Source organism: Saccostrea cucullata, unplaced genomic scaffold (assembly GCF_032062105.1).
Source record: "Saccostrea cucullata isolate Sc308-1 unplaced genomic scaffold, CSIRO_AGI_Scuc_v1 ctg3161, whole genome shotgun sequence".
NCBI lineage: Eukaryota > Metazoa > Mollusca > Bivalvia > Ostreida > Ostreidae > Saccostrea > Saccostrea cuccullata.
In genome coordinates this window covers 12,440-140,102 of record NW_026923709.1, presented here as the reverse complement: position 1 = coordinate 140,102, position 127,663 = coordinate 12,440, and the positions used below count along the sequence as shown (strand labels likewise).

The 127,663-nt window shown below is 32.2% G+C and overlaps 8 protein-coding genes and 2 long non-coding RNA genes across 12 annotated transcripts; 7 read left to right on the top strand and 3 right to left on the bottom strand.

Annotated features, from left to right (window-relative positions):
• Nucleotides 1–7,437: 7,437 nt before the first annotated feature.
• On the bottom strand, nt 7,438–27,594 carry LOC134264718 (uncharacterized). Of its 3 annotated transcripts, XM_062746982.1 has the most exons (5): nt 27,473–27,594; nt 17,538–17,662; nt 8,427–8,550; nt 7,840–7,910; nt 7,438–7,724 (listed from the first exon to the last, which is right to left on the bottom strand). In XM_062746982.1, the coding sequence occupies exons 2-5, from the start codon at nt 17,539–17,541 to the stop codon at nt 7,606–7,608; spliced, it is 318 nt and encodes a 105-aa protein (XP_062602966.1). In that variant the 5' UTR covers nt 17,542–17,662; nt 27,473–27,594; the 3' UTR covers nt 7,438–7,605. The 3 variants fall into 3 exon arrangements, 2 of the variants coding, with proteins under 2 accessions (XP_062602966.1, XP_062602965.1); XM_062746981.1 differs by lacking the exons at nt 17,538–17,662; nt 27,473–27,594 and adding an exon at nt 10,315–10,456; XR_009991600.1 differs by lacking the exons at nt 7,438–7,724; nt 7,840–7,910; nt 8,427–8,550 and adding an exon at nt 17,220–17,383 and having other exon boundaries at nt 27,473–27,586.
• Nucleotides 19,806–26,080, top strand: LOC134264730 (uncharacterized). The gene is made up of 4 exons (XM_062746991.1): nt 19,806–19,900; nt 20,872–21,200; nt 21,384–21,488; nt 24,707–26,080. Exons 2-4 carry the CDS (start codon nt 20,883–20,885, stop codon nt 25,913–25,915), a joined length of 1,632 nt encoding a protein of 543 aa, XP_062602975.1. The 5' UTR covers nt 19,806–19,900; nt 20,872–20,882; the 3' UTR covers nt 25,916–26,080.
• A 1,963-nt stretch (nt 27,595–29,557) lies between the features above and the next one.
• LOC134264729 (uncharacterized) lies at nt 29,558–32,017 on the top strand. Its single transcript, XM_062746990.1, has 3 exons — nt 29,558–29,665; nt 30,042–30,161; nt 31,738–32,017. The coding sequence occupies exons 1-3, from the start codon at nt 29,590–29,592 to the stop codon at nt 31,869–31,871; spliced, it is 330 nt and encodes a 109-aa protein (XP_062602974.1). The 5' UTR covers nt 29,558–29,589; the 3' UTR covers nt 31,872–32,017.
• Nucleotides 32,018–38,613: 6,596 nt separating this feature from the next.
• Nucleotides 38,614–49,028, bottom strand: LOC134264725 (sushi, nidogen and EGF-like domain-containing protein 1). Its single transcript, XM_062746986.1, has 4 exons — nt 48,983–49,028; nt 47,386–47,484; nt 39,621–39,826; nt 38,614–38,694 (listed from the first exon to the last, which is right to left on the bottom strand). Exons 1-4 carry the CDS (start codon nt 49,026–49,028, stop codon nt 38,614–38,616), a joined length of 432 nt encoding a protein of 143 aa, XP_062602970.1.
• An 11,487-nt stretch (nt 49,029–60,515) lies between these two features.
• On the top strand, nt 60,516–62,092 carry LOC134264728 (short-chain collagen C4-like). The gene is made up of 4 exons (XM_062746989.1): nt 60,516–60,743; nt 60,828–60,914; nt 61,161–61,397; nt 61,848–62,092. Exons 1-4 carry the CDS (start codon nt 60,590–60,592, stop codon nt 62,090–62,092), a joined length of 723 nt encoding a protein of 240 aa, XP_062602973.1. The 5' UTR covers nt 60,516–60,589.
• Nucleotides 62,093–81,234: 19,142 nt separating this feature from the next.
• LOC134264734 (uncharacterized) lies at nt 81,235–83,658 on the top strand. The gene is made up of 3 exons (XR_009991604.1): nt 81,235–81,359; nt 83,068–83,184; nt 83,505–83,658. It is a non-coding gene; the product is annotated as an uncharacterized LOC134264734 (long non-coding RNA).
• A 4,092-nt stretch (nt 83,659–87,750) lies between these two features.
• On the top strand, nt 87,751–124,178 carry LOC134264733 (uncharacterized). The gene is made up of 3 exons (XM_062746993.1): nt 87,751–87,846; nt 91,124–91,246; nt 123,973–124,178. Exons 1-3 carry the CDS (start codon nt 87,765–87,767, stop codon nt 124,089–124,091), a joined length of 324 nt encoding a protein of 107 aa, XP_062602977.1. The 5' UTR covers nt 87,751–87,764; the 3' UTR covers nt 124,092–124,178.
• Nucleotides 97,479–101,450, top strand: LOC134264724 (zinc metalloproteinase nas-36-like). The gene is made up of 8 exons (XM_062746985.1): nt 97,479–97,657; nt 99,036–99,165; nt 99,340–99,456; nt 100,125–100,231; nt 100,334–100,458; nt 100,736–100,887; nt 100,995–101,225; nt 101,308–101,450. Exons 1-8 carry the CDS (start codon nt 97,484–97,486, stop codon nt 101,448–101,450), a joined length of 1,179 nt encoding a protein of 392 aa, XP_062602969.1. The 5' UTR covers nt 97,479–97,483.
• LOC134264717 (uncharacterized) lies at nt 101,569–102,375 on the top strand. Its single transcript, XR_009991599.1, has 3 exons — nt 101,569–101,737; nt 101,851–102,017; nt 102,340–102,375. It is a non-coding gene; the product is annotated as an uncharacterized LOC134264717 (long non-coding RNA).
• On the bottom strand, nt 108,065–116,369 carry LOC134264716 (multiple epidermal growth factor-like domains protein 11). The gene is made up of 10 exons (XM_062746980.1): nt 116,308–116,369; nt 112,354–112,532; nt 111,758–112,012; nt 111,032–111,160; nt 109,524–109,661; nt 109,240–109,379; nt 108,970–109,107; nt 108,701–108,770; nt 108,367–108,501; nt 108,065–108,192 (listed from the first exon to the last, which is right to left on the bottom strand). The coding sequence occupies exons 1-10, from the start codon at nt 116,367–116,369 to the stop codon at nt 108,065–108,067; spliced, it is 1,374 nt and encodes a 457-aa protein (XP_062602964.1).
• Nucleotides 124,179–127,663: the final 3,485 nt, after the last annotated feature.

The window sequence follows — 127,663 nt, the reverse complement described above, 5'->3', positions numbered from 1 at the left end:
ATATGGGGTACATGTATTTCCGATTTGTTGTTATTGACTTTGCATTCTATATCCCCACCTCAGCTGTCCTGTGAGCTAAATAAATGAAATAAATATAATATGGTACCAATCTTTGGGGAACGTTTTGGTTTGAAATTCTATTACTTCCGCTGAAAACAATAATTAAAAGCAATTAACGTTGTTTACCTGTATCAATCAGTCAACTTTATCCTCTTCTTTTTAATAATCAGAAAACGAACGACTTAACAGACATTACTTCCTGTTTCGCTTTCGTTTTTAACGGGAGAATTAATTATTTTATTTTCAGGGTGATTGGAAAAGAGATATCTCTTTCATTAAAAGAGATATGTCTTTAGCTTAGAAAGATATCTCTTTTTGAAAATCTAAAGAGATATCTCTCTAATTAAGAGAGATATCTCTTTTCAACTTGTAAAAGAGATATCTCTCTAACTTTTAGAGATATCTCTCTCGCTTAAAGAGATATCTCTCTAGCTTATGAAGATATCTCTCTTTCGAAAAGAGATATCTCTTTTGTTTAAAGAGATATCTCTTTTAATGAAAGAGATATCTCTCTAAATTTTAAAGATATCTCTATTAGTCAAAGAGATATCTCTATAAGCTTAAGAGATATCTCCATAAGCCAAAGAGATATCTCTCTATGCTAGAGAGATATCTCTCATTTTGAAAGAAAAAAATATTTTACGAATAAATAGTAAAAGGGCTTGCCATACATATAGTATAGAATATGTGACACAACCCGTGTTAAGTAAAAGAACTTCCTAAAGCCAAAAGAATCTACAGGAGTTACTTTTAAAAAAATTCATATAAACACACAATTATCTTTTTTTTACTAAAATTACGAGGCAAAATTGTACAACGAAAATTTATTTTCAAATTATTTTATTCTTTTATAATTAAAAATTAAAACGTTATGACATAGACGTTAAATCCATATAATGTACGATATAATGTCCTATGTTTATTTTTTTAATTCAAATGTGTACGAAAAGACTAGGACATTATAGCTTGAGCTTTGATAAGATCAAATATCTGATATAATAGTCAAATTCCAAGTTGATTAAAACAGTTTTATAAATTAAATTCGGAAAATGGAATAAATACACTAAGAATAAATATATTTACTTTTAAAATTTTTTCTTTATACAACCAGCTTAAATATATCATGTATTTCAATAACTACTAATTACTTACCTCAGATAGTACCTACAGTTTATATGCTGCCTCTCTTCTTTATACAAACTGTATACTAGTCAAAATTTCTAAGTCCCCAGGCAAGTTTTTGCTTTACTCCGGTTTTATATTGAATTATCTTAACAGTATAATTTAATAAGTTTACAGAATAAAAAAGTAGCAATACAATTTTTTCTCACTTAATTTATTTTATTGAAGCACTTTAACACAATATGCAGAAATGTTAAGGCACCCCAGAATTAAAAATTCACAACATTGAAAACTGCATTATCCTCCATTCAAACGAATTCACAGCAAGACAGCCGTTCCTCAAAGATCTAGAGTTCACACTATCTAAGAAAAAATCTTTTATTGAATGTTTTCCCATGAGGAGACAAGGTCGTCCTCTAGTTCCGCTAGATTCTGATGCTGTCTCAAATTCCGGTTTCTTCCTTCTTCCATACAATTCATGTTAATTAGGGTTGAGATTAGGATGACAAGGGGGCTTACCGAAAATGATCGGGCCTTGCTAACAAAAGTTATATAATGTCTTATTACATGTGTACCCCACTCCTCCAGTTTGACATTGAGGGGAGGGCACTTCCGGTTCCGGTTCAATTGATTTTTCCGGGTAAACTCTAGGATGATTTTGTTGTGTTTGTTGAAAATCTAGCGATTTCTAATGATAAGAAGGAATTCAGGTATGCTTTGTAGGTTTTTCGGGCGATAATTATAAAGGTTTTAAGTAAAATAAAGTCATATAGTGAAAGGAAACTGAATTCTTAACTACGACCAGCTTTGGTCATTTCAACTTCACTTTCACATTGTTGTGTGGACAAACTACACATTTTAATCAAACTTTTTTCTGTTTTTCGATATCAATTAAAGACGGAGAACACATGGAAGTAAAAAATATGAAGAGTACACCCGAAAAACATATGGAACTCGAACTTAATTAATTCATGCTTTTTAACAAAAACGGTCACGGTCGAGTAATTACACATTCGATTACTATTTATTTTGGCCTTGACAGGTAAGTATTGCAAATTAAAGGCAAAATCGTAAGTAACTAATACATTGATGTTAAGGTTTCGAACTTTTTGAAAAAATAAAAGTGGGGACTTAGAAATTTTGACAAGTATATATACTATATTTTAAATGCTTAATAAAACCTGTTAACATTTTGAAACATGCATTTATCATGAGGCATGACAAGATGAGCGAGAGACATTGCATCAAAAACTTCCTAGTTTGCTCAGATTAATGAATTCATATTATCTTCGCCGTTTATCATCTCGAGGTATCGATTACAATTTTTGTAATAAGGAAGGGTTACATAATCATTTAATATTGATAAAATGGTTTTGAAATTTTAAAGATGAAACATATGGAGATAACGAACAGTATTCAAGACCAAAAGTCTACAAAACAATACAAATACTAGTAGTATTTTTCTTCTTTTCATGCATAAGATTTTGGACAAATTCTGTTACCTTTGATTACAAAAATAGGTCCTAAAGATTGTTGGAAAGTGTTCAAATTACAACATAGATAATGTCAGTTAAAAACTTCAGCATCTTTTTTATGTAAACTTTAGAGTACTTGTGTGCACAATCAGAATGTTTTTAACAAAATAATTTGGTAAATGACCAATGAAATGGTAAATAAATTTCTATTTCTTTTTATTTAAAAAGTAGATGTCAATATTAAATAAAAAAAAAATATTCTTCCAGATATTTGAGTCAGTCAAAATAAGTGACTATGACAGATATTAAATCGTGTTATTTGGGTATTAAATCATGATTATTTCGACTTTACAAGGTCGTAAAAAACATAAATTCGATATCGCATTTAATTTTCCTTTTGCACCGAAATTTACTTATCATTCTTTAGTTAAAAAAAATCTATAGGAATACAAAATGGAGTCCACATATAAACTTTATCTCTATACTTCAGTTTGCCGTCATTTGTGCTGGTTTAGCAATAATTATTGGAGCAATTTTTTTTTACTCTTTTCACTACAAATAAGCAGTATTTAATATATATGTATTCATCCCAATTACCACATTAGTAAGTGTGATTTGGTGCGCTGCATTATCACCCGTCTTAATAAATATATTAAACAGTCAATTAAATCTGGAGATTAAGAAATTAATTTAGTCAGTTTACTATAATACAGGTTTGGAACAGAGGACACAGGGACCTCTAAAGCATCAGAAGCCGAATCAGGTGGCCTTAAGAAGAAAATAGCCTCAGTCGACCCATGCTACCCACGAAGTGTCCCTTGTTATGATTTTAAAAATCAAAATATTCCGTAGACAATTCAGTATGTCAACAATGGCCTTCAAATACCTAACTATTACTGAGGTAGGTAAACTTTTTTGCAGTGTCAACTACTTTCAGTACCAATTCTAATACTACATTTTCAGTACATCACTGAAAGTGAGGGGGGGGGGGGCAACCAGGTTCTCCGTTAACATTTCCTATAGTATAAGTAAGGTTGGGAAAAAAAGTGGGCCTGGCCCCCGTTGTTGCTACGCCCCTGGAAATTAATTACAAATTTAGTAAAATATTGTAATTTTCTATCTTTTAGAATTACGATCTAAGGGTAGATCACTCTAACTGCAGAAAAATGCCCAAGAATCAGAACTTTTGGTGTGCAGTGTAGAGGTTTCTTAAAGAAAATTGAATTGTTATTACATTTTAAATATGATTTCAGCAAAGAGCCGTTAAGATATGGTTTATTTATTAATCTGAACATACTAGAAATTTTTTAACTTCACTCTACATTTATCTTATCATTCTTCATGATATATTGATACTCAAAAATATGACCAGGTTTTATTGAGCATCTAGAAAACAATACATATAAAGAAGAGAAACAGCACATAAACTGTAGGTACTATTTGAGGTAAGTTATGATCAGTTATTACATAACATAATAGCTCAAAGAAGGGGAAATGTTAAAGGTTTTTGTATGGAAAAAACTAAAACTAAACAAAGAGTTATTTTAACACATTCATGTTTAATTCATTCGTATTAGTATCTAAATTAAACATAATGATTTTAAAAACAATCTTTTTAAATTTAAAAATGATATTTTATTTTTATTTTAAAAACGAGAAAAATGCATTCTGACTATTTTTGAAAAGAATTGCCCAAGACATCAAATTGACGTTCTTTCGTTCGAAAAGAACTTTCAATATAAGCTATTTTAACTACATGTAATAGTGGAATGAAGAAGACAAATAAGAAAGCATCTGATTGTTACTGTAAAATCAATCTTACAGTTGCTTGACGAAATAAATGATAAAATTCAACATACTTACTTATTATTACTATATTAAGATACATGTACAAAGAGTTACAGCTGCATGTTCTATTGTTGTTATTTAAGTATTGAAGTATTACAAATTAGTATACATTTCAAGCAGACCTTGTACATGTATTCATTAATTTTGAAAAAATAATAACCTTATGAAATGTCACATGAAATTAATGTGGAGCATATTTAGATAATTTTGTAAATATTGTTGCTTCGTCGCAAATAAAGACATTTTAATACGATTGTTGATATTTGTGGGCATATAATGTTCTGATTAATATTTAGATGACGATATGGTACAGAAAAAGAAATTTTACCAAAACGCTAAACGTTTGGTGACACTTCATCTGATGGCGGCTTTGGTGATGCTGATTTTGAATATATTGGAGAGAATATAATGAAGATTCACATCAACCCTCGTAATTGTATATGCCATCCAAATATTTGCAATATTTTATGTCAAGTCATGAAAATTTGCTGTTTTTTTTTTTTTTCGAAATACACCAAATCTATATACTCCATTCAAGATGATTTCTCAATTTCTTGTGATTGCTAAAAAATTTATCTGATGATTTTTATTATGATGACAATAAATATAACTGCCTTTTCACAATTGCAGTTACGATAATTACCTTTTCTTATTTTTACATCAGTTAAATTTGATAACTTTTCCATAATTATATTATTATATAAGAAGTTATCAATAAAAGTCATCGAATGCTCCTAACAAAAATTAGAGGAGGAACAATTCCTCTTTCATTGCAATAAGAAAATAGTAACATACAACGCACCCGTGATGTATGGTTGTACGTTATTTGTCTTGAAGGATGATGTATCAGAAACATAATTTTGAGATGGCAAGTAATAAGTGCTAGTAATAGAACTGGTACATTTTTGATAAATTATAATTGCAGTAAAACTAACCTTAACAGTTAAGTAAACATTTTAAGAAATGAGATATGGAAGTAATTGAACAAGCTCAAAATACATTTAAATAAAAAACCATCAGAGGCCGCGGCGGTATTACACTGTCGGAGGAATAAGCATCCTATTTGAAAAAAAGTGAAATTTTTAAAAGCTTACCGAGTTATATGACGAAAAACTGCTACGAATACAAAGCATGGAACAGGCATATAAAAAAAACATCAGATTTCCAGAGAAAATTTATCTTTTTATTGTTTGATTTGAAGATATTATATCAGTATCGATGAAAAAATATTGCTAACTATTTTGACAATAACAATATTCCTCGAATTCTCAACTTTAAAATTTTGAACTCAATTTAATTTTTAAAATGTTGAGTATTTAAAAATGGTTGCCCTCTTCAGACCACATGACTAAAATGTCTTGTCTCAAAAAAACTAAACTCCATGGCCAACAAGCAATTTTTTTAATGCGTCCCTGAAGATATATTTTGAGAAATTAGAAATTGAAATTAGAATTGCTGTGAAAAATATATACTTTATCAGTAATAATTTTGGAGGTGAATTGATACCTGTTCGTGCTTTGAATTATATATTGAATCATTGACATTCTTTGTAATGTATGTCCTTTTCATTAATTACAATGTACAGTTTGTAATTAACTGTATCTGTTGTTTATTTCGGAGAAGAGATCTACCCTGCTGTACGTGTGTTCTGTTTATTTTTTGGAAAGTAAAATGTTTTTTCGTATGAGTTATATCAAATGTACCGTATAAGCAGAATTTTTAGTGAGAATTATGAAACGGTAGATATGTCCTTTGTTTTGATCCTCTGGCCTTTATATTTTGTAGCTGTAGTGCAATTGAATTTGTCAAAATTTTGGTTCTTAAAATTTTACTTTCTTATACAAATATCTTAAAGCTAAATCATTTCGTTTAATAAAGGAAATTTAAATATCAGGTTGAATAACGATTGAACATTAACCCTTTACTCATACTGCAAAATGAATAACGAGATTTTCTAAAGATTATGATCAGAATCTTTTTCATAAAAGCCTTTTTCCTAATCTGTTTATCTGATATGATATCATTATACATGTATGTACGTCACCGTTACAAATTTTCTTTCGATAGTAATATTAGTTACACGTTTTTATAATAAAAATATTTTCCTTGATATTATTACTGAACGTAGCTATTATCTTATTTTGTCAGTCAGTGTTATTATTTATGATTTTCTTTCATTTCAAATAAAAAGTTATTTAGAAAATTTCCAGCACTAATCTACTTATTATGCAAAATGCACCAAAACAGTAATTCATTTATCGCACGTGTTGTATCACAATTATACACTATACATTTATTGCATGATAGTGAGGGAAATATGAAGACTTATTCAGCCAAGAAAAATCATATTCCCCGAGGGCCTCGCCCGAGGGGAATATGATATTTCTTGGCTGAATAAGTCTTCATGTTTCCCGAACATTCATGCAATGAATTGTTTATTATACCGAAACAAGCAAAACCTTTGAAATAAACATAAACTTTCAAATTCGGCTCCGCTCTCTAATTCACACTATTGTTAACGTAAAGTTAAAACTATAAAACCCTTTGGTCAACACATTGTCATCAGTTTTGTGACGTAAACCAGGCTATTGTGACGTCTACTACTCTCGGGAGTTTTCGTTCAACGAACGAGAACTATATTGCGGGAAAATTCACTAGGTGTTCCGAAGAGGTGGAATATGACGAAAAGCGTGCCGACGACGGGAAATATGAAGTTTTACGGCCCGATCACGTGATAACCTAGAACCAATCAGATAAAGCGTTGTGTAGAATATTCATAATGAGGTATAATAAATTTTATTATTTTTATTCATGAATACGTACAAAAAACTTTTCTTTCAATAAAATCATCCTGTCGAAAACTACAACATAAAAAGCAAACAATCTATCGTTCAGTTACTAGACTACTACCAACTCATGCTACATGTACTAACTCACATATATAACTGTAGCATGGTTCAAAGGATTAGCGTCTCCATGAAATATTTCAATGAATATATGATTACATCGGTAAACTTCTTAGTACCTTGTGATAAAAGAATAGAATGTGAATTGCTCAATTATACATGATTATACACCAGTTGACTTATATGTTTCAAAATTATTTGTAATTTTGTTGGCCATAAGCTTGAGGTTGTCCGTAAGCTTGTTGTCCGTACGCCACAGTTGTAGGTGCTTGTTGTGCATAAACTGTTGGAGGAGGCAGTCGTCTTCTTCGATCTGTAAACAAGATGTTGTCATCGATATGAATCACGAGCAAAAAATTACAAGTGTTTTTATATTAATCCGATGATAACTATTTAACAATGTACAGCGCTAGGACTGATGTACTTACTGTAGCATATACAACCGACAATACAGCTGACGATCAGGACAACACCTCCAACGATAGGGCCCACAATAACCCTATCAGAAATATAATGATATTGTATAGACTGAGTTTGGGAAAATGTTTATAAAATGAAAGATTTATGATTTTTTTTATAGGTTACAATCACCAATTTCATATTAAGAACTAAAAATCATGCAAATATTTTATGCAAATATTGTTAATATTCTTTATATGTTACTTTATCGGGCTATCAGATTAGTAAGGTTGTCCACTCTTCATTCTAGCTATCGGATTTATAAGATTGTCCGCTTTTAATTTTTAACACTCTTTTTCTTTATGATAAATGTTTAAAATAAAGTCTTAACTTTATCTAATTGTACGTTAAAGACAATTTGAATTCTCTAATCTCTGATTTACACAGACATCTGAGGCATCTCCAAGTACTACATTTATCTTTCAATTCAACTATGTAAATTCAAGTGCTGCGGATGATCAGTCACAGCAAGTTTTCATTAAATCAAATAACAATGCCCTATTTCGATTGTGCGAAACAGATAAACAAATTTGGTCACAAGAGGTCACGCACTTACCCAATACTTATGCAGGTGGCGCCCCCGGTGCAGACGTACCCGTCCGGACAACAGTAAATAGATCCCGTGCAGCAATGATAACCAGTCAAAAGACAGTCGCTATCAGAGGTGCATGTAAAGTCACCTACAAATTGTCAAGACCTTTTATTTTACCAAAAGCTTTGACGTGTTGAATTCTGCTAGAAATCTTTTTTCCGCGTTCATAAAAAGTTAAATTTTAGTTGAATTTCTGAAACATAATTTAACATAACATTCCTCTAGATACCGGTATAGAGACTCTGCTAAAGTTGACGTTTCATGTAACATTTATACAAAATAAACACAATAAAGTGAGACTGATATAGTCGAATCACTTGATGATATATAAGCAGATTTTAACTTATAGCAATGGAAACGAAAAGAATAATGTTTTAATTTGAACAAGTTTGAATCTCTCCAGAAAATACAAGAACCAAAAAAAAAAAAAAAAAGGGAAAAACGCCTTCCGAAAAAATAAATTCATCTGGTTCAGTCAAATTAACAACATAAATGATCAATCCAAATAGATTAAACAATGAATAAATAATAAAATTGTCAAGTTGTGCATGTATGCCTAATATTTGAATTCTCATTCTCATTAATATTAATAATAAAAATTTCTATGTTTAATAACGATACATCTTTGTAAATGATCAAAAGGAATCGGGTTAATACATGTGTGAAAGAAGACTGTAGAGAAAATATGCTTGATCTTAGCAAATAGATATGCTTAGATCAAATTATGGTATTTTGTCAGTAATAAATATATCAAACATTGAGTGTAATCTTGAAAGAATCACTTTAAAAAATAGCTACAGTATATCTTTTGTTCCAAATTATTTGGAAATGAGTGTTAAAGAAAGCCATTTTCCAAAACCACAAAACGCTACGGAAAAAAATGATCTGTTAAAAATAAGATAATGCAATTTGCATGTCTGCTACTTACATCGTGATAATAAACAATGCTTTTCCTAATTAAATTATAAAAATAAAAAAAGCACAACAATGGACAAAAAAAAGTATCCATTGAAATTTTATACAATTTTTTTCATTGTTTTATTCAGTCTCTATTTAGACCTCTCATTATCAGCTCTCATGCCGATGCATCATCACAAACCATTGTTCATTTGATAGTTATGCATTTTATTTATTGATCAGTTTAAGATAAAAAAAATATGTTTTGACGAAAAATAGGTATTGCCCATTCAAATATATTATTAAAATGAATTAGTAATAGAAAAACTTTCATATTCATTTTATAGTATTAAAAAGCATATAGTACAAGTTGCTAAAACCAGAGTCCGAAAAATCTGACGTTTTTCTGGCTTTTTTACGATTTTGATATTTTACATGCCAGGAAAACGTCAGAACCGGCGCCATTACGAAAACCTGAAATTTCACCGTCTCCACTCGAAGTTGATTTTCTATACTTGGGAACCGAATTAGATGCCGAAATCACAATTTATCAATGACACAATGCTCCTAAACCTCACCAATATCGATGAATAGAAATTACCACTCCACATTCCGATTCAGAACTTGCACGATTTTAAAATGCACGAAATGAAAACAAATCTCAAAAGTCAGATAATATGTGTTCATCGGATTATGTTATTTCATAAACAGTACATAAAAACGATGTTGGTGAGTACTAAAGGTGTAGTACTATTGATAAAATGTGAATTCAGCATTTAATTCGGTTTACAAGTATCGAAAATCAACCTCTGAATGCCGCCTCCGGTTGGAGGCGGCGATTTCCCAGTTTTCGTAATGGCGCCGGTTCTGACGTTTTCCTGGCATGTAAAATATCAAAATCGTAAAAAAAAAAGCCAGAAAAACGTCAGATATTTCGGACTACTAAAACCAATACCTTGAACAATGGACACCATTAAAAATCCTAAAAGAAATAAAAGAACAGTGTTCGCCATGATCTCTTGACACAAACCTTTACGTTCGAATTATCTGTTTATCTCTACCTGGACTAAAGGTGTTATCAACTCATTACCCAAAATGTATTGTTATTGCGAAATATCTGTCACGAGATAATGCAACATAGATAGTAGCTGATCCCATCTAAAGTGATTCCAGAGGTCATTTTTTGTGATAAAATTAGTGACTTGTTTTTTCCATTGTCAACTTTCCTTATTGATACAACAACATAATCATCTGCATATTAGGTTTTGTGATATATTTTTAAGATATGCATGAGCATACTCTTTATGCATTTTTTTTAAAGCAGAAGCTAGCTACCGACAAATACGCTGATGTAACAATGGAAAAAATGTCTCTAACTCCAAAATTTTGAAACTTCTATGACAACTTTTAAATAATATTCAAAAATAGAAACCTAAAAGCGAAGATAAGGAGTCCTTTAAAAGTATTTTAATTTTTTTTTTACAACGGTGCATAAACACTGGTCAGCTAAACTGAAAACGGATTATAAGCGCATTATTGATGGGCATCACTTTTAATGTTTTTTGTCAAAAGGTAACTGAATATATATGAAAAGGTAATCTAGAAAAAAAATATCCATGAAAAATACGCTAATTTCATGTTTAATCCTACAGATTTGCATTTAACGTACTAGCTGTGTGTCACATGTCTAGAATGAAGAAAATGACATTAGTAAAGAAGCATATTTGAAATAAAGATTAAAACAAATTAAATGATGTTTTTGTTGTCTTCAATAAATGTGCTGAGAACAAGTTTATGCTGCTTTGAGAGGCCTCCAGAATAATGAACTTCCTTGGTTTTGAATTTCTTATCATCCAACAAAACTTAAATTATCAATAAATATGGCGGTTCCAAAATTATTCGGATCTTTGTACCGAGTTTCATTCAAAACATGTTTCTTATTATAACTTAGTACATGTACGACTTATTTCAAACTACTTCACTTCGAGAGATCGGAGTTCGATCCATCGAGAGTCACCTGTAAATTACTATTTGCTTAATAGAATTGCATGCATCTCTACATCTCATTGCAATTTTTATTGCATTAGTTAAGATATTCCAATATACAATGCAATAGCTACATCAAAATTTCTTCTGTTTTTCAGTAAGGGTAATACATTTATTTGTAAGGGATAGTAGTACATGGCGTTGATGATCTTGTAGTTGTAGTGGTGAACTGGAGATGAAATATTTGAAATATTTTAATGTCAACTTGATATAAACGTTAAATACATTATTATATCAGTAATTATGTACAGTAACTGATATTCACTTAGCATATTCAGTATCTTAATGTTTTGAAAATGAAAATCATTTTAACAGATAATTTACCCAATTGAACCAATACAGCAAATCCTTTCACGTTGACTGTCACATAAATTACTTTTGTAGTTTCCCGAGCATTTTCTAGTGATGTTTTGGCATGTACCGCCATCACTTATACAACGTGCATATGATCATGTATATATTGAAAAAAAATAAACAAGGAATTCAAGAAATATCAATCAGATCAATTTCTCATCCATGCCATTTGGTAAAAATATATTTTTTATTTGATCCCAACTGTGATGTTTTGGAGGTCAGTGTTTGTTCTGCTCCTTTTTTGTATTTTTTATGGGATTTTGAGCTTGAATACTGTTATTGTACATGCGCTAACCTAAATTCCTTAAGTGATAAGTGCAATGTGTCTTAAGTTTTCCTATAAAAGTTAGTTTTTAAAACGTAAAACCGGCCAAGAATATGGATTGCACATCCCTTCGTGCTAGCACATCAGTTATTGACAAAAAATGTGAAGGTATCGAATTGTGATTGATGTAAAATTTATCCATTAACATAATATATTCTTAAAGAGGCTATAAAACACGGATCTTAGGATTTCTATGTAGAATCTTAACCAAATATGGGAGGAGCAAGGACCCCTTGTTGACCCTTGCTTACGTCTTCTTCATCTATATCAATTGATCAAGTTGCCAAAACACTTTGTAATTCAAATGAAGAATAAACACAGGGTCCTATCATTTGGTATGAAAAAGGTCATATAAAAACTCTTACAGATAGGCCACATTTGCTGAAAAGGTCATACTTGTAATATATAGTCCACAGAGCATTTACTGGATGCCGACTTAAAACGAAGTTGTTGAAATTCCTGTAAAATGTTTCTACTCGCCAGATGTAGAATAAAAAACAATTAAATACCTTACTCATAAAGGACAATATCTTGATGACAGGTCTAATTTTAATTAGATTGCTAGGGACCAAAATTTTTATATTTTGGACGATGAACCATATCTCATCATAATTATTTTTCGTTTATCTGTTAACTTCCTAGGCGCAGACAACATGTTCAAAGAAATAAGTTTATACCCCCAAATAACGCTGTATTTAATCATAACACTGACCACAGATTATGTGAAAATATACAAAAATCATATATATCCAATAATAAGGACTTAAAACATACCTTTGTATTCTGGTGCTAATTAAAAAAACGTTCTAAAAATTTCTGAAATAAAATTTTGTTACAATATTAATTCTTAAGTATCTGAAACTTTCAGATGGCCAGACTCAATTTGATTAACAGTTTAAAAGTATACGTCTTATTTATTTAATAAATATAAAACTAATTTTAAATTTTACAACTGGGATAACTTTTCTACCAATAGATGGAAAAATACATATCAGGGATTGATGGTAACATAAAAATATACTGAAAAAGACCTGCAAAATGAAGATAACGAACGTAAATCGAAAGGGTACATATGTTTAGGAAGTAAATAGAAAATGTCATTTAATTTCCTTCTTCAAAGCAACAATATTGCCTTTGTTTGTAAGATTCATTATATAAATAATTATTGTATTTTAGAAGAATTTGGATTTAATTCTGCAGGTGGTAATCAATTACATCTGTACCTATACTCATAGTTCCCTTTCTAAGGAGGGAATTGATCAAAATCATATGTCAGTTTTAAATAATTTTAACATTCCAAAGAACCAAAATGAAATTGACCTAATACTGGATTCCAAAACTTCATAAGAATCCTTGTAAACAAAGACTCATATAGCGAGTTCTAGTAAATGTTTAACCAAGCATCTTTCGTTATATACTCCTCACTTAAATATAAACAGTAGGAGAAGGAGAAACTTCAAGAGTACTGTGCAACAAATATTGAAGAAGTGGTGTAAATCAGATGTAGATACTTAAAAATAAAAAAAAATACTTAAAAAAAAACTCTTGGACTGTTTGAAATCACCAAAATCAACTTACAACTTTTCAACTTTATGCACAACTATTCCCCACGATAGATTAAAGACTAGGGGCCAGTTTTACAAAAGGACTTATGACTTAAGAACAAATTCAATTCTTCATATAACATTTTTATTAACATTATATGATATATTTTAAACTTTTTAAAAGGAATTAGGTAAGATATTATTGTACAAACAATTTCAAAGAGAATTAATTTTGGTAAATTTAAGAATAATCTGAAGTTTTTCGTCTTAGTCGTAAGTTCTTTTGTAAAACGGGCCCCAGGCTTTTTGATATCATTGCCAGTTGTAGTTTCAATAAAATTGGAATACCTAAATTTACTTACCTTTGCATATATAGGTAATTTGGAAAATTTTGATTGTACACCCAAGTACTCTGAAGTTGATATTAAAAAGATTCTTCAGTTTCTGATAGACAATATCTATGTGGTTTTTGGAGACCAGGTCTTCAAACAATCTATTGTAATTCTCATGGGTACCAATTGCGCCCCGCTATTAGCACAACTATATTTGTATTCATATGAAGCAGAGTTTGTGCAAAATTTTTTGCGTGAAAAGAAGAAAACACTTGTGTGGCCTTCAACTCAACATTGAGAAATATCAACGATAGACGTATTGTAAATCAACAAAGGTAATTTCTATTCCTACGTCTAGACGATATATAAATTGGTGAGCTTCAGATAAAAGATACCACAGATTCTGACACATGTACATCTGTTTCATACTTGGATATTTTACTTGAAAAAGACGTAAATGGTAATCTGACAACCAAGGTCTATGATAAACGTGATGCCTTTAACTATTCAGTTTTCAACTTCCCTTACTTATGCAGCAATATACACCAACTTCATCACCTGCATACGGAGTTTACATATCTAAGATGATTTGGTACGCAAGAGCATGCTCTACGTATTAACAATTTTTAAAACGAGGTAAATTATTATGATATTGACAAACAAGTTTATGTAACAGGATTTTCAGATGTAGCCTTCAAAGTCATCATTTTATAAGTTCAATGGTCGATACAATGACCTTGTCAGCAAAAACAATTTATCATTGAGACAAATGCTGACTGTCTTTTTCATGCTAATTGTAGTCCATATTGACAAGGGGCATATGGCTGGTGTGACCGTTAGGCAGGAACTTCTCACTCCTCCATGGCAACTGTATCCAACTCCAATGTTTTGGAGGTCTTTGTTTGCTCTGCCCCTATTTTGTATCGTTTCAGGACTTTTGATATTGAATACTAGTAGTGTTCGTTACATCCATATAATTAACTTTGAGGTACTGGAAATATGTTCATGGTATTACTTGTCTTTTACATACTCTCCCGTTGTGCAGTTTCACTTGCAAGCAAGGTCATTATACTTTAACTTAAAATTTTTGAAACTCTTATTTTGAACGACATCGTTCGAAATTCTATAATTTCAACTTATTTGTCAGTAATCTGCATTGGTTACAAAGAAAATTACCATATTTAGAACATTATTTAAAAAACATTTTGACCGACATAAACACCTATGTTGGGGGATAGTATACGTACGGTAGTACTTATAAATATAAGGAATGTTGACGATAGAAAAGTTGAAGACATTCCACTTCTAATACAGTTAGGTGCTTATTCAACTTCCCTCTTTAATGCCCAATATGACGTGAAATGCTTAAAATAAACTCCCCTTTTATTTACTGCCTAATATGACGTTAAATACTTGAAAAAAAAAACTTTTGAAGACTTTTAAATGTACTTTTCACTTCAGGAAATATAAAGAAACTTGCCTATCTGATTTTTTACATAATATGTGTCTGATACTCTGATACTAGCATATGAAATTTACAACTTTGGCCGATAGGCAAGCTTATGCTCTATGATTTCTGGAACAAAAGGTGCTGTGAAATTAATGAAAATGAACAAAAATTCGAAAATTTACATAATTTTTTGACCTTCCTGTGACCTCTGTTTATCCCATAACTTAGAACAATGTTCATTTTGTGACAAAGGTAACAACAGATTTTTGTTGAACTACTATTGCAAACATGTAATTCTATACTACACTCCAAACCAGGATCAAAAGGGAGCCTATCTTGTCCTTTACGGTCCTTCTTCGAATGTTTTATCATTTCCTATAATGAAATGAAATACAAACTAAGCGGTAAAACAAAATTCAAACAGTTACATTAAATCAATTGAACATTAATATACTTAAATCCGAACTAATAAAAATCCAGCCGTGAAACTTTAAATGAATTAGGCTGTCAATAAGGAGTATAAAATAAAATAAAAAATTTTCTAATGTTGCAAAGAAATGAAAATGATACAATTTTTTTGTTAGATAATTCATGGACAATTGCGCACACAGTTGGTCAACATTATAGCACAGCTACTCAGACAGGTGAGACGAAAAATGTCATTATCATAGTGACCGCTGTTGCAGGAATTTGCACAGATGGTGTGGGAATCGTCACATCGACATGAACAGGTGCTTGTGAAGTAAACCTGGCAACCATTTGCAAGAAAGAATAAGGCAAATACCAACAGCAAACGGATGAACATTTTTCTTCAATTATAACTTTCTACAAACGAAAATACTGAGTAAAGATATTATAATGATAATTATGAATATACTAGTATCCACAGTTGTCCAAAACAAATCTTATTATTTTTTTTGTTTTGGAAGACTTTTAAATTGATGATTAATTTATATAAGAATAATAATTCTCGTTAATCAATATGACAATTTAATTATGTAAATTGTACAAAATTTTTAAAGACATTTTGAACTTTTTCAAACATTTACGATTGTCTTAATCCTACACATTATTATTACAATCTATAAAGAAAGTTGCTGTAATTAATTATCTGATCATGAAGCCAACAGATCTAGCTCAAAATGATTATCAGTTAGGATGAAAAAAATCTTTTATATTATTTAACACTGTGACGGCAGACGGGAGTGGAAAAGATAAGTCTCATCATTTAAAGTACATGCTCTACCCATTCGTTAACTTTACAGTTTTGTCCATGTTCTACATACATGTATATATATTTAAGTCAGCTGTACTTAATGGTTCCTTAAAGTGGTTAAAAAGTCTGCTATAGAGTCGCGAAGTAAGGAGTTGATCCTTGAGGGGTTTAAATCTCACTATGGGACGGGGAGACCAGTCCTTCGGAGGCCGTATAAACCGAAGCCCCATGTCGCAGTAGGTACTGGCAGGAGCAGGATCCCTCCTTACTAAATGATCCTGAGTACCGAGCATAGGAGAAAAAATTTGCAACTCTCCACCGTCAATTGGTGGCGTCTCCATATGAGTGAAAATTCTCTTGAGGGGGGCGTAAAACAATATACAATCAATCAATCAATCGTATCAATGTCAATAGGATTTTTTCATTAAATGTGTAAAGTTTATGCCAGTAATTTTTCTACAATTTATCAAATCCTTTTCAATGAATAAAAAACTACTTATTTGTCTCGTCCATTGCATTCCTTCCATTTTTATTAGTTGTACGACATATTGCAAAGTATTACCATTTGTTTAAAAAGCCATAAAATACACATCTTCATCTTATTTGAATTATTATTGCATATGTTTCGATATTCAAAACATTTAACAATGAAATAACCACATTAGCATTTTATTTCTGATCTTCAGTAAAGGTAATACATCTATTTGTAATGGGTAGTGAACCATGGCTTCCACGTTGTTTTAGCTGTAGTGGTGAACTGGAAATGAAATATTTGAAATATCTAACTCTGGAATTCATAAAATTAAAAGAAAAATTAGTTCTACAGTATTTGAGTACACTAAAGAACATTATATTCATTTCTTATATTCAGTATCTTAATCGTTTGAAAATTATTCTAGCTGATATATTACCCATGAACCAACACAGCACATCCTTTCACGTGGTCCGTCACATAAATTACTTATGTAGTTTCCAAAGCAATTTCTGGCTATGTTTTGGCATGTTCCGCCTTCACTTATACAACGTGCATCTGATCCTTTATATATTGTAAAAAAATGAAACAAGAAATCCACGAAATACCAACCAGATAGTCAATTTCTCATCCATGCCATTTGGAAATAATATATTTTTAATTTTGATCTCATATGTGATGGTTTGGACGTCCTTGTTTGCTCTGCTCCTATTTTGTGGACTTTTGAGCTTAAATACTGTAATTGTACATGTGCTTTACTAAATTCCATGAGTGTTAAGTGTAATGTGCATTAGGTTTTGCTATAAAAGTTAGTTTCCAAAACTTAAAATCGGGCAAGGATATGGTTTGCACACCCCTTTTCGCTACCACATCAGTTCCTAATAATAAAAAAGATAAGGGTATCAAACAGTGATTGTCGTTTAATAATACAAATTCGTGTAGGGGGCATAAAATACAGACCTTGGAATTTCCAGTTAGATTCAGTTTTATAGGTAGGAGGAGTAAGAAACCATTTTTAAGATCAATTGGACGAAACACTTTGTAGCCAAATTAAGAATAATACAAAGTCCTCTCGATTAGTATGAAAAGGGTCAGGTAAAGACGTTTCACCGACAGGTTATATAAGAGAGGTTTAGTTACACGTTTTGCGACGAACTTGTACGGATGACGTCATCAATTGTTGTGTTCTTCGACATCATGACGTCAAATCTGACGTGTACTACAAGTTTAGAACGTGTAATACACTGTCTACACGTACAACGTAAACGGGTAAAGTTATGGATTAAATTCTTTATTTTTTTGATTCAGTTGATAGATTTTTATGCAATAAAACAAGAACACTTGTCTACCTAAAAAAATGCTGAATGATGATTCGACGATTCCATCAAAGTATTTGTATTTTTATCATTGAAAAGTTAAAACTCAAACTCTGATACCAAACAGCAAGTTTGTTTTGTATGCAGGATTCATTTGAAGAAAAACCCGGTGATTTTTTCCCTTTATATTATTTTTTTTTGTTAAAACCTCTTTATATTCTCTTTATATTCTTTATTCTTTTTAAATAAATATTTTCTATTAGTCCTATATAAGATCCACAGGCACTATTGACATGACAAAAATACAATATAACCTCTCGCCTATATGTGTAACGTCAAGTGCCTGTGGAGATTGTATTTGACTATTTTTTTCCCTTTTTTACTAGCACTTGTAAAGATCTAGAGCAGACGCGTATTTAAAAAATGAGAAAATGGGGGGGGGGGTCTGATTTTGGTTTTACCAATGTATTGATGTATTAAATTTTATTACATGCCCCCTCTCTAGACGTTATATAATGATTGAGCCCTCACATTTTATCCTTTTCAAAAGGTTTTCTGTTGGACCCCCCCCTCCTCCTCCACAAAGAGCAAAATGTGGTTTTTATTTTATTATTAATTAAATATTTTTTATGATTGCCTCGATTTTTTAAAGTGATGCAGAATTATAAACTTGTCCTGTAGAGATACTAGGAAAATATATTTAAAGTGCTTCACTGCAGTGAGATGACAATACAAATAATATTAATTTTTCATAATTTATATCTTATAATCTATGACTAGAATAAGTATAAATTCCAATTCACAGTTGATATGTTTAAATTAAAAATAATAAATACAATGCCGTTCAATTAATTAACTGTACCCCCCACTAACGACATTTGCATACCTACACGTTTACGTATAACTAAATCATGTTATTGACGTTGACGTCAAGTATAACGTGTACGTCAAAGTTTCGCGTACACGTTGTTACGTTACTTGTAACTAAACCTCTCTATACTCACAGTCACAGGTACTTGTGGACAGCCCCCCCCCCCCAACCGATATTCAACCCCGGGGCTTATTGGACATTTTTCAAAAAAAAAAATTATATATATTACACTTATTCATCATGTGTACGATATGAAAAAATCGTCAAAACAATCGCTCCACAAAAAAAAATACCCATCTATACATTATAACCTTATAATGTATAGTAGGGTATTTATTAATTATATTTAACTTTTAAATCGTGCTAGTCTACCAGGTACAACATACGCAGCCCGATTTCTACCATGCATTAGTTTATCAATGTCTTTATTTGAGCGAAATAAATATTCTTGGGCATTTTTAAATGCCTGTTTTTTTTTCAGAAACTGAGGTCGAAATTTTTCTAACTTTGCGTAATATAGTTACCCTCAGCGAAATCACGTGATAAGCGCAGCACTAATTATCATTCAAGAAGAGGGGGCGAATCTACGCAGACGCGTTTTCCGAGACAAGGAAGGTAAATATGATTTTCTTCTTTTGTATTAGAACCATGGTGGTTCTGGCCGTGGTGGCCCAGGGATTTGCCGTGGTGGCTTATTGTATTGCCAAGGTGGCAAAAAGAAAAAAAAAAAAAAAAAAAAGACTATAATAAATTTTGCATAATACATTGGAATACATTGTGGTATATGGCATAAGTTCGTATTTGGAATGGTATAGTGCTTAGCGGGCACACATGGTCAATATATAGCCGGGTGTCAGAAAGACAAATTGGTGGACGGCAGCACGATTTTACTGCATGTACGCATAAACTTTGTCACTCAGAACAAGATATAGGTACATTAAGACGTCACATTTTGGTTTATCATATTTTGCTAGAGATGATTAGTTCAGTTTCGTTAGATGATGTTATTTTCTAGAGAGATGATTAGTTCAGTTTTGTTGGAGGATGTTAAAAAGTATGTGAATTTGTACACAATACAAGATTTTCCTTTGAGGTGTCAAGTTTCGATTCTCGACTTGTAGATTAGACGCTGGAATAATCTAGGCTGTCTGACTCTGGTGTGCGCAAAGGTCAATTGAGTTTGGCCGGTCAAGCTGGAATTAATTAAGACTGGTCGATGCTTTAATTGTAATTGATATTCTGAGGAGCCATTTGGTTTAAGCATTAAGATGCTCGATTGGGTTATCTTTTGCTGCCCTAGGTGTCAGACATAATCTAATGTAGCGTTGTCCCTGCGCGTTGAAAAAAAAAAAGTTTATATATATTTGTTTGCATTTTTCTACATCTTATTTTAGAGAACTTTTTTAAAGTTTAAAGGAACTTACAAGGAAAATAGATAATCCACATATAAATAAACCTTAATTAGATTAATGTCAGTGTATGCATTTAATTGTGATAGATTTTCAAACCCCTCTTCAGTCTTACCAGGTAATGGTTGTACTGGTGAGCGATGGTTATAAACATATTTGATTTATTTATACTTTTAGAATAACTTGAAATGCCTCCTCCACCCATTCTGAAACGACGCCATACGTTGGTCGGAAAGAACATCTTACCGGTCGTAAAAAAGGTCAAGAATTATGCCGGCCAACGGCTCAATTTTGCCAAACTAAAATCTACTATGCCTATTGAAGAACTGTCTGAGGGTGAATTGGCCCAGAAGTTTAAGGATCTAACCAGCGAAAAGGCCTGCGATATCCTGGAGATGGCCGCAAAGGAGATATCAGCGGAAAATCTCAGGGTTCTACTACATTTTACGATCCTCCACGCGAACGAAACTGGAGCCCCGGACGGACAACAGTTGACAGGGAATAAGGTAATTTAATACCTGACAGGGATATTGCTCTAAAACAGAAATGGAATTCTCAGTACTTAGAACAACCATAAGAAATATAATGCTATTTTGGATAGTTATACCTATTAATAGTAATAACATGAATAATATTTTGTATTATATTATGTAGAAGATAGATTTTATGACATATGGGGTCTTCTTCAGGATGAAGATGGCGAAGACGAGGACGAAGGAGAGGAAACGGTGAAACCAAAGAAAAAGAAGAAAGCCAACGACAAAGAGGAGGACCTGCAAGGCTTAAAACAAAAGGTACGCCTTATTGCTTCACAGAATAAACCAAGCGAAGCTCTTCTGCTCCTAACTTTAGAAGAATTAGCTGCAAAAGCTAAATCCTTGAATCACGAGGATGCTGATACGTTTGAGGAACTGGCAAGACAGGCGACGAGAAACCAAGGGAAAATTAATATAGTGTCACTTGCGTTGACCGTATTAGGTGGTAAAGCGTCTGATATTATAACTAAAGCTCTGTCGAAATGCATGAAAGAGAAAGAACAGGAAAAGGACGAAACCCAGCAGAATAAGACGAAGCAGGAATGGCAGTCCCCCTTAGCAAATGCATATCAGTATCAGCCGAATCCGATGCCGTACTTTTACCCAACATATGGTTACCCCTACGCCTACAATGGAATGCGCCAGCATAGACCTTCCTATGGGCGGAGACAGCAATCTACTATTAGTTCACCCCGACAGCTTGGGCCGTGTCTGTTCTGTGATGGAATGGGGCACCTGATAAAGGACTGCGCGAAATTGAAAGCTATGAAACAACAGAAATAAAATGTACATTTTCGTTGAATTGAATATGTGTTGCACGACTACTCTTTGGATTTAGCGGAACGTATTCAATTTATTTCAGAAAACATGTTAAGTACCAATTTTCAAGAAGTTTGTGGGAGCTTATTGTTTGATAGCAAGTGACTTTAAATATCAACTTTATGTTTTTTAGTTAGTTTTGTCAAGTTAACTGGTTTTACTTCGCCTGATCTTGTATTGAATTAGGATAGTGTTTATGTGTATAAGCCTTTCTTTCAAATAAACTACATATATGATGAAATCAAAATAAAGGAAAATAAAGACTGGTTACTTCATACACATGTATATCATTATCTGCAAGGTTCCTATGATCAGTCCGGAGATACTAATTCTCTAGTGAGTAAATCACGAGGACTGTGACTTGGGGCCTTGTTTCCTCCGAACTTGTCCTAGGGGTTCATGCTGAATTTTGTGTCTTACCTACTTTCAGAATGTAATGGTTGAATTAACATCAACTGGACAGCTGCCTGCATGGGAACAGAATATTGAATTTGACGCAGCAGCGATAGTAAGACAGGTACGGCATGATCCCGTATGGATAACTTCTGGGGGAAACGTGCCTCAAGACACAGTCTTTCCATCCGCAGAGGATGTAGCTAGGGGGGGATGTCCCAATCAATTCCACTCACAACTACCTATACGAGATCCCGAGTACTTTGTAGCTGGTCAGTTACATAATTACCTTGATAATTGGCAGACCATTTTAGAAGCAAATGATACAAATGACAAATTACATATAGAGAATTGGATTCGAAATAAAATCGACGTCAGCGATTTTTTCCAACACTTCAAAGGGAATTTTAAGGGACATGCATATGATTCAGGTTTCCCAATTAAGCGCCATTTTGTAAATGCCCAAGCATGTAAAAACTTCGCTGAATTTATCAAGAGGGAAATTGCTGAGAGATTAAGAAATGGTTCACTGCGCTTGTTAGGGAGACTCGGAGAATGTGAAATGCCGCGGGTTATTATGCCCCTCCTTGTAGAACCTACTAAACCTCGTCTTTGTCATGACGAACGTTATCTTAATCTGTGGATGAAAGATACACCCTTCAAGCTTGACACACTTAAGGACGTTCATCGCGTGGTTGGTTTAAATGCTACTATGATTTGTTGCGATGAAAAATCAGGCTATGATCATGTTTCTCTAGCATACACATCTCAGACTTATTTTGGATTACAGTTTGCAGGATGGGTGTTTACATATACGACCCTTCCCTTTGGATGGAAGACATCTCCGTTTATTTACCAGACAATTGGAATGCAAATCACAACATATCTTAGGCATTTAAACATTGATAACATTCAATATATTGACGACCGTCTTGTTATTTCTTCGACTTCTTATCGCGACAAGACCAGGGGGCCTCATGAACAAGTCTACATCATTCTTCAAATCCTTACAAGACTCGGATATACTTTAGCTTTAAAGAAGTGCCAGCTGACCCCGTCAACCAGCGTCAAATATTTGGGGTTTGTTATCGACTCGGCGAAACAAGCATATATCTTACCAACGGAGAAAAAAGAGAAATTCAAAATTCTAAGAGAAAGTATTCTCCACTCACAAATAACTGATCTCACCACACTCCAGCGATTTGCAGGAAAATGCATTTCAATGCACTTGGCCGTACCGGCATCAAAACTGTATACGCGCGAAATTAATAAAACAATTTCCTTTTGCCAAAAAAAACAGTAAATCTATCCAAATTTCACAAGAACTTCGTGCTGAAATAGAACATTGGAGATTTCTTGATAATTGGGAGGGTCACGTAAAATGGAGACCAGAGAGTCACTACCAACTTCACCTTGCTACAGATGCTTCCTCCTTCCGTTATGGTGTATCCCTGTTGTCGGGAGAAGATAAAGGAACCTCGTTTGGTGATTTCTGGCATAAGGATGACACTAGGCCTATCCATCTTAAGGAAGCAGAAGCGGTTTTGAAAGCCTTGTTGTCTCTTGGAGCTGAAATTCAGGACCATCGCGTGGACCTCCTTACTGACAACCAAGCGGTTAAGTTTGCATGGCAAAATCAAGGAGGTAAAGACAGGCAATTGAATAGAATTATGAAACAGATATTTCAACTAGTATTTGAAAAGAATATCGATTTGCAAATGCAGTATGTACCATCTGCGCTAAATCCAGCTGATCGACCGTCCAGGGATGTTGACATGATGGAAACTACTCTGAGCCGTCCCTCTTCCCTCAAGGTGGAGAGCATTTTGGGTCCTCACTCCGTCGATCTGATGGCTTCCGAGTCCAATGTACATCATTCTATTGAGGGTGTTCCCTTAAAATACTTTTCTAAATACAAAACCCCGACAACATCGGGAGTAAATGTCTTTGCTCAAGATCTATCTCTGGAACCTAATCCATATGTCTTTCCCCCGTTTGCATTGATATTCCCTGTTTTGAAACACTTACACGAGCAAAGGGTTAAGAATTGTACATTTATTGCACCAATATTTAGCCCTATTCCCGTTTGGCAACCGTTTTTGAACCAAAACTGTGTGACTTCATTAACTATTGGGGAAAAGGGTGAACGGGGCATTTTATGTTTTCCGAGTAAGAAAGGATATATTGTGGACAATAATGGATTAAAATGAAAACTAATGGCTTACCGTTTATCATTTGACTAACACTTGGAATTCTCTTTACAGAATGCGGAAGGCATTGATCTTATCGACTTGACTTCCATCGATGAAAGGATAAATCAACTGGACGAGAAAATGATGAAGTCTACTGCTTATAAGAAATGTACAAGACTGCGTGAGAAATTAGAATTATTCCTTTCTAAACTTCCACATCGACCTAAACTTCGGAACTTGACTCCAACAGATTTGCGTCGTTTCCTTGTGTGGTGCGATTTATCAGGTAAAACGCAAGTTCATTCATTGGACTGCAAATTTATAGGCAACATCGGAGAACAGCCATGCGCCTGTAAAAAAGGCTTATCATCAAATACTCTTGCTGGCATGATTACAAATTTGAAAAATATTCTAGCGTCAGAGGGTAAAAGTGAATCTTGGGATGAAGCAACTCAGGAAGGCAATGCGGCATGTTCAATACTTATAAAACAGCACCTGAAAATTGTGAAAGAAGAGCAAGCAAAGGCCAGAGTTCTACCCAAGCAAGCAAAACCTATGTTTATCCGGAAATTAAATTCTATTGCGACTTATATACAGAATAGACTAGACTCATTTGACTGTTTCTTAACTCTCCGAGAAAAGTTTACTCTGCTTAGAGATCAAGCGATGTTCAAGCTTCAATTTTTCGCGGGTGATAGAGCCTCTGATATGTCGAATTTTCTGACTCAAGATATAAAATCTTTATCCGATAACTCGGGATTTATGGTAAGGCATACTTTCGGGAAAACTTTAAGGGGAGGTGATGGGAAGACAAACAATTTTGTGATAAAGAGATTTTCAGATAGTTTAACGTGCCCAATTGCTGGTTTAGAAAGCTACCTGTCAGGATCAAAATCTTTAGGAATTGATTTGGAAACTGGTTACTTATTCCGGACTGTCACAGAAAATGGCGTTGTGCTGAATACACCTCTTTCTTACTCATCCATCTATGAAAGGCTTAAAACGTACCTTAGAATTTTGGGCTTAGATGAAGGAGAAACTCCGCACAGTTTACGGGCAGGATGTGCAGTGACACTAGCATTATCAGATGCTGATTGTGAACAATTAAAGTCTCATATCGGATGGTCTGACTCAAAAACAGCAGATTACTATAGCAGGGCAACGAGAATTAGAGATGCTACTGAAACGGCTTCAACCTTAGCGGAAGCGTCCAGGTCCCACAATGCGGAAACTACTTTTAATGACAACTGTGAGTTTTCACAACTACGACCTATTCTATGATCCTACTTATCAAATCAGATCAATTTTGTGTTCTTCTTTTTAAGAGTGTTGGGAAGAAAAGGTATGTGAGTTATTGTCTTGTGAACAATAAACATATTCATTGCAAGTGATTAGATTTGTGTTATTATTTATTACAAATCCCAGTACTTAGCAATTAAGGGGCTGCAGTATTCAGAGTGATTATGCTGAGGATATGCAATTACCCTCAGCGAAATCACGTGATAAGCGCAGCACTAATTATCATTCAAGAAGAGGGGGCGAACCTTAAGTATACGAATAATACGAGACGGGTATACGTCCTCAATAGTTCCAAATAAACGGGTAATTCCTAAAAGATTTCCCCGCCTTCCCGCCCTATTTCTTAATCAAAACTCTGTAACTGCAACTCCACCAGACTTGTGTTATTATTTAATACAAATCCCAGTACTTAGCAATTAAGGGGCTGCAGTATTCAGAGTGATTATGCTGAGGATATGCAATAACCCTTAGACCCCTGTTTAAGGAACTGTCTTCATGCTTTTAAAACACATGAGCCCGAAAAGTTGTTATGTAGTGAAAATTTGCACATGTATAGCTCTCCTTTTACTTTATTTTGAGAATTTCCAGCATTAACAATAAAAATATGTGCTTTCAGTCATTTTTGAGGAAGTACAGGCATCACATCCGGAAAAAAAGAGAAATATTACTCCGACATTTTAGTACAATACTTATGATTTACAGGTAAAAAAAACTTAGAAACCCAATACTTTTATTAAAAATGCTTATTCATGGTTTCTGTTAAGAGGGTTAAAATCAACTTCCGGTAATTGTATGAAAATCATTCAACAGTTTAATAACTGATTTGGCAAAGTAAAAGATGTCCTAACTTTTTTGGTACATAATAACACCCCGTATATATAATTTTCAACCAAAAGTTAGGGTGTTGAATTTCTATTGACTGTGAGTATATTTGCTACCAAGGTCAAGATAGAGAATTTATAAAATGCCGATTTCATACATGTATGAGGTTGTTGAAATTTCTGTAAAATGCAAGAGAAGATTGAAAGTAGAATAAAATAATTTAAAATAGCTTTCTCATTAAAAACGGTATCTACTTTTATTATTTTTTTTTTCTAAAGGTGTTAAATAAAGAGTTTGTCAAGGTGAGATGGGTGATGAGGGTAGGGGTTTCGCCATTCCTTTCTTAAACACCAAATTTGGACGTTGAAATAGCTCTTTTTATCGTTTTTATTAACTGCATAGCTAAATACAATGTATTTATATCGCTTTATATGCGGTTCCGTATATTTTCCAGGTGTAAAAGTTAACCGTCGATTGTAAAAGCCGGTGATTGTTGCAAAAGTCCCATAGCAGCCTCATGTGTTCATTTGCCAATAAAAGAAATATGTAGGTTCAGTTGAATTATTTAAGTATTTGTTTAAGTATGCGTAATCTATACACGTATTTTATTGTAATCTCAAATCCAACTGAGTTATTAATTTTGATGAATATTTATGATCACCATATCATAATAAATAAAATAAATTTTATTTTACAATTAAAAAAGAATCTACTTACCATGTGCTAATACCAGATGACTGTTGACCAAGAAAATAACCAAAACGAAAATTGCAATTTTTTCGTTTAAGCAATACATAACCTTAACCCCGATGATTAAAACTGTGATGATTGTGCATGTTTGTTTATTTATATGCTTACATTATGCACTTTTAAAATTCAGCGTCGGACAATTACGCAATTCTTTTAACAACTGTCACATAGAATAACAATGATTCACAGTATTTTTTGCGATCTAGAATATGCCTGTAGTGGTGTACGTGATAAATGGCCATTACCTGAAATTCATGTTGTACACTTCCTGTTTTAAATACATACATTCGTTATTTATTCAAAATTGAACGTTCTGAACAAATAATTGTTTCATCTTGAATAATTAAAACAGTCTCTAATAAAAAAAAAATTTCGTGATAGAATGTGTATTTGTATCATTCCTCAGTTATTTATTATTCAATTATTTATGTACAAATCAGAATTAAAACAGATAATAAAAAATATATAAGCTTCAATCTCCCAAATATCACCATTTATTATATGTACACTATTTTCGCATAAGCCTTTCGAAATTTTTATATGCAAATCAGTGTTTAAAAGTTCTTACATTAAAATTGTAAAGAAAAAGTTAAGAAATTTCAGTTATACCAGTAGAGGCGTTAATTCAAGTCTCAGAAGAGCATCATTTCACCAGGACACAATTAGAAACAAATAACCCTTCCTACACCCTTCCCTCAAACCTATATAGTTAATTGTATTGCAATCCATACAAAAGTCTTTGATAGTTATCTTCAACATATAGACAAAATTAACCATAAATTAGTTATAACTCTCATTTATGAAATAATTTATTATCAAATAAACATTTCTACCAAATTTTCGAAAAATAACACCTTTCTTATGTTTTATCTTCAGCAGTGTTAAGTGTGGATTTGCATTGCTTAGTGACATTTTTCAGTAACTGGTACTCTCTATCAACAGTTTTAACAGAGCATGTTACAATATTCAATGACGTTTCAATATTAATAAACTAGAATATCATTTATGAATGTGTACACACTGCACTGTGTGCAGATTTTTCCATTTTAGGATCATGACAAGAAGCACACGACAATTGTGACCGATCGATAGAAGATGCTTACTTCTCAATGGCACCTAATCCAAATTTTATGTATTAAATCATTTTTATGAAATCATCTTTTGATCTTTTATTTTTTTAGACTTGAAAGGCCCAATGTCTAACAGTCCAAATGTCTGTTAATTTTTACAGTTAAATATAGATAACACAACAAAGTTTTATAATGAAAATAACATATTTAATATTAAAAAAACACATTTAATGGATACAGGTAACTTATTGAATTAAGAGAACACAACAAAGGCACAAATACCTTCTTTACAGGAATCAATCACTTCTTCTATTTTCTCTCTAGTACTCTGAATTTGCTCACTATCTGAAGCAGCATATCTTCTATTCTGTCATAAGAATGCAAGGGTGTTTGGTGAATAGTCAATGCCCGATTCGTAAATTTCTGACTTAAGCCAACAAAAGGAAAAAAAAAAGATGAAAAAGCTAATGACTGAGTTGACATCGTGATGTCTTTAAGCATGACAACATTAATGCTGGGTTAACTGAGTTACATTTCACTTGTCTGTTAAAAAACACAAGCATATGTATTATCCGTTTGACTTCAAATTTCAAAAAAAAATATCAAAATCTTTATGCATCAAAAGTATGCTACAAATTATGTGTTTGACGTGTATGTTTTATTTCGAATTTGACGTTGGCCATGAAAAAAGTTTTTTGAAATGAATATTCAAATTGAATAATTCTAATAATAGATTCCGTATCAGGTATAATTAGTATAATTATATGTTTTCACAAAGGTTTGGTCTTTCAGCTAAAAAAAAAAACCACTAACCCCAAAAATTGTTCGTGATAAACATGCCAGGAAACGAAAATATGTATGAAAAAGCTAGAAAAAAATCGAAGAACACATGTTGAATAAGTTGCCACAAGATCATCACTTTGAATAAACTTGTGTGACATTTAGTGGATTATATACCAATATAAAAGCATGAAATGTAGTTATAATGATCAGGAATCAAAGGTAAAATTCAAAATGGTTAGTCCGAATATCCTCTTCATCACGGCATTTCTATTGTTTACGATATGCTGTAACAATAACATCGTGGCAGGTAAAGTAACAATGATAATATTATTTTTAACATGTACTCTTTATTTGTTAGCAAGTTGATTTTATCATAAGATAAAATGTAACTTTTTATCTTTTTAACATTGTGAAAGAAACATTTTATTTAAGAATTATTATTTAATCTAGATCATTTTCATAGATAGATGGCGCTTAAGGGAGATCAATTAAGTTTCGATAACTTCATATTTCATGTGTCATCAGAAGTCGATTATTGGAACCGATTTTTTTAAAATCAAAATGGTTAAGAATATTAGCACAAAATTTATTTAGGATTTTTTAAATGCAAAATTGCATTTCATTTGTCCTTATTTCAACCCCAGAAAAAATGAAAATAATATTTGATTTTAAACACATTTTAGGAGATGATTCCCCTTGTTGGCGATTGAACGGACGGTGCCAGTATACCAGTGAAAGATGTGACAGGTACAACAGCGCCCCCTTGTGTGGCGGGCCCAACAACAGACAATGTTGTGTCAGTGGTAAGAATTTTTGTTATACAGTTTTGCTTAACTGTTGTAAGTTTTGTCAACTTTTGATAAACTGCGACTCTTTTTTTCATTCACCACAACCTATGTTAAGGTCAAGATCTAGTAAATGGAAGGTGCCTACAGATTTTTCAAATTTAAGAAATTAATTCCTTTAATGATGCTTTATAATATTAGCTTGGTCAAAATAGATGTTTCGGGGAATAATTTGTAGAAAAACAAGATGAAAAACCATATTTTAAACTGTCATTTTCAATGAAAAATTAAGAAAACCAATATTGAAAATGGGAGTTTTTTCCATATCAGGCAAAGAAAATGTATCCAGATTGCCTACAGTTTTTCAGAAAACGGTTATTTATATGTTCTTAGTCTCTACTTTAGAATAATGTCAAATTTAGGATAGGTATCGGGACTACTTTTCATATGATTTCAAATTGAATTCCATGGAAATACTTTATTTTCTACATAATTCTATTAGAGCCGTAAAGTACGGGAAAGAGAAAGTTGAAAGCGATTATGACGTCATAATTGATTTAGCACTGAAAAGTTATTCTAAAATCATTTACTAGATCTTGATCTTTAAAAAAAATAGTCATGAGTAAAGCAAACACAAACCGCTAAAACAACAGAGGTTGGATCCGGTGCCATAGAGGACAAAACATCCCCTGTCAACCTGTTTCACCAGTCGTTTACTGTTTGCAATGACCAGGAAAACATTAAAAAAACCGTACACAATTCATTGTGTAAATATTTAGATTTTATCAGGCTTCGGGCGAATTACAGCATAAAGTTTTGCATAACATTCCAATTACTTTAAAAATTTGGGCACTGATTTAAAATTACAGAAATTCTAATTTCTTAAAGTTATGTATAACATGACAATTACTTTAGCAAAGTAGCGCACTACCATAACCAATACTTTGGAGGGGGGGGGGGTCAAAAATAAAAATACAACTATTTTCATAATCATGCATTCGACACCTTCTAACTAAACCTGACGATTGATTATTGAAACTTGGTTTCAAGTATATGTACTTGTTTTGACTACACTGTAAATAATTCATATGCCTTGTATTATGCATAGGAACTTTCCAATTCTCATTAAGATAAAAATGTTTACATATTAAACTAAACCAAAACTTATTTTTAAAACTATTTTATTCAGTTCTTTTATTTATAAAAACGATAAATCTTAGCAATTTTTTCATATCCATTTCAATTAACTGGTATTTTTTATTTTGCTAAATGTAATGGTATCTTATGCAAGCATTACTCAGGATTTTAGAAAGTAATGTGGTAGCGTCTCCATATGAGTGAAAAATTCTCGAGAGTGACATTAAACAACATACAATCAATCGAGTTCAAGTACTGCATTGCAATGCATCACCATTAAATTAGCACTACCCCAAACCTGGCGAATATAGTGCAATCTACATAGTCTTTCTATAGCAAAGTCATAAAGTCATTAATCCAATTTAGTTAATAAGGAAAATTAATTTCGGTTTTTTAAAAATGATAATGGTTTAACCTTTAGATAATGTATTTTGCATTTTAACTTTCATTTCTTTAGGAGCCGACAGACTCTGCTGGAATAAATACCATTACGGAATTTGTCAAGACACAAAATACGGCTGCCGTGGTGGTTATGATGGCGCAAACTTGTGTGGAGGAGGATACTCTAGACAATGCTGTAGAAGACTATAGTTATCCATGAGCTTTGTTGTGTAAACTGACAAATAAAATGGAAGCATGAATTCTGTATTTAATTGTACAAACAGAGATACAAAAAAGTTCACTGTAATATGTAAAAACAGAGAAAATAAAATGGTGTTTTCATAAGTCAACTATTTTTACGGTAAAATATAATGTAAGACCTACAATGGACTGCATCTTAGTAATTTTCTGTAAAAATTATCTATTTTATTGGGTGGTAGATATGACTTTTTGATTTTTACAAGTAACTTACCTGACACGTAATTCTAAGATCAAGACGCAGGAACAGTTACTACCATTTTATTTATTGACTTAGGTCAGAAGAAGCCGAAATTTTAACTTACGACCTTCCGATCACGGCGCGAGCGCTATACCGTGAACGGTGACGTCCTTTCGACGATGTTTCACTCATGTGAGACGCCACCACTTGACGGCTGAGCACTGCAAAAGAACTGTACTAGACATAAATTTAGGAAATTGAACAGTTTTAGCTTTTTCCTCTCATCAATATGACACGAGAATTCTTTTAAAAAACGGCCTCATTCGAAGCACTGTTTTCCACGTCCCGCAGGGGATTTCTAACGTGTGATGAAAAGATCAACTCCTTCCTCTGCTTATCTTATACAAACGGTTTAGCCACTGGGCCATATAAATACAACGTAACAATATGAGACCATAGCTTAGGAGTTGGATATTAAGGGAAATACCTTTGAAATGCTTACAATACACAAGTCGTATTCATTTAAGTATGCCAGCACAGATTGTTCAAAAACCACTGTTTTTTCTCAAATAACTGACTCCCAATTTAACATGGAAATATAATACTGTCAAAGCAATTTAATTCATTGTAGGTCTATGTTCTTGTGTAAGCAAGATTTTGTTTATCTAGAGGAATTTTTTTCGTGGATAAAGCGTATGTATTTTGAAGAATCAATGAATAAATCTTTCTTAAATTCAATGAATAATGTATCTAAAGATCAAAACATTTGTGGGGATGTAGTTCAGTGACAAGGATGATTCACGAAATGCACAAATATTGGTCCCCAATGAACGATAATGATTTTTCTAAAAAATCTTTAAAAAAAATCGAAACACAAATTTAGTCTCATTTATAAGCATGTCTCCTTTACTATGCAAATAAGATTTTGCTCAAATGGACCCCGAGATGCATTAAAATTGGGACAAAATTAACGCAACTTCAAATGTTTCAAAGTGGGATAATATTGAGACAAAATTAACACACTTTTAAATTATACCACCGTCTATTTTAAATTCAGATACTCTATCTTCATTTTTCTTTCACAATCTACTGTCTTCTCTGTTTTTTTTTTTTTTTTTTTTTTGCCAAAAATGATATCTATTGATAAGAGCAATTATTACAAATGCCAATGAAGTATAACAGCGTAAATATACATCGGTATTGTGTGATATTAGATATATATTACAACCGTCACAACGAATAAAAATTAAAAGTAACCCAAAAGAACATTAAATTCAAAATGAAATGCATAAATGTGCCCTAGATTTGCTCTAACCAATATAGAACAATAATGCATATGGAATTTCATAGGTACACGTATACGCGATAAATAACACATGACTAAATATGGCAAAAAAGTTTTTTTGCGTTTCCCAAATGTTTCTTTGCTGTCAGTAGAATCCAGATGTTTTAGATTTTAGCACTAATTTGTAACTAATTTCCCATATGGTTACGGAATAACACCGTTTATTTACATATAAGTAAAATTCTTAATTAAAATAAAAAGTGAATTCTATATACACTGATATATAAGTGCAGATTTATGAAATATCCATAATAGGAATAACATATAGGCTACTTCAGCATTGGTATTGTTATGTACACAAAATGATTCCTTACATTGTTCCGTACACAAAAGTGTCGACCTAAAGAAGAAGAATGTCTTTATTTGACAATTGTTATGACGAAGAAAATAATTAGCCCTGTTTTGTGTGTGTATTTTTGTGCTTCCTACGTAAATATTTATATTCCTACTATATATAAAGCTAGTAAATGCAACAATTAATTATCTTATTTGTGTTATTAAGCACAAAAAAAAAATGGTCAAGTATAAAATTTAATCAGGTTAGAATTAGGAATTGGGGTAGCTACCCCGATTTTTTATGCTAGTAAATATTTATCAAATAACTATAAAAACACCGTCATATTGTGCAGAAAAATTAATGTTCAATGGAAAAACCATTACATGTAGATTGTTCAAAGCACGATAATACATGTACTCATAATATATGTGTGTGTACTTTTTGGTACATGTTATTTTTCATTATAATTATCTAATTTTTTATAATAAAAATAATTCAACAATTCATTATCAAAAAAATAAGGAAATTGATGTTAATTAACGGAAGATATGAAATCACAAGAAGGTGGAAACAGCAATTATCAATTCTAATGATTTGCTTATCTTGATTTAATTTCTATAACAAACCCAAAACTGTCAATACAAACTTCAATTATTATTGCTGCGAGATAAATTCATGTAAACGATGCAACCCATTAGGTCATTCGACAATTACATCTACTGAACTAATGTTAGAGACTAGAGACTCACAGGATAATACAAAAAAGAAACGAAAATGTTCTATTCACTTTAAGCAATCATCCTCCAATTATTATTAATCGACCCATTTTCCTTGAATAGCCTTTACGAGAACATTTGGGATGAGCATTATCTCTGATAATCCTTTAGATGTTCTCAGATCTTGAGGTGGTGGCATTACCGAAAAATTATTAATCTAGGTTCAACAACTTAATTTTCTTGTACATGAATTTATCTCGCAGCAATAATAATTGAAGTCTGTATTGACAATTTTGGGTTTGTTATAGAAATTAAATCAAGATAAGCAAATCATTAGAATTGATAATTGCTGTTTCCACCTTCTTGTGATTTCATATCTTTCGTTAATTAACATCAATTTCCTTATTTTTTTAATAATGAATTGTTGAATTATTTTTATTATAGAAAATTAGATAATTATAATGAAAAATAACATGCACCAAAAAGTACACACACATATATTATGAGTACATGTATTATCGTGCTTTGAACAATCTACAATATAAAAAATAATAATTTGTGCATAAATATTTCAACCGTACCAAAGATAAAATAAAATAAAAATAAAAGATAATCACCAAATCAGTCGAAAAGGATTGTATAAGCCAACATTTTTGTTGCAAGCGTAAATGTGAATCTGTACATCAGCGAGACGCTTTATGATGCACTTTTATCTGAATTGAAATACTTTTAGTAGCGTTGAAAGGAACGTGCACTTGATATATGTATATGATCGCAGATGATAGATTGTCTTCAACGGATTTTTACTCTTTCGGGCACAGAAGAGTACCTATACTGTATTACCTAATAAGACATATTATGTTTGATTTTTGTGCTTTTAATGGTGTTCTTTTAATGTTCGATTCTTCTGTACTTAGCACAATCAAAATCTTGTAGCCAGGCATTTATCAAATTTTTATTCTTAATAATTATATGATCATGCATTCCAAAACAGAGAATTTAGTAGAAATCAGGGGAGGGGGTTAATTCATTATATTCAACAAACATTTTGTTTTTCATTGCTTGTTGTGAAAATAACTAAATTGAATATACTTCATGCTTTGCATAATGAACTTTCTTTTGTTGTGGATTGTCATACATTTCTCATTTAAACGATGAACACCATAGATTCATATATTAATTTAATATTCTACTATACATAGATAAAAGATTTCACCTCTCGTATAAGGCTACAACGGAGCAAAAGGTCAATTCAATGCATATATACTGAAAGGAAAAAGAAACGCATAAGAACATAATATGCCAAAAAAAAAATGATTATGTAGCCGAAAATTATTAAATTTGGTCAGATGTGTATTTTGGTTGTTTTGCCTAAAATTGCTGGTCAAAACTATTCAACCATGAAATGTACGGCGTCACGTAGGGTAAGTGATAAAAAGCCAAAGCACGTGCATGTTGATGATGACAATTTTGTGATCACATTTTGTAGTGCCAAACTATGCATTAGAGTTATAGACATCGTTTCTGCATATTTGCATTCAGTATAAATTTCTTGCAATCATGGTATGGTAACGGCGCGGAAGTTAAAATGTACATTGTGTCTAGTAATTGAATTGCATAAGTGAATAAAAAGGCAACAAGATGTTGCTGTGCAGTTTGTTTTTACTCGGTTGTCAGAGAGTTACTTAAAAGGTTTCCAACCAACCATGACGGTGACGTTGGCTCGTCATAACGTGACATAAACATAGGGCTTTTCATCTTGCTACCTCGGTTATTGTCAAGGCATTATCACTGAAACCGATATTTATACACCAGACAATCATACACAGCCTAATGGACTTTCACGAGAAGCATCGACTTCTTCAGTGGACGGTTTACGTGGATATTTAAACTTGAATCATGTATGGAGGTACAGAATTGATAATACGAAAGTAAATCTTTCTATTGATCTCAGGTATGGTGTTAGGGGCAATTGCATGTAAAGAGTTGAGGGTGGGTTGGTTGTCGTTTACTTCAAGGGCAAGCGATATGAAATAACTCCTCTAAATATTTTTATCGTAAAAGAGCTTCCGTACATTGTCCTAGTGTAAAAGTAAGGTGCCATCTGCAAAAGTCAGCGCTCCTCGTAAAAGTTCATTACTGACAGAAACTCTACGCTCTAACTTGGTGCGCGAGCTTGGCAACTATACGTCGAGTTTTCTCTAACACGCGCAACTATGCGTCGTAATGTTTCAGCATGTTCACACTTGGAAAATGTAGCCAGTGTTTGTCGAAAGAAGGATCTGGAGATAACGAACAGTATTCAAAATCAAAGTCCATAAAACAAAACAATTACAATACAAAACAATTCCTTACTTATGTAGCAATATACCTTCATCACCTTCATACGGAGTAAATATACCTCAGTTGATTCGATACCCAAGAGCATGCTCTATGTATGAACAATTTCTAAAACGAGGTAAATTATTGACAAGCAAGTTGATGAAACCAGTATATAGCAGTATCGTTTAAAGTCATCATTTTGTAAGTTATATTGTCGATACAATGACCTCGTCAGCAAATACAATTTATCATTGAATCAAATGCTGACTGACGTTTTTCATACTAGTTGTTAGTCCATTATCTATACACTGAATTAAAGACGGATTTTTCCGGTATTTCCCGATCATGACAATAAGCACACGGCGGGTTTGACTGGTCAGCAGGGGATGCTCACTCCTCCATGGCACTTGATCCCACCTCCGATGTTTCGGAGGTCCGTGTTTGCTCTGCTCCTATTTTGTATTGCTTTATGGACTTTGATATTGAATACTGTTCGTTATCTCCGTATTCTTCGTGGTATAATTCCTTGTCGCCAAGGACGGTATCTATTTTTGATGCCCATTATATCATTTTGGTTCATTGAAATACACCTGCTCATGTGTCTATAAAACAGATATTGGTTGCTGTAAATTTCACATATTTCAGAGAATATTTCTTAAGGGTTCTTAACAAATCTTACAGCAGCTTTAATGAAGTGTTTAATTTCACTCTAGTTTACTAATTCTTTACCATTCATTGTTATTGTGTCTCGAATAGCCCTTCATTTACAGCTCCTCAGAACGGAGATATGTGATGAAAAGTGGTCACACTAACCATTATGAATTCATTAAGGATTTAATAATCAGAGAAAGTCAAACTTAATGTCTTATGACATCTATATTGTATGCCATAGATTTTAATACATCATTTATTGAACAGCCCTCGCAAATCAAAGTATAGATCTGAAGCATTCGGTTCGATTCCTATAACAAAGTTTTCTTAAAGAAAACAGGTATATAAAACGGGTTTTATGAAATTGTATTGTTTTTTTTTTTTTAATTTTGTAGAAAAGAAGTGTATTGGAAACCTTTAGCGAAAAGTTATAATATGAGTCCCCCCCCCCCCCCCCCGATCCAATTAATAAGATATTTTCATTATCTGTTTAAGCAGTTGTTTTGAGTTCCTCGTTTATTTGTCATATTGGATTAGAGGTGGCCCCTTATACAAATTATCATTTTCGGTCATTTTTGAAGAGATATTTTGGTCATTATGAATTATAACGGAATTCATGATGTCATAATTTATTGAGTAGCACAAAAAGGCATTGTCATCATATAGATATTCAGTCATCAACTTGAAGGGTTTAAGTGATTTTCATCGACCTGTTGGCTAAAATTTTGCAGTAATTATTTTTCAAAATTCACGAAGCCAAAAAGGGTCATCAGAGATCCCTCTTTTTGAGTTTCAGAATGAAATCACATCGAAGATAATTTAATTGTTATCGACATAAACTTATCAACACATCGTACTCATTGTTTTGTTTTTTTTATTTTTCTTTCCTTTTTTAATCATTTTTATCACGATAGCAATAATCTTAGGTCTTTGTAAATCCCAATTAGTCCCTTCACGATAACTGCGGTACTACACTTTTGCAGGGCAAAATAATAATGTTTGGCGGAGTTTTTGTTGATAATTAATTAAATGACGTATTTTAAACAATTACTTTTACGTCATATTTCACCAAACTATGTCATTTTGCTCTGCAAAAGAGCAGTACCGCAGTTACCGTGAAACAGTCTATGAAACAGAAATGAGAAAGCAAGTAAAATATTTTTGTTAGACAAATCCATCAAAGGATAACCTTCCAGCTCAATTCAACTTCCGAATATTAATATATGCATTGGCCCTTTCAGTCCACGGAACTTATGTTTTCTTTTTAAGGCTCCAATCATCATCTGCAAAGAAAATAATCAAACAATTTTAATAATTATTAACCTAAGGAGTAAACTTGAGGTAAAAAATAAACGGAACTCTCATTTTGTTGTGTTTTTAGCCTCTGACCTATAATGACGAATTAAGGTTTCTGTTCTTTAAGCAAAAAAAAAAAAAAAATAATAATAATAATCAACCACATTTTGTTAGTTCGAAGCACGATTGAACCTAGAAAACCTATCAACTTATTATACTGCTAGACAAAACGGTATTTCGACATTTATATTACTCAATTTAGTTGTCCAAGTTCGATGGAAAGACATTCATCTGTATTATAGTACCCGGTGGAAAGAATTTAGATAAAAATTACAAAAGCTAACCCTGCCTGTCTTTGAACAATGTTTATGAAACTCTTAAACTTTCAACAGAAACTATAACTATAACTAAATTATTTAGGGAGAGTAACTTACAATATCTTCCTCTACGTCTTGACTCTTTTCAACGAAAAGCAAAAACAATGAGTTGGAAAGTCTCATCTTTGCAAACAGAATTTCTCTCTTTAGAATTATCTTGATAATAACAATAGGTTTAAAGGTATTTCGTTCCTTGGAACAGTCCATCAATGAAGAAATAAATCGTCAATAAACACCAAGGGATCAATTTAAACATTTTAACAACATTAAGGCTTCTTAGAAAATAGAATTTCTTTCAAATATGAAACCAACATATTCTGTAACAACTGACGACCAAAACCTAATGGCTTTAATTTTTTTACCATTCGCTTGGCTACACAAAATGCTTTTCTTTTTGTTAAAAAACATAAGAAATTTTACTCGACTTTAGGAATGAAAACGATTCCTAAACTAGAGGTAACGAAATGAGAATCACGTTAAAAAGGAGCCAATAGAACATAATAAGTATGAACCAAACATTAAAAAAAAATACTTACAATGATGTTCACAATGATTGCCATGAAATGGGAAAGGGCACGAACATTTTTCAGAACCTTAAATTTGGAAAGGTAACAATTTCCTGCATTTTGACAGGGATTGAAGCGGCAGGGTGGTAGAAATAGCTGATCACAGTAATGACCTGTCCATTGAGGAGGACATCCACACTCCACAGAGGCTTGCCACTTACAGCATTGGTCCGAGTCTTTAGGTGTCAGAACGATAAATCATTCATGAAAGATCATAGGAATAAATGTATTTTTTTTATTTCCGCTTTTCTAGAATACCTTCAACATACAATACCATTGACTTAAAGCTTGGAAATTATATATTTCTGATATAAAAATATTAAGTAAGATTACTGAAATAACACTGAAGACTTTAAAATACATTGAGACAAGTTAAGAACAATAAAATAAAGACAGGGGGATTGTTTGATAGAGTTAAAAAATTTGTTAAGTGTTTCTAAAGTTTCAAAGTAAAATATTGTCTATGAGACGAAGACAATAGTTTTGTAATTGAGAGAACTAACTTTCACAACTAAGAGATCCTCCCAGTAATTTACATGTCCCTCCATTCCTACAAGGATTAGGTTCGCACGAGGCTGAAACAGAAGTTAAAGGATCGACTCAATACATTACAAGGAAGTTGTCTAAAGGACCCCAACAAGGCTTAAACGGAGCAAATTTGGGTCAATATAATATACATAAAGAAAAGACCGATATGGTTGTCATAGGACTACAAAAGAAATTATTTATGAGATTCCTGAAAAAGTAGATGTCTAAAATCAGTGCTATATTTGATCATCAAATCATTTTAAGGACTAGATTAAATATTTAGCATTAAGCGAATGAAAATTAAAACGAAAATAAATTGCAATTTACTTTATACTATAAAGACAAAATCTAATGTATGTAAATTATAATTATTTGTCATTTTTTAATCTAAGCGATAAAAAAACTGTAAATAAGTAAATTAGTCTTGAAAACAAGGCCTACCTTTGACTTGTTGTGGAAAACTACTGGAGACCAAACAGGTCACGAAAAGATCAGTAGAAATAAACATCGCAGCCCAAAGCCTAGTTGTTGATATGCATATAAAAGATACGTTTCTGACCCTTTGCATGAAAATAGGCTCCTTATAAGAATGTCTTTAAAAAAATGTGCACATGATAAATTACTTAAATGATAAATATCATCGACAGCTTACTCTCTTCAGGGTACAAACAAAGTATAATTACGGTTGATTATGCACGAATTTATTTTTTATTGTCTACCTACACTAAGAAATTTGTTTACAAACATTTCTTCTCAGACTCAGATTAGTTCAGGTCTTAATTTATCAGTAAACATATAATAATTTAAAAAAAAAAGCACAGAATTGGATGATTCGTTAACTTTCAAATTGAACATGTTAACAGTTGAAAAACTTAAATTGGATATGTTTGTCATTTAAATTGTATCTTTTAAAATTAACTGACAGTAACCCGATCTCTCAGATGAAGTAACTTACTTTAATTTTATTTACAAAATTATGTATCCTATGTTAATCCTTAAGGGCTAAGGCTTTTATACTTCACATATGTAATCCTTATGACAAGACCTCTCATTGAATACTAACACCTTTGACCCATTGACCTTTGCATTTAACCTGGCTACTTTTAAAAACTTTTTTTTTTGCATTTGAGAAAATTTAACTTTTGCTATGCTGTCATACGGGGACAACAGTGTTTCACAAACACATATTGCTTTTCTTTTGAATTTTATTTGAAGTAAGGATCAGATCTGGGATCAATTAAAGACATCTTTGTCCTCAATGCAATACATCATTGGTTTAAGCAAGTTGTTATCAAGGCTGGAACCTCGAATACCTGGATTGTTTATCTGCTAGAAAAGATATTTATGCAGTTAAACACAATACACGTGTGCTGACAAGGATCCTGGTACTAATGTAGGCCGCATTTCTGTACGCGTAATCTCTCTTGTGTAAGAAAGCTAACATCAATTAATTTATTTTATTAAGCATGTTTGCTTTTGCTTTTTGCATTTGACAAATTTTATACACAATGTACATATACTGTATAATAGATTTCACCTCTCGCATAAAGCTACAACGGAGCAAAAGGTCAATTCAATGCATACATACCGAAAGGAAAAAGAAACACATAAGAACATAATATGCCAAAAAAAAAAATGATTATGTGGCCGAAAATTATTAAATTTGGTCAGATGTGTATTTTGGTTGTTTTGCCTAAAATTGCTGGTCAAAACTATTCAACCAAGAAATGTATTGCGTCGCGTAGTGTAATTGATAAAAAGCCAAAAGCACGTGCATGTTGATGATGACAATTTTGTGATCACATTTTCTAGTGCCAAACGATGCATTAGAGTTATAGACATCGTTTTTGCATATTTGCAGTCAGTATAAATTTCTTGCAATCATGGTATGGCTGACGAAAGTTATATTGGGTCTAGTAATTGAATTGCATAAGTGAATAAAAAGGCAACAAGATGTTGCTGTGCAGTTTGTTTTCAACTTTTCAACCGAAAACTTTTCTCGGTTGTCAGAGAGCTACTTAAAAGATTTCTTGCGCGCTAGCCCATCATGGAAAATATGCCAGCAGAGCTATTGCTATTCATAATGCCATGATCACTAAATAATCGTTGTTTATTACTTATATTTGCATTTTTTGATGGTGTCAAGAATATCAGAGGAAATCCTGGCTTACATAAGAATGTGGATTGTTGTCTTCAGTAAAGAAAAACACACTGCTTTAAAATAAGTATACCAGATCATTGCACCTTTTCTCTAGTAAATCATAAACAATTTGTAAGGTATTAGCCTCTTTTAAAAAACAGTTATCAGATACAAGCTGCGCCGTCGTCACATTCTCTTAATTTTTGTTTTGATACAGATGTGACGTCATCGATCGACGACGTTATTGAAACCCTCTGACAAAAATCAATACTGTAATTTAACCTTATGATAAAAAAGAGAATGCTTTAATAATCATTATAACTCCAGAATGCTTTTCTATATGATTTTTTAATCTTTTCTATTTGTTTTTAAGAGTTGAAATCGTTCTTAAATTTTGCTTTTTATGAATGTTTTATTGCCCAAGTGTGAAGAGTTATCATTCTTTGTACAAATATGCGAGAGTATAATTAGAAAAAATAAAAATGTGGCAGTTCTCTTCAATTTTTAAAAAGTTTTTTTTATATAATAAATACATTGAGGAAAATTAATTTTTAAATATATAAATCAGCAATTTTAAATTGTTCTGAATTTCTTTTTTCCCAAAAAATATTATTAGAAACTTATATTTATTTCTTTTACGAAACATTTCATACATATACTTCTCAACAGACTGTGTAAGTGTAGTAGAGCTTACACTACAGGAGTGTGAAAGAGAAATTGCATTCATAGCAGAAGCAGTTCCGTCTATAGTGCTATGAATGCAGTTGATGACTACATGTTTATAGTGGGAGTGAGCAGTGCGCAGTACAGTTAAGGTGCGCAATGGAAATATTGACTAAATTTTGTATTTAAAAATGTATTCGTAATCGGGATGGCGATTATTTTTAGTACATAATTTATATCGGATAACTGTAATTATGATTAATAACTACATATCGAGGACGATTATATTTTATATTTAGACTAGTCAAGTGATGCGGCAGTCACGCGATTTTAGCACATTGACTCGCAGTATTGATGTTACATATAAATATCACTAGCGCAAGGGCATAACCAAGTTAAATTTAAAAGCTTAGTATATAGATATTTTTAACACACATTGTAATTTCTAAAAAGTGCTGCGATCCTGTCTTAATTCTGCAATTTCATTGTTGAAATTATACTTGTATGACCAAATGCTATATTTTTTGCTGGTCAGCGGCATGAAATAATGATATAATTAAATTGCTTTTAGGATTTCATCAGGATCGCAGCACTTTTCAGATATCTTAATAGTTCTAGAGTTGAAATGAAAAAGCTTCTATCTTTAGAGTGTATGCCCTTGCACTAGATCGATTTATTAGGACCCCCCACATTACCCTCCGTTGTACTTGCATACAAATATACGGCAGTGTCAATTTAATACGTAATGTACAGAAAATATATTAATAAAATATTGAAGAAGACATTAAATTCAAGTTATTGGCCCATAGAAAATCTGCAAATAATATTTTATTTAATTACAGAATACAAATTTTGTTGAGAAAATATTACTTGATCTGTCTCTCACTGCATACAAACTATGTCACGTTATAAGAAATGACGTCATATTGACATGTGTATTGCGATCAGTGACTTGTTTATAACTTGTAATGTTGGGTTTAACTAACGACAAAACAGCACGCTGTAGTAAGTTTTTATGTAGTTTGTTCATTTCTTACTGGTTAAATTAGCAGATCAACTCATTTTGTGGTATTTTAAAGAAATGTTGTATGACGTATATTGTGTATGATGTCATAGTCAAGTTTTCCCGTACAAATTAGGCTCCGCCTCCTTTTTGTAACCTTAACTATGCTGCGTGGATATGCAAATATAAGGATATGGAGATAACGAACAGTATTCAAAATCAAAGTCCGTAAAACAATACAATTACAATACAAAACAATTCCTTACTTATGTAGCAATATACCTTCATCACCTGCATACTGAGTATACATATCTCAGTTGATTCGATACGCAAGAGCATGCTCTATATATGAACAATTTCTAAAATGAGGTAAATTATTGACAAGCAGGTTGATGAACAAAAATATCAGCAGTCTCGTTTAAAGTCTTCATTTTGTAAGTTCTGTTGTCGATACAATGACCTCGTCAGCAAATACAATTTATCATTCAATTAAATGCTGACTGACGTTTTTTAAACTAATTGTTGATTATTTATACACTGCATTAACGACGGATTTTTCGGGTATTTCCCGATCATGACAATAAGCACACGGCGGTTGTGACCGTTCAGCAAGGAATGCTCACCCTTCCATGGCACCTGATCCCACCTCTGATGTTTCGGAGCTCCGTCTTTACTCTGCTCCTATTTTGTATTGTTTTATGGACTTTGATATTGAATACTGTTATCTCCATATTCTTGTTATAATTCCTTGTCGCCAAGGACGGTACCCATTTTTGATGCCCATTATATCATTTTTGTTCATTGAAATCCACCTGCTCATGTGTCTATAAAACAGACATTGGTTGCTGTAAATTTCACATATTTCAGTGAATATTTCTTAAGGGTTCTTAACAAATCTTACAGCAGCTTTAATGAAGTGTTTAATTTCACTCTTGCTTACTAATTCTTTACCATTCATTTTTAATGTGTCTCGAATAGCCCTTTTTTTACAGCTTCTCAGAACGGAGATATGTGATGAAAAGTGGTCACATTAACTATTATAAATTCATTAAGGATTCAATTATAAGAGAAAGTCAAACATAATGTCATGTGACATCTATATTGTATGCCATAGATTTTAGGACATTATTTATTGAACAGCCCTCGTCAATCAAAGTATAGATCCGAAGCATTCAGTTCGATTCCCATAACAAAGTTTTCTTAAAGAAAATAGGTATATAAAACGGGTTTTATGAAATTGTATTGCTTTTTTTTTAATTTTGTAGAAAAGAAGTGTATTGGAAACCTTTAGCGAAAAGTTATAATATGAGTACACCCGCCGATCCAAATGATAAAATATTTTCATTATCTGTTTTAGCAGTTGTTTTGAGTTCTTCATTTATTTGTCATATTGGATTAAAGGTGGCCCCTTATACAAATCTTATACATCTTTCGGTCATTTTTGAAGAGATATTTTGGTCATTATGAATTATAACAGAATTCATGATGTCATAATTTATTGAGTAGCACAAAAAGGCATTGCATCATATAGATATTCAGTCATCAACTTGAAGGGTTTAAGTGATTTTCATCGACCTGTTGGCTAGAATTTTGCAGTAATTATTTTTTAGAAATTCAAGAAGCCAAAAAGGTCATCAGAGGTCCTTCTCTTTGAGTTTCAGAATGAAATCACATCGAAGATAATGAAATTATCGACAGAAACTTATCAACACATCGTATTTATTTTTTTTTTATTTTTCTTTCCTTCTTTAATCATTTTTATTACGATAGCAATAATTGTAGGGCATTGTAAATCCCAAAGAAATAGAAATGAGAAAGCGAGTAAAATGTTTTTATTAGACAAATCCATCAAAGAATAACCTTCCAGATCAATTCAACTTCTGAATATTAATATATGCATTGTTCCTTATTTCCGTCCACGGTACTTAAGTTTTCTTTTTAAAGCTCCAATCATCATCTGCAAAGAAAATGACCAAACTATTTTAAGAATTATTAACTTAATTAAACGGAACTCTCAACCTGTTGTGTTTTTTAGCCTATGACTTACAATGACGCATTAAGGTTTCTGTCCTTTAAACATGAACATAAGCAATCACATTTTGTGAGTTCGAACACCAGTGGATAGAGAAAACCTCTCGATGTAATATATACTAGAAAAATAAAGGATTTTGACATTTATATCCCTCAATTTAGTCGTCCAAATTCAATGAAAACACATTCTTCTGTTTTATAGTATCCAGTGTATATTATGCCGAAATTTTTCTTAGAAAAGCTAGCCCTGTCTGACTTTAAATAACATTAATGAAACTCCTAAACCTTTAACAGATACTAAGAAGTTATTGAGGGAAAGTAACAATACGTTTCTCTACGTCTTGACTCTGTTCAACGAAAAGCAAAATCAATGAGTTGGAAAGTCATATGTTTGCATACCAAGATTTGCTCTTTAGTATTGCCTTGATAATAACAATTGTTTTAAAGGTATTACATCCCTTGGAAGAGTCCATCATAGAAGAAATAAATCGTCAATAAAGACCAAGGGGTTCACATTTAAACATTGTCAAAAAACTTAGGCTTCTTAAGAAATAGGATTTCTTTTAAATATCATTTAGACAAACATCTGTAACAACGGACGGCTAAAACCTAACGGCTTTACCTTTTTCTTACCATTCTCTTGGCAACATAAAATATTCTTCCTATTGTTTAAAACCGTAAGAGATTTTACTCGAAGTTAGTAAACTAGAACGAAACAAGAGTCTCGTTAAAACAGGACAATAAATAGAACATAGCAAGTATGAACTAATCATTAAAAAACTTACAATAATGTTCACAATGATTTCCATTGAATGGGAAGGGGCACGAACATTTTTCGGTACTCTCAAAAAAGTAACACGTCCCTCCATTTTGACAGGGATTGAAACGGCAGGGTGGTAGAAGAAGCTGGCCACAGTAAGGACCTGTCCATTGAGGTGGACATCTACACGCCACAGAGGCTTGCCACCTACAGCATTGGTTCGAATCTTTATGTACCAAAACCATAAATCATTCATCAAAAAAGAGCATAGGTACAAATGTCGTTTTTCGTTTATTTTAAATTTCTTGTCTTTTAAAACATTTTCCAAATATCATACCATTGACTTAAAAAATTGTAAATTAATATATTTTTTTATGTATTTCTCATATCCAAATATTCGAAATTACAGGTAAGATTACCTTAATAAAATGAAACAATATAATATTAATTATCACAATTTGATTTCTAGTAAAAAAAATATTACAAGAAAAGAAAGAAAGGAAGATATTTGGCTAGAATTAAATAATCTTATACATGGATTTCTAAAGACAAGAAAAAAAATGTAATCTATGAAAGGACGGAAACGAGTTTTGTTATTGAGTGAACTTACTTTTACAATATCCGCCTTGAAGTGGACATTCACAACTAAGAGATCCTCCCAGCAATTTACACGTGCCTCCGTTCCGACAGGGATTAGGATCGCACGAGGCTGGAACAGAGGAGTTAAAGGAACAACGTAATACATAAAAAGGAAAGGCTTAAGGAGTCTGAAGAAGCTGAAACAGAGCAATCAAAGGATCAACACAGTATATTACAATGAGGTACTAAAGGACTAAAATCAGTGCTTTATTCGATCATTACATTACTATAAAGACCAAATCAAATATTAGGCATAAAGCGAATGAAAAATAAACTGAAAATAAATTAGTGAATATGGAAATCATTAAAAAAATTCCATCGATTATTTAAATACAAAATATAATATATAAAAATTTTATAATTAGTTGTCTTTGCATAATCTATGTGATGAAAAAATGTGTAAATACACATGTGAATTAGTCCTTGAAAACAAAGCCTACCTTTGACTTTTTGCAGAAAATTGCTGGCGACCAAACAGGTCACAAAAAGAATAGTAAAAATAAACATCTCGGCCCAAAGTGTAATTGTTGATATGCATATAAAAGATACTTTTTTTACCCTTTGGACGAAAATAGGCTCCTTATAAGTATGTCTTACAGAAATAGTGCATATGACAAACCACTAAAATGATAAATACCATCAACAGCTTACTCTCTTCAGGGGTACAAATAAAGTACAATTACGGTTGATTATGCATGTATTTGTTTTTGTTTTCAACCTACACAGATAGCTTTGTTAAAAAGCAATACTTCATAGAGTTGGATTTGTTCAAGGCTAAATTTTATTTTTCGCATAAAATCAAAAAGCACAACATTGGATGATTTGTTAAATTTTCTAGATGAACATGTTTACCATTGAGAAATATATTTCATTCAATTTGTACCGTATGAAATTATTTTAAATTTTTGCTCCTGTGGCTAAAATGTAGCTGGAAAAACATAAAATCACATGTCTTGACAATTATTTGATCGTCCATACCCGTTCCACATTGACGGCGATGACTACAGAAAAGGTATATACAGTAGCCATGGTTATTATCAACCCAGCAAATAACTAACAAATGTGTTTTTTATGGATAATTGCACTTAAGGATCTACGGAATTTGCGTGAAAATAAACCTTCAAAACAGACATTTTTCTTTTAATTGCAGGAGTGATTAACATCTAATATACAACTTTACTTAATTAGAATAAATAAAAGTATGTATCTTCGTTGTACGAATCAGTTTTCTAAGGCGGGGTGTTCAGAAGTTCTCCAATCTCCGTACGATAATGAGGAGGCCCACATTTTTTTTTACTGAATCTATACATAGTAAGTGCATGTTTGTCGATTGTTCTCCTTAAATTAAACAGAAGTTGTATATTTGCATGACTACTGTTGTCTTAAAAGAAGATTCATAGACAAAGATGCGTTCATAGTTTTAAAGAGAAAAAAAAAACTTCCTTCTTTTTTTACACTCGCTCTCTCTGTTATAACCAAGGGCTATGACACATTGAATATTATAATTCACTAAGTGATATTTTCCCATATGTACTTTTGTGAATACTAAATTCCGTCATGTGACTTACTGGTAGCATGTTTTGTGCTAACAAGGACACTGTGATCGAAGTTCATCCAAACATGACATGAAATTGAAAAGTCAGCTATCGATTTAAATATTCTTTACTTACATGTATGGTCTCATTCTTTTAGAATCAGTTGTAAATAATGAGGATAAGGGGTCGACAATTAACATAAAAAGAACTTTATTCGGTAATAACCAATAGTTGCCCCCACCCCCAAGTCAAACTTCGACGGAGAAATATTTAATTATGTTCTTAAACAGGGGGATACATGCTGATGTCAAAGCACTGAATATTTTCATAAGTAATGCCATCACATGTTTGAAATGACGTCACGAAAATGACGTAAATTTAAAATTTCCATGATTTCTACAGAAGAATGTATATATTACGTCGATATTTTGAGTAAAAGTCACCGAGTACATGTCTGATCAGGCTCAATATTTTGATATAATGTGTAGTATGATAATATCAATAAAATATTTAAATATTGTTCCTGAGCAAACTTGCGCTCTATAAATTTTAAAGCTAAAACTGGTGAAATTTTGTCCATTTTGTCCTCTTTCTAAAAAATGATATAAAATCGGACTAGATTGTGGCGTCATAAAAACAAAAATTGTGAATAAACTAATTTGGAACTATAATACGTTCTGTTGATTTATATCTAATTTATATAAAAATTTCGTCTTATTAGAAGTAAATTGAAAATAACAATTTATTCTGCCTGCAGTCGCCCGTATTTAAAGAAAAATATTTTGCACCATTACGGAGATGCTGTGGAATTGTAGCCCTCTCCAGAAAACATCAGAGAAAAATCGGAGAGGGCTACATTATTGCAGCTAATGTCTTCCTATCAAAGCAAAGAGTATTGAACACTTTGTCACACGAATACATTCTCTTTGTAATAAATTTTGTTTGTGGGACATCATCAAATGTTAGTAATATTACGATTTTTCGTATTGGACTGGACAAAGTTTCAAACTAATTACATACAGATCGTTAGATGAATTGATATCATGGGGTCATTAAAACGCTTTTTAAGGTCTTCCGCTCAGGCGGAAGACCTTCTACTGATTCTGATGGTTAAGATTATTCCTATTAAGGTCTTCCGTCTTCAGCGGAAGACCTTCTTGTTATTCTTAGGTTTCTTTTTCACTTTTATTAAGGTCTTCCGTCTTCAGCGGAAGACCTTCTTGTTATTCTTAGGTTTCTTTTCCACTATTTTTATTATTAAGGTCTTCCGTCTTCAGCGGAAGACCTTACTGTTATTCTTAGGTTTCTTTTCCACTATTAAGGTCTTCCGTCTTCAGCGGAAGACCTTCTTGTTATTCTTCGGTTTCTTTTTCACTTTTTTTCTTACCTATTATTATTCTTTTTTTTCTTACCGATTTTGTGCACGCGATTTCTCGAAAACGGCTCGATGGATTTCCATGAAACTTTCAGGACTCATGTAACATTACTTGAACTTGATTCATTTTTTACCGTTTTGATGACGTCACTTCCGGTCCGGAAATATTTTCGATTTTATAATTTTTGAAGGGTCAGGTTGTCCGCGAACGTTCTAAAAACTGGCTTAAGATAGAAACGTGAAAATTTCAGGTATGATAGTCCTAAGTCTATAGATGTGCAAAATGAATTTCATTTTTATCGGAAGTGCCGCGCGTCGGCGCTCGCTATGGCCCGAAAATTGTCCTATCGCAAATTTCAATTTTTTTACAACCTTTTCTATGATATCTTTTTACTTTGAAATATTTTGTGATAACATATAGAACAAAAGAAGTGTAGAATTCCAAGATCTATCAAATAATATCTCGAAAAAAGGGCTGGCCCCTAAAATTAAGGGACTGGAGGGGCCATAAGTTTTTCCTTTATATCTCAAAAAGTATTGAGAATTTGTAATACATCAAAGAAGCAAAGTTGTTCAAAATTTCAAGTTTAATCTACGGGCGTCGTCAAAATACGTCCGACGACGTTACTTCCGGCCAAACCGGAGGTAGTCAGAAAACGCGTATTTTTGTCATTCTTGACAAGTTTTTGGGTATTTTATGTCACTAAGAACATAAAAATAATTTTTTCGTCCGTCGTCGTCTATTCCGGTCAAACCGGAAGTAGCAAAAAATGGCTTATTTTTGCATTAATTAACATAGATTTTGAGGATTCAACCAATTTTGGGGCGTTATTTCTCATATTCGTTAAAAAGGAAAACTACTTCCGGTCAAACAGGACGGAAGACCTACTCGTTGCTTTGCAACGAGCTTTGCTCTAGTTATTATTATTATTATTATTGTTTTTTTTCTTACCGATTTTGTGCACGCGAGTTCTCGAAAACGGCTCGCTCGATTCACATGAAACTTTCAGGACTGATAGAGCATGAAAAAAACTAGATATATATTTTTTGTTATGATGACGTCACTTCCGGTTTTGAGATTTCCGCGTTTTAGTGATTTTCAGAGGGTCACTTTGTCCGGCAGTTTTCTGAAAAACCACTCAACACAGAAGCATGAAATTTTCAGTGATGCTAGAGCAACCTTTGGAGAAGTGAATTTCGTATATCACAACCACCGGAAGTATGAAGTGCCGACGCTCGCTATGGCCCGAAAATAGTCCTATCAAGAATTTCAAAATTTTTAACACCTTTTCTACGATAACTTTTTACCTAGAAATATTTTGTTAAAACATGTAGAACAAAGAAGGTATAGAATTCCAAGACCTTTCAAATGATACATCGAAAGAAGGGCTGGACCGTTAAATCAGGGGCCGAGAGGGGCCGAAAGTTTTTTCTTTATATCTCAAAAAGTATTAAGAATTTGTTATACGTCTAAGAAGCAAAGTTGTTCAAAATGTCAAGCTTAATCTATTGAAGTCGTCAAAATACGTCCGGCGTCGTCACTTCCGGCCAAACCGTAAGTAGTCGGAAAACGCGTTGTTTTTTTTTGGCCGTTCTTTACAAGTTTTTGGGTTACATATGTCTCTGGGAGCATAAAAAATTATTTTTCCGTCCGTCGTCGTCACTTCCGGTCAAACCGGAAGTAGCAAAAAATGGCTTATTTTGAAGGTTTTGATGCAAAATTGAAATTAAAAAGTCACTGGAGACTACTTAGCTCATTGCTTTCTTTTGTTCCGTCACTTCCGGCACTTCCGTCAAAACCGGACGGAAGACCTACTCGTTGCTTTGCAACGAGCTTTGCTCTAGTTATTATTATTATTGTTTTTTTTTCTTACCGATTTTGTGTGCACGATTTCTCGGAAACGGCTCGTTCGATTTTGATGAAACTTTCAGGACTGATAGAACATCAAACAAACCTGATATATAATTTTTTGTTTTGATGACGTCACTTCCGGTTTTGAGATTTCCGCGATTTAGTGATTTTCAGGGGGTCTCATTGTCCATCATTTTTCTCGAAAATGTCTTAAGACAGAAACATGAGATTTTCAGCGATGATAGAGCAATATGTGCTCTTTTGTCACACACCACACTTTTTCTCCGGAAGTGCCGCACGTCGGCGCTCGCTATGGCTCGAAAAGAGACCTATTGGGAATTTAGAATTTTTAACACATTTTTTGCAATATCTTTTCACACGTTAATATTTTGTTAAGACATATAGAACAAAAGATGTGAAGAATGTCATGATCTTTTGAAAGATATCAACGAAAAAAGGCTGGCCCCTACAATAAAGGGCCAAAAGGGGCCGAAAATTTTTCCTTTATATCTCAAAAAGTATTGAGAATTTGTAATACGTCGAAGAAGCAAAGTTGTTCTAAATATCAAGCTTTATCGAATGGCGTCGTCGAAATACGTCCGGCGACGTCACTTCCGGTCAAACCGGAAGTAGTCCAAAATTGCATATTTTTGCCGTTCTTGACAGGATTTTGGGTAACATATGTCACTGGAAGCTTAAATCTTAATTTTCAGTCCGTCGACGTCACTTCCGGTCAAACCGGAAGTAGCCAAAAATGGCTTAATATTGCATTAATTCATAAAGATTTGGAAGATTAAACCATTTTTGAACTTCATTACTCTTTTTTTTTAATGAGAGTTACAGGTGCACTTCCGGTCAAACAGGACGGAAGACCTACTCGTTGCTTTGCAACGAGCTCGGCTCTAGTTATTCTTTTTTTTCTTACCGATTTTGTGCACGCGATTTCTCAAAGACGGCTTGATGGATTTCCATGAAACTTTCAGGACTTATGTTACATTACTTGAACCTTATGCATTTTTTTCCGATTGGATGACGTCACTTCCGGTTTGGAGATATTGTCGATTTTATGATTTTTGAAGGGTCAGGTTGTCCGCAGACTTTCTCAATAATGGCTCAAGATAGAAACATGAAACTTTCAGGTATGATAGACCAAAGTCTGTAGATATGTATAACGTATTTCATTTTTATCGGAAGTGCCGCACGTCGGCGCTCGCTATGGCCCGAAAATAGACGTATCACGAATTTCACAATTTTTAACACTTCTTCGAAGATATCTTTTTACCTAGAAATATTTTGTTAAGACATATAGAACAAAAGAAGTGTAGAATTCCAAGATCTTTCAAATGATATATCGAAAAAAGGGCTGGCCCCTAAAATTAGGGGCCTAGAGGGGCCGAAACTTTTTTCTTTATATCTCAAAATCTATATAGAATTTGTAATACGTCAAAGAAGCAAAGTTGTTCAAAAGGTCAAGCTTAATCTATTGGCGTCGTCAAAATTTGTCCGGCGACGTCATTTCCGGCCAAACCGGAAGTAGTCGGAAAATAAGTATTTTTGCCGTTTTTGACAAGTTTTTGGGTAACAAATGTCTCTGGGAGCATAAAAAATAATTTTCCGTCCGTCGTCGTCACTTCCGGTCAGACCGGAAGTAGCAAAAATGGCTTAATTTTGCATTATTTAACATAGCTTTAGATGATTCAAGCTATTTCTGGGCGTTATTTGGCATTTTTGTTAAAAATAAACTTTACTTCCGGTCAAACAGGACGGAAGACCTACTCGTTGCTTTGCAACGAGCTCGGCTCTAGTTATTCTTTTTTTTTCCTAGACGCCAACTTTGAGACCTTGTTACTCGCTCATTTCTTAACGGATTTCGCTCAAATTTTCAGAGTTTTTAAACGTTACAAAACTCAATTAGAATGTTTTCAAAATTTTCAAAAATTCTCTTCCGCTTTCGAGTTATTTCCCTTTAAATGAAAATTTGGTACTGTTCGTTTCCAGACAAAGGCTCAGAAACGACAAAAGCTGGAGCAGAAATTCTACTGAATTCAAATACTAGAAGAATTGAAGTTGTGCACATCGCTTTTTCTTTTTCGATTTCTGCCCTCAAAACGGTGCTAGATAGGGGTCAAAAATGAGAATGCCTTAAAGCGCAAAAATTGACATATATTTCCATATGTATCTTTTAAATTAAAAATAATTTGTTAAGACATGTTGAACAAATATTGTGCATAATTTAAAGATCTATCATTTGACATCCCTAAAAAGGGGCTGGCCCCTCAAATTAGGGATTTAGGGACCTTGAAAGACCTTGAAAGTTTTTGCTCTATAACTCAAAAACGGTAAATATTTCGATATGGTTATCGATTAGAAATGGGTTCTTTAACATCTTATTGATCTCACGAAAAGGTTATTTTGTTCGAGTGATGTGTTATTAAATGAGCAGAAAACTTTATAATCCATGTACAGGTAAGTGATTTTATATGGCAAGTGAAGAAGAATTCTATGTGCGTATGCATATAACACGTATATAACTGAAATAAATGTAATAGGGTGGACAAGAATAATATACCTATAGCTAAATTGAATGTTTAACTTTGTTTAAATAAGTTTTTAACGTATTCTCTAGCTGGATGTCATACAGATTATTCAGAGACAACTTTCTCCTTGTGTTAAGTTTAGATAACAAGACGGGGGAGGGGGGAAATACTTATCATCTTTCCTTCGATTAATATTCAATGTAGCATTATCATTATTATTTATAAAAAAATAATTCAAGCTTAAGCATTGTTAAGATAATTCACTGTCATTTAATTCATGCATCGTGAATTTTCCGCGGACTCTGACTGTTGTGTGTGTGTACTGTTATGAAAGCCGTTCATCGATCGCACATTGACCTATATATACATTCATGAGGTCAACATTACCGCTCTTTGATTTTTACTCGAGTCCTAGATTATTTGCGTTAATCGTAAGAATATTTCTAGACACAAATATAAAGGTTTTCTTGAACGTGTATGTGTATTCAAAGATTTAAAAGTGTTAAATGTCGGATTCTTTTCTTTGACGAATGAATAAAATGTGCTGCTTTTCTCTGCTGCTCAGATATCTGGACGAGTTCATTGGTTACACTGATAGGTGACACAGGATGACCTATCGATCACTCTGCCAATTTTGATAGTGATTTTAATTGCGCATGTACATAGATTAATGTTAAATTCTACCCTTGTGAAGTCCATTATAGTCTCGTTATTTGAAAAATTGGGGATATCAATACTGCAACTTGTTTTTGATTTGTACGGATGATTCTATTATTGGAAAGGTACACATGTAGTACGAGGATTTTTTAGGCCCCGTCTCCCCTCCACTTCGAAGTAATTGCAATCGTTACATGCATACGGGCCTATATCAAGTTATTCTAATTGCTTTATATCAGAAAAAAATTGCGATGTTGTTTAAATTAGCAAATACAAATAAACATGGCAAATGCGCACAGTAAATTGTAAGTGGAAGTGACGTTTCCAGTTCTCATGAAAATCGAAAATTAAATGAAGCAACTTTGAGTTTTGCATGAATTGATACATAACTTATAATTGTATTGTACCGAATGTATTTCTTTTATTCCTCGAATAAAAAGAATATTACTATGACACGATTTTACGGGTACATGATTGTAACACAGTACATGCTGTTTTACACGGAAGAGCGCCTAAAATATATACACTCCGAGCTTTCAGAATACGAGAGAAAAAAATGAATAATTAGAATTTTTTTTAACAAATGCAAAATTGTTTCTGAGAAAGCCATGTAGTTGCATACAAATATTCCAAGCCATTCTTTCGTGTTTATTGGACTAAAAGAGATTATTTAAAAATTTCCTCTCATCGCGATACGTAATCCCCCTTCCCTCTAATGATACAATGTTTTCCTTCAGAGTCGAGAATGTCAATTGGTTAGTTTGTTCAGGTACGTACAGGTCAGGACTGGTGTTGAAATCCATGATTAATCCATAACCTATTATAATGTTAACCAATAATCATACGCGACATTTTTTTTTATTCGCAGATTAACAAATAAATGAAAAAAAGATTAGTATGCGTCACTAAACTTTCCTATATATAAATGTTTTAATTTCTAAAACTTGTGCCGATTAGAGTGTTTAATCGAGCATCGAAATGTGTACATGTACTACATGTATTAGTTTCTTTGGGTAAGTGGAGGTTCCAGTTTTTGCTGCATTTTATTTCCGGAATTTTGCATTGCATTTCCGACAATTAATAATGTCATTTTTAACATTCTTTATTTCATTCTGGATTTTTACACTATATTTCTAGCAATTTAAAGTTAACAAAGAAGATGGAATCATTAATTTAATAGAATATATATTTGGTTAAAGTAACACAAGTGAACTTGTGATGAAAATTTATTAAACGTAAGTCAAGCAATAAAAAGTTAAAGTTTGTATTTTGAAAAATAAATCAAATCAAGTCACAGAGAACAAAGACAGGTTGTAAAGCTCACACACAGACACACACACACAAACGTTTTGGTAACTCGGAATAGTCCAGAGTAAAACTATATTTTTTTGATGATGGAATGTCCAGAAAAAACTGACTCTCTCACACAACATACGGGATTCACTTTAATTTCAATTAACACATTTACGCAATTTATATCATGCATACAAGTCAGACGCTCTTTGATGTAGAGGATTGACACTAATTCCTTAGATTGATTGATTGTATACTATTTAACGTCCCTCTCCAGAATATTTCACTGATATGGAGACGTCACCATTGCCGGTGAATGGCTGCAAATTTGGGCCTATGCTCGGCACTTACGGCCTTTGAGCAGGGAGGGATCTTTATCGTGCCACATCTGCTGTGACACGGGGCCTCGGTTTATACGGTCTCATCCGAAGGACCGATAAATTTCCTTTTTACTATTTAAACTCAAATTGATAGGTAAATAATTTAAGCATATGTCAAAAATAAGCATTAAAAATAATTCTTTTCATAAAATTAAATTCTGTTTAAACAATATACATGTATATAATATTGGTGACGAAATATTATGATTTTATATTTATAAATGTATATTTATTTCAATCATTGGCAGGACAGGATACACAATGTTTGAAAAAAGTTGGCGTCTGTCAAATTAACTGGGTGTACTGCATTGGTACATATCACAAGGGGCTATGTGGCGGGGGTCCATCACGTCAGTGCTGTACACCTTTTTGAACAAAGGAAATAAAGAAATAAATATCAACTTGCACATGAGAAGGAGAATACGCTTGCATTGTTTTTTAGCAAATATATTTTATTTTCACGATTTTAAGCAAAATAAACAGTGAGAGGACAAATTTTCCTTACTCGACGCTCAGTATATAAACGATTTTCTTTCAAACAAACAAGATGTGTTTATGAAACACTGATTACCCGTAATGGCAACATAGCGAAAGTTAAGCTTTCTCAAATGCAGATCAAATATACTGTACCTAAAGGAAGGACTTTCACAAAAAATACAAACTATGTGAAATATTAAACGCTAGCACCACCTCTTCAAAGGTTATGACTAAGATTTACGTTTTTAAAGGTAGGACAAACTTCGGGAAGGTCAAAGGGTCAAAGTTGTTGGTTTTCTGAAGAAAGGTATTGTCTTAAAGATTATATATAGGTACGCAGTTTTACCTGAGTTTACCTGTGTTACCTGTGTTAAACCGCGATCAATTTCACACTGCAAGAACTCGCGGTAAATACGGAAACCGCTTTGATTGAAGTGTAGTATGAAAGCCCTGCCCCTCACCGTTCAAACGTTATGGCCAAGGTTAAATTTTGTAAAAAGTAAGTCAAAGTCTAAGGTCAAGGTCAAAGGGTCAAAGATGTTGATATCCAATGAAAGGTTTTGTCAAAAGAATTACATATGTGAAATAAAAAAGGTGTAGCCTTTACTTTTCAAAAGTTATTGTCAAGGTTAAAGTTTGTTAAAAGAAGGTCAAATTCCAAGTCAAGGTAAATGGGTCAAAATTGTTTATATCCAATAAAAGGTCTTCTCACAAGAATTACATATGTGAAGTATGCAAGCTCTAGCCCTCGTCATTCAATAGTTACAGTATGGCCAATGTTAAAGTTTTTTCGAAAATCTCCAAGGTCAAAAGGTCAAAATTGTTGGTTTCAAATGAAAGGTGTTGCCACAAAGGATTGATATTTGAAATATGAAATTCCTAGTGTGTTCTGTTTAAAAAAAAATTGGGTCAAAGTAAAGTTTGGATTTTTTGTGTAAAAATGGGTCCGAGGTCAAGGTCAAAGGGTCTAAATTCTTGATATCAAATAAAAGCCTTGTCACAAGGATTAGACATGTGACAGCCCTAGTCCTTACCCCTCAAAAATTATGTTCAAGGTTGTATTTTAAAAGTAGGCCAAACTCCAAGGTCAAAAGTTCTTGGTATGCAATAAAGTGTTTTTTCACAAGAATTACATATGTGAAGTATGAAAGTCCTAGCCCTTAATGTTCAAAAGTTATGGCCAAGGCTAAAGTTTTTCATAAGTAAAGAATTTTCCAAGGTCAATATCAGAAGGTCAAGGTTGCTGGTACTCAGTGAAAGGTCTTGCAACAAAAAATACATATGTGAGGCATAAATGCCCTGGTATTTACTGTTCGAAAGATATGACCAAAGTAAAAGTTTTGAATTTTTGTGTAAAGGTTGGTCAAACTCCAAAGTCAAGGTCAAAAGGTCAAAATTGTTGGGACCCAAAGAAAGGTCTTGTCACAAGGAATACACATTTGAAATTAAAAAGCCATAGTTTCTCTTAATCAAAAGATATCAGCAAGGTTTACGTGTTTGTGGACAAACATATAAACATACAGACAGAGAGACAGACAGAGAGACAGCTAGACAGCAGACGGACGGACACGACAAAAACTATATACCCCCGAAACTTCGTTTACGGGGACATCCAAGTAACAATAGAAGTCGATTCGAAATATCATTTTACTTAGATTAGACAAATCACACAGTCTATCATATATGTTACATTTTTAAATAATTTACTGACTGAAGATAACAAAATCCATCTTACAACTAAATTCTATGACAAATGACAGGACTTTATTTTTTCCACTGTCAGTTCTTCTCATTTATGCAGAAATAGTCCGCTATCACCTGCATATTGTGTTTATGTCTCCAAACGTATTCGCTTCTCTAGAGCATTCTTTTAGGAGACTCGGTCTTTAAACAAAGGCAGACTATTCACATATAAGTTTATATTACAGGGATTTCAACAACCGTGCTAAAAGTCAGCACATTTCGTTTATTCTATGGTCGGCAGTATAACCTTGTAATCGGCCGTTTTGAGACTGACTTCTTTCGAATCAGGTCAGGTCTTTGTTTTAGTAGTTGAGTGGACTTCAGAATATTTCTTATACATTATCAAAGCATAGGACACATGAGCCAACGTAACCTTTCAACATGAGATATATACTCTTCCTTGGTATCTGATCTCATCTTTGTTATTCCCGGAGCTCTGTATTTATGCCTGTATATCAGAAATAGAATTGTTTGTAGATTTCATTTTAGATCGATGGCTAAAAGTTACCTTCATATTTTATTATTCACAAAAAGAGATGAACCACAAATGTACATTCCAGATTCATCAAACTGTTCATACATGTACATATATTTGATTCAATTATGTGACGCAGGAATTCGAAACGTACATATTTCCCACTTACGTTTCGTTTTCACAAGCATCTATCTACTAGTATCTACTAAGTATTTGTATTTTTTGTTTAATGACACAGTACATCGATTTATTACACGGGACATAGATTGCCTGCAATTCTAAAATATTATGAATCAATTTATAATATACATGTATCCATCAAATCATTTAAATTTGAGGTTTTTAAATACTACTTGAGCAACTTCAAACATGCACGTATGTATAATTGCATTTTAATCTATTTTCTACGTGATAAATTTGAAGTCAATATGTAGGTTGATATATGTATCATCTGTTCGTCTTCAATATTAAAACTCCTACATTTTTACATAAATATAAACAATTCACATGAATAAATATTTTTTTCTACTACACGGAAAAGAATCGTTTATCAAGGTAAGAAGTTAACGCTTTAATAAAGGAATAGTATGTATAGAAAAATCAAGATATATTTTTAATAAAAGAAAATCTATGATTTCATAAACAAAAGCATTTTTTAATTTGAAAACGGTGCTAATTTTTCATGAGTAAATTGATTGCAATTAAACAGTACAAAGATGCATTTGGAAAAACAGTACTAGACTATCTATTTTTATTCTGTCAAATTTCCTCAGATGTTGGAGTTTTATTTAACCTGGACTTTGTTTTTTGCAACGACACATGGAGAAACACAGACCGGAAGTTGTAAAGACATGTTACAGGGTTATCTAACAGGACAGCTGTCGTCTGCTTTAGGAGCATATCAGGTAGAGGCTCTGAGGCGAGAATTCAAAAGTTTCTCTGACGTCATAGAGGAATCTATGAAAAGGTTCAGGGAGGAAGTGAACGCTACCATACAGGAAAAAGGTATGATCACACAAACATGAAAACTGTATTGTATCTTAAATTAACATTTTACAAAGAAATATAGAATACAAAATTCTTCTTCAGAAAGCAAAACTAAAGGAAACAGAAACATTGTTTACACAAGATGGGGAAAGAAGACTTGTCCCTCAAACGCAAAACTTATTTATTCAGGTAATTCCTGTTTAACATTTCAAAACGATTGAATATTTTTTAAAAAACATCTCTTTTAAGAATTCAATCATTCTGACATCAATGTACATTCGGATTTGAGATATACATGTAGTTTGTTATAAATATCAATCAATACACCCCTTACTTGCGAAAATGAAAATTGCATATCTGAGTGCATAAACAATTTCCCCCAAAAAGTCATGGTTCATTTTCTTCACTAAAATAAATTTTAAGGACATTTTATAGGATTCGTCGGGGGATCCCATTATTCACATATGGGAGCAGCCGTAGATCCTCTTTGTTTACCGAGGGATCCAGAGTGGGGGAAGCACGTGGATGGAATAGATGCCAGAAGGGCTTATGTATTTGGAGCAGAGTACGAAACGGATACATTCATAAGTCAATATGCTTCATACCATGAGCATGACGTACCTTGTGCTCTTTGTCTTGTCCATGATAGATCTGTTGTGAAAACATTTCCAGGTGATGTATCACGAATAAGCCTTGTTATAAGCATGATATTTTGTAAAAATGGATGGATGTAGTGTTACATATGAATAGAAAAAATCTTATCCTTTTTAAGTATGTAATGCATACTTTCATGTAGAGCATTTTTCAAATAAATATATACGATCAAGCATCTACTTTACTAATACGTGTACTTACAAACGATTCTTTCTTCAAGAGCTTTAGACATTCTCGTTTAAAGTGACAATCTCTCAAATTCTGTCGTCTTTATATGACCTTGTTTGCAAAAACAATATGTTCATACCAATTTATAGACCAATGTTTTTATACTCACTTATAAAAATGTTACTCAGTCGATCTGATATGCAAAGAGGGCTTCAGGATAAAAGTGTTTGATATCTCAAAAAAAAAGCGCAATAATTTTTTAAGTGACGAAGCTTTAGTAATATAAAAATTCTTCTTTAGCTAGAGAAAATTGTTATAAGGGCTGGAACCTCGAGTACCAGGGATACCTAATGGCTGGGTATTACAATCATTCGGCTGGCACGAGCTACACTTGCGTGGATAAGAATCCCGACACCTTGCATGGCGGCCATGCTAATAAAAATGGCTACCTTTTTTATTTTGTGGAAGCCAGATGTGGTTCTTTGAAATGTCCACCATATGTTGAAGGAAAAGAACTACTTTGTGTCGTCTGTTCGAAAAAGTAAAATAAAATAAACATATTGTTACAATCATTACGTGTTTGATTTTGTTAGTTGATCAACATATGCTTGAATATACTTTGTATTTTGGTTTTTGTAAGATATTCTGAAGCCAATCAAGCTAGAAATGCATCCAATTTTATATATATACCTAATATTTCTGATTTGTGTTAATGCGCTCTAAATAAAGAACCGCAAATAAAAAAAGTTCTACATTATTAGGAAATATTAATTCTGTTTTTAGAATACCAAATAATTTAATGTATTGTATTCTTACAAAGAAGTGGTTACACAATTTATTTTATAGAAACTTCCTTTTTCAATAGTTTGATTGAAATCGAAGAAAGCTAGTCGGTAAATTATGTAAAAACTACCTACCTATCCTAACAAAATGAATCATTGTTTTTGTTCGAATGGCCCGGAATGAGTAAAAATACAAGTATTGTAACTAGGATGAGCTTAATTGATACATTTCTAAATTTGGCAGTATGAGTAATATCAAAGGTTCGTAAAAATTATACTTTTTTAATTTGTAATAATAAAACAAAATTTACTCAACCAATTTTTAATTTAATCAAGGAGAAAGCAGACAAATGTTTCACAAAAATTTGACTACGTCATCATTTCATATATATTAAGTACAGGTCCACGTAAGAATCAGGCAGGAGGTGATACATGAGGTTCTCAGAAATTAATGATTTTTCACCCATAGATTTTCCTCGGGGTATAAGCCATGTATGCGGAAGGAAAAATAATTTGGGTCATTGTTACTATGGAAACCTGGACAAAGAAATTTCCTTAGCAACGGCCAATTTTTCTTTAGAGATTGATGAAATTTCACTCATTTTGAAGGCTTTGTACAAAAAAATCTAAAAAGTAATTCTTTTCTTCCTTAGTGTCACAAGAAAGATAAACTCTTGAAGTGTTCTGACAATGTAATAAAAAGAAATAACATTCTCTAATATATTTACTACAGGTACAGCTAAAGGTACATGTTTCCCGTTTTTTGCTGATTCAGCATTTTGCTTGATTTTAGTAAAAATCAAGTCGATATTATTCGTTTCACCATCTTAGTACAATTGTTTCATCTATTTCCTGTAAAACTACAGGAAAGGCTTTCTTAAAATTTAAAATAAAAAGTTTTGCAAATTTGAAATTTACTATCTGTTGCTAGGCAACAGAAGTGGATGGTTTTATAAATTAAAAATGGTGAAAGTCTAAAGCATTGGTAGAAAAATCATATAAATTGTAATCATTGAGTACCAAAAACAATTTTTAAGATAATATATTATAAAATATTCTTCCTTGTATACCTATGACTAATTTACAATAGGTTATCTCCATGGCAACAGTAAATGTTCCTTAGCAACAAAGCATTGTAAGTTATTTTTAGTACATATTTATCGATGTTTTTAAAAGATTTTTAAAAACATTTGAGTTTTAGAGTTGAAATGGCTATTGCTCGGGATCAGCATTGTCAAACCAGGTTTTAAAAATATTCTAAGATCATAATATATCCAAAGCAACAGAAATTATCCACATAGCAACAAATACTTTTAAATAGAATCAGTATGTAGCAATTCCTCAACATAAAGTTGTGTCTTTTTGGATGTTAACTAGGCAAAAAACGTTCTACAATATACTTATTGAAATGAAAAATCAATTACTTGACTTGTGTCTGTAGTATTTATTTTTTGATCACTCTCAAATGGTTAATCAATGACCTACTTTTCATGCTAGTGGTAGCAAGTCATTGAGACTCTTGAGCCGTCAAAATTTTACGAATTCCTGAAAATGTTGTATCATTACCAATATCTGCAACAAAACTGCGCAGTCTAATTTCTTTAAGTTTAAATAATACAGCAATCTGATTATAAAAAAAAAGATATATATGATTTTGATGAGGATTACCCCTGCACTTTTGACAATGCAGACCTGGAGAGGTATTGATTGACCGAGGCTGGAGGCTGAGGTTAATAAATTTCGGACAAAGTCTGTATAATATGGGCACAAGTAAGCCGAATTCGAAAGTCAATCTAATTTTTTTTTCAATTGTAATTATTGAATACCAATCAAATTTTAAAAGTGTAGAATACACAATATTTTTCTGTGTAAACTAATAATATTGATATTTTGTTCATTACCATGGCAACCGAAAATTTTACTAAACAACAAGTGAAAAAAGTCATATATTGCACTTAAGAAATAAAACTTTAAAAATATGTATATAACATTTCTCAAGTGAAACTGAATTTGCGCAGACTAAGTGGTTATTTTACTTTTTAAAGTGTAACAAATATCTAAATATCCCACGTAAAAAGAAGTTTGTGGCTGGGGGTTGGGGGATGGGAATTGGGGTGTGTGATATTCAGAAATCTCTTTACTTTATGTCCTTCCTATAACTTTGATATTGAAAAAAAAACTGGAAGCTCATGCTTCGTTTAGAGATTGCTTATGATCCAAAGGGGTGCAATGCCTTTGATACAAGGTCATGCCAACATGTTCAAGGTCACTTGTCCGGTCAAAAACTTTGTAACAGAGAAATTAATCATTAGACTTTCCTACTTGATACAGTGATAGTTTTGTTGACTCACATGTAAGACCTTGACCCAAGGTCAGTTTGGTTAGTTCAAGGTCACTGGCTAATTTTGTTAAATAATTTTGTCTTGGTGATGTAATTTTGTAATGACAAATCTTTGGATGATCTTTCCTGATCATAATTTGTGCACTGTCTGATGTCGTTGTCATTGTCACTGTTTGTCGTTATAAACAGGACCAATTTTAACAAACTTGCCAATAAGTATCCTTGGGTAATGTTAATTCAAATTTGTTTGGATGAATTGTCACATCTTCTTCCAAGGAGACATACTTATGATTTCGTGAAAAAAAAAAATAATTGCATCTTTTAAAAATCTTAAAACTTGCGAAAGATGACTTTTAATAAGCAAGACTGTTGACATTCTTATTTTATCAACTTGTTTGTCAGTAGCTTGCTTTCTTTTAGATATAGTTCATTAGACCGTCTCTTGCCTATTGAACCAACTGGGAGTAATAAAGCAAGCTTTGAGTACAAACATTTATTGATTATCTCATGAAAAAACACTATCACTATTTTCATTATACATGTATTTCTTTTATTTTTTTTTTTCATTAGACTCCTGATACCGAAATCATTTTTTAGCTATTACAAATAAATAATAACTTGAGCTAGTTAGTATTTCTTTATCGAGATAAAGTAATCTTGTATTAATTTATTCTGGCTGTAAAATGTCATTTGATTGGATAAATTTTTTTTTTTTTTATAAGGAATGAATTTAATAGCTGTCCAAGGTATACTGTTTATAAGCTGGATTGGAACAGACAACACTTTTTTCTTAACAGCTTTGCGGTTTAGAAAGCGTGAACTGTCCCAACAAAGGCTATTTAGTATAATTTTGGTAGCTGTTACATTAATTCCTTACATAATGATATACTGGTAGTTACCCCATTAAAGAAGGATAAGGAGATGACGAACAGTATTCACTATCAAAGTCCATAAACAATTCAAAATAGAGCAAACACGGACCCCTGAAATATCAGAGGTGGGATCAGGTGCCATGGAGGAGTGAGCATCCCCTACCGACTTGTCACAACCATCGTGTGCTCCTTGTCATGACCAGGAAATAACGGGAATATCCGTCGTCAATTCAGTGTATAAATAATGGACCTCGAAATATGAATATATCTCAAAACAAAACAAAACAAATTACTAATTACCAAGTATATCATGGGTATTTATATATTTGAAGGAGAAAAAAAGGAATCCGAAAAATGTAAAATAAAAATATAGGTAATTAGATATTACAGAGCTCACCTCAACGGATGTTGTCTTTAAGTAAGGCAAAGTCACAGAATTAACCAACAAAATGTGTACATCCAGAAATGCAAAATTTATGCAATGTTGATCTGATACTTTGGAATAGACCTATATAAAAACTTCAAATTATTTCTTCATCATGGACACATAGTTAAATTCCAGCATCTGAAGCAAGTTTGAGAGTTTTCATCCCTTGATGCATCATTTGTGCAAGTTTGTATTATATAAGCCTTAAAGTTTCTTGGTAATAGACCTGCACCCATAACATTTACCAGGTCCTTTATCTGGAAAATTTATATCGAATTCAGCATCTGAAGCAAGTCCATTAATGTGCATCCTAAGATGTATCATCCTTGCAAGTTTGCTCAACATAAAGCTCAAGGTTACTTGGAAATGAAACCTTTATAAAAAAAAACTAACCTTTTCACTAATCAAGAAAATATTGGTCAAATTCAGCATCCCAAACCAGCTTGGTAGAATGCACCCTTAGATATACAGCTCAACGCACTTTTTAAGCTCACATGGTTTTTCGCACAAATTAAGGTCACATTGTTATAGTGTAATATTGTGTATCAAGGCATCAAAATACATTTTAAAAGTATTTGTTAACATTATTTGAGTTTTACCGGGGGTAATTCATTTACTAAAACATAATTCACACATATCAATTGGTAGAACTTTGATATTTTGATGGCTGAAAAATAACAACTACTCTCATTTGAATTTTTTGTGGTTTCTTGCCAATTGTAACTGTCTTTTTATCCGTTCTTTTGAAAGCAATAGTTCTTTGCAGAAACGTAAACCATGGGCACAGTTTAGCTACTTTAGCTACTGTAACTTGTAACTTGTATTTTCTGTACATTTTGAATCTTTAGCTCGGGGTGATGATAGTATTTTTCATCTGTTTGACTGCTTTGTATGCTAATAAGGTGAGATTTTTCAGAGTCAAGTTCTAAAATCTAGACTCATGAAAAATTCATCCCACTGCAGAATTCTAACCTTTCATACCGTAAATGCAGAGGAAATTTCCTTTTCGTAGAAAGACTTTACTATTCAAAAAAAAAAAAAACTTCATTATCCTACCCTTTAGTGTGGTTTCCTTTTGCAATGTTATCCCTTTTCGGCGCTTCATTTCGACAAAACCAAGAGGACTATGGAAAATGAACAAAAAATTTTAAAAACTACTTACCTTTAAGAAGAAAATTTAAAAATTTCAATTACATGGTATCAAAGAAAGCTCATTTTATACCATTGTTTAAAACCTATGGTAGAATCGTATAGTCGAAACATCGTACCATTTATTTATAAATTCCCCTTGAAAACATCCACTTTGGAATCTTAAATTAATAATTTTAAAAGACATTTGTGCTTGAACATTATATATGTAACATAACGCAGGGTTTTGTCATTGTACTGCAGTTCGAAAATGGTAATTTTTATTACAACGTGACCTTAATTTGTGCGAAAAACCATGTGAGCTTAAAAAGTGCGTTGAGCTGAATATCCATTGCATGTTTGGTTATTAAAGAACTCAAAGTTACTTGGAAATGAAATCCTGTATCAAAAACTTTAACCTGACTCAACCGGAAAATATAGGTCAGATTCAGCATCCGAAGCAAGTCTGGTAGTATGCATCCTAAGATGTACCATCCATGCAAGTCTGGTCATTATAGTGCTCATAGTATGAAATGAAACCTGCACCAAAAACTTTAACCTGTTCACTCAACCGGAAAATGTAGGTCAGATTCAGCATCCGAAGCAAGTCTAGTAGTATGCATCCTAAAATGTACCATCCATGCAAGTTTGGTCAGTAAAGGGCTCATGGAATCTTTGAAATGAAACCTGCACCAAAAGCATTAACCTGTTCACTCAACCGGAAAATGTAGGTCAAATTCAGCCTCCGAAGCAAGTCTGGAAGTATGCATCCTTAGATGTATCATTCACGTAGGTTCGGTCAACAAAGGGCTTATAGTTACTTGGAAATGAGACCTACACCAAAAACTGCACCAAAAATGTTAACCTGCTCCAAAAACATTAACCTGGTCATTCCTTTGCTGAAATTGCAGCATCTGAAACTTTGACTGGTACAATGAAACACAGTAGAAACATCTTCCATGCATGTCTAATCAATATAGGACATAGAAGTACTTAAAGAGAAAACTGCTAAAAAAAGAACTTAACCTTAACCCGGGACGCCGACGCCGAGGGTATTACATAAGCTCCCCCAACTTCGTTGAGGTGAGTTAAAAACCTAATATTTTTAAAAACAGTTTTTGACTTGTATACAAGAACATGTACAAGAACTGATTAACATCGGCCTTTGGCCTTGGTCAATTAAAACCTCATCAGGTCTGCATTGTCACAAGTTGACCTCAACAAAAGTCAATATTTTTTTCTTAATGAAATTACTGTATTTTCTAAATTTGTCAGAAATTAAACAATTCAGTTTTCGTTGCAGATATTGGTCAAAATTTTCTGAAATTCGCAATATAATTTGAAGACTTTCGAGTCTCAATATGCCACTAGAATGAAAAGTAGGTAATTGATTTATTTTTTGAAAGAGAACAAGATGTTTTTCTGAAACACTATAAATACTATGCACTCGGAGGCAAATAAGTTCGAGAAAAGCTATTTTAAGCATATAGGTCACAGATAAGGTCACAACGTCAGTGACCTTGGTATCATTTGAAAGAACTTGATTAGTGGAGTTATCCGAGTATGCATACCAGATATGAAGTCTCAATTTCTCATGGTTCAAAAGTTAAAATGAAGGTTTTAAAAAAAAAAGTCAGAGTCAAGGTCACAGGGTCATTGACCTTGGTATTATTGGAAAGAACTTAATTAGTGGAGTATGCATACTAATTATGAAGTCTCTTCCTTTCATGGTTCAAAAGTCACGGCGAAGGTTAAAGTTTGCAGAAAAAAACTATTTTTAGCATATAGACCACAGTCAAGTTCACAAGGTCATTGACCTTGGTGTCAATAAGGTAATTGACCTTGGTGTCATTTGAAAGAACTTCATTAATGGAGTTTGTATTCCAAATATGATATTGTCTCTTTTTATTATGGTTCAAAAGTTATGGCGAGGGTTGAAGTTTGCAGACAAAAAAAAACAAACAGACAAAAAGACAGACAGACACACAGACAGCTAGACAGACAGATAGGACAAAAACAATATACGCCCCGGATCTATCGATCCGGGTGCATAAAAAAAATACCACAGTCATATGTATAGTATATGACTTTTCAATTCTATGGGTAGAATGTTTTTGTCTTATACATGTAGTTAACATTCTTAAAGACATAGATTCTTGTTGAGAAGTTGCTTCATCCTAATTATTTATAAGATGTATTTGTTGCTATGTTTGTAATTCTGTTGCTTAGGAAAAAAATAACTTAGAAATTCTTTAAAAACCTAGTTTGACAATGCCGAACCTAGTCAATAGCAATTCAACTGTAAGAATCAGATAATATGTTAAAACATTTTAATGAATATCACGTATGTTCTAAAAATAACTTTCAATGCTTCGTTGCTATGGAAAATTTACTGTTGCCATGGAGATATTTTTTTTAAAAAATCTGGTTTGACAATGCCGAACCTGGTCAATAGCAATTCAACTCTAAGAATCAGATAATATGTTAAAACATTTTAATGAATATGTTCTAAAAATAACTTTCAATGCTTCGTTGCTAAGGAAAATTTACTGTTGCCTTGGAGATAATTTTTTTTTTAAAAAACCTGGTTTGACAATGCCGAACCTGGTCAATAGCAATTCAACTCTAAGAATCAGATAATACGTTAAAAATTTTAATGAATATGTTCTAAAAATAACTTTCAATGCTTCGTTGCTAAGGAAAGTTTACTGTTGCCATGGAGATAACCTATTGTAAATTAGACATAGGTATACAAGGAAGAATATTTTATAATATATTATCTTAAAAATTGTTTTTGGTACTCAATGATTACAATTTATATGATTTTTTCTACCAATGCATTAGACTTTCACCATTTTTAAATTTTCAAACCATCCATTTCTGTTGCCTAGCAACAGATAGTAAATTTCAAATTTGCAAAACTTTTTATTTTAAATTTTAAGAAAGCCTTTCCTGTAGTTTTACAGGAAATAGATGAAACAATTGTACTAAGATGGTGAAACGAATAATATCGACTTGATTTTTACTAAAATCAAGCAAAATGCTGAATCAGCAAAAAACGGGAAACATGTACCTTTAGCTGTATCTGTAGTAAATATATTAGAGAATGTTATTTCTTTTTATTACATTGTCAGAGCACTTCAAGAGTTTATCTTTCTTGTGACACTAAGGTAGAAAAGAATTACTATTCAAAATTTTTTGTACAAAGCCTTCAAAATGGATGAAATTTCATCAATCTCTAAAGAAAAGTTGGCCTGTTGCTAAGGAAATTTCTTTGTCCAGGTTTCCATAGTAACAATGACCCAAATTATTTTTCCTTCCACAAACATGGCTTATACCCCAAGGAAAATCTGTGAGTGAAAAATAATTAATTTCTGAGAACCTCATGTATCACCTTTTATATATAGGCTGCCTGATTCTTACGTGGACCTGTACTTAAGTAGTAAAACAGTTATATCAACTCCAGTTTCCCCTAATTCGCTTCTTAAAGGGCAGTGAAAGTGAGTGCAGCGAGACTGTGAACACGGTAATTACATAGTTAACCCCATTGTATAAAACATTAAAATATATGGACGTAGATTACGAACAGTATTCAAGTTCAAATGTCCATAAAACAATACAAAATAGGACTAGAGCAAACAAAAACCTACAAAACAGCAACGCTCGGATCAGGTACCATGGAGGATTTAGCATCCCTGTCGACCGGTCACACCCACCGTGTGCTCCTTGTCATGATCGCAAAATAACGAAAAAAAAATCCATCGTTAATTCATTGTGTAAATAATGGACAAACAATTTATATGAAAAAAGTCAGTCAGCATTTGACTCAATGATAAATTGCATTTGCTGATTAGGTAACTGTATCGACGAAATAACTTTACGAAATCATGATTTCAAACGAGACTGCTGACATCCTTTCCTCCGTAACTTGTTTGTGTTGCCCGCGTGGCTCAGTGGTTAGAGCGTCTCCTCTAAAGTTGAAAAGGAAGGAAGGGGCTGATCCTTACGTCGCAATTTTAAATCCCACAGTGGGACGTGGAGACCGATCCTTCGGATGAGATTGTATAAACAGAGATCCCGTGTCGCATTGGGTACTAGCACGAAAACGATCCATCTCTGCTTAATTGCCCTGAGTGTAGAGGCCATAATTTGCACGTCTCAAGCGGTAGAGTATCCATATGAGTGAAAAATTCTCGAGAGAGACGTTAAACAACTTATTTGTAAAAAAATTATCTCGTTATAGAATTTCGTCATACGTAGAGTACGCTAATGTAAATAGAATCAACTGAGAGATATAAACTCTGTTAATGAAGGTAAATTTCTGTATAAATAAGAGACGTTGATGATAGAAAAGTAAAAGTCATCACGTTTATTGCAGAGCTTGTATGTTAGATACACATTATTTTTTTTTTTCAGTTCAAACATCCAAATATGAAACGGACGTGTCAGATCGACTCTGTGATATCTTTTATCTTAGGCTCAACGTGATAAATTCATATCGCATATAACGACGACGGATTGACAATTAACAACAGTAAATTCCATTTTATGTCAATACAATCCCTGATGAGCTTGAGACAAAAGATACCACAGAGTCTGAAACATCTGTTTCATATTTGGATATTTTACTTGAAAAAGACGTTACCAAGCTTTATGATATTAACATGATGACTTTAACAATGATTTTTAACAATAAGCTGGATAGTAATAAGAATTTAACAATGAGCTGGATACTTCAAAACATAAGGCAACTTAAATTAAATTATTGATCAATAATAATTTATCAGCTGTTTTGAAAAATTATCACACTTTAGGAAACTTCTTTATAAAGTCTTAAATTCCGAGAAATGATTTGAATTCGTACCTAAGGTGGAAAGGGCGGAGTTGAGGGTAGGATTCACTTGCCACTTTCCTTCTGGACAAGGTAAAGGTTCATTTATATCGTCTTATAAATTATATAATTAAATATTTATATAGAAGAGGAGCTGCCGTATATTTTCCTCGTCTTAAAGTACATGTAAGCTGTCGGTTGTTAAAGTTAGTGCTTCTCGTAAAAGTCCACTAGTACTTTGGTGTTTTGTGAAGTATCATAATTATAAATTTATGAAACAATATTCAAATTCAGAAGTGTCAAATCTTTGACTTTTCATGATGAATAAATACACACAAAAAATAAATAATAGTACAAATTTATTTAACTTTTGTTGGAATAATACTGCATAAATGTTTGGGGAATTCCCAAAGTAACATTTTATTTCATTTCATAGTGCATAAATAGTTTTCTCGGTGTAAAGAAATTTAATACAGTCAGGGTAAAAATTAAGATATCATGCTTTTCATGAACAAGTTCGTTGTAATGTCCCTTCTGTGTATTCTTTTCGTCACCATCCATCAATTTCTAGCAGTGGAAGGTAGGAAACCATTCTTTATTTGATTTGTTTTTTCTTTATATCTTATCATAAAACATATACAGTATTCATTAGAGTCAAAGTTTGTGAAGTCTAAGACTGGCCTATTTCTAGGTATGCAAATAAAACAAAGCGTAACATGCACAAATTTATAGCAGGATTTAATGATAATTCTATTATAATTATTTAAAAAGAATCACTTCTTTTACGTATGGACGTTATTTTTTTGTAAATGTATAGCAATCGATTCTTTGTTACAAATAAATCTCATCGGTGCAAGTGTAGTGTCTGATTATTGCTTGTTCTTCGTCTATTACTCTAAGAACTTGATGTCTTTAGCATGTGTGACATTTCTTTTTCTGTACAATCGGGTCAATTCGATACAATATACACGTTGACAATATGCAGAGATTCTTGAGAGGAATAAATTAGAGACAACAAATAAGAAATAAATTTACCTCGTAAATTTAGGACAGGTGAGATGATAAATATAGGTTTGATGGTGAAAATCAGTCAACCTTTAATGTTAAGTGTGTATTTTCCAGTGTAAAAGTTTATATGTAAAAGACCCCCCCCCCCCCCCTTTCTACAAGCATCTGGCTGTATTAATTAGCAAAACCACTCAAAATAGATTGTCACCATGCATACCAAACGTAAGCTTATTTCCAGCAGGCTATGGATGTATTTTATTTCATTAAATTGTTACCAACGAAGTCCTGTTTTAAATGTTGGATTCTGGACTGTTAATTCAAATTTAGGGGAGGGGTTATTGTAAATCATAATGTAAATAATACAAACTTCAAAAATCAGATATGTTTATAACTTATCCTTTTATTATATGCATATGATATATAATTTCGGACAAAGAATAATACTCGATCAATAAAAACACCGGACTTTCTGTACTTTGAATTCGTAATTTGATTTATTATTAATATTCGCTAGAATGCATTTGTTTTAACCAAATCAAGTTTTGTGTTAAACAAATATTAAACAAATATACACTTTTTATACATATTTATTTATCAAGGAATGAAATGTTATTTATTTTATTTCTTCAGGATCAGATTATCGTTGTACCAGTAATGGCGGTAGGTGCCAAGATATTTCAGGAGGCAGTTCTTGCTCACGTTACGTGAGGTATTTATGTGATGGTCCATGGGATCGGATGTGCTGCTTAGATTCAGGGGTATAATATCAGTGCAATTTTAATTGTTTAAAATTAAATAATTATACCCGCTCCTTCAAAAGAAAGTTCGAGCATTGTATATGGTTTTTTACCCTGGTCCGTCCTTCTATCTGCCCGCCCGTCTGTCACACGTTAGCATCATTCAATTGATCTTTTGGAACATCATAGATGCTGTCTTGTAAATGTGTAATGAACTTTTGGAAGTCGGGGGCGTAATGAGGGACAAATTTTTCTTACAAAAACTTGGTACCTAAAACTGTATTTTCCTTAACCGATTCTTTCTTTTAGAGATGAATTGCTTGTTATTCTACTAGTAGTTAAGCAAAAAGCATTCAGAGTTCTTTTTTCATCCTAATGGTCAAATGCATATCAAAAATGACGTAAAAAATGATAATCTAGATCTTTACATTTTGGCCTGTAGCCAAGTAAGTGGAATTGTGGTATACTGAGGATGTGCAATAAACTTTTGGAAATCATATTTTTACTTAAGCATCAAAGGTGGTCGCAAAAAGACGTTTGTTCAACGAAAATTTAGTTTATAGAATTCCTCATATTTCATGCAATAGCCAACTTTTTTTGAAAAGAAAACTTGCTGGTGTTCTGCCGATATGAGATAACTTTTCAGAAAATTCATTTTCGTTGCAGTTGTCATATGGTAGTAAAAAATGAAACAAATAAAACTTCTTGTTCCCAGAACTCTTACATGTATGTTGGCATATATTCTGAATGGTTGAAAATACTTTTTTTTTAAATTTCTGATGTGTATTTCCTGTGACAAAATTTTCTTTTGAGTATCAACACGTTTGGAAATTCACCTTTCAGTAGGACCATCTTTTAAAAACTTTATCCTTGACCATAACTTTTGAAGGTATGGTAAGAGGGTTTCTATATTTTACAAGTATGTTTCTTGTGACAAGACCTCCCCTTGGGTACCAACAATATTTACCCTTTGACCTCGAGCTTTCAGTTTGGCCCACGTTTGAAAAACAGATCTACCTTGACCATGAATTCTGAGCGAGTAGTACAATGTTTATCAAGACTTTTATATTTAAGTTTTTTTTCTTTATATTGGTACCAGCATTTTTGTTCTCTTGATCTTGACCTTGGAATTGGACTTGTACATGAAAAAGATTTATCTTTGCCATGAGTAGCAATATCGAGGCTTCAGTGTTGTGCAAATACATTTTACACTTTTAAATACAAATGTTTCGTTTAAAAAATTCTCTTTTTAACAAAATTTACATAATTTATTCTGTGATTTCATTCTTTTCCTAATCAAGACTTAAGTATATGGAATACAATGTACAAACAAAATAGGCTCACAATGATAATGATTTATTCTCTTAAATGTACAAACATACATTGTAGAGAAGAGGTAGGAAAAGATACAAACACATAAAATAGAAATATAATACATTTATAATAAACATTACAAAATATCATGTAAAAGTTTAGCTGCAGAATTGTACTCTCCGAAAAAATATGTATTGATAGACCGGAGAGCTACAGTGCCACCCATTGAAAAAACTGTATGTTTACTGAGCACAAAAAGTGCGCTCGATTCTGGATTAATTCTTACAAATTCTTACCTCAGTTGCAAAAAAGCTAGATTTCAATATATTTCATTAAGTCCTTACTCCTCAATCAATTAATTTCGTAGTTTATATCTGTACGAAGCGCGTTGGACCGAATTATCTTGAAAACCAAAATGGCAGTATAGATAGGCAAAATTTTCGATTATCTCAATTTCAGGGCCGGGGGGGGGGGGGGGCTATTAGAAAAAAATATAAGGAATGTTTTGTTGTATGAACAGTGAAAGAATATGTTAGAAACACAGGTTTATTGTAATAATTTGTGATGGCCGTTTTAAAAAGATGGAGAAAAAATCGAGAAACAGCGTACTTTTTTGTGCACAATAAATATACAGTTTTTTCAATGGATGGCACTGTCTAACAATATATATTTTTCAGATAGCTACAGTTCTGCAGCTAGTAAAAGTTCAAGTAAATTATTTTCATATATCATTTGTTTGACTTAATCAACAAAAACTTACATAATTATTTCAATGCCGGACAGTTTGTTGATGTAAAAAGATGCTTCAAATTCTCTATATTTTGGTCTGCATTGGAGAGAGTTTAAAATATATTTTAACCTAGCTAGCCTCTTTAATTTCTTTCTGCCTGCATTCAAGGACATAGTGAAATGCGTCAACAATCTGATTAAGATCACATAAAGTACAAATCCTTCGTTCTCTTGAAAGATGAGGTCTTACAGACTATTTGTTCGCCTGAGCATAAATCGCCTGAGCAATTTATGCCAAATTGAAAAAATACATTTATACAATTTTTTTAAATTATAAAATTTTTGTGGCTTCTTTCCTGTTACCAAATTATGAAAGGGATTATATTGAAAGACACACACTTAAGTGCGAGTGTAACTGTTCTGTGATTTCTTGGTTGTTTTTATTTCAGACTACACCACCTAGCAGTGTCCAATAATTCTCAACATTATTTCAAGTCACACTATGATATGAAAGTGAGACAGTGGATATTTTATGTCATAATTTACGTTTAAATAAAAACTTTTAAATAGATTAGTTTTCATTTTCCTAGTGATCTATATCTAATGTTTAGTTCCTATTAAGACATTAGTGTAAAAATCTATGTACATTAATAATCATGTAAGACAGTGAGTAATATAACGATTACTGGCAACCTCGTCCACGAACTTTTTGAACAATCCTCGTACATGTATCCCTTACATACATTGCATTATACATGGAAAATAAAAAAGTCTACATAACGTGTGGGACGGTCTATCACAAATGTACCACACTAGACACACCACATACATCTCTTCCATCCATGATTTCTTGTCTTGATATTTGAAAGAGATGGAAAGTCATTCTTTAGTAGAGCTTCAGTAGATGAATCATTATCAGCAAAAGTAGTCTTGATCTTACATTCATATATCGTATACACCTTACTCAATGCATTTATCTAAATTATAAAAACAATACTATCTGGAGTAAGTCAAAATACTTAAAAAACATAAAATGTTGAGCTAAATATTTATATCGTAAAAGTGCTCCCATAAACTGTGCTAGTGTAAAAGTAATTTGTCAACTGTAAAATTCAGCGCTTCTCGTAAAAGTCCATTATGAGCGCGTTTTTGCATGAAACCAGTAAAACTGCACACAAAAAACTCTCGCACATTTTCTAGCAATTCTACATAGATTTGTCAGTTTTCCGATGATTCATAATTATTAACAGCTATTCTATTTTGGTCAAAAAATGCTTCACGGAACATGCCACTTTTTTGCACTTATGCAAATTTGTATTTCATAGCCATGTTTTAGAAATTGAAAATTGCACTGTTGTAGTCTGGAAAGATAATTTACCTCCTGCTGAAATAATGCTAGAGCATCATTTGGTGTTATTTTGAATGAAATTGAAGGGGCTATGACTATTTTATCGTTAATTTTAGATGATCAGTCTTGAAATTAGTCAAGGGACTAAAATGATTTAAATAGATGCTGCTGGTAAATGCCTACACGTTCAACTATATTTACGTACAAATTGCTCAAAATGTAGCTGCATTATAAGAATGGATTGACATGTTTTGATAATAAACTTTGTGATAATCCGCTTATCGCATAGACTATGGATTTTGCATAGTTTCCATATACTCAGTACTACATAAACCTGATTTTAAGATACCGCTTATATCTGATACCCCATTATCAGACATTTTAGAAAAAATAGCGACATGTCTTTTAATATTTGTAGATTTTAAGACGAAAAAAGAAATTGAAAGTCTACAGAAACAAGAAGAATAAAATAAAAAAAACTGTGAAAAGGCTTTACAAGTTTGGAAATAATTGCTGAATGTCACTTCACTTAATTGCTCCGTGAATCCTTAGAACGCACGATAAAAATCATCGTATATTTTTAAAGATAAGTATTTTATGCGTCATTCTACAAAATACACATTACATTTTCCACAATCAAATCAACGTATCTGCGAACTTTTTAACAGCCCTCGTACATCATATGCATGTATATGTTTATATCCTGCAAAAGGTGAGTGACCAATTTTTGCGCTTATTCAATTTAGCATAACACAATTCAAATGAGGACTTTATCAGTATCACTGCTGTACTAAAACTAAAAAGAAAGACCCTCTGGTCAACTATCCAGCATGTAAACTGCATTTCAACTGGTCTGGTTAAGAATTTTTCGTCTCTGGCTCTCCAACAAGACTCTGTGGCCTGGTTGCACTATAGAGACAGACATCTCTTTCTTCAATATGGTGACACAAATAGGTGGAGTGTTAAAGAAAATTTACTACATGGGTTGGTCCCATACCAAAATGTACCTTCATGATTGCAAAAAAAAAAATCCAATACTAGAGGTTCTGTAAGCATTGAGCTCACTAAAAGATACCCTCTGCCCCTCCCATATGTTTATAAGGGTAATATAATTTTTTTCCTCTAGAAAAAGTGAAATAAGTGTCAGATCAAAAGTAAAATAGGAGGTGCACAATTGCATAATAAAACAAAGAATTTGTGAAAGCATCATGAAGTTTTCTTCAGTGATATTGGAAAAGTTGCTATATTAATGTAATACATTCTATATATTAGATAATTGTAATCTAAGCATTTTGAAAGTATAGGCATGTTCCTGCGTAATACAGGTATGCCAGACTGTAAAGAACGATCCAGATAATATAATTGTTTTTGGCATCCAAAAGGTGCATGATTTTCCGATTGAAAATATCTTTGTTGTTTTTGGAGAGCAGATCCAATGGGTACCAATTGCCTTATTAGCTGACATTTTTTGTATTGGTATGAAACAGAATTTGTAGAAAATCTTATGTATGAAAAGAAAAAAAACACACTTATTTGTTATGGCCTTCATCTCGACATTTAGATATATCGACGAATAATATTGTATAGTCGAGTAACAATTGTAATTTCCATTCTGATGTCTATATTTCTGGTGAGCCTGAGACAAATGACACCACAAAGTCTGCCAAATCTGTTTCATATTTGAATATTTTATTTGAAATGGACGTTAGAAAATGACGAAAAGGTCAAGATCTAGTAAATGACTTTAGAGTAATTTTTGGTACTAGATCCTTTATCACGTTATAATCGATGTCAACTTTCTTTTCCTCGTACTTTACGGCTTTAGCAGAATTATGAAGAAAATAGGGTATTTTCATGACATTCATTGAACAAACACATTGAACAAACACATTAACGTTTTCTGAGAGACTGTAAGCAATCTGGATACATTTCCTTCGTCGAATATGAAAAAACTGCCATATTCCTGACTGGTTTTCTTGATATTGCCTTGAAAATGATGGTTCAAAATACAGTTTTTATCTTGTTTACCTTCAAATTATGACTCGAAACACCTAAGCTTAAGTTGTAAAGCATTCATAAGGGAATTTATTTCTCAAATTTGATAAATCTGTAGGCACCTTTCATTTACTAGATCTTGACCTTAATGGTAATCTAACAACCAAGCTCTATGATAAACATGATACTTCCCTTATTTATGCAGCAATATACCTTGTGCATTGGGTTTAAATATATTAACTGATTAGATACGCAAGAGTATACTCTACGTATAAACAATTTCTAAAGTGAAGTGAATAATTGACAAACAAGTTGATGAAACACGAATTTCAACAGTCTCGTTTAAAGTCATCATTTTGCAAGTTCTATGCTCGATACAAAGACCTTGTTAGCAAGTACAATTTATCATTGAGTAAAATCCTCACTGTCGATTTTCATACTAATTGTTTTTCCATTTTTATACACTGAATTGACGACGAATTAATTTCCGTCACTTCCCGACGGGGATGCTCACTCCTCCATGGAACCTGATCCCACCTCTGATGTTTTGGAGGTCCGTGATGCTCTGCTCCTAATTTGTATTGTTTTATGGAGTTTTGATCTTTAACACTGTTTGTTATTTCCATATGTTTAATTTCTAAGCTTTATCCTTGTAAACATCTTTTTTCCCTTTTTAACAAGAGCATTCTGACATTCTCATTATCATACAATGTCAGGTTTGTTTTCCAAGGTTAAAATGGGATGATTAGATACTGTTGTCAAAGTGCTATTTTTACTGTCAAGACTGTAATAGGTTGCATTTTGTAATTTGGTTCACCGACAAGCAGAAAAAAATAGTGTGCATATTAAATGTATCTAGCTGACACTAACATCCGCATAAAATGTTAATTAAAAATGTCGTTAAATAATTTTAAAGTAATTTTAAAAGTAAATGTGTCAAAATTATGTGTTTCTTTTATGATATCTGTTGCATACAAAGAAAGACTTATGAAAATAAAGAGTATCTAGCTAAGATATGACAATTAAACTGCAAGAAAAAAATGCACAGAATAAGTGCCGGAAAAACAAAGATTGTATCTACCGTTTCGTTGTTTTCGTGTATGTCATGGTCACGCCACTTTTATTTTTAGCTCATTCTTGTAAACAAAATTTATCTGGAGCATGCAAAGGTGAGAAATATGTTCTAACAACGTTTCAAAAAGATTGCATAAAAATTCCTTGTCTACTTACATTCATCCCTGAACAGTGAGGACCATGGTAACTAAGAAACTTTTTCAACTTTTTTAGCGCACGCGTACAATATGGAGGAAAAAGCGTTGAACAATATTTTCGTTATGGGATATACTGAATTTTTTTCTACTTTTATTATTCTCCTTAAAAATAGAATTTTTTTTTGGTTCTGAAACCTGTAATATTTTTGAAACCTAACACTTTTATGAATTGAACAAAATTTACACTAGTGCTAGTCATGCAAAACAACTCCACATTTGTCAACTTAATCTTTGTGGGTCACGGTGTCTCTTTAATGTGTACTTGTTGAAGCTGTAATATCAGTAATAGAATAAACTAAAGTTTTCTCTTTATATGTAGAAAAGGGTTTTTTTGTACATGTTTTGCATGGAATTTGAAAAAGATTAAAATATTACTTGTACACTTAAAACAAATGAAAACACTTCTTTACATTTAATTTCTTTTAATTGAATTTCAAAGGCAACTTATTTGTTGATACTGATTATATAAGATTAAAAACTGCGTATTTAAAACACTTATGATAAATTTAAGGTCTAAAAAATATTTAGTTGGAATTGGGTACACCCTAGATACTTAGGAAATTTTCTGCTTTTCTTCAAGAAAAGACTGGCAAAAGTATGGAAACGTTAAATATTTATCACGTAACAAACCATTTCTATTGCTAATACACTTTTCATGATATGTTACACGTGCAATATGACAATTTTGAAAGTATCCTGATTGAGTAACACATGAAATATTTTGATTTTTTATGATGAATAATTATAGCATATTCAAAAATTTAAACACATTTTGTGAAATAATACCTCAGAGCTGTAATTTTAGGTGACATCTGTTAGTTTATCAGTTTTCCAATTAATAATTGTCTGAGTCAGATTTTCGAAATCAAGGTCGCGAAGTAGATCCGAAATGTATAAATTGAAAATACAGCAGCACATTGAAGTGCATTCGGCATTTAAGTTAAAGTATGGCGTTCAAAAATAAGTCGGTTATTATGTTCTTTTTCGTCATACTTTTGGTCAACAACCCTGGACTTCTCCCAGTGGTAGGTAAGGATACCCTGCTATCATTTTTTGAAAATTATATTGATTTATTTTAGAAATGATACACGCAATATTAAATTATAAAAACCCTTTTATTATGCAGTATAATTAAATACATGGAGGAATGAGCATAAGTATACGCTGCCGACCGGTCTCACCCGCCGTGTGCACATCTTCATGATCGGGAAATAACGAAAAAAAACCGTTAATTCAGCGTATAAATAATGGATTTACAATTAGAATGACTTTGCATTTCACTCAATGATAAATTGTATTTGATGACAGTATCATTGTATCGACTATAAAATTTACAAAATGATGACTTTAAACGAGACTGCTGTTATTCTGGTTTCATAAACTTGTTTTAGAGAATAGTGTACGATCTTTTTTATAAAAGACGACAATTGCTGGGATCAGCTTTTCACGTTAATTTTAATTAAATATACCCAATACAAACTGATTTTTCTGCTTTATGGACGACAAAATCACTAATTTTTTTCGATATGACATTAAAACTCTACCTTTATATATTTTATACTCTGTCAGCGAGAAAGACTTAAATATCCGTACGCATTGTCATAAAACAGAGACGATAGAAAGGAGGCGACAAAGACAAAAAAAAACTCACCATTACAATAAGATTTGACTACCTATGTCATCATCTCACGTGAATTAACCCATTCAATATTCACAAATTGAATTTTATGACACTTTGTTTTTCTTCGCCTTAATCATTAGTAATTGTAATTTACGGATGCATTTTGTTAAGGATGACGGTCTTGAATTTATTATTTCCAGATCAAGGGATAAAACATAATTATCTCAAAAGCCTTATACTTTGGAACTTTTTAATATTTCTATAGGTATTTTAAAGTACGTTTGAAATTTATTCATTTTAGCATTTTCGTAATTAAGCTGCAATGGTGATTGATAAGACCATTAATAGTGCACAACTTCCCATATGCATCTTTCTTTCACTCAATCTTCGCCTTCGATATCAAATCAGTAATTCACAGAAATCCGAAATTGAAATATGAATATTGTGGTATTTGAGTTTTAACACTCAATATCGCTTAAGATATACTTTCAATGTTGTTAATTGTATTCTAAGTATCTTCATAAACCAGGTCGAATATATTATGCAAAAAATTATTATTTTCTTATAGATCAAGCCATAACTCGTTTTAAATACAAATATTATAAGCCAAAATGTAGGAGATGTAAAAAAACATACGAGTTTCAAAATGAGTAAAAGAATGAAGGTTACAGCTGTAGGTAAAATGAGGAATAAATGTATTGTCTCATTAAAATCAACACTTCTATTTCACTTAGTGGTAAAAAGCATCTAGTTGAGAAAACCGAAATTCATTAGACTTAAACAAGATGCAGAGTTGACGCATCCAAATGATAACTGAGTTTGGAGGATATAGGTTTCTGATATTTCTGAAAGTGATATATGCCTGTCTAGAGGTAGAATAATCTTTATAAATTACCTGATTTTTTTACTTTATTATTGAAATATCTTCAACCATTTTAAAAAGGAGAATACTAAAATGAGAATCCTCCGAGATAAGGATGACATCGTCATCCAGTATGGTTTTGAATGGACAATTTTAAAATGAAAACATTTGCGAAATTCTTATTTAATCTATAATTGTTGTTTGGGAAGTTACCATTAAATCAAACAATCGATTTAAATATATTTTTACTTTAGGGGGAGATTCTCGATGCTGGAATCTGAATGGTAGATGTCAATATAAATCGGAACCTTGTGCAAAATATAAACCGGGATTATGTGGTGGCCCAACCAATAGACAATGTTGTGTTATCGGTAAGCGAGATAATGCAAAAAATTTAAATAAACTAGAAATGCATTATTGCAACAGCAATAATTTCAAATGATTGCATGTGTTTCTGTATGGAATAAGCATTTTCAAAGAAAAATGCATTAAATTTACAATAAAATATCGTGATATTGAATTATAGTAAATTGGTTAATAAAAATTTTGAAAAGATAAGTGCCACAATAAATAACAAAGGCATTTGAAAAAAAATACAATATGCCTCTGCCATAACTTTTGAAGTCATTTTAAAGATCATCAAGAAATACTGAAACTATAACCTAGACATATATTAAATATTTGTTCAAAGGAGCTGATGTACAATGCTGGAGAAAAGGTGGTTGGTGCCGAAATTATTCCCGTTCCTCTAAATGTAGATTTCTAAAAGGTCTATGTGGAGGGGGTCGGTCACGCCAATGTTGTGTACCTAAGTAATCTTGGAAATAAAATTATAAACAACTTGAGTTTTCTTTTTTATTTATTGAAAAATATATATATACAATTTATAGGAATATTAGATATTGCTTTCTTCTTGAGGTTATTTTGAGTGCTTTTTGTTCTGTTAAAATATGAAGTGAGCAAATTAATAATAGCAATTATAAAAGGTTGTTGTACAATGTAATTGCGGTCTTGATGACATTACATGTGTCAATTGCATTGATATTGTAATACAGCAGTTTATGCATACCTGTGATATATATAATCTTAGAGATGATAAAATGTTTGTTAAGTTTTATTTAGTATGCCGAAAATATAATACAATTTCATCAAAATTCTGATCAAATTTTAACAGGTTTGGACGAGTTCCAAATATGGATGTCAAGAGAGCCAACTAAAAGTCGGTATGAATATACTTCAAACACACATGAATATTTTTTTCTGCATAATCAGCGAGAAAACAGCATCCCCCCGCCCTCCAGACCCCTAAAAACATTTTCCAAAGGATAATTAAACAGAGAACGGGTGCTATTATTTCTTCCTTCAAAAAGTTTTTTGGACAAGAAATCCGTTTAAAAAGTAACAATTTTGGTAAAATAAAGTATTTTCCAATTTTTATCGCGAGCAAACTTGACATTTTCATATGGTAAAACACAAACATTTATTAATTAATGGATGTAACAAATTAAAAAAGTTACCTGCAACGTAAGGAACAACTCCTTATTTCGCGACTCTAGAGCAGACGCTCAAACCACTGGGCAGCGAGAACGTCTCAGCCTTTAAGAAGTAAGGAATGCATTTGCTGTCAGGATTACTTACCCGACTATAGATATTGATTTTTACGGTCTAATACAAAGGACCGCTCGCCCCATACCATGTCCAGCAGATGCAGTTGAACTTGCAACGCAAGGTTCAACTCCTTACATCATGACATATGTAAATTGGATTAGATTTTGCTTTTAAGATGTTTAATTTGATTAAATGATTGATTAATTGATTGTAAGTTGATTTATATCCCATTCGAGAATTTTTTATTCATGAAACGTCGCGATGTACGGGTAAAAGGCTTCAAATAACCATGCTCGGCACTAAGGGTAAGTGAGCAATGTTTGGTCTTCATCTTACCAACACTTTCTGTGACACGGGGCATCGGTATTCAAAGTCCCATTTGAAGGAGCCACCAATGTTTTCAATGCATTAAAAAACAGCAATTGATATTGTACATTTGTAAGTATATTTAAAATTCATGCAGGGGTATTTAAAAAAAATTATGAAAAGGTGGAGTAATGTATTAGTATTTTAAAACCATCAATCAATTCAATTAAGATTGAAAATGATATTTCACTTTCTTTAGATATTTCTAAAAAACTGTTTGGTGCATGATTGTTCACTTTTTATTTTAATTGCCTTTTAGATAAAGAATAAACATTTATACATATATTTTTAAAACTAAGCGTGTCGATCAAATGGCGCAGTTGTTGGAGGGTATGCTCTAAAGTCGTAAAGTAAGAAGTCGATTCTTATTTTGTTTACTTGCTAAAAATATTCATAGAACATGTAACTGGGTACATGTAACTATAAATACATTAGGCCATACCCATTCTTTATCGACTCTCGCGCTATAACCTCGATACACGTATATTCACGCTTCAGAATGAAATTTCAGGAAAAGGATTTATTGTCTGTTTAAATACCGATTTATGCATGTTTAGTTTACTGCAGTACATGTGTAAATAAATATCATAATCTTGTATGTTAATTGATTTAAGGTTATAGCGAGTAGCACTCTTAAATTGGTCTTTCTCGTTATCACTTTAGAATAAAATAAATCTATATTCGGACGTACGAAGTGAGAGAGAATATACGAAAGCCCAGAAGGCTCATTCGAGATTCGAGATTCGAAATACGAGATTCGAAATTCGAGATTCGAAATTCGAGTTTCGAGATTCAAGATCCAAAATAACCAATCAAAAGGCGGTTTGAGATTCAATTACTCCCCTTTATTATTTTTTACTATCAAGAAATCGTTGAGTATTTTAATACCGAGGAGGTCATTTGATTAAATTGCGACGCAAGAAAAAGTGTCGTATATTATCAAAACGAAATTTAAAGAAATATTAGATTTTGGTCACCAAGATATGCTTAATTAATTTATAATAGCTTCTTAAATGTCATAAGAGATTTATATAAGGAAAATATATATTTCGTGTTATCTACTTTGGATACAGGGTTGTTGACATAATAGTAAACTTAAAATAGATTAACAGTACATACATCCCCCCTTTTTTCCAAGCATAATTTTTTTTACTTTTGAAAATGTTCATCGAAAGGTCAGTTGCCAAGCCCCCCGCGCCCCCCCCCTCTACGTTTTGGTACAGTGGTGCAGTATAGTCAAAAAGTTTAAGTAATAGTGTATTAAAAGAAATTAGGAACTAAATGAAGTTCGACTCCCCCCCGCCCCCTTTCACGCCCCGAAATAAGATTTTCGGGTTTGGACAAATTTTTTCTGTCAGTTTTTATTTTCTGGCTTGAAATAATATTTTTGTCTGCCCTACCCCCGCCCTCCCCCACCCCAATTTCAAAATCGATGCTTCGTCTCCATAATAATTAGTACTGCTGGTTTCAAGGTGGATAGTGTTTGTGTTGGTATTAGAAAGTGGCCAGTGACCAAGTTTATGAAACCAATAGACAGCCCCTTAAATACGGTTGGCTGGGAATAATAAATAAAAAAAAATCATTGTTAATCCCCCTATCCCCACCCAAACCTCGAAAAATAGGGGTTATCATGGTAATTGGAAGTTATTTTTGAATGGACATAAGTATAAAGTTACTGTTTTCTATAGTATATATTATATCGGAAAAATATTACGGGAATGGCCAAGTGGGAAGGGGGGAGGGGGGGGGGGGGCAAATGTGTGGTTATCAACATTCATTGTCAACCTTGCGATGCATAGATACAATAAATATAAATTCGATAATTATTTAAAAGGAAACCGCTCGGGTCTCGCCCGACCTGGTCAAAGACTCAAATATACTAGTAAAACCATAATGCTCATGTCATTGGGGGGGGGGGGGCGGCACAGCCATACATTTTCAGTTTTCAACTACCAAAAATTTCTTGACAACCAAAAACAAAGCAAAAAAAGTCATCAGATGTTTTTATTGAGGGGGCACAAGCATAGTAGTTATGATTTCTATAGTATTTTATATATCGGCAAAATTATAAAATTATTGGGGGGGGGGGGGCACAATGTAAAGAAATGTACCCTCATTAGTGTTTCATATAAATAATAATTTTCTCCCTCATCAATGTTCTTATTAAAAAAAATGTGGACTTACGAATTCCGCAATTCAACGATAAGACCATATAATATTCTATATACGTATCTATTGTTTTGTTTAATGAGGAAAAATAAGAATTTATATATATTTTCTAAAATGTAACCTAAAATTCCTTTTTATTTTGTTTTAATACATGTATCTTTTCTTTCTTGCATTATCATTTAAGCAAATGACCCATTTGATATGAATATATTCAACGATTTCTTGATAGTAAAACATATTAAAGGGGAGTAATCAAAATTGAACCTGTCTTTTGATTGGTTAATTTGGATCTTGAATCTCGAAACTCGAATTTCGAATCTCGAATTTCGAATCTCGTATTTCGAATCTCGAATGAGCCTTCTGGGCTTTCGTAAGAATATAAACCGAGGTGAAAAATGTTATAGCGGTGTTTTATTTCTTCAAGAAATCTCACTAATTTTTTCAGGTCATTTTATTAACCATGCAATGGAATATCAAAACCGTCGGCCATTTTCGTTATATATCTTTAAATAATGGAAACATGCCGATTTGATTAAATCTGCAAGTTTCCATCAATGTAGAAAAATAAAAAAAATATAGTGATTGCTCATGATGATTAATTTACATATTATTGAAGTCAAAACTTACAAAAATTAAATGATATACAATGTTACTGTAATTGCACTTTTATATTACGAGACAGCTGTAGAATATCCGGTTTTTCTGTCAGTATTTTATCCATCAAGGTCGTTGAAATATATGCTTACTAAATGAATATATATCAGAACAGCGTTATTGTGTTATTTTAATTCAACTTATTGGTTCTAATATGATATTTAAGAAAAAGCCTTTTGCGATATTCTATCTGGTTATTCTTTTGGTCAACAACTCTCGTTTTCTTTTAGTAGAAGGTAAGTTTAATCTTATCCCACTTGCAAAGGAATTTTTTGATAAACCTTTTATTTCGTAAAGTATTTTCATTATTCATTATCAAATATTTTCTGAAAAGTTTATCATCTTAAAAAGAAAAAAAATATTCAAAGAATAAATGGATCTTTATTTTGATATTTCACTTGAAAGAGACGTTAATGATAATCTAACAACCAAGCTATATGATAAATGTGATGACTCTAACTTTTCTATCGTCATCTTCCCTTTCTTATGCAGCAATATACATTCATAACCTGCATACGGAGTTTTCATATCTCAGTTGATTCGATACGCAAGAGTATTCTCAACGTACATTGTATGAACAATTTCGAAAACGAGGTAAATTATTGAAAAGCAAGTTGATTGAACAAGAATATTAATTAGCAGTGTCGTTTAAAGTCATCAATTCGTAAGTTCTGTGGTCGATACACTGACATTGTCAGCAAATATAATTTATCAATGAATTAAATGCTGACTGGCGTTTTTCAAGTCTTATTGTTCGTCCATTATTTATACACTGAATTGACAACGGATTTTCCGTTATTTCCTGATCATGACAAGGAGCACACGGCGGGTGTGACGGGTCAGCAGGGGATGCTCACTCCTCCATGGCACCTGATCCCAACTCTGATGTTTCGGATGTCCGTGTTTGCTCTGCTCCTTTGTTGTATTGTTTTATGGACTTTGAGATTGAATATTGTTCGTTATCTCCATATCCTTCATGAAACATATGGCGATAAAGAATACGAATGCATCTATTTTAATCAAACTCTTGTTACACACATAGTTATTTAAACCTCGTTTTTCAAGTTTTCCAAATGTCCTACTGAATTCTAAAAGAATAATTTCACAATCTCACTTTAAATATTTATTTCCAACTGCGCCAACGCTTTACCACTAAAAACAAATATAATATAAAAAGTTATTTTAACTTTGTATAAAAGAGTAACTATAAAACTATTTTTAACCTCTCCAGCGGTTTTTAGGAAGATTTGTTAAAATTACAGCCAAATCCCTACTAATTTTTAATTATTTCCCTTTGGAAATATTAAAATTTCATGTAGTACATGGTTCATTATATAAAATAATATGTTTCAAAACTAAAAATACAGTGCTTAGAATCAAATTTGATTAAAAGCTCCTAAATAGTTACATTTGTACGACTACGAAGAAAGTATAGACATAACAGAAGACATAAGCAGAATGATGAAAGGGAGATGAACATACATGTACCAATATAAATATTGACACCGAACAGATTTTGAACAGATAAGTATAATGTATTTGTTTGCTCTGGAGAACTTTAAATTAACATGTTATTGTCGAGAGTAAGTCCCTCTGACTCCAATGCACTGTATTTCTTTTATGGAAGTTACTCAGTTGCAATTACATGTAATTCTCGCAAATGTTTTCCACTTTTGGTATATTCATACCGTTATCCCACTAAGACAAAATGTAACACGGCTATTTGAAAGAAACAAATTGAACTTAAAATAAACTTGAAAGGAAAAAAAAACAACAGAAAAATTGATCAACGTAAGGACTATTTTGTGGAGGGAGTAGTTAAGAATCAAATTTCTTTCAATTCATTTTTATCAAACCTTATCAAACCATACTACATACACTTCTTCGACTACACAGCGAACTGTGACTGTTGAAAGTACAAAGTGTGTTTGTGTGTGGAGGGGGTGGGGGGTTGAACCTACGCACCAATGCCCATACATGTACTATACCTTTGCAAAGAAGGGGACCCCCTGACCTAGGTTTCGACGCCTATAAAATATACAGTTTCATTTTTAAACTTTTTAAAGTAGGTATCTTCGATTTTAACGTTCACAAATTTGCAACAGTTATGCCTGTATGCGATTTACTATTTTAGATCACGTAGCTTGCTCCATAGCGTTGTATCAAATAGTAAACTTTTTTTCGACTCATATTTCTTACCATGCGAGTTATTTTGTGTAACAAAAACAGTCCATGTTTTAGAAATGCCAAAAATCTCGACATTAGGAATCTTAATTCGAATCCTATGCCCCGAGAGCGTCGTTTATTCAATGAAGATAAAGCATGGATGCCTCTTATTTTACCATATCTAAAATAATTCCTAGAATTACATTTTAGAGATTTTATAATTAAATTATTGATTAGATATTCATTTATAGTACGTTGGCAATCTTTCATATCCAATTACTTTACAACGGAAACATCTATTCCGCAGTTTGCTTTCACTAGGCAACAGAAAAAAACAATATTTTAAGGCATCTCCCTTCTTTGACTTAAACAATCAATTAATGACAAAACTTACTTCTTGAGCACCCCTCGCAATATAACAGAAAATTTTTCAATGCAACGAAAGCGGATATATGTCATAAACGATCGATAAATCGCAGGGTCTTCCCGTTTCATGAATAAGATTTTAGTAAAAAGAATGCTCCGAGAAAGCAAGGTATCTCAGCTCATGGCAATTAATTAAATTATTCTCTGTTTAAGTATCAACTGAACCAATCCACAAAGTTTACGCATATCTCTATTATTGAACTTTGCTGGGTGTATTTTAGAGTGCCATAATGAGACAAATCATGAGTTGCTTTCACGATATCTGTATTATGCATTTAAAGCGAAAAATATATTTGAATACTATGAGTATAGCAAAGATATGACAACTAAACTACACCTTAAAGCAAGAAAAGACTGCACAATATAAGTGCCTTAAAAATAAAGGTGGAATCTTTCGTTTCGTTGTATTCGCCCATGTCAAGTTCACGCACATTCATTTTTTGCCCATACTTGTAAACAACATTGTTAAAACAGCGTGGAAAGGCAAGAAATACGTTCTTACAACTTTTTAAATAGATTCTATCAAAATTCTTGGTCTACTTACATTCATTCTTAGGTACTTCAGATCATGGTAACCATGGTAAATTATTCAACATTTCTGCGCAGGCGCACAATAGAGAGGAAGAAGTAAAGCAATAGTTTCGTGTTATGGCGTAGTGAAATTATTTTTAATTTTATTTTTTTATCCAAATAAAATAGTTTTTAGGTTCTGAAACCTGTAATTTTCTGAATCCTTTTACTTCCAGGAATTGAACAAAAGTTACAAAGATCATGCAAAAATTCTACGTTTGTCAATTTCCCCCTTTTTGCGTCACGGTGTCTCTTCAAATGGTACTTTATGCCAACAAAATACTGTCTATAAAGAATGAAAATGGCTTGTATGCACATATTTACTTTATTCTTATACTTTTTTTACATAAGGAGACGATTCGCAGTGCTGGTCCCTGAATGGTAGATGTCAATATAGCGGTACATCAGAAAAATGTTTCCTATTTAAACCAGGATTATGTGCTGGGCCTGCTAATAGACAATGTTGTGTTTTGGGTAAGCCATCAAACATTATACAATTATAATTTTTTTGAGTGTAGAAAACATTGTAATAAACCCCAAAAGCATAGTTTTAAAATTTTTATCAAATGTGAATTTGACAATCGGAGTCACATCACTTTGCTTTAAAATGCATTTATTTCACCATAGAAAGGATCAATTATAACTGATATAAGCTCAATATCAATCATTATATTAAACAACAAATAATTTAATGATATATACAGAATGAACTGCCTCCCCGAAAAAGATTTAGAAGTTGAACAACAAGACCACCCATTAAAAAAATATCGCAACTGTTTTAGTGTTTTTGCAATTCTTTGCTCTTCTTAGACCTTGGCTATTTTTTACAAGGGCCTCTTGTTGTAAATCTGTTCGCGTTAAAGCAATGGATTCAGGTTTCACTATCGGTTTGAAGTTCAAACACACCTAGATAGCAACAGTTTTTGATTTTTTTAAAATAATTGTTTAGATATTCTTAGACGCAGTCGTTTTCACTCATTTTTCAAAACATAGGGTGAACTTTGAGTACTAAGCTATTTTACTGTTAAATGTTTCTTTTAAAAAAACATTGTAAACTACCCGAAAATATTGCCTATCAATTTTGCTATGTGTATCAAAGACAATCATCATTGATGATATTTGTTGACTTTCGGCAAACAGTACATTGGTTGTTGTAAGTCTATGTCGCTCGCCAAGGACGGTACCCATTTTTGATACCAGTTATATCAATCTTGTTTATTGGGATCCACCTGCTCATATGTTTATAAAACAAACATTTGTTGCTGTAAAGTTCAGATAATTCAGCAAATATTTCTTTGGGATACCTAACAGCAGCTTTCATGAAGGTTTAATTTACTCTATTTAATGCTGTTTCTTTACCATTCATTTATTATGTAGTGTCTCGAATAGCCCTTGTTTTCAAGTTTCTCACAATGAAACAATATGGTGAAAAGTGGTCACATAAATTGTAATCAATTCATTGAAGATTCAATCATAAGTAAAAGTCAAGCCTAATGACATATGATTTCCATATTGCATATATGATAGAGGGGACATTATTAATTGAACAGACCTCATATGAGTGCCATATTAAAATTATGTTTTCTAAACACGTGATAATTGTATCAATTATAATTAAAATACATTTAAATGTTATTTGTTAAGAGGAGCTGATCTTCAATGCTCGATGAGACGTGGAACCTGCCAAAATAATTCGAACTATAATTGCTTTGGGAATTATTTGCCAGGCCTATGTGGCGGAGAACCATGGCGACAATGTTGTGTACCTTATACCTTCATAAAATAAAATCCAAATAATTTTTTCGTTGTATACATTGGAGATTGATTGATTGCAATTGATTCCATATTAATTAACGTCCCTCTGGGGGAATTTTATACAGAGACGCCACCATTTACCGGTGGAGAGCTGCAAATTTTGTCCTATACTCGGAACTTAGGGCCATTGAGCAGGTAGAAAGATCTTTTTCGTACAGCACCTACTGCGACACGGGACCTCCGTTTATACGTCTTCACGTCCCTAAGAGGATTCAATACCTCGACGTAAGGAATATCTCCTTACTTTGCGACTCTAAAGCAGACGCTATAACCACTGTGACACGCGGGCGACTAAGCATGGACAAAAAATAGAGTTGCAGCTCATATTGCTTTAATTATCTCGTATATACCAGTACATCAAATAATCCAGGACATCCTTTTCATCTGATCATCTTTGATAATATCTAGCTGTTTTCCAAGGTTGAAATGAGTTGATAAATTTAAATTATAGAAGGCCATATTTTTATTCAAAAGGGTAGCAGCTGATACATGAGATATACATACATACATGTACGCACACACACCCACCCACCCACACACCCTCACCCACACACACCCTCACACACACACACATAGCTTTAAAACTCAAAATAACTTTCAGTAGGCATTCAGATATTCCTTATACAAATGCAGCACCCCTTGTCCCGACTAAAACTCAGTCTACAAGACGTGTTCTTTGTTTCAAATTTTCTACCATAGCCTTTTTATATGCAAACATATTTTGTCTTTGTGGTTTTCATCATATTTCGTTAAGCCTGACTCGACCACGAGAACAGTAAAATCTGTTTCCTCTAAATCTATCTGATAGGTATTTTTTTCTGTATTCATATTTTTAAACATTGTATGTTGTCGTCTGTCTTATAACACACCTGGCCGTGCCGACAAATTGAATACCCTGCTTTTGCACGGCCAGATGTTTTATAGGGCCGATGACATTAAAAAATAAGAATTGAATACCTAATATACATTCTCTAATATTTCTTCCTTATTGTTTATTTCGTCATTTTTTATTATGAATTTAGCGCCTTTCAGAATTGTTGTGCTTTATATACGTACATGTAAGAGCCGTTTGTGACGTTGGAAAGGTAAATAACCCAAATGAACATTGAAAGGGGAAGAAAACTGACAAATATATTTTAAACGCACTGTTGTAAATTTATATTAATTTAACAGGGAAGTTGTATGATTAAATTAGGTCAAATTGATATACAATTTTGTTTTCTCAAGCATGTAATATAGTTCGGTGACAAGGTTTTGTCTGTTGAAGACATTTGAAAGCCGTGGATTTATAATGAATTTCAAACAAAAAATAACACTGGATGTAAATACAGGTATTATTATTTTAAAGTAAAATAAATTATTTCTAAAAAAGTCAACTAGATTTTGAAAAGAGGACTTTAATGCACAAGTGAATTGATTTCATATGTCTTATTCAAAACAACAAAATGTACCCCTTTCATATGGATGATTAAATTAAGCATCCTTTTAAACGTTTTATATCAATTTAGAAATGCCTGTAGATATTTAACAAAACACAAATTTTAAAGATATTGAAGAAAAAAAATTAATGAATTATTTAAATGTACCAGAAAAGTTTAATACGGTACAAACTTTAAAATGAATTAATTGAAGAAACACAATGCAGTTTATAACTGACAATCGAAAGACCATTTTTCTCAATATCACAGGTATTTACATTTTTTGGTTGTTTTTCTTAAGTACTACGTGCAATATTTCTGAGAACAACCGGAAATGTATGTACTGCCCCAGTGCAATCTAATTACCGGATCAAAACTCATGAGATAGGTACACGAACTTAATGTTTGTCATAAATTATCTTGCCGAAAAATAATTAAATGTACTTTTCAACTCCCATCCTACTCTATCAATGAAACAAAACAACTCAAATAATCTGTCTTATCAAGAAAGTGAATCTTTAATAATTAGCGTCTAAATACTATAAATAAGTGGCAATAACTAACATCTACAATTGAGGACATTAAGAGATTCAACATGAAGCTTCAATCTGCTTTCCTACTAATTCTTGGGCTCCATCTTCATGCATGCAGTGGCGAAAGAAGAAATGGGACATTACAAAGAAAAGGTAAAATCTAAAGTTGCTTCAGAATTCACTTGGTTCATCATGCTCTGTCTTCGTGAATAATACTTCGTTTTCTGTATTGGTATGACCTAACAAAAGAAAATGCTTAATCTAAGACTATCATTTATAATTCTATTTTTCTCCTGTGCATGTAATCACAAAGAGTCACTCCTTGTTTACAGCTATCAATGTCACAATCAATTTTTTATCACTTCATCACAAATTTTATTCTCTCTCTCTCTTTCTCTTCGGTCTCCTTTGGTCTTAACTTCACACGTCTGGCACTCTAATATGAATATTTTGTTACATTGTACCAGATTCAAATGTTTTTACCGATTATTGATCGTGTGTTTTAAAATGTGCCAATCCTATAGATCTTTTATTATAACAAACATTCAATTTATAAAATCATTCATATTTTGTTTCAGATTCAAATCAACGACGATTTCTCAAATCTTCTTTCAATAATTTTTGGAATAGTTGGGAAGGACTTGAGCTTCCGGAGTTTTGGAGTCCAAATTTGATAGAAAATTGGGTAATTATTTGCATTTTGTGAGAGAATTATTTTTGTTTCAGAAGTGTATTGGTCCAAATAATTGAGTGTTCAAACTTGTATATCGTCTTATTGACACATACATTTTTGAAAATATTTAATAAAAAATGTAAATTTTTAATGATTTAAAAGAAATTGATTTTCAAAAATTGTCCAATTATAATTTTACATCTTTTTATTAAATATTTTCAGAGAATTTGTAATTAATTTTTAATTCTGAATAGTAGAATGACTTTTAAGTTTCTCATCTAACATTGTTTTTAATATTTATTAACTCTTGAAAAACTCTAATTGAAAGTATTTCAATTTCTTTTACAGAATGGTTTTGACCAAGATTCACCAATAGCTGAGCTATTACAGACAATGATAGTTTACGATGACCTCGGCCGACCACACTCAGTAAGTACATGTATATATAAAAATACAGTGCATCAAAAGTTTACCATTCCTTCGCAACAAAGTTAAAGGGTGTATAGTAACACAATTATGTGCTGGTGGGACGGAGATAGTTTTTCCTCGTGTGGTTAATAGAATAGATTTAAAAGTGATTTGCCTCAAGAAATTTATGTTGAATAGTGGATTGATTTATAGATATGCTCTTGCTAAATACGAATCATCAGGATATGTAAATTCGAAAAATGTTGTATGGTCTTTTTCAATATCTTAAACGATGAAATAATACCATGTTCATATAATGTATATTATACCTCTTGCTTCAGCCAAAGGGAGTGGATCCACGTTTAAAGGCCGCGGCCCGAGCTGCAAAGTACGATCGGCACCATTATCCTGAGAATGTGAGTTTCAGGAGTTCCTTAAAAAATTTAAGAAATGACATTTTCCTAACTATAAACATGAAAGATGATATTAAAAAAATCACTTTGATTCATTAGAAAAATAATTTTTTTTCTTATTTTGATAGGCCAAAAGATCCATCAGAATCAATGGAACGAGGGTAATTTTTCTTAGTTCTTAATTTGCTGTACTTCTTCATACTCGCGAAAATAATAGTGATCCTATGATTTAAGCAGATAACGTATCCAATAAAAATTCTACAAAATACGTGACATTTAAATATTAAAGATGTTAATATCACTCTTCTTAGCATACAAGTACTAGTAGTCTTTTCCTCAATTTTTTAGACGTCTACCTTGTTCTTTCGATATCATTCCTTCCCGTTTCAGACAAAAAGAAACTTTATGACGAATGCTAATTTGTGGGAAAACAACATCATTCCATACGAAATCCAGCCAGGATGTAAGTGTCAATAACTTTGTTATCTCCCCTCAATGGAGTTTGAGGGGATTTAGCAACGCGTTTGTGAATGAGTGTGCGTTTGTGAGTGTAATAGTCTGTTCTGTAACAAAATTAGCACTATCGGGTCCCATGTGAAATGCTAGCTGCCTTCATTTATAAATATAGAGTATCTTATTTATAGCGAAGCGATGTTCCGCTTTGTGTTATCCTTGTAAGACTGTATAATTAGCGTTTCAACATAAAATAATTCTCATTGCAGTCTTCTGCGTACTTAAATATGTACAATTCTATTTAATGAGTGTATAATTATAATTTTACATGTGTGTTTTGTTTGTAGTTAGTCCAAGGATGCAAAATGCAATCCAATCAGCAATTCAGGCATTTTCAGATATGACATGTATTAGATGGATACCACGGAATCAGGCGCCATCTCTACCGCACGATCAATATGTCCGCTTCCAGCTCGACAGGTGAAAAATCTATTTTGCTTGATTTTTTTTTTATCTAAAACCGATATATTTGTTGAAAGATATTTTGTTTTCAAAATGTTTCAAATAAACTGTTATGTGAAATTCATTTCTGTTCGGCATTAGCTTTAATAATTAATCATATAACTTGGGCAATTATTACTCAACAAAATTACATTTCTTTGTTTTTAGCACTGGAATTTGTGCGGCATTTATTGGTCGAACCCTAATTTTTAGCAATGGACAACCACAACCAATTAAACTTGCTGACCCGACTTGTGCAACTGTAAATACATTTTTTTCTATATGTATCGCAGGACACTCATTTTTGTGCAAAATCATATGAAAGGCAGCATTGTATAATATAAAAAAAAATCTAAGCAGAAGATTTCATGCCCACTGCTCCAAGTTGCACATTGAGAAAGAAGTAAGGTTTAAAGGAAATATAGCTTGTACGTTTCCAATATTTCATTCAACATTTTATATCTTTCTTCAATTAGGTTGCAATTGTAATCCACGAAATGATGCATACCATCGGACAAACCCATGAGCAGCAGAGAACAGATCGAGATAGATATATTGAAGTGTATCGAGACAAAATACAATCGAATTCTTACTTTGCGAACTTTGCACAGAAAAGTTCGTACGATCGGACACCTTACGACGCCGAGTCAATCCTACAGTACAGCCTTACTGTAAGAAAACATTAAGAGTGCATTGATTTACTTATTTTTTAAAGGATAAGATAAGAAACATGTAAGTCCCCTTATTAGCCCCTGATTTGTGGTGTTTCCAGCTGAGATACGATACTTCATCATTGCTATCTGTTGTAAAATAATTATTGAAATTTGGGGTATACGATGGTCACAGCAAGGTTACAAATTATGTCAGTTTCCAAATTTTCAAAATTTTTCATTTTAAATGCAAATTTTTCTCAATTGTAAAGCATATTTTTTTCAGACTGCACAGAGCACAAGCTTGCCTATAGATCAATTTATGCATTTCATGCACTATAGTCCATGCTTCATGTGTTTAAAAATCTCAGATAAGCAAGCTCGTGCTCTATGTTTCCAAAAGTGAAAAGTACCTAACAATTTAGAATAGTCCTTTCAAATTAAAGAAATTAGGTAAAATATTAATCTCTGGCGCCGTTTGAGGCCTTCTTGTAGTCTTCAAAACAAAATTATTGATGGTCTTAAAACAAGCAAAAATGAAAATCCCCACCTGCAAATTATAAAAATTTATCTGTGTTTTGATTTTTGCATCAAATAAGGGGTAAGATTCGGCTATTAACATACCCTGTCCTTTCTTTGTTACCCGTCAGATGATAGATCATAAGTAAAGGATGACGAAGGTATATAGCATAATTAAGGCAGTATTTGTTTTGCAATTTTGTAAATAAGCATGACCGAATCCTTGGTAATACCCATCATTTGAAGATAGAGTTCTGGATTTTCATATTTGTTTTCATTTCTAGTTTTCAAAATTATTATCAACATTCTTGTTTTTGCACATTTTTCTTTTAAAAACTAAATAATGAAATTTGAAAAAAAAAATGATAATTTTAAAATTCTTCTTTCCTCTTGATTAAAATTGGAATAAAAATGATTAGATTGAATGCTGATAAATAAAATTAATTAATAAGATTTTATCATGCATCATATGAAGATAACGAGCAGTATACTCAAGATCAAAAGGCTATAAATCAATCCAAAATAGCAGCAGAACAAACAAGGGCCTTATTACTTCAGACAGGTATCAATGCTTATGGCATTACAATTTTAATTTGTATTAAAGGAGCATTTAAAAAAATATATATGTCACAAAGATTTCAGTTGCAAGGAATAAATTTAATTGTTTCCAAGTTTTTAGTATAACCTGAATTGAATCAAATTAGCTTGGTTTTATTAATCGATTGTTTATGTCCCATTCGAAAACCCTTCCTCTTTACAGAGACGAGTTTACGCTTTGACAACAAAAAGCCTAAAACCAGAAATCAAAACTTAACAGAACAAGTTGATTCAAACAATGATTTTCAAGAATAAGTCTTTTTATTATCATGAATTCTGACAGTCAGCAGCAGTCAATCAAGGAGAAAGAACCATGAGACTCAAAGACGAAAGACTCGAGGCACTAGTAGGCTCTTCTCAGACATTTACACATAGTGACGTCAAGGAAATCAATCTTGCGTATAAATGTGCAGGTAAACCTTTTCAATCTATATCTTTATAGAGAGATTTTATATGAACACTGTAACATTTGTACTCAAACAACTAAAGTTAAAGCTTCCATAAGAAATTATTTTTTTTTTAAATAATGCAACGTAAACATTTTAAAATGTGGTATTGAGTATGGAATTATAATTTTCTTGTGTAAGATCACTGCCAAAACCCACCTAACTGTAGAAATGGAGGATTCGTTGGTTCACAGTGTGATTGTGTATGTCCGAATGGTTTAACTGGAGCGACATGCGAACAAGTTATATCAGATTCCGGTTTGTATAAAAAAAAGAATCGTAATTTTTTTAAATTCAGACGAATATGGTTCGAATTTTCCTTAGCAAAACACGTACATTGCCATTCTTTCTACAATATTGAAGGGTTCTGATCGCATCTGCAACACTTTCCATGCCACTGAATAAAATTTATCGAAACACATATAATGATATGGGATATGAGAAGTATCATTAAGTGATCATGGTGCTCGAGGTACCTCTAATTGTTTTTTAGATTACAATTTAGTTTAAGTTGTAACACAGTATTTGATTGGATAAAAAACTTATCAAAATTATACTACCTGGGTTGCCTAAGTCACAATGACAAGTTAACATCAAAACCTATGAATACACTTGATATTAAGTTCAAAATATGAACAATTTAAAGACGTTTTAAGGGAGAAAGTGTCTTGTTTTCTATACTTTAATTATGAAGGGTGCATTAAGTAGCAATTCAAGTTATATTACTAAAACCTTGGTTATAGTAGTTTGAACTTTTTTATAAACCTCTTCGCCCGGATAATTAAACTGCCAAAACCCAGGTTATACAGTATAAGTTGGGTTGCTAGTTAATTCATTCCTCAAATGTTCATTTAAATCATTATTATCGAAAAATTGGCATTGGTTGTTTTAATCAATGTTCTATTTTTTGTCGTCCAATGAACCAGGCTGTGGAGGTGTTTTTAATTTACAAACTGGACAGCAGGAAATAATAGAATCCCCAAACTACCCGAATGCCTACTCTACAGATACAGTTTGCCTGTGGCTTATAAGGGTGAGAAGTTTAATTTTTACTCTATATCCCAAGTGAGGAAAGAATGAGAACGCTTAATGTTTGCTACATGTACAGCCTTTTCATCAATATATCTTTATTTAGGGTCCGTCTGATTCCAATATTAGGTTGACGCTCCAAGAATTAGACCTAGCGAGAAATACACAACAGTCTAAATGCTTGCACTGGTTAGAAGTTCGATATAATATGCCTGGACAAACTGGCATCAGGTGACGTCACATACCTTTAAATCCATTTTAGATCTTACGTTTATTATTTCGTTGATCAAATATACTACATATTTTATATGTACAACAAAGTAAAGAATTTGAGCATTGATTTCAACAAATATCTTTTCAAATAGATGGATTTTTGGAAGTTTTAAATCGCCTTTTTTCAAATTTTTATAGTTCATTTGTTTGGTAAAAATACATTATTTACAGTATTTTTTCCGCATTTGTGCTTTATTATGAAAAGCAGTTGATTTGACCTTGAAACACTTGACAGGCTTTGCAACACACAACAACAACAGCAGCAGATTATAACAACCAATGACGGTGAAAGAAATATCTTGATTCTAAAATTTGACAGCAGACTTTCCAGAAATGTTCAACCAAACCAAAATCAAAGGTTCAAGCTTATTGTTGAAACCGTAGGAGGTAAAAAAAAACAATATATTTACAAATATGCAACGTTTCTATAAGAAAACGAAATGTTCTTTGTCTTTCGTGATAAAATATAAAGGTTTTGTAATATTTCTGTACAGGCTCAACAAGTAATCCATGTGATCCAAACCCCTGTCTCAATTCCGGAGTGTGTTCAGTTTTTGGCACATCCTTTCAGTGCAAATGCTCTCAAGGATGGAGTGGGACTGTTTGTAATATTGCTTCTGAGTCCTGTCAATCTAATCCATGTTTAAACGGTGGCGCATGTAGCATGGTGGGAAACAGTTTCTCTTGTACATGTCAAAAGGGATGGACTGGACCAAATTGTGAAAGTGAGTAGATGTTTGAGGAATAACTAACTATTCTGCAGTCACATTTCTAAATCTTAAAATGTAAATTTTATCATTTGTACAGCTCCAGAAAGTCAGGTAACAACAGTACCATTTACGACCACAACTTCACAGAATTCATTATCAAGATTATGTGATTTCGAAGATTCCACCTGTTGGATGCAAAGTGGAAATTTAATGATAGGAAAGGTAAATATTGTGGTATAAAAATGATGAATATTCTGAATTGATATTCGACTTTTACAATTGAATTCAGAAATTTTCCTTATAAAAAAGAACAAAATTTCAATGGATAGGATACATTAGTTTTAAAAATATATTTTATTTAGCATTGTCATCAAAACAACATATGTGTACAGTGGTATAGTGTTTGGTGCTTTATCTATTGTTTCAGATACCACAGCTGACAGAAGGCTATTCAGGAACCTCAAGCTATGCATATTCAAACAATGGGGAATATTTCTATCTTGCAACACCTAACGGGTTTTTGCAAGGTAATGAAAAATTAAAGTTTTTGTCATTAAGGACTGTTTTTGCTGAAAATAGAGGACAATAAGATATGATGACGGGAAAGAATGGTAAATGTAAAACTTTCATCATCTTACAGATAAAGTCTATTGTCTGACATTTGGATACTATATCTCCTCTGGATTCCTGGAGGTGTTCATTGCAACTACTGTAAACAACAAACAGAATCTATTTTATACCTCATCACCTACTCAGTATTGGTCAGGCAGGTGGCAAAATATTCAAGGCATAGCCGGATACACTCTGGTAAGCTTAAGAGAAATTGAAAATTTTAACCACATTATTTAACTATATAAACGTTTGATTCAAAGACTGTTATCTTATTTTTTCGTCGCCCGCCTGGCGCAATGGTTAGAGCATCTGGTTTACAGTCGCAAGTTAAGGAGATGATCCTTACGTCGCGGGTTCGAATCGCACTGTGGGTTGTGGAAAATGTGAAGTTCTTCACCAGCAACTGGTGATGTCTCTGCATGAGTGAAAAATTCTCGAAAGGGACATTAAACATCATCCAATTAATCAATCAATCTTATGTTTCTTTTTAAAAGTTGGACATGCACATATTTTACAGGTGTTACAGGGGAGAACATCTTATCCTGGTGCAGCCATTGCGATGGATGAGGTGAAACTTGAAGAAGGAGCTTGTTCTTTCTAACAACATGAAAGTTTAGCTGTGAACAATGCATTGTTTATCAAAATTATATATTTTCTGAAATCACGTGAAAATAAAAATAGATGTTATTTCATTTATATAGTACTATTATATTTTTGTTACTTTTAATTGGAATTCAATGTGATTCCAGTTTTCTGTGATAACAAAGTGCAAGTTGAAATGTAAAAAACTGGAGATAAGCTCGGAAATCTTACAAGGTGAAGAAGTTTAGGACTAGGAAAACTGAGACCACTTATAATCAACAGATAAAAAACCAATTATCAATAAATTTCCACATTTGAACATAAGACACAAGGGATATTCCATTGATAAGTAAAAAAGATAAGTATAAAAGATAGAATACATAATTACTAGGGCTTCACCGTGCATAATTATCTCCTATATCTGCTAGACCCTAGTCGAACTTAACGCATAAAGGAAGAAGACAAATAATTTGTTTTCACATTTCCATTTAATGGTTAATTGGTAGTTGCATTAAAATACATTGTATTATTTAAGACAATATTTAAATATATGTCTTCTCCATAGAGCCACTGCTCTAGAATTATGTTAACACTGTAAGTCAAACATAACATCGTACCATCGTACATCGTAAATAAATTGCTTAAAATTTCAAAATGTTCAAGGAACTCGAAAGTATTTTACTATTCTGAAGTTTCTTTTTTTATAATCGGTAATTCGATCAGGGAAACTGACAAAAAATTACGGCAAATTTACTTTCAAAAATGTTAAGTAGTTCGACTGTATCGAACAGCATATTTTCTGTTTTTCAGAAATCATTACACAAACAAACATATTGATAATTAATTTTTAATTAAACTATGAACATATCATAGAGGTATCATGAAAAAAGAAGAAATTATCTCACATAAGATTATATCAATATATCAATATATATATATATATATATATATATATATATATATATATATATATATATATATATATATATATATATATATATATATATATATATAAGATTCAAAACAATTTAAGATAAAGGATTCTGGATCATGAAAATCCCTTTGAGTTGAAAGATCCCCATTTTCCAAATTTCTTAACAATTATATATATTTTTAAGCGACGAAATAAAAGAATCGACCAATATTTTAATGTTATTGATCAATCCTACAATATCTCAATATTTTTTTCTAACTGATAAATGATATCGGCGATGCAGTTCAATACAAAAAGGTTAGAAATTTTAGATTCTAAATTCAATATATTTTTTTAAATAAATATATATAAAAATAAATATAAAAAGACACTACTTAATATATAACGTAGTTCATGTTTTTATCGCTATAAATTGAATTCATCAGAAGTTTTCGTATTCTGATGACTGCGCCATTTTACCAAAGTCTTGATATTTGCTGCTGTCATCTTCATCTGGTTTTCCAGAAATGGTATAGAGGTCCAATCCGCCTTCCTTAGTCTTACAATCACAATCTTCTCTGATCTTTTTGCTTTATATATTCACTTGATTTTTCCTCTATGATATATAAAATGCATCTTTTGTGACACGAGGTATATAGTTATTCATTTTTAAAACTTAAGTGTTTATTGTTAGGTATGGAACTTTTCTCTCGGCAACGATATATTAAAAAATTGATATAAATGGCATTTGAATTGTTCTTCTATTTACAACAGATGTATGCTTTAAATGATTAGAAGATTCACACAAAGTCTGAATCAATATTTACAGGTAATAACATTTTGTATAGACTCACGCAAACTTCTGAATCTTAACTTACATGTACTGGCATTAGATTTTTTATACATAGAAACGTTATAATCTTAATTTAAATTCATAGAAACACTTTCTTGAATGATATATATCATAGTTATTACAGACCAACCTTATGATAGAAAGGTAGACCAATATCCCCATGAATATTGCTATACAGAGGCAAAGGACGACAAGAACACCATTGAACTGTGACAGGTAATCCACGTCATCTGTTTTGTCGGCGACTGCGCATAAAAGACACTTTTCGTTAACAATTCTGCTAGATGTAGTATAAGGCATGAGTAATTTAAAACTCAAGGTGGAAGGATTTTTGCTGACCTTTATAAATAAATTAAAAGAATATTGACCTTGCAAACATTTTCGTCCTTGCCATCCACCAATACATCTTTCTACTACGTTGTTAGATATTTTGCTTTTCATATCCAGTATCCTCAAAAAACATTATAACAGTATGTCATTCTGGTCTCTCAGAATTAATCTTTTTGCACAATTATTCATGTTTGTCATTCTATTGCTATCTGGTGATATTGAAACAAACCCAGGTCCATCTGCACCAAACTCTCTTGATATCTTGCACCTTAATATCAGAAGCATCAGGAATAAGATTGATTCTCTACTGTATCTAGTTCAAGATTTTGATATACTATGTTTTAGTGAGACTCATTTAGACACACATGTTACAAATGAAAGTTTGTTTATAGAAGGTTTTAAGTGTATTTTCAGAAAAGATCGTAATTCTTATGGTGGTGGTGTAATGACTTATGTTTCAAATTTAATTAAGGCTAGTCGAAGAGAAGATTTAGAACCCGTGGATAGAAATACCACAAGTAAAGGGAAAACTACTTATATGTTGTATTTATCGTCCACCACACACTTATTGTGCCCTTTGGCAAAAATTACCTTGGTCATTTGAAAAGGCTTGTGATACATCTAACAATATTGTTGTACTTGGTGATCTTAACGTTGATTTTTTAAAAGTTTACAACTCACATGAGATTCATACAATTATGAATAGCTGTAGGTTAACAAATATCATACACGAACCTACAAGAATTACTTGCGATACAGAAACCCTTATAGATCCTATCATTATTAGTGATAATATACATGTACATGATTCTGGAACATTACAAATTAGTAATACAGTTAGTGATCATAAAGCAACTTATATATATATTCACCAGAATACAAATGTAAATGTGGCATATAAACGTAAAATTTGGAACTATAAACAAGCAGATTTAGAACTCCTTAATGATTCAATTGTAAAATGCGACTGGAATAGCCTTATTGATGATACAGAAAACATTAATATTGCAACAACAAACTTCACAGAAAAATTTAACTCTATTATTCATCAATGCATACCTGAAAAAACTGTAACTATAAGGCCAAATGATAAACCATGGATGGACTCTCTTCTAAAGAAATTTTTGCGTATTCGCAATAGACTAAGAAAAATAGCACAAAAACAAAAAGAGAATCTGATAAGGAAAACTTTCTCAAAGCAAGGAATAAGTTTAACAATATGAAAAAATATGCTATTAAAAACTATTATGACAATATAGATTCTCATCTTAAGGATGCTAGTCTGAACAATCAAAAACTATACTGGAAGTTACTGAAAGATACTTTTCACATTAAACCAACAAATGAAATTCCACCTATTCAGTTTACAGACAACAACGGCACTGAAAGTTTTGCATTTTCAGACATAGATAAAATAGAACTATTAAACAAATATTTCACATCATTTACAGAGTTAGATGTCAGTAATCAAGAGCTCCCAAATATAGTGTCAAGATATACGGATAATGTTCCACACATTGAAATACAAGAGCAAGAAATCATTGATATAATTTCTATTATTCCTGTCAATAAAGCCGTTGGTCCAGATTGCATCAGCCATAAAATGTTAAAATCTTGCAAAGAAACTATCTCAAAACCTTTGTGTATACTATTCAACAAATCTGCTGGAAACTAGCACATGTTCTTCCAATTTTTAAGAAAGATGACCCTTCCATCACTTCAAACTATAGACCAGTTTCTTTGCTGAGTTGTATAAGCAAAATTTTTGAAAGAATAATTTTTAAGCATGTTTACAATTTCTTGTATTCACATAATATATTTTATATATACTAGGCAGGTTTTTCACCAGGTCACTCCACAGTATATCAACTCTTAGAAACATACCATTCTATAGTAAAAAGTGTTGATGAAGGTAAATTCTGTTGTATGGTGTTTTGTGATTTATCAAAGGCATTTGATAGAGTCTGGCATAAAGGCTTAATTTACAAATTAAAAATGTATGGAATTAATGGTGATATGCTAGATTGGTTTGATGGTTATTTAAGCGAAAGAACCCAACAAGTCATGTATAGAAATCATTTTTCCTCTGTAGGACAAGTAAAAGCTGGAGTTCCTCAGGGCTCAGTACTTGGTCTCCTATTATTTTTATTGTATGTAAATGATGTGGCTGAAAATATGATATCTGTTTGTAGACTATTTGCTGATGATAATTCTTTACAACAATGTTCAGATAATATTAATCATATTGAACAAAATCTTAACAATGATCTTAGAATACTAGATGAATGGTCAAAGAAATGGTTATTGAAATTCAATCCACAGAAAACCAAAGCAGTATCTTTTTAATTTGAAAAATGTACAGCATTTTCCTAAATTATTTTTTGAAATTGCCAATTGGAATATGTTACAGAACACAAACATCTTGGGATACTTCTGTCGTCTAACTTAGGATGGTCTTATCATATTGATACCATTATAAAGAAAACATACAAAAAACTGGGGCTTCTTAAAAAATTAAAATTTACTGTGTCAAGAGATATTCTATCCCAGATGTATATATCTTTTATTAGACCACAAATTGAATATGCTGTTGAAGTTTGGTCTGGATGCACAAAAACAGACATTGAGAATCTTGAAAAAGTACAATTATATGCTGCAAGAATAGTTACTGGGCTTACAATTAGTGCTTCAAGAAATTCATTATATTTGGAAACAGGCTGGGAACCACTGGAATATAGAAGAAATAGGGCAAAACTAATAACAATGTATAAAATGCACAATAATTTAGTCCCTATTTACTTGCAAAACTTAGTACCTGATACAAGAGGCAATATTTCAGGATACACTACCCGGAATTCTTTAAATTATTCTTTGCCAAAATACAGATTAGAACTCTACAATAAATAATTTATTCCCGATACTGTTAGAAAGTGGAATTCCCTTAGTCTAAAAACAAGGTAGGCAACTTCTATCAAAATTTTCAAAAACTATTTGCAAAATAGTAATGTAAAATCTCAGAAATATTTTTCTTATGGAAAAAGGTTTTTGAACATAATTCATACAAGATTAAGACACAATTGTATTTTAAAGTCTGATTTATATCGCTGTAACCTAATAACCAGTACTAATTGCTCTTGTGAACTACTAGAAAATACATATCATGTTTTTTGTTTGTAAATATTATATAAATTCCTTAATGAATAAGCTATTGTCATTAAATTATTTACATATTATAGATGTACATTTAATGCTATGGGGCGATGATTCTCTAACTTTTGAACAAAATGCTGAACTTTTCAAGACTATTCAATCTTTCTTAAATGAATGTGGTCGTTTTTCAAATTAAGTTTACTTTTTATCTCTTACTATCTCAAATCTCAAATTATATTGGTACATTTAAAGAATTTATTTATTTGTTCCTTTCTATTGCTACGATATATACAATGTATGTAGTAGACCATATCATGACATGTACATATGTTTTACTTTAGCAATTTTACATAATGCTATATTAGAAGAGGACTATCTAAATTACTGAACTTGTGTCCGATCATTTTGACTTTGTCAATGAAATATGTTCAATTCATATCCTTCATTACAATGTCCTGTCACGTGGTGACAGTCACGTGATGACTTACAAAAGGGACTGCATTCCTCCGTGCAATCATCTCCATAAAAGCCCTTTTTGTACACTATTTCAATTAAATGAATACTTCAAACAAAATTAATTAGATTACCGGAATAAATTGATACGTTAATTTCATTTCCTGTTGAACAGACAGAAATGCTAATTACCAGTTTTATTTCTATGCTTTTAACGTCAATACGTTTGAGAGGGACGGGGGGGGGGTAGAAAAACATGTTACCCTCATTGCATAAGGCTCCTTGATATCCTTCCACACACGTCCCTGCGCATGAACCATCCACGTGGTGACAAGAAGAATCCTGACAAAACCCACAGGTATAGCTGCAGTTTGTACCGTATTTATTTTCTGTGCAAGCTATTTGATAGTATGAAGAGAGCAGTTAAAATAAAAGAAAAAAAAAGATTCCTTTAAAAAGCAATTAAACTTTAAGTAAAGTATACATCTAGCACATTTTTGACACTCATATAACCAGGAAACTAATTTACGGCAGATAAATAGAAAAGGCAAACATATTATTCTTGACAAAAAGGTTTGGTCCCCTAAATCTTTGTACCTGATTCACACTGAGGTCCCTCCCAGCCTGGTTGACATCCCCCCTCACATTCCCCTGTCCCTCTGTTACACTGAAAAGGTACACCACAGTGTTCATTGCAATTTTGTTCACAGTTGATTCCAAATGTGCCTCCAGGACAACCTGGCATGAGAGTTTATTCCAGTAAACACATTTTTACTTTTTTCTTTCTCACACTTTTCAATCCTAATATGATTATTGAAATGTTGAATATTTGAATATTTTCTTAGATAAATAACAATTTAAATTACTTGTTTTACAGAGTTTTCCTTTGAATCCCGCGGCACAGCCTTCCGGACAAGAACCATTGATGTAATGACATTTTTTATAATTAAGGCAGGCTCCACAACTCTGTCCACAATCCTGTCCATATTTACTTCCATCACACTCTATGAAATGCATCGAGTATACATGTACATGTAATTCAATTATATACGGATGCTTGGCATGTGGAAATTCCTCCTTATTAAAACCTACAAATAAGGTGAGTATAATCTAGTTCAAACATATATATAGAGTACCTTTAGTACATTGAAGTCCAATCCAGCCCGGTTGACATCCTTTCTCACATTCTCCGGTCGTTCCGTTGCATACATTAGATATCCCAAATTTTTACTACAGAATCTCTCACAGTTTGTTCCGAATCGTCCAAGTGAACACTCTGAAAAACATACACTATACAGAAATTATCTTGCACAATTTATTCTAATTGATAGCTTATTTAAAAAATGAAGATAAATGATATTTTATGTTTTTTTTCAGGAAGTGCACATTTATTTACGTGAATGATTATTGACATAATTACCTGTTCTACAAAGAGTTCCTTCATAACCAATATCACACCCTTCTGTACAGGACCCACTGCCATAGTTACATTGTTCATATCCTAGACAAGCGCCACAATTTTCTCCACAATCTTGTCCATATTTACCACCGCTGCATTCTATAAAACCCAATCAATATACTTGAGTGTGTGAATCTTAGCATATAAAGATAACGAGCAGTATTCAAGTCAAAAGTTCATATAAACAATACAAAATAGCAGCAGAGCAAATACGGACCTCTGAAACATCAGAGGTGGGATCAGGTGCCTGGAGGAGTGAGCATCTCCTGCTGACTGCTCACAACTGCGTGTGCTCCTTGTCATGATCGGGAAATAACGGGAAAATTCGTCGTCAATTCAGTGTATAAATAATGGACTGACAATAAGTATGAAAAACGTCAGTCAGCATTTGACTCAACGATAAATTGTATTTGCTGCTAAGGTCATTGTTTTGACCATAGACTTTACGAAATAATGACTTTAAACGAGACTGATGAAATTTGTGTTCAATCAACTTGTTTATCAAAAAAAAAAAACCTCGTTTTTGAAATTGTTCATGCGTAGAGTATGCTCTTGCGTAATCGAATCAACTCCATATGCAGGGGATGAAGGTATATTGTTGCATGAGTAAGGGAAGCTAACGATAGAAAAGTTAAAGCCATCACGTTTATCATATAGCTGTGGAAAATTTCTTTTATCTAACTAAAATAAACTTTACATGTACATGCAAAAAGAAGATGAGCCTATAGGTCTTGTTTGATCTTTTAAATGGCAATAAATGATGTAATCAAGTAGCTAATATAAAGAGAACATAAAATTGAAAGATTGATTGATTGATTGTATATTGTTTAACGTCCCTCTCGAGAATTTTTCATTCAAAAGACGTCACCGTATGCCGGTGAAGGGCTTCAAATTTTGATCACTCAGGGCCATTGAGCAGTGAGGGATCTTTATCGTGCCAACGCCTGCCGCTGACACGTGGCCTCGGTTTTTAAGGTCTCATCCGAAGGACCCGCAACTTTCACTTCAAATGCCGAGCGCATGGCGAAGGAACAGTTGCTACCAACTTTAACGACTAGATCAGTCGCGGCCGAGATACGAACTCACGACCTCCCGATCACGGAGCGAGCGCTCTACCGACTGAGCTACCGTGAACGGTAAATAAAATTGAAAGAAGAACAAGCTAAATATAGTTCTTGTTGTTAGGGAAAGGATGTACTATTTTTCAGAATTGTGGAGAAAATAACAAATGTAAATATTTTTCTTTTTACAAAACCTTGATTTGCATTATCGTTGTTGTTTTTTGAATAACCTTCTTGCAAAAACACACACAAAATTTTCTTTGTTAAATATTTTTTTTTCTATTTTGAGAAATTAAATAAAATCACTTGCTGAGAAGATACCACCTTTTTTTGACATAAACAATTCAATCATTTTAACATTGGGTGTTAAAATACCTCATCAAACCAAACATTTCTATTTTCTCTTACCATTATAACATTGATATCCCTGGTATCCTGGTTTACACCATGTACAAACACCTGTCTCTATTTCACAATAACGACAGTCTTTCGGACAGGGTTGAGAACAATTCGGTCCATAAAAGCCAGATTTACATCCTTAGAAAAAAAAAACAAACAAGATTGTGTTAAAATTACTGTAGAAAAAAAAATTCTTACATAATTTTTTGTGTACATTGCCAAGTTTCATATCAACCATTCTTTTATTTTCCATCAACATATTATAATTTCGTCCATTTTCTTAAATGTAATCAGTGTTGTCTGGAGACAGCTTACATGGTTGAGTCAACGTTCTCGATCACAGAGGTTTGCTTACCGAAGTGTTTTTCATGGAATTATTTATTGATATTTTCCAACAAATTTACAATTTAACGTGAGTAATACTTTATGAAGATAACTTCATAGTTTATGATGAGGATTAAATGAAAGATTTACAAGAAAAAGAAGACTTTTAGGGTTATTGTTTTTATACATTTAAAAACATCCTTATTGTTAAAAAAGGCTTATTTTAATGAAGATATTATTGCGTAGTGTAATAAGGTCGTATAATGACCTATGGTCTGTGAAAATAAAGGTATGACTATATTTGCTCTCTGCATACTTATATGACAGAGAGATATCACCAAACTGAATGTAAATATGGTTTGATATAAAAGAAAAACAAATTGAAGTTTTAATCAGATATGTGCAACAGACCGAAAACTTCCACCTCGCAGAGTTCACTATGGGCGTCAGTGGAATATCCAACCGAATAAGTGACATTAGAAAGTCTCTCATTATAGTAAATGACGTATTGTCCATGTACTGGGCATGTAATATTGACAACGGCAGGTATCATAGATTTATTATAATCTGCATCATGGAAACATAATTGACCATTTAGTCTATCTGTTGTGTTCGATACGTAGACATAAAACCCAAGAAATCTTTCTGTGTAGTCATTGGATGCATCTGGAATGCAAGCATTTAGGTTTGAATGGAATTCTCCATAGATTTTTTTTATTCATAATTATTTTTTACACATATTTTCATTTATTGAAAACTAAATAAGAGGAAAATATGCATGTGCATCATAGTGCAAAATCGTGATTTAAATTCATTTTTTCAAACTCTTAAAAAGTATTTACGTAAACAAATAATTTGTATTGCAACAAATTGCAAGAACATACTAGTAAGTACAAATAGATAAATAACAATTAAGTTTTTTGTCTATTTATTTTCAGCGCACATTTCCAATAGTTTCTTGCCGTGAGTCAACTATCATTTATTTTCCAAGTAGAAAATGGACTTACTCCATACAACATTATCTGTCCTGTAATAAATCCTTATGTAATGAATGCTGTGGATTGCTGTCAGGTTTACCCACCAGGTGGCGGTTCTATAATAGTCTTTTGACACAACACACTGCCGTCCCCACGCACTGAGGTCAGATTTAAGTCCATCAACCGCATTACTGGAGTCGAATAGATCACTAAAAAAAAGGTGTCTTTTTATTGATTAAGATAGACGAGCATGTTTTACGTCCGACCTTCGTGTTACTGACTGTAAGTTTGGTTAAAGAAGAGAAGTCAGTCTTTAAAAGAGTCACTAGATCAAAAATAAAAATGCTTGATAAAAATCTAGGCAAACATACATACAAAATCAATACATTACTTCCGATTTAAGTGGAAGCTGCATGCAAATTGACATTAACTTGGGTCGAAAATATTTGGTGTTATAAATAATCCTTTTAAATAAATTAAACGTCGCTTAGAATTCAGTCCAAAATCTATGAAAATAAGGAGTTATTTACTGCTTCCACATTTGCCACAACCATTCCCCACAATAGATTAAAGTTTCGGCTTTTTGATATCATTAGCAGCTGCTTATTCGATTGAAAAGGATCTAGAAAATTTACTTAAATTGTCATTGGTCATTTGCAAAATTATTTGTTCAATACATTCTGATTTTACATACAAGAACTCTGAAATGACGTCAAAATAATACTTGAGTTTCTGATTGACAATATTAATGTAGTTTTTGAAGATAAGGTTTTCCAACAATCTATTGGATTTCTCATTGGTACCAATTGCCTCCCGTTACTAGCAGACATATTTATGTAAGTATATATGAAATAGAAATTGTTCAAAATCTTATGTATGAAAAGCAGAAACTAATTTTTTACTATTACAATCACATGATTTGACAAAATTCAAAGAGAAAATAAATCATATGTTTCAAAATTCCCTGGGATTCTAATACCACGCAGCTGGCATTATCTGCTGCCGTGATAAACTAAACATAAATGTATTCACATTTATTAATTCACCATAAGGCACATTTGGTTTTTTTTTTTTTTTTTTTTTTTTTTTTGGTATTATCTGCTGCCGTGATAAACTATATATACATGTATCCACACTTTTAAGTCCACTATACGGCACACTATTTTTATTTTTTTTTTTGCTATGTTATTTTTCATGTAACTGGAGACATTATATTTAAAATATGTTCAAAATGAATAAATTAATAGATCATCAAATGAAAATGTAATGCCAGATTCAAACTATGTATGTGAGGAAAAAATATTCATGTCTTTGTAAAATTCATTCATTCTGATGTATTATTATAATCTAAAACTAATTTTATTATCACAAAACTCTACATATTGATCTTGTTTATAGACTGTAAAACACAAAAAGACCCGTATTTGAGGGTGACCTGGCCCTAAATACTAGTTACAGTGAGATTGATATAGACTTCTTTCTTTTTATTCCACACAATCTCCACTGCAACAAGGGTCATATTTCTATTGGTGTAAAATGCATACTCTGTTATTATATATAAAGATGGTGCTAATTTGATTTGAGGTATTTATTTATATGTATGAAAATGAAGCGTCAATAATCATATATTAGTATAATGGTGTTAAACGTATACTTTGTTATCATATATAAAAATGGTACTAATTTGCTTTGAGATATTTATGCTTATGTATGAAAATGAAGCGTCAATAATTATATATTAGCATAATGTGAAAAAATTCTGTTCAAATTTTGGAGATATATAATATAATACTATATCGATCCAGGAAGCTCCTGGCACCCCTGGTGAGGTATTATCAGAGGGCTTCTGCGGAAGTTTTACCTCACTGTTATATTGTATGTTATTGAATAAATAATTGAAAAAAAAGAAACTACTTGCTGTTGCCTTCAACTCGACATTGTCAATTCAAAATGTTAATACATGTATAAAGTTTTATGTCGATACGATACATCCGATGAATTTACTTTCCTATCGTCAGTTTCCCTTATATATTATACTCATACTTCCCTTTCTAAGGAAGAAATTCTTCAAAAACATATATATATATGTCAGTTTTAAATATTTTTAATATTCCACAGAGCCAAAATGAATTTGAACTGCCCTATATTTATTGGGTTCCGAAACTTCACAAAAATCCTGAAAAACAAAGATACATTGCGGGTTCCAGTAAATGTTCAACCAATCCTCTTTCGTTACACCTCACTAAGATATTGACAGTAGTGAAGGATAAACTTCAAGAGTACTGTACAACAGTTTATTCAAGAAATGGTGTGAATCAGATGTGGATACAATTTGAAATCACAAGAAATTGCCAAAATCAACAGCTTAAAAACCTACGGCTTTACAACTTTATACACAACCATTCCCCACGATAAATTAAAGTCCAGGCTTTTTGATATCATTGACAGCTGCTTCTTCAATAAATATGGAACTCGTTAATTAACTTAACTGGTCATTGATTATTTGCAAAATTATTTTGTTTAAACACATTCTGATTGCACACAAAAGTACTCTGAAGTTGACATCAAAGAGATGCTTGAATTTTTAGGTTGACAATATCTATATGGTTTTTGGAGACCAGGTACTCCAACAATCTCCTGGAATCCCATGGGTACCAATTGCGTTATGTTGTTAGCAAACCTATCTTTATATTCATATCAAGCAGAATCTGTGCGAAATCTTAGGCGTGAAAAGAAGAAAACATTTGTTGTGGCCTCAACTCGACATTTAGATATATCGATGACGTATTGTCAATTAACAATAGTCATTTCCATTCCCACGTCGATACGATATATCCTGGTGAGCTTGAGATAAAAGATACCACAGAGTCTGATACATCTGTTCCATACCTGGATATTTAACTTGAAATAGACCTTCACGGTAATCTAACAACCAAGCTCTATGATAAACGTGTTGACTCTAACTTTTCTATCGTCAACTTCCCTTACTTTTGCGCAATATACCTTCACCACCTGCATACGGTGTGTATATATCTCAGTTGATTCAATACGCAAGAGCATGCCTACGTATGAACAATTTCTAAAACGAGGTAAATTATTGACAAGCAAGTTGATAAAACAAGAATGTCAATAGTCTCATTTTAAGTTCATCATTTCGGAAATTCTACGGTCGATACAATGACCTTGTCAGCAAATACAATTCATCATTAAGACAAATGCTATTTGACGTTTTTCATACTTATTATTAGTCCAATATTTATACACTAAATAAATTGACGACGAATTTTTCCGCTATTTCCCGATCCTGACAAGGAGCACACGGCGGGTGTGACCGGTCAACAGGGAAGGCTCACTCCTCCATGGCACCTGAACCCACCTCTGATGTTTCGGAGGTCCGTGTTTGCTTTACTCCTATTTCGTATTGTTTTATAAACGCTGATATTGAATACTTTTCGTTATCTCCATATCATTTCCTTACCTATGCACCAAATATCACGACGTGCATCACTTTCATACGGAGTTTATGTATCTCATTTGATTCGATACGCAAGGGTATGCTCTACGTATGATCAATTTCTAAAACGAGGTAAATTATTGTCTACCAAGTTGATGAAATAAGAATTTCATCTGTCTCAATTAAAGCCATCAAATTGTACGTTCTATGGTCGGTGCAGTGGCCTTGTTGGCCAATACGATTTGTCATGGAGTCAAATGCTGACTGACCTAATTCATTCTGATTGTTAGACCATTGTTTATACACTGAGTTGACCACAAGTTTTTCTGTTGTTTGTGACAAGGAACACACTGTCTGTGTGAACTATTGGCAGGGGGTGCTCACTCCTTGATGGCATCTGACCCTTCTCTGATGTTTTGGAGGTCTGTGTTTGCTCTGCTACTATTTTATATTGTTTTATGGACTTTTGAGATTGAATACTGTTCGTTTTCTCAACATGTTTCATTACAAAGTTTTAACTGTGCTAGTACCTGAACTTGAATAGAACTTGAACTGTACGTTCAGGATTAACCTCTAACAAACTAATTGCCATACTCTATTCAATGCGAAGACTGATTATCAAAACGTGTATCCATTTTCAACCAAATATCTTGTCTTGCCTTTGTAATATCAAATTGTTTCATAATCGTTTCAAGATCAGTCGGTGCAGATAATTGATACATTCAAAACCAGTAGCGCTTACCATAACCAAGTGTACATCCTGTAACATAAAATAAAAGATGTGTTGCGATATTTATCGCCGCCATATCCAGAAAAATAACAGATATCAGGAAATTAACTCTACTGGTTGTGATCTATTTTCTTTTTTATCAACATTAGTCTGGTAGAATATATCATGTTTCTTTAAATCAACAAGGAAAGTTTATCTTAAGCTTTAATACTTTTTTACAAAACATTTGACAAATAAATTTGAAATAACCACTATCACGTCTGAATTAAACGGATAACATCCGAGTCTCACTGTCAAATTTTTTGCAATCATAGATTTCTTTTATAAATATATATTTCTAAATGAATTTCGCAATAGATATCATTTATGAGAGTAAAAACGATTATGCTGACGAATGACTTATATTGCAAGTTGTTTTCATATTTGTGTAATGTTCAACATGTATGGGGTAGTTTCAAGATTTTGCAAATCTTTTGGAGCCTCTCGACCTCACCTTCTGCCACTTACAATGATTTTTTTCCTCATGTAATGCATAAAATATTTTGGAATTTTGTTAATTTTGATGCATTATACCACTTATTGTGTTTGCAATTGGTTATAGTCAAAAAAAAGTTAATATACATATTTGGAAGTGTAGTATCTTACATTTTGCTGATGCAAGTAAATTTTACCTGGTCTCAACCAGTGTTTACTTGTCAAACTTTAGTTTTTGTATATACTAGCTGGAAATCTTTCAAGCCTCAATAAACGACAATTTCAACACATACATTAAATATGCAAAGTGAGCAAAGTATGTTAGCAATTTTCTAAGGTGGCTCAAATACAGAAAGAACAAGCTTGCCATTTATAATTAATATTATGCATATTTATCTTTGCTTCATCTACTGTTCATCGGATGTATCAGGTTTGCGAATACATAGTATATAATTTTAGACAATTTGTTCAACTTTAATTATAAAGGTATAAAACATGCCTTATGAGGAATTAAGAGCGGTTTTCCTTTTATTTTCGATGACGGTGATGAGTCACCACGAATCAATTTAATCTTGTTTAATTTGCAAATTAAAAAGAAGAAGGGTGTTTCTTTTAATTTTATATTTGCTTAAGCAACTTCCTCGTCGTTGATTGTGAACTTTTTAAGTGCATTACTTATGGTTAATATGTAATAAATTTAACAAATGCCTAATCGATTTGAGTATTTTTGTGTATTTTTTTTAATTTGCTATCAAACACATCACATTTATTCCTCATTGAAGCATAAAGCCTCAAAACTAATGCCCAATCTTCTAAGGATTCTAAATAGTAATAAGTCGAACGAAACGATGTCCCAAAAATATTTAGAAGTATACGGAAATGTTTTCATCTCAGTTACTTTAATCCTTGAGGGGCTTGGGTATTTGAATTATTGGGTCATTAATACGACAAAATACAAAAATATGAAATCCCTAGAGCTCTCCTTGGTGAAAAATTTTTGCTATACCAGATATATTTTGTAAACATTCGACATTTCTTAAAGTCAAGACAACTTGCTGGTGTTGCTGAGATACACCAACTTCTGTCTCATCCAGTCAAGTTAAGCTTTTACTTGTATCGTGAATAAAAATGTTGCGTTGACAAGTACATGTACTGCATCTGAATAATTGCAGGCACAATAAACATTTTAGGTGTTTATGTATTTATAGGTGTTGCGGTCAATTTCCAATGAAACTAAGCGGAATCTTTTATTGAAAATATACTTAAAAATCATCACTGCTTTTGACTCAGTTTTTGAAATTGGTAAATATGTATGCTTTCCCTATAATAATTAGAAAGAGTCAAATAAAACAAGTTCTACAACAGACAAATAGAAATTCAAGATTCAAACTAAATTTTCAATTTGGCTAGTGAAGAAACAGTACTGTATAGCAGGTTAAAATCGCGGTCGGAAAAGATCGCGATTTGTTAAATTTTCAGCAAATCGCAGTAGTTTGAATTCGCGGAAAAGGAAAAACCATAAATTTCTTGAACACTCACTCAGTACTTGCAAGCATTATTCTGTACGTGTATATTGTGTGAACTGCTATTTCTCGTCTCTGTAGTATAAAATTAAAGTCTGTAATGTATATCGCGCGTACATGCATGTATCAGACAGAAAAGTAATGTCTTTATATTGTGTCGATTTTGATCCCGATTGCATAATAACGAAACACCGGACTGATCCCGATTTGAAGTCAAAATAATGTTACGCATTTAATTTTTTTCTTCTTTCCGGGTCCAAATCAGAAAAAATTAAACCGTAGTAAAATTGTTCAACTTTAAATCATATAATTAAAATTAATTAATTGTCTTTATCCTGTTTATTAAGTAAATGCCTTGATTCAAGGTAATGACTGAGTGATACGCACGGGTGAAATTAAACAAGCATGTTTTATTTTAAAAGATGTTTCCCCCCCTCAAAATTTTATAGTTCAAAGTACAAAAACTGCATTCATTTTCATTTAATATACTTTAAATTTTCCAATTATTACAAAAATGTATACGTTACCATATTATTTAAGATGCGAAACATAAATAAATAGAAGTGTATGTCAACATAAAAAAATTGCACATTTTTTGCAAACAGTAATATGAAAAATATGTAAAAACTGGTTAAAATACATAATTCTGATGCTGAATGTTCCTAAATATTTTGTACTTAAAAGATACTTTTGAATTGTGAATATCAGGGGAACTATTTTACAATAAAGCAAATGCCTGAATGAAGAGACCCTAGAAGGAGTTATTGCCCTTGTCAACATTTTTTAAAGATTAAATAATTGATTAAATATAGAAAAAATGCATTTTTTAAATTCTTTAACTTAACAATATTTATCATTGCACCTATTGTAAAGCATTCTTCCAAGAGATATTGTTCTATTAGGTATGAATGTAAACTAATTACAGTTTTTGCAAAAACCTATGACATCATAGGAGGGTGGAATTACCTTAAATAATTACATCGCACGTCTACTAGATGGCAAAAGTAATCGTTAGCCATAGAAATGAATTAAACAATTACATGTAATAAGCTTTAAAAACAGCAACAACTAAGTGTTTTTAATTGATCCAGACACTCGAATAATTATAACGACAGTCTACATCTTATCACAGAAAATATTAAAATTTCGATGTATCCTTATAAAACTTTTTAAGAATTATTCACTGAATGTTGAATTCGCGGAATTTTATTTTCCGCGAATATAACGAAAATGAACTCCGCGAGTTAATTTCCTGCTGTACAGTAATTATTAGAAAATAATCCCGAATTCTTCTTTGGAAATGCCAAAGTGGCCCGACAAAGGTCCTCCAAATATTCAATGTAGATGTATAAACAGTTATCGGAAGAGAAACAGTGTAGTACTTATCAACGCAACAATTTTAGTCATGATGCAAGAAAAATCATCACGTTATGCCCAGATAGCTTTCACATAAAAATTTCTACTTAACCAGTAAATTATCTGGCTAAAATTTCCAGGAAAGTTTTTGATCATTTTCAATCAAAACATTTATAAAAATCAACAACATACAGACTTAAGGTAGAATTCCTCTCTGAGTAGATGAAATATTCAATGTATATATTTGCATATAATTTTATTTAGATATTTAGGTGAAAGAGATTTAAAAGACTATATTTTTCTTTCGTCATCACAATTGTACAACTTTAAATAGACAAAATTAATTTCGTTATAATTTTTACACAATTAAAGACTAGAAGAATTTTTCAATTGTTAGCTAATTTAATTAATAATAAGGAACTAAAGTTTTAAAAGATATCAAATAAATGTGAATTTCCAAACAAACTACAATTATTTTAGCTTTTAAAAGCTTCAACTCTAAGTACAGATATGTGTCAAAAATCTGTAGAAAGTATTTTTACTCTCTTACTAAACGGTAAAAACTTTGTTTTTGTTTCACTTTGTATCTCTATATGACTGCTCTAGCATATATGAAAATAAGAAAAAATTAAATAAAAAGTGCATATAAAAATAACTTAAATACCCTAAAAATATAAGAAAAGTAGAGAAAATTCGGATCAGTCAAAATGCATTTTTGTTAAACTATTTATATTGATTTGGTAATATTATCATCTGATAGACCCTATATGGTCAAATCTTTTTATGCAAAATGAAAAATATTTAATCTTTTGAAATTGAAAACCCTATCTCATGATTGGATGCAATTATTTTTGTTCTTAATGACCGGGGAAAAGGTCATACCCTTGACCTGACCTTGACTCTTATAAAAATGGTCAAAACTAATCTAACTAATACAATCACATCTATGGATAGACTAAAATTACATTAATTTTTAAATACAAGAAATGCAGTTTTGAGTGAGAAAAATACTACATTAAGACTTTTCAACTTAGATACAACTATTCCCCACAATAAATAATTTCCAGGCTTTCTGACATTATTGACAGCTGCTTTTCAATAAAAAATGGAACTCGCAAATTTACTTTCCTTTTCATCTGCCATTTGCAAAATTACTTTGTTAAAAAAATTCTGATTGAACACGATACACACAAGTGCTTTGAAGTCGATGCTAGTATGAAAAAGATGCTCGAGTTTCTGAATGACATCTCTACGTGGTTTTTTGACATAAAGATATTTATATCGACGACGTATAGTCGACTAACAACTGTTATGTATTATTTATCAGTTGATTCGATACTCAAGAAGACTAGAAAAATATTCTTCTGAAATATGATATCACTGATGACAGTTACAAATTAGTTTTGAAATATATATCATCATTATCTTGGATTTTTAGTTCGGAAATTTGATATTGAAACCAATATGATGGAAAGTGAGAAAGGAAAACATGAATATTTTTATATCTATTTATTAATTATATTTTCAATAATAGTTTCCAATCTATTTATCAAATGACTAATTTTTTTTTTTTTGGTTTTTCTCCAGAAGTATTATTTGTCAACTTAACCTTATCAAGATTTTTTGAATTCTATTTTGATTAACCCCTGTATGCATTTTAAAGTATTCCATTTCTTAAAGATAAAAGGATCAATAATTCAAATTAAAATTTTTATCTTAACCATTCCTTAATTGATAGAATTATATCTGTCGTTTTGCTTATTGAAATTTTGATATAAAATAGTACATAATCAAGGTAAGACCAAATCACTTATCCTGAACTCCAAATGATAAAAGCGTTTGACGTTATTTAGATACGGCAAAATGCATGGAGCAGATTTTTATAAGATGACCAACTGTGCTCAGTTGAATTATCATCATGGTAATAAAAATAGCAGATCGTGCATATTTCAAGTGGTAACATGGCTATATATGCGCGGTACGATTTCTCTTTTATCACTTTTATTCCATTTCAGGAGCGACCATGAATCAGTTACCCATTGTCCTCGTGGTTTTTCTTTTGATTTCTCCTCTCTCTCCTATCAGAGGTAAGGTGCATTGATTATAAATTTCTCTACTGTCTTTGTCAAATGCAAAAGGATTTACATTTTAAAAGAAACAGGTTACTGTATTTTATTTAAGTTTCTTTGATGTCTTAAATAGAAATAGCATAGTAATGGATAATACTCCCCAATTTTAATTTATAAAGATTTATGTTTATTAATGTAAGTTTAAGATTATCATTGAACATTTAAGCAATGAATTTAATATAAGAAGGATCATGAGGACATGAACTGTGACGATTCACGGCGGCATATTTCATAATGAGCATGTCATTAAGGTACTCCGATCCCCAGGTTCTGAAAATTAAGCATTGACTTATTGAAAATGCTCACAAAAATGTCTGAATTTTTTAAAGTAACGTTTTTTACCCATAATAATTCTTCAAACTTCATTTTTCAAGTTAATCATATTATATAGAGAAAATTAGTAAATCTCATATTATATACATATGTCATAAATATATTTCTTGGAATTGTGAATAAAACACCTGCCATACATTATTTAATTCAAATTTGATCAATTAACATATTTTAAAAATAAAAAATCATAGGTATCCAGGCATTTGAAGAAATTCGACAATTTTTATACCTATAATATACCTTAATTTCTTTTATTTACTTCGATCATTTTACAATACAAAGTGTAGAAAGATTCTCCTGTCATTGCTAAGCTCCATAAATCCCTTCTAACTTCATACCATGTTAATAAACATTGATATCTATGGATAGATTGAAATTAACATCAATTTTTTGATACATGTATATGCAATTTTAAAATTCTTTTCCGGGGTAAAATTAGACCTTTCTGAGAACTACAAAGAACCTTGAAGCACATTTAGAGGTATATAATGAAAATTGTTGCATGAAAAGATTAAATGTTTAAGATTCATTTTGAGATTTTTTTAATCAAATTTTAAATTAAAGAGCTGTCCTTCCTAGCTGAGGATAGGAGTCCCTTAAAAATATCCCAATGTGAAGCGTATAGCTTATCATATAATTCCTGAGTTTTAAAATTAATTCATTTCTTATTTTGACATTATTTTGCGGATGAATTGCCACAAAGTACGTCATTCAAAATGTCATTAATAAAGCAAAAGAATAAATCTGTACCATAGTTTTGACGCCAGGAAGAGTAATATGATGTACTATTGAAGACATCTATGCTTTTCCATGATAGTTCATGTAAAAGTGATCAGTCTCATACTTTACAAATTAAAGAATCTAAAGGAAGAATTATTTCGAAATTTATATGGTTTGTTTTCAATAATTACATTTCCAAATATTTTCATCTTCGCTAGCTAAGGGTATTCTCTCCGCACCGCTCCCCATAAATCCTTTATGGGGAGCGGTGCGGACCGAAAACCCTTGGTGAGCGAAAATGATTTTTTTTTAAATATACCGACGTGTACCGTTCTAGTTGATGTCCTCGTGCAACTTGAAAAAATTATTTCACTTCTTAAGTACACCTACCTTGAAAATAGAGCTAAAATATATTACATATAACGACAGATGAAGATTGTACACAGTTGAATTCGTGAATTTTTATTGTACGCTGAAAAGTGCCAAGTGGTTTTAAATTAATAAGTTTTAAAATGGTCCCTGTATCGTATTTTTCTTCATTTCTCATTTTAGGGGACGACTCTCCATGCTGGTCTAAGTATGGGAGATGTCAATATACATCCCAACCTTGTTATAGATATATAGCAGGGTATTGTGCTGGACCAACCAACAGACAATGTTGCGTTTCTGGTAAACTATACCAATATATTTAAAAGAATATTTGAGGGGAAATCGAACACAAATATAGAAAAAAACAAAAAAATGATTAAACCTGATATACACAATTTCAGTAAAATTTAGTTTAAAGTGCCATGGGAGAAGAGCAAATAATCATCATGCACTCAGATAAAAATGATAGAATATTTACATTTATATATTTACTCATCAGAATATTTTTAAAATCCTTACACAATACTTTATCTATGTAAATACTTTGTTTATTAATTACAGGAGCGGATGTTCAATGTTGGAGGACAGGTGGCATTTGCAAAGATAATTCGAACTACTGCAGTGGCAGATATCTGAGAGGTCTATGTGGCGGGGGTTTGTCTCGCCAATGTTGTGTTTAACTAAACCTGCTTGTCACTTCCTAATTTTGAAAATGAATAATGGCTCGAATGATGTGAGTCATATTTTTATGAGAAATAAAATATTTTGCCATGTTTTGAAGGAAATGACCATATTTCTGATCGGGAATACATGTCTTCATTGCAAATCAATGTAAATGAAACGCCTCGTGATGTTGAAATCATTTGCAAATTAAAAAAATCTCTTGAGTCTGAACTTCTCAAATGATTGCGCCCATGACAAAAGGGTCCTTATGGCAACTTTGCTAAAACAGAGAAATAACGTCATAAAGATGTGACGTTGCAGAGTGACGGTGAACTTCGACACAAATTTTTTTAACCACGTGTTTTGACGTTTGACGCATCCAGATTTTTTAACGCTGTTTCCAACAAGTGGAATTTATTTTCATTTATAAATCAATTTAATCAATATCTGAATCTCCTAATCCACTGATTTTAATAGATAAATAAATAAAAACATTTAGAACTGGTTTCTTAACAAACATTATTAAATACGTCTCTATAATACCAATTATAAATAGTTTTCCTACATGCGTAAATGTATAGAAGCTGTAGACAAGGTGTTTTCTGATAAGATAATGAACGTTTATTCTCTAGATAAATTTTATTTACATATTTATACCATTTTTAGAATACATCTTAGACAAGGCCGTATATCGTAAAAAAATATTGCAAAGGAAAGTTGTATTCCTACTTCTTTGAGATCCGCTCCACCACTCTCAAATATACATCGCGATCGCGTCGATCACATGTAAACATTTATTCATTGGTGCATACTGCTTAACCTGTTGTTAAATTGTTTGTACAAATGTTGAAACTAAACATACATCTTCCATGCAAGTTTTTTTTTACAAATCTAGCAAGAACAGTATAGTCAAGATTTGTTTTTTCTATAAATAAAAATAGGAGAGATAACTCTGATGTCAACAATCGATGTAACAGGGGTACCAGACAGGGACATTCATTTTAATTGCGTACTTTTTCACATTTCAGCTGCATGTTCGCATAAATTTGCTTCCGGATTATAAAAGAGATATTTTATGACCAAAGTAAAACACTTTTAATCGTCAGCATAATTATGAATTTTTAAATAAAAAGATATTGCTGTACGTTGGGAATAAGCTAGGTTATAGTAGGAAAAGGAAAAACAAAGAAAAAAAAAGGAAAACTGCAAAATTGAACAGACTTTAATTTTTTTTTCAAATCTCTTATCTATAGCTTTTTCTTTTTTTGCATGAAATAATTTCATAACGAATTTCATTTTTTTTTTTAAAATAATAAACATGTAAAGCGTCTACTTTATAATCATGATTAAATAAATTAAACTTTAAAAATGTTGTTTTGTCTTATATTCTTGTTGCACAAAGACACTTCAATTTAGAGAAATTAAAACAAGCAAAAATATTCGAATGAAAAAAAAAATGTTCTTAATGTTCTTACTTAAATAGAGCTGGTCAAATTAATCTGATGTGAGAGAGAGAGAGAGAGAGAGAGAGAGGGGATGCAGGGTAGATAAAAATATTTATATTGAATCTATTCATCTAATATTGAGAAATGTGAAACTATTGAAAAAGACGAGTTTTCAAAACAAATGAAATAAATGAAAAAAAAATTCATTTTTGTTCTCTAAACTATATATACAAGTATAGCTATTTATTTTCAAGATCTCCAAATTTAATATACATGTAACTCTTTGGTACTTACGTGTTGTTGTTTTTTTTTTTTTCATACGGAGTTCAAATGTTTTAAGCATTATCTGCAAATTAATTCCCTAAGCCATGACGAACTTTGTCTTTCATATAAAAGCTCGATCAGCATTAAATGTCTCTTAATTAACAGATCAATTATCATGCTAAAAACTCAATCATCACTGAGCTTATAATCTCATTGCAGTTATCAGTGTGGAATAATATATTGTTTAACCTGCCATCAAATTATGGATAAATATTATTAAATATGCTCAAATATGATTTTATTTGTTTTGGTTGATAAAAAAATCCTTATAAGTTCAGGGTCGGGTTTTATATATACATGTAAATGCTAACAGAAAATAAAATTCAATGTTGAAAATACATGACATAAAATCGCAACAATATGCTTGCATTTTGTTTTATTTTGGCAGCAGTGCAGGTGATGGGGGTGGGGGTGTCCTTATATATATCCGTAACATGTAGGCTTTACAAGGCTTAGCATATCCAAGCTTCTGGCACCGGGCACGTAGCATCGTTTTTGAAAGGGGGGGGGGCAGCCAGAGAAATTTTTTTTTACTTCTCTGAAAAAGTTGACAAGCAAAAAAAAAGGTTTTATGTTACAAAAAGTCGAAAATCCTATTTCGTGGGGAGGGGGGTTGGGGGTTGGTAGAGGCCAACTTTTTTTTTTTATGTCAACTACTTTCAGTACCAATTTTTATACTACGTTTTCCGTACATCACTAATAGTGGGGGGCCAACCAGACTTTCAATTATCAATTCCTATGCATGTGGTATAAGTAAGGTTGGGGAAAAAGTGAAGGGCCAGACCCCCTTGCCACCCCCCCCCCCTCCTGTTGCCACGTCCCTGGGCACGGGACCAGAATGGAATTCATACTCTTTAAAACTCACTTTATAGAATAAAATTAGAAAACAACATTAGAATGAAGGGGATTTTTTTAAATTAAGTCATAAATAATATGATGATTTTCTAAGATGTTTACATCCCTACAAAAATCTGACATTTCAAAGCTCAGCCAGTTCACAGGCAATTGTCAAGAAATATATTTTACAAAACAGTCATATTCAACTGACTGTATATTTAGGCATAAACAATTACATGTTATTAATCTTTAACACACCCCTACCCCAACAAAAGCTATACATATAAACCGCGTAAATGGCATCTTTAATTTAATTCTATGGTTGTGCTTCTAAAACCATCCATTTTATAAAATAAAACCAGATTTTTTAATTCTAGGGTATCATTATATACATGATTAACAATACTTAATTCATAGCAATTCAGTTCCAGGCTCATAGCGTTTATGATCGCTATGATGATGATTTTGAAAATGGCAATGCTCAGAATTAAAGGTAGAAATATAAAATGAAGAATAATAGGCAGCATTATTTCAAACCTAAATAAAAAAGTGAATCTGCAAGTTGTAGGGTTAATGGTACTGGGTGCACCTAAAACTTTTGAAGTAAAATAAAATATTTTTATTATTTATTTTAACTCGTGTTCACAAGAATTGTAAGTTTCTGCCATTTAGATTTTTACCCCCCCCCTCCACCAACACACGCATAATCCTACCAATATTAACCTTTGGTCTGACAATCTATTGTGTAAATGATTGCGGATTATAACTCATTAAATTGTTTATAAAATTTCCACCTTTTGATTGGTTAATATTAATATATTTTTACTGCTACATTGAAAAATATTTCGTGTATCCTTTATATTTTAAAAAAAAAAAGCAGTGTCATTATTGACCCAATGAAGACAGACAACCTTATAGATGCAGTGAATCAACCGAATTTCCTTTTTATTTACTGTCTATTGTGTATCGTTATTACATGTTAC

What these genes read in the sequence shown, in the direction of transcription:
- LOC134264718 (XM_062746981.1), bottom strand. Translation starts at nt 10,372, where the DNA reads ATGGCGAACACTGTTCTTTTATTTCTTTTAGGATTTTTAATGGTGTCC. An exon ending in AATGGTGTCCATTGTTCAAG is followed by an intron (nt 8,551 to 10,314) that starts GTATTGGTTTTA and finishes GACAATTTGTAG; the next exon opens with GTGACTTTACATGCACCTCT. An exon ending in GCCACCTGCATAAGTATTGG is followed by an intron (nt 7,911 to 8,426) that starts GTAAGTGCGTGA and finishes TATTTCTGATAG; the next exon opens with GGTTATTGTGGGCCCTATCG.
- LOC134264730 (XM_062746991.1), top strand. Translation starts at nt 20,883, where the DNA reads ATGCCTCCTCCACCCATTCTGAAACGACGCCATACGTTGGTCGGAAAG. An exon ending in AACAGTTGACAGGGAATAAG is followed by an intron (nt 21,201 to 21,383) that starts GTAATTTAATAC and finishes GGTCTTCTTCAG; the next exon opens with GATGAAGATGGCGAAGACGA. An exon ending in TGCAAGGCTTAAAACAAAAG is followed by an intron (nt 21,489 to 24,706) that starts GTACGCCTTATT and finishes TTCTCTTTACAG; the next exon opens with AATGCGGAAGGCATTGATCT.
- LOC134264729 (XM_062746990.1), top strand. Translation starts at nt 29,590, where the DNA reads ATGGTTAGTCCGAATATCCTCTTCATCACGGCATTTCTATTGTTTACG. An exon ending in TAACAATAACATCGTGGCAG is followed by an intron (nt 29,666 to 30,041) that starts GTAAAGTAACAA and finishes AACACATTTTAG; the next exon opens with GAGATGATTCCCCTTGTTGG. An exon ending in CAGACAATGTTGTGTCAGTG is followed by an intron (nt 30,162 to 31,737) that starts GTAAGAATTTTT and finishes TCATTTCTTTAG; the next exon opens with GAGCCGACAGACTCTGCTGG.
- LOC134264725 (XM_062746986.1), bottom strand. Translation starts at nt 49,028, where the DNA reads ATGAACTTCGATCACAGTGTCCTTGTTAGCACAAAACATGCTACCA. An exon ending in TAGCACAAAACATGCTACCA is followed by an intron (nt 47,485 to 48,982) that starts GTAAGTCACATG and finishes CCTCTGTTCCAG; the next exon opens with CCTCGTGCGATCCTAATCCC. An exon ending in CAATCATTGTGAACATCATT is followed by an intron (nt 38,695 to 39,620) that starts GTAAGTATTTTT and finishes TTTTCTTTGCAG; the next exon opens with ATGATGATTGGAGCCTTAAA.
- LOC134264728 (XM_062746989.1), top strand. Translation starts at nt 60,590, where the DNA reads ATGTTACAGGGTTATCTAACAGGACAGCTGTCGTCTGCTTTAGGAGCA. An exon ending in CGCAAAACTTATTTATTCAG is followed by an intron (nt 60,915 to 61,160) that starts GTAATTCCTGTT and finishes GACATTTTATAG; the next exon opens with GATTCGTCGGGGGATCCCAT. An exon ending in TGTTGTGAAAACATTTCCAG is followed by an intron (nt 61,398 to 61,847) that starts GTGATGTATCAC and finishes ATTCTTCTTTAG; the next exon opens with CTAGAGAAAATTGTTATAAG.
- LOC134264733 (XM_062746993.1), top strand. Translation starts at nt 87,765, where the DNA reads ATGATATTTAAGAAAAAGCCTTTTGCGATATTCTATCTGGTTATTCTT. An exon ending in TCGTTTTCTTTTAGTAGAAG is followed by an intron (nt 87,847 to 91,123) that starts GTAAGTTTAATC and finishes TTTTTACATAAG; the next exon opens with GAGACGATTCGCAGTGCTGG. An exon ending in TAGACAATGTTGTGTTTTGG is followed by an intron (nt 91,247 to 123,972) that starts GTAAGCCATCAA and finishes TATTAATTACAG; the next exon opens with GAGCGGATGTTCAATGTTGG.
- LOC134264724 (XM_062746985.1), top strand. Translation starts at nt 97,484, where the DNA reads ATGATGCATACCATCGGACAAACCCATGAGCAGCAGAGAACAGATCGA. An exon ending in ACAAGTTATATCAGATTCCG is followed by an intron (nt 99,457 to 100,124) that starts GTTTGTATAAAA and finishes CCAATGAACCAG; the next exon opens with GCTGTGGAGGTGTTTTTAAT. An exon ending in TTTGCCTGTGGCTTATAAGG is followed by an intron (nt 100,232 to 100,333) that starts GTGAGAAGTTTA and finishes ATCTTTATTTAG; the next exon opens with GGTCCGTCTGATTCCAATAT.
- LOC134264716 (XM_062746980.1), bottom strand. Translation starts at nt 116,369, where the DNA reads ATGGCAATTAGTTTGTTAGAGGTTAATCCTGAACGTACAGTTCAAGTT. An exon ending in GGGACCTCAGTGTGAATCAG is followed by an intron (nt 108,502 to 108,700) that starts GTACAAAGATTT and finishes ACTATCAAATAG; the next exon opens with CTTGCACAGAAAATAAATAC. An exon ending in AGGAGCCTTATGCAATGAGG is followed by an intron (nt 108,193 to 108,366) that starts GTAACATGTTTT and finishes TAATTGAAATAG; the next exon opens with TGTACAAAAAGGGCTTTTAT.